The 120,000-nt window shown below is 41.4% G+C and overlaps 2 protein-coding genes and 1 long non-coding RNA gene across 4 annotated transcripts; 2 read left to right on the forward strand and 1 right to left on the reverse strand.

The window, feature by feature from the left end:
- The first annotated feature begins 883 nt into the window (after positions 1–883).
- LOC143276730 (serine hydroxymethyltransferase, mitochondrial-like) lies at positions 884–50,058 on the forward strand. Its single transcript, XM_076581394.1, has 12 exons — positions 884–1,011; positions 21,701–21,853; positions 23,416–23,495; positions 24,929–25,129; positions 26,416–26,497; positions 29,747–29,869; positions 32,252–32,391; positions 36,145–36,310; positions 38,271–38,370; positions 40,082–40,237; positions 43,603–43,710; positions 44,868–50,058. Exons 1-12 carry the CDS (start codon positions 973–975, stop codon positions 44,993–44,995), a joined length of 1,476 nt encoding a protein of 491 aa, XP_076437509.1. The 5' UTR covers positions 884–972; the 3' UTR covers positions 44,996–50,058.
- A 2,101-nt stretch (positions 50,059–52,159) lies between these two features.
- On the forward strand, positions 52,160–60,262 carry LOC143276699 (uncharacterized). Of its 2 annotated transcripts, none has more exons than XR_013053602.1 (3): positions 52,160–52,854; positions 57,471–57,568; positions 60,179–60,262. It is a non-coding gene; the product is annotated as an uncharacterized LOC143276699 (long non-coding RNA). The 2 variants fall into 2 exon arrangements; XR_013053601.1 differs by having other exon boundaries at positions 57,503–57,568.
- A 17,474-nt stretch (positions 60,263–77,736) lies between these two features.
- LOC143276473 (uncharacterized) lies at positions 77,737–87,427 on the reverse strand. The gene is made up of 6 exons (XM_076580983.1): positions 87,254–87,427; positions 84,894–85,080; positions 84,596–84,744; positions 81,796–81,982; positions 80,720–80,885; positions 77,737–78,384 (listed from the first exon to the last, which is right to left on the reverse strand). The coding sequence occupies exons 1-6, from the start codon at positions 87,297–87,299 to the stop codon at positions 78,322–78,324; spliced, it is 798 nt and encodes a 265-aa protein (XP_076437098.1). The 5' UTR covers positions 87,300–87,427; the 3' UTR covers positions 77,737–78,321.
- Between the last annotated feature and the right edge of the window lie 32,573 nt (positions 87,428–120,000).

Genomic DNA, 120,000 nt, shown 5'->3' on the forward strand with positions numbered 1-120,000 from the left:
CTCCGAGTCTCCCACAACAGTTCCTCGGACCGGGACGACTTCAGTACTGCTTTATTTAGCCGGAGGCTATTTATGTCTTAATTTTGTTACAGGACCATTATAATTGTATCAACGTTGTTTTCTTTTCGTGTGCAGAACTTCACAAATATATTGTCCAAGTTGCTGCTGGTTAATTTCTTCTTCCACGACCAACGTCAGTATGTTGATGAAACTGTCTTGTTGTGGGAGGTTGTTGTTGGTTTGATATGTAATTCATTTGCAATTGGAGTACTATTGCAAAAATAAATAGATAGATAGATAAATGAATAATTAATTAAATAAATAAAGCGCGTGGTCGCCACACGCGGCGCACGGATGACTTTCCGGGAAATACCGCGTCTCACATTGTGAGGTCACTGAAAGGGGAAATCCTTCACCGCCAGGGAGCATCGCGTTTCGATGAATTTCCAACAAAAAGGTATGATGCCAGTAAAGTTCTATAACTGAGACATAGTTCAACAGAATTACTAAAATGATACGTATGTAATAGTTTCACATACAAAAAAATGTTTCCAGGGAATTCAGAGCCTATTAACGCGTGAGATTCCGTTTTGTGCGAAAATACTCCAATGATGGACCCATTCAGCAGCTTTTTTTCTCGTCTGCTAAATACTGCCCCAAAAATAATCCCGTCGCCTTTATCTTATTTCATCTCCTTGTTGCATATCTGGCTCGCAAATTCTGTATATTTACTTGAATAGAAAAATAGCCTTTCAAATTAAAGTTCAGTTTTCTTTTAAAATTCAGAATAAAATATATAACCATCGTTTCTTACCTCGCGGAAGAATTGTACGCATGCGCAGTACAGACGAAGTGTCGTTGCGAAAAAGAGTGGGTCACATGACTGGTGAACTCTGTCCTTGACCCCGCACGATTTTTCTATAAGTTGAGTGGGGGAGCCGCACGCGTTCTCGTCTTCACTGGAGATTCGACATGAGTCTGTTATCTCGATTCTCGGTCGTCTCACGACAGGTAAGACTAAGACTGGTCAGCTGATGGTCTTCGGTTTTCAAGCAGTCAGCGACTGCGCGTGTGTGTGAGCCAGTGACGTTGAGACCAGATGGGACCTGCCTTTCGCACATTGGAGACAGTTCGTTCGCTCTAGCAGACGTGTGCACCATGTTACATCATGTCTTTGATTCGTCTGCTAAGCTTAAAGCCGACTGGCATTTTTGTTAAAACCAGCTCTGGTAGCAGGGAGATTAGAGTCTTGTGGCACCCGTTATTGTAAGCTTCTTTTTTTTTTTTACATTTTGTTTTTAATTTAGGCATGAAAAGAACACGTGTACGTGCGTGTGCACGTGTGTGTGTGTGTGAGTGTAGTGGTGGTGGTGGGTGCATGGTGTGTACACGTACGTGCAAGTGTCTGCGCGTTTCTCTCTCTCTCTCTCTCTCTCTCTCTCTCCCTCTCTCTCCCCCGGCTCTGTCTCTCTCTCCGCTCTATCTCTCCATGTCTCTCTCGCTCTCTCCCCGCTCTCTCTCTCCCCGCTCTCTCTGCTCTCTCTGTATATATCATATGTGTGTGTGTGGAGGGGGGGGGTGAGGAGGGGAGAAGAGGAGGGGGTTGCAGAAACAATCAAAAAACAAAACAAAAAGATGGCAGTTGTTGGGGGTGCAACGTTGCTTGATTTCTAAAGGCATTTCGAAAGCATACAATGATTTCCAGCAGTTCTTGATAAACTAGTAGTCAAATGGTAAGAGCACTGGAGTTCAGTCCCCATTGCACCTGGTGGGTTAATTATGTAAGGGTGGAGGTTTTTCAGATTTCCCAGGTCAACATATGCGCAGACTTGCTATAGTGTCAGAACTCCCCTTCGTGTGTATACACACACAGAAGATCAAATATGCATGTTAAAAGATTTCTGTAATCCATGTCGGCGTTCAGTGGGTTATGGAAACAAAAACATACCCAGCAGTACACCGCCGAAAACAGAGTATGGCTGCCTACATGACGGGGTAGATAAATGAAACGGTCATACATGTAAAATGTTGCATGTCAGTGTGTATGTGTGTACAAGATAAGATAAGATAAGAATAACTTTATTATCTCCAACTGGAGAAATTTGGTCAGGTGCATTATCACAACATAGACAAGTAAACAACATGGGGACCATAACTGTAAAAGCCAACAACAGCCCCTACAAATATTACGAAGATACAAATGTAAAAAATATCACATACATCGTTTCATACATACATTCACACACTGCAGGTAAAAACTAGTATTCTTAATGTAAAAACAGAAAGAATTAAGAAACATTATTTGAATATAATTATAAACATAGCCTACCATACTGCACATTGATTATAATAGACAGATAAGATAAGAATAAAGATGAATTGCGGAAAACCACACACACACACCCCACCCCCACCCCACACGGATAACTTAATTAAACAAGAGTAATAAACATATGTTCTGAAATAAAAGCATTTCACATACTCGCTTTTAAAAACATTGCAATTAATTATTACATCATAATTATTAAACAGAAATATATTTAGAATATGGACGTTAGCATTACATGACTGAAACTTGATTGAACAACACAGGAAACAAATGATGAGCACCCAAAGGCAGCTGTCAGTCGGCTCTACCCAGGAAGACAGCATGTTGTGCAAATGACTGCGTGTTTGTAGGGTAATTGAGCTTGGGGTCTGACCAAGAATAGGCACCATATAACTATAAGCATCCATGTCATTTTTTCTTTTCTTTTTTTCAAACGGTGACTGACAACCTGACTTGAAAGGCTAGTCTCAGTGAGGTGACACTGACACTGTGACAGCCCTTCACTGACAAGCAGACACATCAGAAGCAAAGGTATTGTAAATGAAGAAGGGCTTTCTCTGACAAAGTGACATGGTATGGTGTGTAGGGGACAAACCTTTTACATCACATGAGCACCCTCCAGACAAATCAAATCAAATCAAATTATGGTGTTTAGACCCTCCACACACACACACCACACAGACACACACTCGAACAGACACACGCACACACACACACACACATTTTTTCACACACACTAACACACACCCACACACACAGACAAACACACACTGATAAACACAGACACAAACACACACACAAATGTAGACACAGACACACTGATAAACAAACACACACACACACACACACACACACACACACACACACACACAAGCAATTACGCCATTGAAAAGTGCACACAAACATTACTGACTACTCTCCAGTCTCATGCCATTGTGATCTAATTTCAGCAAGGTTCAGAATTGTATTGTTGCTGTTGACAGAAGCAGATGCACCTGCTGCAAGCTTTTGTTTGTACTGTCATTGACGTACGTGTCCCTGTCTAGTTGTGTTGTTGTGTTTTATATATATATATATATCCATTTTAACTTTTGGGTGGTGCTGAATAGCTACCCTGTTCCAGAGTACACCGTCTTTCTTCATTGTTCTTGTTGTTGAATAACAGGAAGGTGGCAGAATAGTTAAGACATTCATCTGCCAAGACAAGAGAGTCCGTGAGGATCTGGCTATCAATCCTGCTCTCACCCTTTCTCCCAAGTTTGACTGGAAAATTAACTGAGCGTCTGGTCATTCAGATGAGACGATAAACACGGAGGTCCTGTGCGCCGCACGCACTAGGCATACTGAAAAAGAACCCATGGCAACGAGAGTGTTGTCCTCGGGCAAAAATTCTGTAGAAGAAATCCACTCTGACAGGTACACAAACAAATAAGCATGCACCCAAGACCTAAGTGTTTTATCTTCAGTTTAACGTCTATTCAATTTAAGTGTTTTTAGATGGAAAGGAGTAAAGAAGTGGATAAAGGAAAGGGAATGCATGTGAATATTAGTGTAAAAAAAAGTATTCATGTTATGTATCAGAGGAAAAGTATATTATGAGAAAAAGGTCTAAAGAAATTGTGGTGTGTATTGAATGAGGTGTCATGGGAAGGATAATATGTATATGCATATCAACAAGTATTAACCTACAACAATGTAAATATAAATAACAACATTGATTATGATACATCAAAGGAGGATACCAACTGGACTGGAGTTTAAAATTTCCAAAAACATTCTAAGCAGTGAATAATCATTCAAAATCTTTTCAGTGGCTAATGAAATATTGGAAGAAAAAAGTCATCAGCTACATCTTTAGGAATTAACTGTCTTATGCTCGGACAGTGAATGAGTAGATGACTTACAGTTATTTGCTTACCGTATATACATTTTATATTTTTAGAAAATTTTGTACGAAAGGCATTTAAACGAATTCTATACAAGACCTAAGTGTGTTGGGTTATATGCTGTAGCTGGTCAGGCATCTGCCTTGCACTAGCAGATGTGGTGTGGCATATATTTGGAGTTGTCTGAATGCAGTGATGAAGCCTCCTGGAGAGATTTAGAACTGTTGCTAAGTTACTGTTTTGTTTTGATTTAGAACTGTTGCTGTGTTACTGTTTTGTTTTGATTTAGAACTGTTGCTGTGTTACTGTTTTGTTTTGATTTAGAACTGTTGCTAAGTTACTGTTTTGTTTTCATTTAGAACTGTTGCTAAGTTACTGTTTGTGTTGATTTAGAACTGTTGCTGTGTTACTGTTTTGTTCTGATTTAGAACTGTTGCTAAGTTACTGTTTTGTTTTGATTTAGAACTGTTGCTAAGTTACTGTTTTGTTTTGATTTAGAACTGTTGCTAAGTTACTGTTTTGTTTGGATTCAGAACTGTTGCTAAGTTACTGTTTTGTTTGGATTCAGAACTGTTGCTAAGTTACTGTTTTGTTTTGATTTAGAACTGTTGCTAAGTTACTGTTTTGTTTTGATTTAGAACTGTTGCTAAGTTACTGTTTTGTTTTGATTTAGAACTGTTGCTACATTACTGTTTTGTTTTGATTTAGAACTGTTGCTAAGTTACTGTTTTGTTCTGATTTAGAACTGTTGCTAAGTTACTGTTTTGTTTTGATTTAGAACTGTTGCTAAGTTACTGTTTTGTTTTGATTTAGAACTGTTGCTGTGTTACTGTTTTGTTTTCATTTAGAACTGTTGCTAAGTTACTGTTTTGTTTTGATTTAGAACTGTTGCTAAGTTACTGTTTTGTTTTGATTTAGAACTGTTGCTAAGTTACTGTTTTGTTCTGATTTAGAACTGTTGCTGTGTTACTGTTTTGTTTTCATTTAGAACTGTTGCTGTGTTACTGTTTTGTTTGGATTTAGAACTGTTGCTAAGTTACTGTTTGTGTTGATTTAGAACTGTTGCTAAGTTACTGTTTTGTTTTCATTTAGAACTGTTGCTGTGTTACTGTTTTGTTTTGATTCAGAACTGTTGCTGTGTTACTGTTTTGTTCTGATTTAGAACTGTTGCTAAGTTACTGTTTTGTTTTGATTTAGAACTGTTGCTAAGTTACTGTTTTGTTTTGATTTAGAACTGTTGCTGTGTTACTGTTTTGTGTTGATTTAGAACTGTTGCTGTGTTACTGTTTTGTTCTGATTTAGAACTGTTGCTGTGTTACTGTTTTGTTTTGATTTAGAACTGTTGCTAAGTTACTGTTTTGTTTGGATTCAGAACTGTTGCTAAGTTACTGTTTTGTTTGGATTTAGAACTGTTGCTAAGTTACTGTTTTGTTTTGATTTAGAACTGTTGCTAAGTTACTGTTTTGTTTTGATTTAGAACTGTTGCTAAGTTACTGTTTTGTTTTGATTTAGAACTGTTGCTAAGTTACTGTTTTGTTTTGATTTAGAACTGTTGCTGTGTTACTGTTTTGTTTTCATTTAGAACTGTTGCTAAGTTACTGTTTTGTTTTGATTTAGAACTGTTGCTAAGTTACTGTTTTGTTTTGATTTAGAACTGTTGCTAAGTTACTGTTTTGTTCTGATTTAGAACTGTTGCTGTGTTACTGTTTTGTTTTCATTTAGAACTGTTGCTAAGTTACTGTTTGTGTTGATTTAGAACTGTTGCTGTGTTACTGTTTTGTGTTGATTTAGAACTGTTGCTGTGTTACTGTTTTGTTTTGATTTAGAACTGTTGCTAAGTTACTGTTTTGTTTGGATTCAGAACTGTTGCTAAGTTACTGTTTTGTTTGGATTTAGAACTGTTGCTAAGTTACTGTTTTGTTTGGATTTAGAACTGTTGCTGTGTTACTGTTTTGTTTGGATTTAGAACTGTTGCTAAGTTACTGTTTGTGTTGATTTAGAACTGTTGCTAAGTTACTGTTTGTGTTGATTTAGAACTGTTGCTGTGTTACTGTTTTGTTTTGATTCAGAACTGTTGCTAAGTTACTGTTTTGTTTTGATTTAGAACTGTTGCTGTGTTACTGTTTTGTTTTCATTTAGAACTGTTGCTGTGTTACTGTTTTGTTTTGATTCAGAACTGTTGCTAAGTTACTGTTTGTGTTGATTTAGAACTGTTGCTGTGTTACTGTTTTGTTTTGATTTAGAACTGTTGCTATGTTACTGTTTTGTTTTGATTTAGAACTGTTGCTGTGTTACTGTTTTGTTTTGATTTAACCGTGTGAAACTCAGACTGCTGTGTTGGGGACAACACCATCTTGATTTCTTCTAGTGCAGTGCTACCCTTAAAAATAAAATTAAAAAATAAATTAAAAAAAATTGGTGTAATCACTCTTTCTTTGTCTCTGGACCTTGCATTTGGAATGAGCTCCCCCCCCTCCCTTCGCTTCGTTAGGTCTCCACACTCAGCTCTTTCAAGTCTGGCCTTAAAACCCACCTCTTCCCAAGATAGCCTTCCTTTTTTTTTCCAGTATTTTTAGAGTTATGCATGCGTGTGACTGACTGGTGTGAAAGCACTTTGATTTGTCTCTGCACAAGACTGAGCACTACAGAAATACTAATTATTATCTCTTTTTTCTTGGTTCCCTCGCCCCCCCCCCACCCCCCCACCCCCCACCCCCCTCCCATCTACAACTGTGCAAATTTATCTGCTTTACTTTCGCAGTGGACGTTTCTCTACATATGATTTTGCCAGCGTCAGCGCTTTTGTTGCTGTGGTTCTGTTTCTTATGTGTTAAATGTATGATGTGTGCGCATGGGGACCATGGGTATATATGGTATCGTCCATGAGACTAGCACCCAGACCACCACTTAAGGTTTAGGGACAGAGGAGGACAGGGGGGAGAGAGTACAAAATAAAAATAAAAAAATTAAAAAATCCTGGTCTAGTGTTGGGTTCGGAACCTGTAGACACTGATTTCACAGTCAGGTGTATTACCACTGGGCCATTGCTCTTCTTGTAGGTGTTTAGTGGTGTGGTTGTTTTTTGGGTTTGTTTTTTAAAGAAGTTTTTTTTCATCATGTATGCAGTCATGTGTTGAATCTTGGACAAACTGCATGCTGTGTGTGTGTTTGTGGTTACTCAACTCGGAAACATAGTTATTCATGCGTGTATATGTGTACATGAATGCTTATTGTGCTTGCCTGCACACATACATGTGCATATGTACAGTCTGTCTATCTGTACACACATACATGATCACATACATGGGGAAAATGTATAGTCTGTCTATCTGTCTGTACACATACATGATCACATACATGGGGAAAATGCATAATCTGTCTCTCTGTACACACATACATGGTCACATACATGGGCTGTATGTGTAGTCTGTCTCTCTGTACACACATACATGATCACATACATGGGGAAAATGTATAGTCTGTCTCTCTGTACACACATAATGGTCACATACATGGGCATATGTACAGTCTGTCTCTCTATCTGTACACATACATGGTCACATACATGGGGAAAATGTATAGTCTGTCTCTCTGTACACACATACATGATCACATACATGGGGAAAATGTATAGTCTGTCTCTCTGTACACACATACATGGTCACATACATGGGCTATATGTATAGTCTGTCTCTCTGTACACACATACATGATCACATACATGGGGAAAATGTATAGTCTGTCTCTCTATCTGTACACATACATGATCACATACATGGGCTATATGTATAGTCTGTCTCTCTGTACACACATACATGGTCACATACATGGGCTATATGTATAGTCTGTCTCTCTGTACATACACATACTTGGTCACATACATGGGCTATATGTGTAGTCTGTCTCTCTGTACACACATACATGGTCACGTACATGGGCTATATGTGTAGTCTGTCTCTCTGTACACACATACATGGTCACATACATGGGCTATATGTGTAGTCTGTCTCTCTTTCTGTACACATACATGGTCATATACATGGGGAAAATGTATAGTCTGTCTCTCTGAACACACATACATGGTCACATACATGGGCTATATGTGTAGTCTGTCTGTCTGTACACACATACATGGTCACATACATGGGCTATATGTATAGTCTGTCTCTCTGTACACACATACATGGTCACATACATGTGCTATATGTATAGTCTGTCTCTCTGTACACATACTTGGTCACATACATGGGCTATATGTATAGTCTGTCTCTCTGTACACACATACATGGTCACATACATGGGGAAAATGTATAATCTTTCTCTCTATCTGTACACATACATGATCACATACATGGGCTATATGTATAGTCTGTCTCTCTGTACACATACTTGGTCACATACATAATAATAATAATAATAATGGATACTTATATAGCACACTATCCAGAAATCTGCTCTAGGTGCTTTACAAAAACGCTTTTGATAACATAAAACATTATATCTATGTTACATACACACACCAAAATGTGACCACACACACACACACACGCACGCACGTACGCGCACACACACACGCACGCACGCACACACACACACACACTGCATACATACATTACATACATGTGTATCTAACAGCTACCCTAACAAATACGCACACATAGGCAGGCACAAACTTACATAAACACACGCACACACAATACACATTCATATACATGCATGTAGTTGTGGACCTGCCACAATTGAACTTATTGCTGAGGGAAAAGGTGAGTTTTGAGACGAGATTTAAAAGATGCGAGGGAATCAGAGTGACGGAGGTTATCAGGGAGCTTGTTCCACGTCTTTGGCGATTGAAAAGAAAACGATCTGTGTCCATAGGTCTTACTTCTGACGTGAGGTATCCTGAGAAGTCGAGTATCAGAGGAAGAACGGAGCTGGCGAGACGGGGTATAGATATGGATGAGTTCAGAAAGATACTTGGGGCCAGATCCGTTGACTGCAGAAAAGGTCAGAGTGGATAGCTTATAGTCTATTCGATCAGAAACAGGCAACCAGTGGAGAGACTGAAGGAGAGGAGAAACATGGTCAAATTTAGAAGCTCTGCAAATGAGTCTGGCAGCGTTATTCTGAATTCGTTGGAGTCTGTCAAACAGGTATTTGGGAAGGCCGGCCAAAAGAGAGTTGCAGTAATCCAATCTTGAGAGAACCAGAGAGCATACAAGGGCTATATGTGTAGTCTGTCTCTCTGTACACACATACATGGTCACATACATGGGCTATATGTGTAGTCTGTCTCTGTACACACATACATGGTCACATACATGGGCTATATGTGTAGTCTGTCTCTTTCTGTACACATACATGGTCACATACATGGGGAAAATGTATAGTCTGTCTCTCTGTACACACATACATGGTCACATACATGGGCTATATGTGTAGTCTGTCTCTCTGTCTGTACACACATACATGGTCACATACATGGGCTATATGTATAGTCTGTCTCTCTGTACACACATACATGATCACATACATGGGGAAAATGTATAGTCTGTCTCTCTGTACACACATACATGGTCACATACATGGGCTATATGTGTAGTCTGTCTCTCTGTACACACATACATGGGCTATATGTGTAGTCTGTCTCTCTGTACACACATACATGGTCACATACATGGGCTATATGTATAGTCTGTCTCTCTGTACACACATACATGATCACATACATGGGGAAAATGTATAGCCTGTCTCTCTGTACACACATACATGGTCACATACATGGGCTATATGTATAGTCTGTCTCACTAACTGTACACACATGTACATGGTGGCATGCATACTGTCACACGGATGAAGTCATGCACACATGTTCTTGCCACATGACATAACATGTACACACACACACACACACACACACACACACACACACACAGTGGCACACACACACATGTTTTGTTGTCATACCTTTCACATATGGGATTCATAAGCTGAAGTATGTGCTCCTTTGTTGACACAGGCATCAGAACATTTCCTGCCTTTTTTTTTTTTTCTTTTTTTTTTTTTTTTCTTTTTTTTTTTGTGGCCACATAAACTGCACAATTTGAATTTCAGTGGTGAAAGGGCACAGAGTTTGGGACAATATTTTTAGTCTTGTCTGTCTGTCTGTATATTGGTTTCTCTTTGGGTTTAAGAGCTGACAGGTACTCGGCCCTGAAATGGCCCCTTTGTGGCCGGCTCAGCTGTAAACCTTATGATTTGATTTGTTCTTTTGTGCCTCTGTCTCTTATCTGTCCGTCTTTCTCTGTCCTTCACTTCGTGTGTGTGTGTCTTTCTCTCTCTCTCTCTCTCTCTCTCTCTCTCTCTCTCTCTCTCTCTCTCTCTCTCTCTCTCTCTCACGCATGCTCTCCCCCCCCCCTTTCTCTCTCTCTCTCTCTCTCTCTCTCTCTCTCTCTCTCTCTCTCTCTCTCTCTCTCTGTATATGCATACGTGCATGTGTTTGAGGGAGAGGAGAGAGATAGAGAGAGAGAGAGCTTGCAAGTCACATGCGCATTGATATATTATTCACACTATATGATTCATTATGTAAAATTTTTGTTAGTGGCCCACTCCTTTGTTATGGGCCGGAGGCCAAACAGATAAACCAGTGTCTTGTCTTCTCTCTCTCTCTCTCTCTCTCTCTGATGTAGATTAGCAAGGACAGATTGGAAGAATAGTCCATGCCTAAAATTTTAATCCTTGAATAAAAAACGTTTTGAGTTCCGAATTCTCTCTCTCTCTCTCCTCCCCTCTCTCTCCTTCCCTCTCTCTCTCCTTCCCTCTCTCCATCCCCACCTCTCTCTCTTTCTCTCTCCATCTCCCTCTCTGTCTCTCGCTCTACTTTCATCCCTTACTCCAACATTCTATCACTCATATATAAAGAGAGAGACAGAGAGAGAGAATAAATGGCTGTCCAGATGTCTTCACTGTTTCTTAAAGAAGTGAAAGAAGCATCAGATATATACCTATGTCTTTTCTCTCCTATGTTTTTCTTTCTTTTCTTTTTTTTAACTGGTAGTTTGGGCAGATAACAGTAGGCTAGTGTGACTAAGCTTTCGGAACTTTATACCTAGTTTTAATCCCTCTTTAAACATTGTTTTTCACAGGAAATCACCTTGAAAACTGATGAATGTCACTGAGGTACTTTGTATCCAGTGTTTCAGAATAGTAGGTTGAAAATAAAAAGTGTGTCACTGTCAGTTACATTTATAGTGCCTCCGTATCTGTGTGTGTGTGTTTGTGGCCGACTGATGTAGTAATTGTAAAAAGGCTTTTTGTTTGAAAGCGCTGTATAAATACATTTAAAATAAAAGATTTAAATATTATTAGAGTGCCATATTATTGATGGTGGTGTGTCCATCGAGATCGATGATGACCATCGTTGTCATCCAGATGGGGGATGGGGGAGGGTGGTGGTGGGGTGGGGGGAAGGATGCTCATGAATCTATCTGTGAGTGCGCAGATGGCTAAAAAGTCTGTTTGAAAACGCTGTACAAAATACAGTCTTTAAAAAAAGTTTAAAATAAAAAAATAAAAAATATCATTAGAACGCCATATTGTCCATGTCAGTTTGTTCAAAAGTGCTGTATAAAGACACTCTTTAAAAAAAAAAAGAAGGAAATATCATTAAAACGCCATATTATGCATGCAGTCTGTTGTTTGTTTGAAAGTGCTGTATACTGTTGTTAGTTTGAAAGCACTGTATCAACACACTCTTTAAAAAGAAAGATAGAAGCATTATTAGATCGCCATATTGTTGATGTAGTCTGTTGTTTGCTTGAAAGCTCTGTATGAATACACTCTTTAATTTAAAAAAAAAGAAAAAAGATTGAAGTATTGTTCGAGCGTCATATTGTTCATGTCATCCGTTGTTTGTTTGAAAGCGCTTTATTAAGCCTGAGCTGAGCGCTCGGCTACACACACACACACACACACACACACATATATATATATATATATATATCAGAGCAACATATTGTTCATGTAGTGTGTTGCAGTGGTTTGGGGATTAGAGAGGAGGGAGAGCAGATTTAGTTTCACTGAAACTTTCTCCTGAAGCCCATGGTGTGTGCGTGTTGGTCTATATTTTGACAGGGCACCAGCTGGGATTTCTACACATATATACAAGTAATGAGTATGTCTTGTCACGGCATACTGTAGTGTCTGTGTGTGTGTGTGTGTGTGTGCATGAGTTTGTGTGTGTGTGTGTGTGCATGAGTTTGTGTGTGTGTGTGTGAGTAAGAAAGGAGGGGGGGAACAAATGAACAAATGTTTTATTGAGGGTAACTGGAAAAGCTGAAAGCTTCTTTACACCATGCCCTCACTCACACACACACACGCACACAAAAGAAGAAAAGAAAAAAAATTGGTACGGACACTGTAGACAGTAACAACAACAACAACAACAAAAGTTAAACACGAAACTTAAAAAATAACATGGAATATAACTTAGTGTCACACACACACACACGTACGCACGCACGCTCGCGCGCACATACGCACCAACTTACACACACATGCATACACTGGTTAATATGGGGGGAGGGGGAGAGAGAGAGAGATGTTGACAGACTTTACCAGAATGACTGTATCAGAAAGAATTTGCACATAATGAAAAGACAAAGAAAACCAGTATGGTGCATACATAACGTTAAATATCATATGATATTTGAAATTAACACACTTGAGTTGAACTTTGTCATGAAGACTTATCTCAGGGAAATAACAAAGATGCAGGGGGGGGGGGGGGGTTGGGGGATGGTTACTTTGTCACGACAGATTTATCTTTATGAAATTCAGGCAGCTCTCTTCCCCCAGCCCCCAGCCCCCGCACGCCCCTCCCCTACTTAGACTGAAAAAAAGAATCTGTCTGCAAGTGCACTTGTATTTTTTGAAGATTTTTTTGTTTTGTTTTGTTTTGTTTTTTGCACAAAATTGTGCTGGGGACAATCCCTTTCGTTGCTGTGGGTTCTTTTACATGTACAAAGTGCATGCTGCACACAGGACAGTTTGAAAGCCTGGCACCCAGACCACCACTCGAGGTTTAGTAAAGGAGAGAAGGGTCTGGGTGGCCAGAGAAAGTAACAGTCCCAGTTGGTATACATGGGATTCAAAGCCACGGATATTCGCTTCCTGGTTGGACGCATAAGCACTTGGCCCCCGCTCTGTTTACAGAAATTGAAGTCACTCAGAATCGGCAGGATCAAAATGTTTTGTTCCACAAACTAGCCTACTGGGTCATGCTTTATTTCTGACTGATGTCTGACTCCGTGTGTGTGTGGGAGAGGGAGAGAGAGACAAGACAAGACGAAATTCTGAACTTTGGAGGTTAGCAGATTTGCTCTGGTGTGTGTGTGTGTGTGTGTGGTTTCCATCCAATCCTTGCTGCAAATAGGTTAGACCTACGCTACACATGAGTAAAACGATAAGATAATAAATAAGCAGTTAGGAAATATATGTAGCGGTGACAGTATCGAAACAGGAAAAGGCATACAGGGAAGGCATGACACGACAAGAGAAATTCTCTTTTTATTTCTGAGGATACAAGATAAGCAAATTGTGTGTTGTTGTTTTCCATGCAGTCCCCGCCCTAAATAGGGTCTATACTTCATGATAATACAAAACCAAACCAAAAGCCTGCAACTGGAAAACACCCCCCACCTCACACACGCATGCACACACGCACGCGCACTCACATGCACTCACGCACACGCACGCACGCACACATGCATGCACGTACACATGCACTCACACACACTCAGACACTTGACACACATTCACACACAACTGTTCCAGAACATGAAAATAAGAAGAAGAAAAGAGTGAAAAAGACATACAGAGTGAGAGAGACAGAGATTTTCGGGTACTGGGGTTGACACAGTGGCATTTTCCAGCTGCTTTCTGTTGACCTTTGACCTTTACATCGTATTGACATTGTCTGTGAGCAGCTAGACAGGACCCCGTCATCGGTTTAAGGAGTTCCTCTGTTTAACCCCTTGACTGCTAAAGATTGGTGAAAACAATGAGATCTGTGTGGCACAGTTTTGAGGTGTGGTTACCGCTTTCTGTTGTGTTTAAATTTCTGTTTCAGTTTCTCAAGTTCACACACACACACACACACACACACACACACACACACACACACACACACACACACACACTATACCACATCTGTTAGGCGGATGCCTGAACAGCAGCATAACCCAATGGCGTAGTCAGGCATTGAGTGCATGCATGTATATATGTATGTATCTTAGTGTACCTGTCCATGGATTTCTTCAGCAGAATCTTGTCAGAGGACAACCCTTTTGTTGCCTTTCACTGACATCCTGACCTGTAAGCTCTGTCTTACCTCACTGACATCCTGACCTGTAACCTCTGTCCTGTATCAGTGAGGTGACAGCTGACATCCTGACCTGTAAGCTCTGTTTTATCTCAGTGAGGTGACAGCCCATCACTGACATCCTGACCTGTAAGCTCTGTCTCACCTCACTGACATCCTGACCTGTAAGCTCTATCCTGTATCAGTGAGGTGACAGCTGACATCCTGACCTGTAAGCTCTGTTTTATCTCAGTGAGGTGACAGCCCATCACTGACATCCTGACCTGTAAGCTCTGTCTCACCTCACTGACATCCTGACCTGTAAGCTCTATCCTGTATCAGTGAGGTGACAGCTGACATCCTGACCTGTAAGCTCTGTTTTATCTCAGTGAGGTGACAGCCCATCACTGACATCCTGACCTGTAAGCTCTGTCTCACCTCACTGACATCCTGACCTGTAAGCTCTGTCCTGTATCAGTGAGGTGACAGCTGACATCCTGACCTGTAAGCTCTGTCTTATTTCAGTGAGGTGACAGCCCTTCACTGACATCCTGACCTGTAAGCTCTGTCTCACCACACTGACATCCTGACCTGTAAGCTCTGTCCTGTATCAGTGAGGTGACAGCTGACATCCTGACCTGTAAGCTCTGTCTTATCTCAGTGAGGTGACAGCCCATCACTGACATCCTGACCTGTAAGCTCTGTCTCACCTCACTGACATCCTGACCTGTAAGCTCTATCCTGTATCAGTGAGGTGACAGCTGACATCCTGACCTGTAAGCTCTGTCTTATCTCAGTGAGGTGACAGCCCTTCACTGACATCCTGACCTGTAAGCTCTGTCTCACCTCACTGACATCCTGACCTGTAAGCTGTTTTATCATAGTAAGGTGACAGCCCTTCACTGACATCCTGACCTGTAAGCTCTGTCTCACCTCACTGACATCCTGACCTGTAAGCTGTTTTATCATAGTAAGGTGACAGCCCTTCACTGACATCCTGACCTGTAAGCTATGTCATATTTCAGTGAGGTGACAGCCCTTCACTGACATCCTTACCTGTAAGTTGTTTTATCTCATTGAGGTGACAGCCCTTCACTGACATCCTGACCTGTAAGCTCTGTTTTATCTCAGTAAGGTGACAGCCCTTCACTGACATCCTGACCTGTAAACTCTGTCTTATCTCAGTGATGTGACAGCCCTTCACTGACATCCTGACCTGTAAGCTTTGTCTTACCTCACTGATATCCAGACCTTTAAGCTCTGCCCTGTATCAGAGAGGTGACAGCCCTTCACTGACATCCTGACCTGTAAGCTCTGTCTTATCTCAGTAAGGTGACAGCCCTTCACCGACATCCTGACCTGTAAGCTCGGTCTTGTATCAGAGAGGTCACAGCCTACCACTGTCGAGTACTTGACGACAGCTTTCAATGGGTTAACATGTTTGTCTGACAATAGAAAATGTTTCCAAGCAAATGTCTAAATGTAGCTGCTCAACACTTTCACTGAAATAAAAAAAGGAAAATAATTCAGGTACTGTGTTCAGAGTCAATATTTTTGTGGTTCATGCTTCAAATGAATTGAAGAGAAGCACCAGTTCTAAAATGTTCGCTGTTTGAATGATCTTTTTAACCTAAATTAAAGAGTGAAATTATGATAATGATAGGGTGAAGGCTGCCAAAACTTTTCATACCAAAAATTGTTGCTTGTGACTGAAGGTCACTGCAACACAACATTGTACACCAAGAACACTACACAGCACAACAGCAGAAAAAAAATAAATAAAAAAAAAAATTGCAACGAATGCAATGACATTTTGCGTGTATTTTATTCAGAAAAGCCAATGACGTGTGCACACAGTGCAAGAGACAGATCACAGCGGACATGAAATGATGAATCGAGATTGCCACCGACTCCTTTTTGTAAGAAAGGAATCTGTGGGTAGTGTACGTTCGTCTTGAAAAAGCAGACCCCCCACCCCGGCACCCCGGCACCCTGGCACCCCCAGTCCCCCAAACCTAACCCTCCACCCCTACCCCAGCGACGCTGCAACCACCCTGAGTTTATGTCATTCTCACACCCAGGTGTTTTTCTCTTGTTTTGTTTTTTTGATTAGATGAGGTAGTTTCTTTTTTTTTTTTATTGTCATGTCTGTCACATGAAACCGGTGGGTATGGTGTAATACACACACACACACACACACACACACACACACACACACACACACACACACACAGCAGTTTTATCCTTCATTTGCTTTTTGAAGGGCAGAACTTTGCTGACCGAGATCGAGTCATTGTTCCAAAATTGGAACAGTGGTGCAGTGAATGATCGCCTTTCACAAATATATGATTACTTGTCCTAGAGTATATGTAATTATTTAGTTAATAGTTTTACACACACACACACACACACACACACACACACACACACACACACACACACACACACACACACACACACACACAAATCCATATATTTTGACCTCTCCTTTATCAGTATGTGTATATGAATGCATGTCTTAGTTACGTGTTATTATTAAATCAAGTATTTTACTGCCAATGTGTGTGCATTGTATTTTGTTTTTTACTCTGTAAACGATCTGTTTGCTTCCCTTAATTTTCTGTTTTTATGTGGTCCATATCCCTGGGAACAGCACAATATAAGACCTTTGCAGTGCTGGGCACAATTTTGTTTACTATGATATTATTGTTATTGTTGTTGTTGTTGGAATGTGAGAGACGGGCGCAGTAGCCGAGTGGTTAAAGCGTTGGACTTTCAAATCTGAGGGTCCCGGGTTCGAATCTCGGTGACGGTGCCTGGTGGGTAAAGGGTGGAGATTTTTCCGATCTCCCAGGTCAACATACGTGCAAACGTGCTTAGTGCCTGAACCCCCTTCATGTGTACACGCAAGCAGAAGATCAAATACGCACGTTAAAGATCCTGTAATCCATGTCAGCGTTCAGTGGGTTATGGAAACAAGGGGGTTGGGGGGGGGTTATGTTAAAGATCCTGTAATCCATGTCAGCGTTCAGTCGGTTATGGAAAAAAGGTGGGGGGGGGGGGGGGGGTTAAAACATATATAGAAATAGTTGTTGTTGTTTTTTAAAAAGAACAATGTTTCTTCATTGTTTGAAGGTATCAGCAAGATATCAGGTCAAGTGATTGCACAGTGACACAGAAAGATTGCTGTAAGTAGGTCAGTAACCTGTGTGCTATCTTTGAGGAGGGGCAAAGAAAAAAAAAAAAAAAAAGATCATTGCGATGTGGTTGAAAGACAGACGCTGACACCGCTAAGCTTAGCCTGCAGTGAAAGGCTGGCTTGTAAGGTATGAATGTCGTTGCACGCGTGTTGGAAACGTGTACTGTTACCGGCAGCAGGACTGAAGAAGGGTGAAATCAATAAATCTGTAGCGTTCAGAATAGCGACTCGGGTGCAAAGAGACATAGACAGAAACTCACACATGCACGCACGCACGTACGCTCATACACACACACACACACACACACACACATATCCTCTCTCCCTCTGTCTGTCTGTCTCTCTCTCTCTCTCTCTCTCTCTCTCTCTCTCTCTCTCTCTCTCTCTCACACACACACACACACACACACACACACACACAAAGTGTTCACAAAACCCAGTCACACACACACACACACACACACACACACACAGTTAATTCCTAAAGATGTAATTGATGACTTTTCTTCCAATATTTTATTAGCCACTGAAAAGATTTTGAATGATTATTAATTGCTTAGAATGTTTTCGGAAATTTTAAACTCCAGTCCAATTGGTATCCTCCTTTGATGTGTTATAATTAATGTTGTTATTTATATTTACATTGTTATAGGTTAATACTTGTTGATATGCATATACATATTCTCCTTCCCATGACACCTCATTCAATACACACCACAATCTCTTTAGACCTTTTTCTTATAAGATACTTTTCCTCTGATACATAACATGAATATTTTTTTACACTAATATTCACATGCATTCCCTTTCCTTTATCCACTTCTTTACTCCTTTCCATCTAAAAACACTTATAGTGAATAGACGTTAAACTGAAGATAAAACACACACACACACACACACATATATATATACACACATACACACACACACACACATATTCTCTTTCTTTCTCTCTCACTCACACACACACACACACATTCTCTCTCTCTCTCTCTCTCTCTCTCTCTCTCTCTCTCTCTCTCTCTCTCTCTCTCACACACACACACACACACACACACACACACACACACACACACACAAAGCACATACTGTCTCCCTCTTTGTTTCCCTCTGTGTACCTCCCCTCCCTCTCTCTCTCTCTCTCTCTCTGCATGTGTTTCTGTCTGTGTCTCTGTTTCTGTCTCTCTGCCTGTCTGCCCCTCTCTCTCTCTCTCTCTCTCTCTCTCTCTCTCTCTCTCTCTGTCCTCCCTGCATATATTTGTGTGTATGACTGTGTTTGTGTTTGCCCCCACCCCCCCACACCCCCACTCCCCCTCTGCTGTACACCTGGTGTATGTGTGAATGTGTGTCTTCATGTTTTACATTTATTTGCTTATTCATCATCATTTTTTTTTTTATCTGAATCTGACAAAAAGAGTAATACAAATTTGTATGCAAATACAAAGAGTGAGGAAGACGTTAAATTGAAGACAACACAAATAGGTGGAGTGTAGGCCTGGTGGTGATACGCTCAGCTTGGATAGGTAAGTGTCCACAGCGTGAGTGTCAAACTCATAGTCATGAGTGAAGGAAGACATTGAATTGAAGACAACACAAATAGGTGGAGTGTAGGCCTGGTGGTGATATGCTCAGTTTCAGTTTCAGTAGCTCAAGGAGACATCACTGCGTTCAGACAAATCCATATACGCTACACCACATCTGCCAAGCAGATGCCTGACCAGCAGCGTAGCCCACCACTCTTAAAAAAAGATGAATAAATAATAGATAAGCGTACATAAATAAGTAAATAAATACATAAATAAATAAATAATAAATATAATATAAAAAAGGGTAGTAATAATAATAATAATAAATAAATAAGACAACAATGATGATAAATAAGCAAATAAATGTAAAACATGAAGATACGCTCAACTTTGATTAGTAAGTGTCCACAGTGTGAGTGTCAAACTCATAGTCATGAGAGAGGGAAGACGGGCATCGTGATGGGGAATGAATTATAGGAGAGACAGAGCAGTGAAAGAAAGTCGTAAACATCTTCATGACCTGATGACTCATGTTGAACGTTGAACGAACAGCGAGCGGATGGAGATTCAAAGTCTGATCTGCATAGACTGGGTTGTTGGCCAAGTTGAGAGAATCTGCAAAGCTCTCTTGTCTGTATTTCTGTCTCTGTGTCTGTCTGTCTGTCTCCCTGTCTCCCTCTGTCTGTCTGCCTCTCTCTCTCTCTCTCTTTCTCACTCTCTGTGCCTTTCTGTGTGTGTGTCTCTGTCTGTCTGTCTGTCTGTCTGTCTCTCTCTCTCTCTCTCTCTCTCTCTCTCTCTCTCTCTCTCTCTCTCTCTCTCTCTCTCTGTCACTTTGTGCCTTTCTGTGAGTTTGTGTGTGTGTGTCTCTATCTCACACACCCACTCTCTTGCTCTCTCTCTCTCTCTGTCTCACCATAACTTTTATAAAATGATATATTACTCTGTTCTCTTTTTTTTTTTTTTCTGAGAAAGTTGGATGGCCGAGTTGCGTCGTTGCCTCATAAAAGGCATTGACAAGTACTGAATAACTGATACAAGAGTGTGAACCAAGTGGATTGTTAGCACATGTGTGTGCGTGTGCCAGTTTGATATGCCTCTGTAGAGTTGCATTGTTCTACAAACAAGCTGCCCTTTAAAAAAAAAAAAAAAAAAAAAAAATGTATGAGCGTGATCGTGAGTGTTAATATTGATAGATGTGGTTTGTTTTTCACTCTTCGCAGTCATTTCTCTGAATTCCGCCAATATTTTTTTTGTCTCTTCATACATTGTCCCCCTTTGCCAAAAGGATAGTGTTGTCAGTGGCAGTAAAAGAGTGTCTGTGTCCACTGTGTGTGTGTGTGTGTGTGTCTCTCTCTCTCCATCTCTTTCTCTCCTCTCTCATCCTCTCCCCACCCTCTCTCTCCCTCTCCCTCTCTCTCTCTCTCTCTCTCTCTCTCTCTCTCTCTCTCTCTCTCTCCCCTCACTCTTCCTTTCTCTCTGTTCCTCTTTCTTCCTCCCTCTCTCTCCCCCCTCCCTCTGTCTTCTTCCTTCCTTCTCTGCCCCTCTCTCTCTCCCCCTCTCTCACTTTCTCTCTCTCTCCCTCTCCCCCTCTCTCTCTCTCTCCCTCTCTCTCCCCCTCTCTCTCTCTCTCCCTCTCTCCCTCTCGCTTTCTCTCTCGCTCTCTCTCTCTCTCCCCCCCCCTCTCTCCCTCCCCCCCTCTCCCTCTCTCTCTCCCTCCCCCCCTCTCCCTCTCTCTCCCCCTCTCTCGCTCTCTCTCTCTTCCTCCCTCGATCTCTCCCCCCTCTCTCTCTCTCACTTCAGTTCAGTTAGATGACTTGAGACAAAGATATATTCCACTGAGATACTCTATAGCAGACCAAGTAATTTTCGGTTAGTATTACTTCTCTCTTCTACAAATGATAAACGTTTTTTTGCGAATCTTGCTATATTTATTTATAAGTCATTAAAAAAGAAGTAGTTTCATGATTTGTTAAACAGAACAGAGCTTTGTTTGAGCATACATGTAGTAAGATTATAATTTATGTCCATATACAGATCTATTCATGCAATAAATACAATGCAATGCAATGCAATACAATACAGTGTCCCCATCTTTCTGATGACAGACACAATACAATACGATATAATACAAAACAATACAATACAGTGTCACAATATAATACAGTGTCCCCATCTTTCTGATGATAGACGCAATACAATACAATACAATACAATACAATACAGTGTCGCAATATAATACAGTGTCCCCATCTTTCTGATGATAGACGCAATACAATACAATACAATACAATACAATACAGTGTCGCAATCCTTCTGATGACCGACACAATAAATACAGTGCAATGCAATACAATACAATACAATACAAAACACAATACAATGTCCTCACCTTTCTGATGACAGACATTGGAGAAGTGTCGACATGCGGTGGCGGTGCAGTGCCGTCAGATGGCGTCGGGTCAGGAGACCTTGGACAGCGCTGACCCCGAGGTCATGGCCATCCTGAAGAAAGAGAAGTTCCGTCAGACACACGGGCTGGAGCTGATCGCGTCGGAGGTGAGTTGTGTCTTGAGAGCGGTGAAAAGATGTACTGTATATTATTATTATTAGTGATATTGTTATTATTATTGTTGTTTTTATTATTGTTATTATCATTGTTATAATTTATTTGTTGTTGTTGTTATTATCATCATCATCATCATTATTATGATGCAACAAAAGGGTTGTTCCTGGCAAAATTCTGTTGAAAAATCCACTTTGATAAGAAAACAAATGAAATTGTAGGCAGAAAAAATGCCACACACACTAAAAAAAAATATTTAAAAAAAAAGGGGTGGCGCTCTCAGTGTAGCGACGCGCTCTCCCTTGGGAGAGCAGCCCGAATTTCACACAGAGAAATCTGTTGTGATAAAAAGAGAAATACATGTACAATACAATGTTGATGATTGTGGTGAAGGAGGAAGGTGGCAGAATGGTTAAGACGCTCAGCTGCCAAAACAGAGAGTCCATGAGGGTGTGGGTTCGAATCCTGCTCTCTCGCCCTTTCTCCCAAGTTTGACTGGAAAATCGGACGAAACGATCAACGGAGGTCCCGTGTGCAGCACGCACTTGGCGCACAGAGAAAGAACCCATGGAAACAAAGAGTGTTGTCCTCTTGCATGACGGGCGCAATAGCTGAACGGTTAAAGCGTTGGACTGTCAATCTGAGGGTCCCTGGGTTCGAATCACGGTGACGGCGCCTGGTAGGTAAAGGGTGGAGATTTTTCAGATCTCCCAGGTCAACATATGTGCAGACCTGCTTAGTGCCTGGACCCCCTTCGTGTGTATACGGCAAGCAGAAGATCAAATACGCACGTTAAAGATCCTGTAATCCATGTCAGCGTTCGGTGGGTTATGGAAAACAAGAACACACCCAGCATGCACACCTCCGAAAGTGAAGTATGGCTGCCTACATGGCGGGGTAAAAACGGTCACACACGTAAAAGCCCACTCGCGTATATACACGAGTGAACGTGGGAGTTGCAGCCCACGAACGCAAAAGAAGTCCTCTTGCAAAATTATGTAAAAAGAAATCCACTCTGATAGGTGCACGAATAGTTATATAAGCATGCACTCAAGGCACACTGAGTGTGCTGTAATCCATGTCAGCGGGGTTTTTTTGTTTTTTTTTCATTTTTTGCATTGACTTTTTGCATTCATTATCAGTTTCGCTTGTCAGTTTAACGACTTCTCTTTTACAAAGTCCTTCAAGTAATTTCCTGTAACTGTATTTAGAGGGGTGTTTTTTTTGTTTTGTTTTTTTTCTTCCAAATTTCACCCACATTTTTACCCTCATTTGCCCAGTTTCCCCCAACCCTCCATTCATCCACATCTCCCACCCCTTCTAACTGATAATACTCAGATGTATTCATAAATGCTTTTAACAAAATGTCTTCAATCACCGATATGTGTGACGGGACATTAAACAAAATTCCTTCCTGAGTGTGCTGAGTTAGGCTGCTGGTCAGGCATCTGCCCAGCAGATGTGGTGTAGCGTGTATGGATTTGTCCGAATGCGGTGACCGTGACCGCCTCCTCGAGGGACTGAAACTGAAGCCGATGTTTGTAATGATGCGCAGAACTTTGCCAGCCGGGCGGTGCTGGAGGCTGTGGGGTCCTGTATGAACAACAAGTACTCTGAGGGCTACCCTGGGGCCAGGTGCGTTGGTTAACTCCCCCCTGTTTTTTTGTTTTGGTCTCCTTCCCTTCCAGACCCCCATCTCCCCATGCCCCACCCCCCCACCCCGAACCCCCCTTTTTTTTTTCTTCTTTTTTTTTCCCTTGTTTCTCTTTCATTTTGTGGTGTTATTTTCTTTTTCGCAGTCCGTAACCCTTTTAAGTGCCATCAAAAAATAGCAAAACAAAAAAAAAAAAACCAACACACACACACACACACACACACACACGAAAGTGTTGTTTTAAGTCCAGTCCTAAACCCTAAAGTGCCAATAAAAAAAATAAAAAATAAAAAAAAGAAACAAAAAATCAAAAGTGGTGCTTTTAAGTCATGAAGCAGAGTCCAGAACAGTCAGCTGAGAATATCATGGTCTGGAGATATACCACTTTAGATAAAATGTGTGAATTAATTTTCAACCTTTGAGAGTTATTCCTTTGTGTGTGTGTGTGTGTGATAATGTCATCAGTGACATCACTGTGCAAGTACATAATGTGTAATTCAAGTGGTTAATTAATATTGGATCTATGATAATACGATGTTTTTAAAAAATACAGTATGTCAGTCGATGTTGATGTGGCATTCAACCCTGGTCAGGCAGGCATCTGCTTGACGATGTGGTGTAGCGAATATGGATTTGACCGAACACAGTGACGCCTCTTTGAGCTACTGATACTGATACTGATACATTCAGCCCTGGAGAGCTTACAACCTCGGCAGGCATTATATGTGTGTGTACTGCTAACCCTCCCAAACTCCATCATATAACTGAATGTGTGTAAGTCAGTAATCATTGCGCTTAGAGTTGATTTCATCAAGACTTTGCGCCTTATAAATACCATAATTAGTAGTAGTAGTAGTAGTATTGTTATTATCGTCACAGTTTCTTGAAAAGTTATCCTCTCATGCAGATCAGTTTCAGTTTCAGTAGCTCAAGGAGGCGTCACTGCGTTCGGACAAATCCATATACGCTACACCACATCTGCCAAGCAGATGCCTGACCAGCAGCGTAACCCAACGCGCTTAGTCAGGCCTTGAGGGAAAAAAAAAATAAGGTGAATAAATGATAGTCAGGCCTTGTGGGGAAAAAAAAGGTGAATAAATGATAGATAAGCTTACACAAATAAATAAATAAATAACTATAATGTACAAAAAAAAATAAATAAATAACCAAATAGATGTAAAACATGAAGACACACATTCACATATACACCCCACACATGCATAACAGATATGCACCGAACATGCAGTTTCACAGATATGAAAGCACAGTCAAATACATATAAACGTACATGAGCTCCAACACACACACACACACACACACACACCACACACATTACCCTGCACTTCATGCAGATCAGTGACTGTCCAGCAGATCATTGTGTGGTTTTCTTCCTTTCCTTTCCTGCTCTCCCCAGGTACTACGGGGGCAACGTGTTCATTGACGAGATGGAGCGGCTGTGCCAGCAGAGGGCGCTGGAGGTGTTTGGCCTTGACCCGGACAAGTGGGGGGTCAACGTGCAGCCCTACTCGGGCAGCCCGGCCAACTTTGCCGTCTTCACGGCGCTGCTCAACCCCCACGACAGATTGATGGGGCTGGACCTGCCTGACGGGGGACAGTGAGAATGGCTTGCTTTGTTGCTGTCTTGTTGGTGTTCTTGTTTCTTCTTGTTGTTCTTGTTCTTCTTCGGCTTCGTCGTCTTCTTCTTTGTCTTGTTCTTTGTCTTCTTCTAGTTCTTCGTCATCGTCTTCCTCATCTTCGGCTTCGTCTTCTTCTTTGTCTTCTTCTTCTTCATCTTCTTCTTGTTCTTCTTCGTCGTCTTCTTCTTCGTCTTCGGCTTCGTCTTGTTCTTTGTCTTCTTCCTCTTGTTCTTCTTCGCCTTTGTCTTCTTCTTTTTCCTCTTCCTCCTCCTCCTCCTCTTCATCATCCTTGTCTTCTTCATCTTTGTCTTCATGGTCTTTGTCTTCATCATCCTCTTTGTCATCTTCGTCGTCTTTGTTTTTGTCTTCTTCTTCTTCCTCTTCTTCGTCGTCTTCTTGTTCTTCTTCGTCGTCTTCTTGTTCTTTTTCGTCTCTTCTTCTTCGTCTTCGCCTTTGTCCTCTTCTTCCTCTTCATCGTTTCTTCTTCTTCTTTGTCTTGCTGTTGTTGTTGTTGTTGTTCTTCTTCTTCTTCATGGCGCTCCTCTACCTCACAACAGACTGATGGGCCTGGACCTACCTGATAGATAGACAGAAAAATAGATATAGATAGATAGATTGATAGGTTGATTGATTGATTGATTGATATGTCCCATGATTAGGTTTTGATTGTTTGCTACCAGATAGAGAATTAGCTGGATTGATTTCCTATGGTAAAGCCATGACTGTTCGCCTATTTTTTCCCCCTTTGTTAGGATATTTATAGATTACTCCTTTTTTCCTGTGATATTTATTATTATATACAGTGGAGTGATGGCCTAGAGGTAACACATCCGCCTAGGAAGCAAGAGAATCTGAGCACGCTGGTTCGAATCACAGCTCAGTCGCCAGTATTTTCTCCCCCTCCACTAGACCTTGAGTGGTGGTCTAGACGCTAGTCATTCAGATGAGACGATAAACCGAGGTCCCGTGTGCAGCATCCACTTAGCGCACGTAAAAGAACCCATGGCAACAAAAGGGTTGTCCCTGGCAAAATTCTGTAGAAAAATCCACTTCAATATGAAAAACAAATAAAACTGCAGGCAGGATAAAATACAAACAAATGGGTGGCACTGTCAGTGTAGCGACGCGCTCTCCCTGGGGAGAGCAGCCGGAATTTCGCAGAGAAATCTGTTGTGACAAGAAAAAGAGAAATAAGAAATACAGTTCTGTTATCATGAAGTTTTGTCAACAGGAATGGTGAGTGATTCGTGACCTTTGTGTGCAGTTTGACCCACGGATTCATGACGGACACGAAACGAGTGTCGGCGACCTCGCTTTATTTTGAGTCCATGCCCTATAGACTGGATGTGAGTGACTGTCTTGTGGTCTAGTCGTGTACGTGCTTGCATGCATTCACACACACACACACACTCACACACACACACACACTCACACACACACACACACACACACACACACACACACACACACACACACACTCACACACACACACACACACTCACACACACACACACACACACACACACACACACACACACACACACTCACTCACTCACTCACTCACTCACTCACTCACTCACTCACACACTCACACACTCACACACTCACTCACACTCTGTATATACATATCTACACTCTCACATGCATGCTCACAATCGTGCACTCACTCACGCATGCACATATATAAACACATGCTCATATGCACACACACACACACACTTTTCCATATTCTTACACATGCATGCATGCACTTACACACACACACACACACACACCACACTCGAACAAACATGAATGCATACACATACATAATTTTGTAATTGCAATACAAATTCGCATTACTGTCTTTCTTCTTCTACTTCTTGTTATTATTAGCAGTAGATGTATTGCCGTCGTTGTTGTTGCCTGCTGCTTTTTTTGTGAAAATGTCATTGTTGAAAAAAATTACCAATAAAAATCAATACATAAAAAATATATATAATGAGAAGAAGAAGAAAAAAAAAGAAAAAGAAAACAGGACGAAAAAGAAAATTACTGGGAGAAAAAGAAAGATTTTTTTTTTTAATTATTTATTCATTGTATGATAGTTGTGTCGGACTATGACCTCCAGAACAGCAGAGGAGGAAACTGCTGCCCCAACTAGTTACCTGGCCTAGAATATTGACTTTAGTGGAGAGCGTCTTGCCCAAGTTACATCCCCAATCTCTCGGCCAAGAAGGCTTTGGGACAGTCGGCGTTGGGATATTTCCCAAAGGCCAGCTAGCCCCCAGGGCTGCAGCACAAAGAGCCAGTGCAATTGTGCCTCATAGTTTGAGAGTCATAGTCCTTCACAAAAGACTAAGCTGTAAATGAGTTCATATTTTCGTTATAGAAAGCAAAATAAAGGTAAGAGCCACAAGCACCGGCAGGTATTATTATTATAATAATAATGAAATGCAGGCTTATATAGCATAGTGGAGTGATGGCCTAGAGGTAACGCGCCCGCCTAGAAAGCGAGAGAATCTGAGCGCGCTGGTTCGAATCATGGCCCAGCTGCCGATATTTTCTCCCCCTCCACTAGACCTTGAGTGGTGGTCTGGACGCTAGTCATTTGGATGAGACGATAAACCGAGGTCCCGTGTGCAGCATGCACTTAGCGCACGTAAAAGAACCCACGGCAACAAAAGGGTTGTTCCTGGCAAAATTCTGTAGAAAAATCCACGTCAACAGGAAAAACAAATAAAACTGCACGCAGGAAAAAATACAAAAAAAATGGGTGGCGCTGTAGTGTAGCGACACGCTCTCCCTGGGGAGAGCAGCCCGAATTTCACACAGAGAAATCTGTTGTGATAAAAAGAAATACAAATACAAAATACAAATACAAATAGTCCTCCCATCGCACATGGGGCTCACTGCGCTTTACAATAAAAATATTCAAATTTTAGACTAAGTGATGTAAAAATATGTACAAAGTCAACACAATCTCGCATGACTTTGGCTAAAATACACATATGTAAGACAAAGCGACAGAAATATATGTAAATCAAGGCAGGCATCATCACAGTCTCGAATCACGCAGGCACAAAGCACAGCAAAACAAGGCACATCACATTCACAGGTACAGGTACAGAATTTGGGACTTTTTTTTATGCCTTTTTGGCTATTAATATAGAAATAGTTTAGGGTTGCATACATGCGTATGAAATTTTTTAAATGTTCATTCATCAAAATCGAATGGTTTTATTAATGATTTAGAGTCATTGTCTAGAAGATTCTTGAACTGGTCAATAGTTTTAGCTGTTTTTGTTGAATTATTCAGTGCATTCCATCCTTTAACTGCTCTAAAATAAACACCAAGGAACCAGCATCACAACACCAAAAAAAATCATCACAAATGCATACAAATCAACACAGAGAGCACATCCAGCAAAAAGATTACAGCAAGCATATGCAGGAAATGTTTCAGTGGGAAAAGAGTCTGAAGAGAGGTATGTGATATGGTGGTTGGGAAAGCCGGTGCTACATACATACATGCTGTCTTCGCTCTGCTGCCGATGATAGAACCTTCCGCATCCCTAAATACTAAAGAGAACAGCACGGTGGTCGAGCCTTTTCATGATCTGGTGTTCAAATATGGAACTCTTTGCCTCACCACATCCGTCACAGCCTCTCAATGCCTTCCTTTAACTCTCTCCATGCGAACAGCGAAAGAGACGACGTTAACAGCGTTTCACCCCAATTACCATCATCAAAATATTGCAAGCAGAAGGCTCTTATACTGAAGACGTGAATGTTGACAAAGAATACCACAATTCTGACGACGGAAGCTAAAGGTTGGGTCATTCAGACACCCACTGGACATCCGAGGGGTCTGTGTAGAGGAGAAGAGAGGACTGGCTGTACTGAGTGAGTTAAATCTGACCTCCAGACTTTCCTCTTCCAGCAGCACTTCCTCTAGACCCTCTCCTCATACACGACAGTAGTTAGTTGATTGTGAAGGTGTAGTTGTGACACTGTATTGTGTGTGCATCAAATGTATGTATGTATGGATGGCTTATGCATGTTTGTATTGTACGTACGAATTTGTATGCGCACATATATATATATATATATATATATATATATATATATATATATATATATATATATATATATATATATATATATATATTGTGCATGATTGTGAGTTTAGTGTGTTTCATATGCATGTCTGTGTGGATTGTAAAGCGCTTTGTGCAATGTGCAAAGCGCTCATAAATGTCCACTTATTATTATTACTGAGATCAACACTGAGTCCTGGGAGGACCTTACAGATGACTGCAACAGCTGGAGAAGCACTCTCAAGAATCAGCTACAGATTAGTGAGGACAAACTGTCAGCTGCTGCAGCAGAAAAGCGAGCTCACAGAAAAGGGACCGCAGCCAACAGACCAGCATCAGCTTACACATGTGACCGCTGCGACAGAGACTGTCTCTCTCGCATTGGTCTCTACAGTCACAGGCGACGCTGCTTGGTCCAAGCAGACAGCCCAGTTAGACATTAGGTTGGATATACTCTATCCATGGTCAGCCATGACCGAAGGAGGCCTACTACTACTATTATTATTATGTTTGCAGCCCAAGACTGGCTTCATCGACTACGCCAAACTGCGGGAAACTGCCGCGCTGTTCCGCCCTCGCCTCATCATCGCCGGCACCACTGCTTACTCCAGACTGCTGGACTACAAGGCTTACAGAGAGGTGAGTTGGGGGAGTGGGGAGGGGGGGGGGGATACCAGGAGTGGTGGTACACAGTGGGTACGGTGGTCAGATTGTTAGAATGCTGGATTGTTGCTCAAGTTCGATCCCTTGTCGCACCTGCTGGGTTGAGGGTGGAGATTTTTCCAATCTCCCAGGTCATCATATCTGTAGACCTGCTTGTTTCCTGAACCGCGTTTGTATGTATATGCCTACAGAAGATGAGTTACGCTGGTGCCTTAACTCCTTGCATGTAAATTTGCACACCGAAGATCAAATGACACATGTTATAAATCCTGTAAACCCTGTCAGTGTTAGGTGGGTGATGGAAAAAAGAAGATACCCAGCATGCACATCCCCGACAACGGAGTATGTCTGCCTACATGGCAGGGGTTAAAAAAAAACAAAAAACGGTCATACACATAAAGGCCTACTCGTGTACATACGAGTAAATAGACGGGTGCAATAGCCGAATGGTTAAAGCGCTGGACTTTTAATCTGAGGGTCCTGGGTTCGAATCTCGGTGCACCTGGTGGGTAAAGGGTGGAGATTTTTCCGATCTCCCAGGTCAACATATGTGCAGACCTGCTGGTGCCTGAACCCCCTTCGTGTGTATACGCAAGCAGAAGATCAAATACGCACGTTAAAGATCCTGTAATCCATGTCAGCGTTCGGTGGGTTATGGAAACAAGAATATACCCAGCATGCACACCCCCGAAAACGGAGTATGGCTGCCTACATGGCGGGGTAAATAAAAATTTTTTAAAAAAACCGGTCATACACGTAAAATGTTACATGTCCCTCTGAGTGTGTATGTGTGTGCGTCTGAAATCTGATTGAATGACACAGGAAACGAATGATGAGCGCCCAGTGGCAGCCGTCAGTCGGCTCTACCCAGGTAGGCAGCCTGTGGTGCAAATGTCCCCATGTATGTAAAGCGCTTAGAGCTTGGTCTCTGACCGAGGACAGGCGCTATATAAGTATCCACATCAAACAATCAATCAGAATGTGGGAGTTGCAGCCCCACAAACAAAGAAGAAGGTTGTGGAGGAGGGGGCGAGGGACGGGTGGTGGGGGGGGGGGGGCATGACAGGTGTGGTGGTCAAATGGTTAGGAGTGCTGGATTCTTGCCTGAATTTCCTGAGTTCGATCCCCCCATCCCACCTCCTCGTCACACCTGTGGGGGGCGAAGGGATGGAGATTTTTTTTTTCCTGAGCTCTTAGAAAGAAAGGGTGCTGTACAAATGTACATTATTATTGTTATTGTTGCTACTTTTATTATTTTGTTGTTGTTGTTATTATTATTATTGTCAGTTATTATTTTTATTATTGTTATTTTTATCATCATCATCATTATAAGTAGTATTTGTAGTAGTAATGGTAATAGTGATAGCATTTATTGTTGTTAATGGCAGTAGTAATAGAAGTAGTGTTATCATTATTATCATAATCATTTGTCTTCTTATCATTATCTTTATCATCAGTTATCATCATCATCATCATTATACACCATTGTCATTATTATTATCAGTTATCATCATCGTTATTATCATTATGACAGCTCTGTGATGAAGTGAAGGCAGTGACATTATCATCATCATTATTATTATTATCATTATTATGACAGATTTGTGATAAAATGAAGGCGGTGATGTTATTATAATCATTATAATCATTATCATCATCATCATCATGACAGATCTGTGACGAAGTGAAGGCAGTGATGTTATCATCATCATTATGAATATTGTTATTATTATGACAGATCTGTGATGAAGTGAAGGCAGTGATGTTATCATCATCATCATCATCATCATCATCATCATCATGACAGATCTGTGAGGAAGTGAAGGTGGTGATGTTATTATTATCATCATATCATCGTCATCATCATCATCATCACCATCATTATTACTATTATCATTATCATCATCATTATGACAGATCTGATGAAGTGAAGGCAGTGAAGTTATCATCATCATCATCATGACAGATCTGTCATGAAATGAAGGTGGTGATATTATCATCATCATCATCATCATGACAGATCTGACGAAGTGAAGGCAGTGAAGTTATCATCATCATCATCATCATCATCATCATCGTCATGACAGATCTGACGAAGTGAAGGCAGTGAAGTTATCATCATCATCATCATGACAGATCTGTCATGAAATGAAGGTGGTGATATTATCATCATCATCATCATCATCATGACAGATCTGTGACGAAGTGAAGGCGGTGATATTATCATCGTCATCATCATCATGACAGATCTGTGACGAAGTGAAGGCAGTGAAGTTATCATCATCATCATCATCATCATGACGGATCTGTGACGAAGTGAAGGCGGTGATATTATCATCATCATCATCATCATGACAGATCTGTGACGAAGTGAAGGCGGTGATGCTGGCGGACATGTCTCACATCTCGGGGCTGGTGGCCGCCAGTGTGATTCCCTCCCCTTTTGACTACGCCGACGTCGTCTCCTCCACCACCCACAAGACTCTGAGGGGCCCTAGGTGAGACGCCGGGAAGAGTGTGTGTGTGTGTTGTGTTTGTGTGTGTGTGTGTGCAGAGATGTTACAATTTCACCGTATTTTGTTATGCTCGATCGCAGTTTATTCCAAAGTTACGCCAACGTCAGAATTGTTCCGACGAGTGAATTCTCAACCACATAGCATGGTCACATGCTTTTCTGTCGTAACATTACCCAGATGCTCTAGACTCATTGATCACGAGGCCAGGGCAGTCAGCGCTAACTTTAGTCTCATGTGATGATGCTCGGCTAATCGCATGCGTGGTTACGTTACATTCAAACAGCATTGAGTGGACCAGTCAGCTTCATCATTTGCCCAAACAAGAGAGAACGTGGCTGAATCAAGTTGCGTCTTCAGAGATCAGGTTGGGTTCAATAGACAATAGGTCATATGACCAGAAGAACATAAAATCAATAGGTCATTTTGAAAATCAATAGGTCAAATATCACCCGTCCCGGGCTTTTTCAAACTTTAATAATGCACAGGAGGCATTTTTCCGTTGTCGACCGGTCTGATTGTAAACTGAAAGCAGAAGTCTACTTTCAGTTTTCCCGGAACTGCACTCGGTTAATGCAAAAGTGGGAACGCCAATTCTTCTCGCCGAAGCTCGCGAAAGGCAGCGATAAAGATTCGTTTCGGATTTCGTTTCGTCACGGATCCGTATTTTAATAAACCAGTTTATAGTCATTTCCTGTAGGAACAGACGACAAAGCGATCGCGATCGTTAAAGAGAGAGAGAGAGAGATGGTTACTTTGGTTGACCGACTGGTCATAAAAACAATAAGTCATGTGACCTGGCAACTTGAAAAACAATAGGTCATTTCAAAATTAAATGCGTCAATGACCGATGTCGAACCTGATCCCTGCGTCTTGGTCAAACAGCGTCTGTGCCTGTTTACTGATGTGGCTTGGAGTCCGAGTGTTCCTACCAGATTTCTTGATTGTTCCTACAAACACGTGTCAGGGGTTGGCATCTGTGTGTGTGTGTGTGTGTGTGTGTGTGTGTGTTTTGCCACTGTTGTCTCCTCCACCACCCACAGGACTCTGAGAGGACCCAGGTGAGACGCCGGGCTGCTGTGATGTTGGTGGGAACAGTGTGTGTGGGTGTGTGTGTGTATGTGTGTGTGTGTGTGTGCAGAGATGTTACAATTTCACCATATTTTGTTATGCTCGATCGCAGTTTATTGTGTGTGTGTGTGCGTGCGTGCGTATGCGTGTGTGTTCGTGAAGAGGTGTGTGTGTTTGTGCGTGCGTGCGTATATGTGTGTGTTCGTGATGATGTGTGTGTGTGTGTGTGTGAGTACATAGATGTTACAATTTCACTGTATTTTGTTATGCACGATCGCAGTTTATTCCAACGTTATGCCAATGTCAAAATTGTTCCGACGAGTGGGGTTGTTGTTGTTGCTGCTGTAGTCTCCTCTACGCACTACAACACTACTACTACCTTTTTTATCGTATAATTATTATTTATTTACTTATTTATGTATGCTTATCTATTATTTATTCACCTTTTTTTTCTTTTTCTTTTTTTTTTTTTTCTCAAGGCCTGACTAAGCGCGTTGGGTTACGCTGCTGGTCAGGCATCTGCTTGGCAGATGTGGTGTAGCGTATATGGATTTGTCCGAACGCAGTGATGCCTCCTTGAGCTACTGAAACTGAAACTGAAAATAACGCACAAGTGGCCTTGTGGATGTGACTACTTCTTCTTCTTCTGCGTTCACTCGTATGCACACGAGTGGGCTTTTACGTGTATGACAGTTTTTACCCCGCCATGTAGGCAGCCATACTCCGTTTTCGGGGGTGTGCATGCTGGGTATGTTCTTGTTTCCATAACCCACCGAACGCTGACATGGATTACAGGATCTTTAACGTGCGTATTTGATCTTCTGCTTGCATATACACACGAAGGGGGTTCAGGCACTAGCAGGTCTGCACATATGTTGACCTGGGAGATCGTAAAATTCTCCACCCTTTACCCACCAGGCGCCGTCACCGTGATTCGAACCCGGGACCCTCAGATTGACAGTCCAACGCTTTAAGCACTCGGCTATTGCGCCCGTCAATGGATGTGACAAAGCCTAGATGTTCGTCTGCTTTGTCTGTCTCCTCCTACCCACCCCATGTTGTTGTTTTTTCCACCCTCTACCTCCTCTGTTTAAATCATTACGTAGTGTGTGTGTGTGCCTGTGGGTTAGTGTTAACTGTGTGTGTGCACATGCATGCGTGTGTGTGTGTGTGAGTGTGTGTGTTTGTGGATCTATGTGTGTGTTTTGCCACTGTTGTCTCCTACACCACCCACAAGACGCTCAGGGGACCCAGGTGAGACACCAGGCTGCTGTGATGTTGGTGGGAACAGTGTGTGTGGGTGTGTGTGCAGAGATGTTACAATTTCGCCGTATTTTGTTATGCTCGATCACAATTTATTCCAACGTTAAGCCAACGTCAAAATTGTTCCGAATAGTGGGGTTGTTGTTGTTTTTGCTGCTGTTGTCTCCTTCTCTATGCACAAGTGGCCTTGTGGATGTGACAAAGCCTAGATGTTCGTCTGCTTTGTTTGTCTCCTCCTACCCACCCCATGATGTTGTTTTTTTCCACCCTCTACCCCCTCTGTTGAAATCATTATGTAGTGTGTGTGTGCCTGTGGGTTAGTGTTAACTGTGTGTGTGCACATGCATGTGTGTGCTGTGTGTGTGAGTGTGTGTGTTTGTGGATCTCTGTGTGTGTGTCTGTGTGAGTGTGTGTGTTTGTGGATCCCTGTGTGTGTGTGTGTGTGTGTGTCTGTGTGTTTAATTGTTATCTGCAATTTGTAGTGTTGTCTTGGTGTATACAGATATGCATACCTGTGAGGCTTCTTTTGTTTGTTTGTTTTTGGTTGTTTTTTTTTTCATGTGCTGTGGTATGTTGTTGTGCACTTTTGTATATGTGTTGTTTTATGTAAGGTGCTTAGAGCCCATTATGTGGGGAGCTTATGCCATATGAATACTAGTTGTTATTATTGTTGTTGTTGTTGTTGCAAGTCTCTATGTGTGTGTATTTGAATACTAGTTATTATTCTTATTATTGTTGTTGTTAGTATTGTTATTTTTGTTTTTCTTCTTCTTATGATGATGATTATTATTATTATTATTGTTGTTATTATTATTAACAGATGAAACTGCAAATTTGTAAAGGAATGAAGTAAAAAAAATTTTTTTAAATAAAAATATAAATATAAAAAAAAGTTTTCAGCTGTTCACATTCATACATGACATGCATTAAAATTACCTCACAAATGCAAGTCTCTATGTGTGTGTATCCCCCCTCTCCTTCCCCCCCCCCCCCCCCCCCCTCCCTGACCCACTGGCCCCCTCCTCCCAACAGGTCTGGAATTATATTTTACCGGAAAGGAGTGAGAAAGGCGTCGTATGTGGACAAGAAGACAGGGAAGGAGGTCATGTACGACAAATATACACGAATATATAGATAACACAGATGAAGAAATAGATATAACAATAATACCACACAGATGCAAGTCTCTGTGTGTGTGTGTGTGTGCGCGTGCGCGCGTGCGTGTGTATGTATGTAAGTGTGTGTGTGTGTGTCTGTCTGTCTGTATGTATGTGTTTATGTTCTTGTGCCTGTGTCTGTGTAAGTACTCACTGTTTCTGGCGTATCCACTTGTGGTGAATGTATGTGTGTGTGTGTGTGTGTGTGTTCACCACCACCCTTTACATCCCTTTCCACCTTGTACAGGTCTGGCATCATATTCTACCGGAAGGGAGTGAAAGGCGTGGACAAGAAGACAGGCAAGGACATCATGTACGACTTTGAGAAGCGGATCAACAACGCGGTGTTCCCTGCCCTGCAGGGCGGGCCCCACGAACACCAGATTGCTGGCGTGGCTGTGGCGTTGAAGGAGGTGAGATACCACACCACTCATCTATTTAAAAAATAACAAGAGAGGCAAGGCCTTCAAGACTCACTTGTGATACACTTTAAAAAAAAAAATTTTTTAAATCAAGCTTTTTATGTATTGAGTATAATTTCAAAATGTAATGTTTAAGATGAGAAAGATCAGTTTAAAGCAAATTAAGTCCACTAGCATTAATTACAGAGTAATTTCCCTTTTTTACTATCTGCACCAAAACGTTTGCAAAATAAATAAAACTTCCATGCTTAGCAAAAGAAGTTCCTGTTTGAACAAAAAATGATAATAATGACTGCTCTTGTTGTTGGGTCAGAATACCTGATCAAAGTGCCAAGTTTAGATAATACAAAAAATATAAATATAACAGTAAATGCAGTTTGCATATGATTAGGCTTAATTTTTTTTATTTTTTTGTGCCCATCCCAGAGGTGCAATATTGTCTTAAACAAGATGACTGGAAAGAACTGAATTTTTCCTATTTTTATGCCAAATTTGGTGTCAACTGACAAAGTATTTGCAGAGAAAATGTCAGTGTTAAAGTTTACCACGGACACACACACACACACACACACAGACAACCGAACACCAGGTTAAAACATAGACTCACTTTGTTTACACAAGTGAGTCAAAAATAAAAATTAAAAAAAGATGGATAGCTCATTTGTCAGGAAAGCTGAAGCCAACTGGACGCCAGCTGACACTCATATCTCTGTTGTCAGTCTGTATATATATTTTTTTTTGTGTGTGTGTATAATTTTGTTTATTATGTTTCTGTTCAGGTTGTTTTGTTGGGTTTTTTTTAGTCTTCTGGCAAACTGTTGACAGAATGTCAGTGTTTGAGGCATGTCCCAGGTTTATATCCATAGAATGACTGTACTTGTGCCTAGTTTTCTTTTCCGGGAGGTTTGTGTGTGAGGGTTGTTATTTTGTTGTTGTTGTTTGTTTATTTATTATTTATTTATTTATTTATTTATTATTATTATTTATTTATTATTATTATTTATTTATTTATTATTATTATTACTACTACCCCTTTTTTTATATATTATAATTATTATTTATTTATTTATTTACTTATTTATGTACGCTTATCTATTATTTATTCACCTTTTTTTCTTTCTTTTTTTTTTCTCAAGGCCTGACTAAGCGCGTTGGGTTACGCTGCTGGTCAGGCATCTGCTTGGCAGATGTGGTGTAGCGTATATGGATTTGTCCGAACGCAGTGACGCCTCCTTGAGCTACTGAAACTGAAACTGTTGGTGTTGTTTTCAGGTTCTACAGGAACAGTGTTGGCATTGTTTTTAGTCCTGGTGTGGCCTTCAGTGGTGGCCAAGGCTATAAGCAATCTAAGATAAAGATATGTGCATGAATATGGCTATATTGTATTTTACTGTATTGCATGGTATTGTATTACTCTTTTATCACAACAGATTTCCTGACAAATTGTATAGAAGTACCCACTTCAGTAGGAATGGAGTCTCCCAGTCAGACAGACGGATGAGTAGGCAGGCAGGCTTATCTGTCGGTGTGTGTCCTCATATGGGAGAAGAGGCCGATTCTGGATGCGCAGCTCTTCCCACAGGTGTTGCAAGGGAAAACGTCTCCAGAAGTTGAGTCCTGCTTCCTTTGCTCATGCTTCTCCTTAATGGCCAGCGTTCTCTTGTTTTCAAACGTCTTTATGCCACTAGAGCACAGCATCCTCCAGCGAGAGCGGTCAAGGGCATCAGTTTCCCAGGAAGCGGTTTCTGTGTCACAGGCTTTGAGGTTTGTCTTCAAGGTGTCCTTGAAGCGCTTGCAGGGTCTTCCAAGTTCGTGGTGGCCTTCCTTCAGCTGGCCATACAAGAGCATCTTCAGGTGAAAAAAATACAATACAATACAGTACAGTACAACATGATATAGTACAGTACAGTACAGTATAATACAATACAGTACAATGCTGCTCTGTCCCCAGGCCATGACGCCAGAGTACAAACAGTACCAGCAACAGGTTCTAAACAACGCCAAAGCCATGTGTGAGGCGCTGCTGAAACGAGGATACAAGGTCGTGTCTGGTACGTACCATGTATCTCATCTACATCTGGAGCACCCCTGTTGAGTATACCAGGTGTTCTTTCAGTGTAAATAGTTTGATTTGATTTGATTTGATATGGACACGTATATAGTGCCTATCCTCGGTTGGAGACAAAGCTGTATGTGCTTTACAAACACGGGGTCATTTGCACAACAGGCTGCCTACCTGGGTAGAGCCGACTGGCATCTGCCACTGGGCACTCGTCACCCATTTGTTTCCTGTGTCATTCAGTTATATTTCAGGCACACACACACACACATAGACACTCAGACTGTCATGTAACGTTTTCCATGTATGAACGTTTTGTTTATTTACCCCGCCATGTTGGCTGCCAGTTTCAGTTCGTTTCTCAAGGAGGCATCACTGCATCCGGAAAAATCTACCTGCATCTATTGGGCAGATGCCTGACGGCAGCATAACCCAACACGCTTGTCAGGCTTCGAGTGCATGCGTGAATATTTGTGTATTATACCTGTTGAAGTGGATTTACAGAATTTTGCCAGAGGATAACGCTTTTGTTGCCGTGGGTGGTTTGTCATTGCACATGTGGTTAAAGCATTGGACGTTCAATCTGAGGGTCCCGGGTTCGAATCACGGTGACGACGCCTGGTGGTTAAAGGGTGGAGATTTTTCCGATCTCCCAGGTCAACATATGTGCAGACCTGCTAGTGCCTGAACCCCCTTTGTGTGTATATGCAAGCAGAAGATAAAATATGCACGTTAATGATCCTGTAATCAATGTCAGCGTTCGGTGGGTTATGGAAACAAGAACATACCCAGCATGCACACCCCCGAAGACGGAGTATGGCTGCCTACATGGCGGGGTAAAAACGGTCATACACGTAAAAGCCCACTCGTGTGCATACGAGTGAACGCAGAAGAAGAAGAAGAAGTTTCCTGTGCCATTCAGTTATATTTCAGGCACACACACACATAGACACTCAGACTGTCATGTAACGTTTTCTACGTATGAACGTTTTGTTTATTTACACCGCCATGTTGGCTGCCAGTTTCAGTTTCAATTCCAGTTTCTAAAGGAGGCATCACTGCATCCGGAAAAATCCGCCTGCATGCTAGCAACACCACATCTGTTGGGCAGATGCCTGACAGCAGCATAACCCAACACGCTTGTCAGGCTTTGAGTGCGTGCGTGAATATTTGTGTATTATACCTGTTGGAGTGGATTTACACAATTTTGCCAGAGGATAACGCTTTTGTTGCCATGGGTTGTTTGTCATTGCGTCAAATGTTTATTGCACATGTGGTTAAATCATTGGACTTTCAGTCTGAGGGTCCCGTGTTCGAATCACGGTTACGGCGCCTGGTGGGTAAAGTGTGGAGATTTTTACGATCTCCCAGGTCAGCGTATGTGCAGACCTGCTAGTGCCTGAACCCCCTTCGTGTGTATATGCAAGCAGAAGATCAAATACGCACGTTAAAGATCCTGTAATTGATGTCAGCGATCGGAAACAAGAACATACCCAGCATGCACACCCCCGAAAACGGAGTATGGCTGTCTACATGGCGGGGTAAAAATGGTCATACACGTAAAAGCCCACTCGTGTGCATACGAGTGAACGCAGAAGAAGAAGTATTGTATCGATTGAATAAAAATAAAACCTCCATTGCTAAGGAGAGAGAGAGAAAAAAACGAATTAATAAGTGTCTGATCTCGTGTGTCACGACAACAGGAGGCACAGAAAACCACTTGGTGCTGGTTGACCTCCGACCTCACGGCACGGACGGAGCACGCGTGGAGCGTGTGTTGGAGCTGTGTTACATCACCGTCAACAAAAACACGTGCGCCGGGGACAAGAGCGCCATGACGCCTGGTGGTCTACGACTCGGTGAGTGTCGCCATGGCAACACGTTTGAGCGTTGTATTGTATTGGGCGTCATCCTTACTCCGCCTGTTCACGACTTGACATACTTCTTACCGGCTCATTCTTGATCCACCTACTTCTTATTCCCCTATTCCTGATCAACCTACTTCTTATTCCCCTATTCCCATCCAACCTACTTCTTACTTCCCTGTTCCGGATCCACCTACTTATTTCTCTTTTTCTGATCTAGCTACTTATTCCCCTGTTCCGGATCCACCTACTTCTTATTCCCCTTTTCCTGATCGACCTATTTCTTATTCCTCAATTCCTGATCGACCTACTTCTTATTCCCCTTTTCCTGATCAACCTACTTCTTATTCCCCTTTTCCTGATCAACCTACTTCTTATTCCCCTATTCCCGATTCACATACTCCTTATTCCCCTTTTTCTGATCCACACACTTCTTATTCCCCTATTCCCTGTCGACCTACTTCTTATTCCCCTTTTCCAAACCAACCTACTTCATATTTCCCTGTTCCGGATCCACCTACTTATTCCCCTATTCTGGATTCACATACTTCTTATTCCCTTTTTTTCTGATCCACCTACTTATTCCCCTGTTCCAATTCACCTATTTCTTATTCACCTATTCCTGATCGACCTACTTCTTATTCCCCTTTTCCTGATCGACCTACTTCTTATTCCCCTTTTCCTGATCGACCTACTTCTTATTCCCCTTTTCCCAACCGACCTACTTCTTATTCCCCTTTTCCTGATCAACCTACTTCTTATTCCCCTTTTTCTGAACCACCTACCTATTCCCCTATTCCCGATTCACATACTTCTTATGCCCCTGTTCCTGATCAACCTACTTCTTATTCCCCTTTTCCTGATCAACCTACTTCTTATTCCCCTATTCCCGATTCACATACTTCTTATTCCCCTTTTTCTGATCCACATACTTCTTATTCCCCTATTCCCTGTCTACCTACTTCTTATTCCCCTTTTCCCAACCGACCTACTTCTTATTCCCATTTTTTCTGATCCACCTACTTATTCCCCTATTCCAATTCACCTAATTCTTATTCACCGATTCCCGATCCACCTACTTCTTATTCCCCTATTCCCTGTCTACCTACTTCTTATTCCCCTTTTCCCAACCGACCTACTTCTTATTCCCATTTTTTCTGATCCACCTACTTATTCCCCTATTCCAATTCACCTAATTCTTATTCACCTATTCCCGATCCACCTACTTCTTATTCCCCTTTTCCTGATCGACCTACTTCTTATTCCCCTTTTCCCAGCCGACCTACTTCTTATTCCCCTATTCCTGATCAACCTACTTCTTACTCCCCTTTTCCTGATCAACCTACTTCTTACTCCCCTTTTCCTGATCAACCTACTTCTTATTCCTCAATTCCTGATCGACCTACTTCTTATTCCCCTTTTCCTGATCAACCTACTTCTTATTCCTCAATTCCTGATCGACCTACTTCTTATTCCCCTATTCCTGATCCCCCTACTTATTCCCATTTTCTTGATCAACCTACTTCTTATTCCCGTTTCACATACTTCTTATTCCTCTGTTCCCGATTCACATACTTTTTATTCCTGTATTCCCAATTCACATACTTCTTATTCCTCTATTCCCGATTCACATACTTCTTATTCCCCTTTTCATGATTGACCTACTTCTTATTCCCATATTTCTGATCCACCTACTTTTGATTCCCCTATTCCCGATTCCTCCATATCCCAGTTCACTTTTCACTATATTAGTAGTAGTTATTGAATTATTATTATTATTAGAGCTCTAGAGCATAGAAATCAATGTTTTTTATCTTGATTTTTGATTTTAAGTGGACTGGGTATGCAAAATATGTAAATCCCTTGAAAACTAATAAAATATGAAATCACTGAAGTGAACTTGTCAGTGTTTGTGTATATTCTTTGAAGTCGCTTTACCTGTGCAAGGCTTCAGTGGGTTTTGATGGAATGCGTTTGTGTTATTTTGACATGGAATTTGATAACATGTGTTTTCTTGACAAATCTAACCTTCACTGCAAGGGAGGGGGTCGGGCTGGGGGGGGAGGAGGGGCGTGGGGGGGGGGGGAGGGGGGCTTAATTAGTGGGCTGAAGCAGATACTGTTGAATTGTGTCTTTTGACATTATTGCCAATATATTTAACTTGATTTAAATTTGACACGGACTGGGCGAGACTTGGACGAATTGGTCTAGCATTGATTTCATTGTCCTTTTCAAACACTATTTCATGTTCTCCTGGACTTTTTTGACTCACTTGTGTAAACAAAGTGAGTCTATGTTTTAACCCGGTGTTCGGTTGTCTGTGTGTGTGTGTGTGTGTGTGTCCGTATGTCTGTGTGTGTCCATGGTAAACTTTAACATTGACATTTTCTCTGCAAATATTTTGTCAGTTGACACCAAATTAGGCATAAAAATAGGAAAAATTCAGTTCTTTCCAGTCATCTTGTTTAAAACAATATTGCACCTCTGGGATGGGCACAAAAAATAAAAAAAGAAGGCTAATTATATGCAAACTGCATTTACTGTTATATTTATGTTTTTTGTATTCTCAAAACTTGGCACTTTGATCTGATATTCTGACCCAACAACAAGAGCAGTCATTATTATCATTTTTTGTTCAAACAGGAACTTCTTTTGCTAAGCATGGAATTTTTTATTTATTTTGCAAACGTTTGGTGCAGACAGTAAAAAAGGGGAATTACTCTGTAATTAATGCTAGGGGACTTGATTTATCACAAGTGAGTCTTGAAGGCCTTGCCTCTCTTGTTTTTAGTGAAGTGACGGGTAGTCAGTCCTGACATGGCCCCTTTGTGGTCGACAGAGCTGTAAAAAACATGCATTGATGATGATGATGTTGATGATATGGATACTTAACTAGCTCCTGTCCTCTGTCAGAGACCAAACTCTAAACGCTTTACAAACATAGTTATTTGAACTGCAGGCTGCCTACCTGGGTAGAGCCGACTGACGGCTGCCATTGGGCACTCATCGTTCATTTTTGTATTTTGTATTTGGGGGGTGCGTGCTGGGTATGTTCTTGTTCCCATAACCCACGAATGCCGACACAGATTACAGGATCTTTATCGTGCATATTTGATCTTCTGCGTGCATATACACACGAAGGGCGTTTAGGCACTAAGCAGATCTGCACACATGAGTTGACATGGGAGACCAGAAAAATCTCCACCCTTTACCCACCAGGCGCCGTCACCGAGGAACCCGTTCGAACCTGGGACCATCAGATTGAAAGTCCAGCGCTTTAACCACTCGGCTATTGCGCCCGTGAACACGAATTGGTTTGATTGAAGTGTGTGCTGACGACGTGTGTGTTTGTGTGTCAGGATCCCCTGCACTGACCAGTCGTGGATTCAAGGAGGCCGACTTTGACCGTGTTGTGGATCTGTTGGACAGAGGGGTGCACATCGCTGTTAACGTGCAGAAACATACCAGTAAGTGTGTGTGGGAGAGAGAGAAAGAGAGAGACTGTGTTTGTGTGTGTGTGAGTGAGCAGGTGTCTATGTGTGTGTGTGAGAGAGAGAGAGAGCAGCTGTGTGTGTGTGTGTGAGAGAGAGAGAGGTCATGTCTGTGTGTGTGCGAGAGAGAGAGAGCAGTTTTGTGTGTATGTGTGTGAACAGGTCTCTGTGTGTGCATGTGAGAGGGAAGGAGAGAGAGAGAGAGAGCATGTCTGTCTGTGTGTGTGTGTTTGTGTGTATGAACAGGTCTGTATATGTTGTGTGTGTGTATATATATATGTGTGTGTATGAACAGGTCTGTATATGTTGTGTGTGTGTATATATATATATATATATGTGTGTGTGTGTGCAAGTCTGTGCTTGTGCATTGCTCATTGATCTTGCATCTTATGCGTGCATGCATACACAAAGCGGGTTCAGGTACCAGCAGGTCTGCACATTATGTTGACTTGAGAGATCGGGAAAAAATCTTCACCCTTTACCTACCAGGTGCCGTTACCGTGATTCGAACCCAGGACCCTCAGATCGAAAGTCCAATGCTTTAACCGCTTGGCTGTTGCGGAAGAAAAATTCTGGTGGGAATGGGATTCGATCCCATCCCCTCGGGTTCTCTCGCTTCAAGGTGGACACGTTACCACACGTTGTTGACTGTGCTTTCATGTCTGTGAAGCTGCATGTTTGGTGCGTGTCTGTTGTGCATGTGTGTGGGTGTATGTGTGGATGTGTGTCTCCATGTTTTGCATTTATTTGCTTATTTATCATCATTGTTGTCTTTTTTATTTATTTATTTAGTATTATTATTGTTATTGTTATTACTTCTACTACTTTTTTATATTATAATTTTTTTTTTTTTAATTTATGTACGCTTATAGCTGACTTGCGCCTTATACCTATTAGTAGTAGTGGTAGTTTTTTTTGTTTTGTTTTTTGTTTGTTTGTGTTTTTTGGGTGAGTTTTTTTTTTGTTTTTTGTTTTTTTCTCAAGGCCTAAGTGCGTTGGGTTACGCTGCTGGCCGGGCATCTGCTTGGCAGATGTGGTGTAGCGTATATGGATTTGTCCGAACGCAGTGACGCCTCGTTGAGCTACTGAAAACTGAAAACTGAAACTGACGCTGTGTGATTTCTCTTCCGCAGAGAACCTGAAGGAGTTCAAAGCCTATGTGCTGGAGAATGCGGAAGCTGTGTCGCAGTTGGAGGCCCTGAAAGCGGAGGTTCAGTCCTTCGCCAAAGACTTCCCCATGCCTGGCTTCCAAGAGAGATGAAGAGCCTGAGAGAGTTGCTGCCCCTTGCACCATCATCGTCATCGTTACTTCCTCAACATATCCAGGAGACGTAACGATCCTTACCTGTCTCCGTTTAAAAAAAAAAAAAAAAAAAAAAAAAATCCAAACTTGAGTGATGTTTTTTTGTTTTGGTTTTTGGTTGTGTTTTTTTTGGTTTTGTTTTTTTTCTTAATGTCATTTTGTTCAAAAAGAAAAGATCAGTTGGGATATATATATATTTTTTAAAGCCTTTTTGGCTCATATAAGACATGAGGTGAAAGATACTTTAGATATTCCATATTTTTCTATATGTGAGTGTCTGAATGTTAAGAGTATAATCTTCAACACCAGAAATATTGGAGTGTAAGTGATTGGAATTTGGCAGGGAGAGAGAAGGAATGGTCACATTTCTTGGATTTCTCCCTTTATATTTTTTTTTTTCTGATCTTTCCAGGCAGCTTTTTGGAAGATCTTCCCATGGGATCATATTTGAATGGTCACAGTAGAATTGTCAGTGCACGATGTTTCAAACACCTTGCTTTGTTTGTGATAAGATCACATGTATTATGAAAAAAAAAATGTAAATGTCTGAAAATCCTTTTTTGCCCCTTTTCTTAATCTTCGTATGTGTGTGTGTGTGTGTGAGTGTAAATATTAATATGTTAGAAAATCTGGTCATGATCATTTTCTCTGTGTGAGTATTGTGCTGAAACAGTGTTGTTTTTTTTGTTTGTTGTTTTTCACGTTAAACTGGATGAAGTAAATCTCTGTAAATAATAAAGAGAAAACTTATTACACTTGAAATTGAAACTACAAATGAGCAAGTCTTCTTTGGAATACTTTGTCACCTTTTTGAATTGAACTGGATGAAGTAAATCTCTGTAAATAATAAAGAGAAAACTTATTACACTTGAAACTACAAATGAGCAAGTCTTCTTTGGAATACTTTGTCACCTTTTTGAATTGAACTGGATGAAGTAAATCTCTGTAAATAATAAAGAGAAAACTTATTACACTTGAAACTACGAATGAGCAGGTCTTCTTTGGAATACTTTGTCACCTTTTTGAATTGAACTGGATGAAGTAAATCTCTGTAAATAATAAAGAGAAAACTTATTACACTTGAAACTACAAATGAGCAAGTCTTCTTTGGAATACTTTGTCACCTTTTTGAATTGAACTGGATGAAGTAAATCTCTGTAAATAATAAAGAGAAAACTTATTACACTTGAAATTGAAACTACAAATGAGCAAGTCTTCTTTGGAATACTTTGTCACCTTTTTGAATTGAACTGGATGAAGTAAATCTCTGTAAATAATAAAGAGAAAACTTATTACACTTGAAATTGAAACTACAAATGAGCAAGTCTTCTTTGGAATACTTTGTCACCTTTTTGAATTGAACTGGATGAAGTAAATCTCTGTAAATAATAAAGAGAAAACTTATTACACTTGAAACTACAAATGAGCAAGTCTTCTTTGGAATACTTTGTCACCTTTTTGAACTGAACTGGATGAAGTAAATCTCTGTAAATAATGAAGAGAAAACTTATTACACTTGAAACTACAAATTTAGCAAGTCTTCTTTGGAATATTTTGTCACCGTCGTGGACTCAGATGATCATGTCTTCAGTGTTCCCTTTCCACCCTACCTCTCCCTTCCCCTCCTCTCTCTCTCTTCTTCTCACTCTCTTTCCTCTCTGAGGGGGTTGGAAGGGATATTTGGTTATAAGAATTATTATTGTTGCATGGAGAAAAGGGAGGTGAATAAAGAAATAAAATATTTATTGAAAAAAAAAAATTCAAAGCTGCATTTGCATGGAGACTTTTGTTGTTGTTGTTGCATGCTTGTTGTAGGTAAGTCCAGTCAAATTTCCAATTTCTTGGAACAGTTGTATTGGCCTGTCTTAAAAAATGTAATGAAATAAGACACCACACCAAATTTCAAAGCAGTATCTCAAACAGTTTTTGAGATTCTAATTTTCAAAGATTCGTAAAGTTTGGTGATTTTCGCAAACCTGGCGAAATGGCAAGTTTTGAGCCCCTCTAAAACAGCAGATAATATATTCCCAGGGCCAGAAGTGTGTGAAGGTCATCTACATAATGTACAGATTATACTTCCTTTTTTTCTTTTTTTTCAGCTGGCTGTGCACATTATTTTGGGGGAATGCCGGTGCCCTAAAATCAGGGGAAAATACTGTATCGCACTTGCTAAGGTGGAATGAAATGTGAAAATAAAACAGTCCGTTAGCCATTGCTTAACAGTATTACAAGCCGGCCGGACCAGTCTTACATGATGGTAATAGTATTTTGAACATAATGAATCTGTTGGTTATCTTCTTTTAACAGTATTGACTTATATATTATTATCATTATTATTATAACAAGTGCCTATCTGAGCCCCTGCCTATTCACAGAATAGACACTGAATAAATTCACAAGATGATTGTTGTTATCATTACTTTTATTTATACTAAATGTGATCAAATTGCATGGATTACCTGTCTTCATGATGGAAAGTTAATTTTGGTGGATTACTAATTTACTAATAAAGGTTTTTTTTCCTGTAATAAGTGGGTTTATTTTTTCTTGCTGAGTTATGTTTTAATTTCTTCTGTTTTAGTAATTTATCTTAAATTGAAAAAACAAGCTGGGCTTGTTCAACTGACTTGAGTTCCTCATCTTCTCAGCTGTTTCAAATTCAGGTCCATTGCCCCATGACATCTTCTCTCTTCATTCTTTTATTTTATTTTATTTTATTTTATTTTATTTTATTTTAACACCCATCTTCTAAGTTCACCATTTCTCTTTATTTGTGACTTTATGTTTTCACATTTTGGGGCATGCAGTTTTAAGTTTTCTTGCCCACATGATAACTTTGTGAATGTGAAAAAGTTTTGCCGAAGTTGGGTATCCATTCACACCTGGGTGGACAACACAGTGTTCTTCTATAACCAAAGACTTGTAAATAAGTAAGCAAATCGGATGGAATGTGTCAGACAAAATGTGTGTGCATACACACACACACAGACACACACACATACACACATATTTACCTGTTTACACACTCACAAACATTCACAAATAAACACATGGAAGACATTAACAGAATATGAGAAGGATGAAGGGGGAAAAAAACAGAAAAAAAAAATGTTGATTTTTTTTTAACTTCATCCACAAGAACTCAGGGTCAGAGGGCAGGAGGTGACGAAGAAAATCGGCAAATTAGAACCACATATATTTCAACTAGGCAGCTCCCTCATCCCACTGCCAACCCCTTTCACACACTCGCATCACCACCACCATCACACCCTCCTCTCACCACCACCCCAACCCCCACTCGCATCACCACCACCATCACACCCTCGCATCACCACCACCATCACACCCTCCCCTCACCACCACCCCAACCCCAACCCCCACTCGCATCACCACCACCATCACACCCTCTTCTCTCCACCACCCCAACCCCCGCTATTCCCTGACACACAAATTAATGTCCTGGAACCACCTATAACTTGACATCAAAGAGAAAATGTTTTGAAGGATGAAAAAACTGAGAAGAGAGAAAATTAAAACATACAGGGTAAATAAAGCAGGTGAAAGAGATGGTGCAGATGGGAAGGGTGAACGATAAAGATGAAGACCTCCATGGTGAAGTGGTTATAGTGTGATGGACTGGAGACTGGGAGGACAGGGGTTCGATCCCTAGGAGGATGGGGGTTTGATCCCGATCAGAGGCGGTTTTTTTCAGCCAACAGCCGGCTCCAACCCAGTGAGTGTGCTATGGGCCCAGATGGAAACTCAAGGACCACGCAGTTGAGAGTCATCCACTTCGTGGATGTGTGTTTGCGAGTGATGCTCAGATTTCCTTTCCAAACACTGCAGGTGTCTGTATCTCTTGGTCGGCTTGTTCGTTCGTTCATTCGTTCGTTCTTTAGTTTAACGTCTTTTCACTGTAAGTGATATTAGTGATATTGGTCGGCTTGATGCCCAGGGATGTGTTTTGTGAGGACAGCATCATCAAGGAGTGCCAAAACCTAAATGGGCCCCCACTGCACCATCATCACCCGCCTCCATCATCATTCAGCACCATCCAAACAGAAAACAAAAAGTCAACAAAAAAAGAATAAGGCTCACCATTGATAACTTGATCAATCTGACTCGCACTGAAACTTTTTGGCTTGTTACAAAACACAAAACATTTTTCAACAGCTTTTTTTTTTTTTTAAGCCTATTATTATTATTTACAACAATGATGAAGCCAATCTGGAAGACAAAATAACACCTCAGACGTACTGTTTTCTTTAAATTATCCCACCACCTGTGAGCTGCTGTTGTTGTGGTGCTACATTTTGTTTCACCCATGATACCTCACTTTTTTTGCCACTGTTGTGGGTGTATGTGAGATAGCAAACTTAAAGGTTAGTGCTGAAAAAATGCCTGTAGCAGTAGCATTGTGAACAAAAATGTGTATCCCTGTAACGTTCCAAGGTTTCAGTGGTCTATAGGGCTATTCCAGTTACCACTGGTTCGAATTCCACCTGATAATTTTTTTTTTTTTTTGCCTTGTTGGGAATATGTGGAAGTATGCATGAGTCTTTGTCTTGTTGTCATGTTAATTGTAATTATGTAATTGCTATATGGTGACGGTAGTGAAGATACATTCAACGAAAAATAGGGACCATATTTTTTGTTCGTTTCAACTTATATGCAGCCTTTCCTTTCATATACGAGCTCGTATTTCAGATAGAAGAAATATGCACTTTTATACTCATTGTGTTACATTAAGTTTTTCATACTGTTTTCACAGAACAGTATGCTTTACTTAGAGTCCAGTGAGAAAGGGGATAAAGTGACTGATTAACTTGACAGAAAAATTGAGAAACTTTTTTTTTTTTTTTTTTTTTTTTTTTTTTTAAGCTTCAGAGTGCCATGTCAGTCTGGAATTCCTTGATCACTGTCAATTGTGTTAATATTTTGGGTGTGGAGAAAGACATGGATGTAATTGTAAAACACCTCCAGTTTGAGCTTGTGAAGTATTAAACTGACACAACAAAGGAGCTATGAGTTTGTGTTTTGCTTTTTGAGTGAAAAGCCTTTTTTTTTGGGGGGGTGGGGGGGGGGGTTGCTTGATTCTATTGTATTACTCTTTTTGCCACAACAGATTTCTCTGTGAAATTTGGACTGCTCTCCCCAGGGAGAGCACATCGCTACACTGACAGCGCCACTTTTTTTCTTTCTGTCTGCAATTTTATTTGTTTTCCTATCCAAGTGGAATTTTCTGCAGAATTTTGCCAGGGACAACCCTTTTGTTGCCGTGGGTTGTTTTACATGCACTAAATGCATGCTGCAAACTGGACCTGGGTTTATTGTCTCATCTGAATGACTAGCGTCCAGACCACCATGTACATAAGGTCTAGCGGAGGGGGAGAAAATACTGGCAACGGCCGGTGTCATTCGAACCAGTGCGCCCAGATCCTCTTACTTCCTTGGCAGACGTGCTACCTCTAGGCCATCACTTCCCATCTGCCCTGCCGGTGGGTTTTTTTTTTACTGTTATTCTAGGGTGTCCCAAACAACCTTCAAAGGGTCACTCCAACACTGCACATTCTTCATATAGCAAAGAGGACTGGCTTTGGTGAGATGGACATGTAGTTTGAATGGATGACAAGTGATTGCAAAACTGGTTACTGGCACAACGAGCATTGGAAGACCACTGAAATGCTTCAAGGACTGCCCGAAAGCTTCCCTCAAGGCCTGCAGCATTCTCACATCCTCGGGTGGGAAACCCTTACCACTGACTGGAGCGCTTGGTGACTGACTGTCTACAAGGGAGCTCTGGTGTTTGAGGAGAGCTGTCTTCAGGACCTTGACCAGAATGGGCAGATGTGTCAATTGCGCAAAGGAGACGAGACCTATCATCTGCCTTCGGGCTGTTTTCTCATGCCCTGAGTCATTGACATTTTCATCATTTGCAGTGGACTTCCATGATATATATGCTTCTCAGGAGATATACTTTAAGTCACTGTGACTTAGGCTTCTCACCAGCCGTCTAGAAGAGTTGTGGCTCAGTGGTAATGTGTCCACCAAGGAAGGGAAAGAATTATGTGGCTGCGGGATCTAATCCCACACTTGCCAGAATTTTCTCCCTCCACCAGATCATGATTGGTGGTCTGGAGCCAGTTGCATTGCTCGGACAGAAGAGCCTAGTATGGTCATAACCCGCTACTGTGTATAGTATGGAACTGACCAAAAGCGTAGTTCGGTCAACGTAGGCATTTAGTCACATGTAACTGTCAAAAAGAACCAAGCAATGCAACTGGCTCCTGGACACTGGCCATTCTGATAAGACAATAAGTGAGGTCCTGTGTGCAGTCTGCACTGAGTAAATGAATCCTCAGCAACAAGATAGTTGTCCCTGGCAAATCATGCAGTAAAATCCACTGTAATATTCACATGTGTGCATGCACATAACTAACGCTGCACTGAATGACACAGGAAACGAATGATGAATGCTTAAATGCAGCTGTAAATCTGTTCTCCCCGGGTAGGCATCCTGTTGTGCAAATGACCCTGAATTCATAAATTACTTAGTTTAAGTACTTAATTACTTCTGACTGAAGAAAGTTGCACTTTAAGTATTAATAACAATTATAATAATCATGGCACTTATATCAGTTCCTGTTACAGGTGTGTGTGTTGGGGAGGGGCCTCGGGGGTGGGGGGGCAGGATTGGGGGGGTATTTACTATGGGTGAAGCTTTGCTTCCAACTAATAGTGAATTCAAGCAGTGGAAATAACATGTTATCACAAGATACTACAATCATCATGATACCTATGATCACATAAATGAACAAGTGCACCAAGCCATCAAGCAACACATTTTGGACATAATGAATATATGCTGACATCAATTTAGGAAGAAAGCTAGGCTGGTATGGCCACATAACAAAATATGGTATGGCCACGTAACTTGATACGATGACTTGCTAAGACAATCTTCCAGGGATCTGTTGAGGGGAGACGGAGGACAACACAATGGACTGACATGTCAGAATAAATGAAGTTACTCCAGTCCAGAGTATATGTATCTGTTAAGTACATCGCTGTCGCCAAGATTATGGCATTATCGCGACGGGGGGGGGGGGGGGGGGGGGGGATTCACTGTTGAGATGTTAAAAGTTTGTTTTTTTAAAGATCTCAGGTGTTGGTGCTCTTAATATGTTTTCTTCCAGGTGGTTCCTGTCTCTTACTGTGCTAACAAAAAATGACTGTTTGTATTGCTCTGTCTGACATCTGCTGACTTGGAATGTTCTTGTGTTGTTTCTTATGTGATCAGGAATCGCTCTGGTGGTATCGTACTGATCGCCAGATGTTCGTGGCCTTATGAGTCACTGACAGCAGAAAAATATCAGAGTGAAGTTGTCCATTCGATCCGAAACAGGCATTGTCAGCTCTGCAAATGAGTCAGGCAGTGTTATTCTGGATTCGTTGAAGCCAAACAGTTATTTATAACAGGCGACCACGTGAAATGGTGTGTAGCAGACGCCACTCACCGGAACTACTACACCGAAGGGTGATCACTCTTGCTCGCCGACAACAACCCACAACACTTCCACTTCAACCAGACATAGACACTAGAATGAGATACTAGATCTAGTGTCTTTGAACCAGATGAGACCTCCCACCAGACCGAACGGAGCGACATCAACTATAGACACTAGAGTCTATGCATCAGCTCACACAACTTGGCAATGTCGCAGCTGTTACCACCACAGCGGCTACTCCCTGTTCAACTACACTGAGTGAGACACTCTGCAGCATACGAGCACGGGTGAAGCTACGAACTTTTCACGGTCAGTGTCGTTTGTAGGGTTTTGCTATCTAAAAAAATTAATATGGCCTTTGGTCACCCGGAACAGTAATGAAGGTCGACACTTAAGCACTCAAAAAAGGAAAATAAAAAAAAAAGTAAATCGTTCTTTAGAGAATAAAAATAACGACCTCGCCAATCACCTTGATTCTGCGACGTGTACTTGATCAATATTTAAAAAAGAAAAAGAAAGAACAGGAAAATAATCTTTATCAAGGGACATAAACTAACTCCTTTCTCCTTACCTATCTCTGAGCATGTGAGAATCAAAATAAAATATGTCCTATATATTGTAATTAAATGACTATTTTGGTATAATTTATCTTGATTCTAGAGTCTGCTTTCGCTGCTGTTCTGCATGAACTTTTTACTCTAATGGTTAATAGGACAATAATAGAACCGCGTACTGAAAAGTCCAACCAGGAAGCAGAATCAGGATCAAGATTTGGGGCGTTGTTTTATAAAACTTAGCCATTTTTGGCTTTTTATGCGCCTTCAAATTTACTCCTTTACATTGTTGGTCAGGTCGTGGACTAGCTCAGTCATTTTATCCATCAAAGTCATATTTCGCTTTTGTCAATAACTCGTGTTTATCTATGAGGTTCTTAAAAGTATTTATACTAGGTGCACGTTTGATATTGTTTGTTAATTTGTTCCAATAATTTGTTACTCTGTTATTAAATGTAAACTTTCTGAGATTTGTTCTGGAATACTGTTTAAATATTTTGTCTGTACTGTTTCTTGTAGTGTCTACCTTTGGAGTACAAAAAAAGCATGCTTTGTTTACATCGTCAAACCCATTTAATATTTTGTACGTCTGTATCAAGTCCCCTCTTACTCTTCTTGCTTTAAGTTATGGTAGTTGTAAGTACTTTAATCTTTCTTGATATGAATAATCTTTTATGCTATTGACCAGCTTTGTTGCTCTTCTTTGAGCCCTCTCTATGGCTTGTGACTGCTTTATTTGCATTGGGTACCATACAGTGTTTCAAATTATTGATCCACAGATTGGTCACATGACCCTCAACACCTCCTCCTGTTTCTATAGTTGTCAAATCTCCCACCAAATTACCAACGAACTCACACTACAATTTTATTTACTGACGAACTCCCACCCAAATTATCGTTTGAGACGATTATCGTTGTCGTTCAGTGACATTTTCATCGGGATCTCCGCGAAGCACCGAGTTTCGTATCGATCGAGGATCGACGCCCAACTTCTTCGTTTTTTTATGTCCCCGTCAATATCTGTCTCTTTTTCTTTATTTGCGGGATACACATTTGCTATTTCTCAGTCTGAATAGTTATCAACTGTAATTCACTCGTAAAGGTGAAAAGAAAAAAAATGAAAAAAAAGAAATTTGGTGTTCATAATCATATCAAGGAGGTTTTATATCACGGATTATTCCATGCAAGTTTAGTAGGCAGTGCATTCCATATTTTGTGTCAGCTAATGAATTTAAAATGCATTATTTACATTAACTAAGATTAACTTGATTAAAGCAATTTTACATTTTATTTTGTAGGTTTTGATTAAGTCTCCTCTTAACCTTGTACCCTTTAATGAATGCAGATTTAAGTATGCAAGTCTCTGATGGTATCTTTGTCATACTTGGTCCTATTTTAGCATCCTAAATTATTGCACCTATTTTACTGCAATTTTTGTGCATGTGTGGAATATTATTACCATTAGCAGATGTTGTAACCCATTTTCAGTGGATTTTGACCTTATTGACTCACTTGTGTAAACAAAGTGAGTCTATGTTTTAACCCGGTGTTCGGTTGTCTGTGTGTGTGTGTGTGTGTCTGTGTGTCCGTGGTAAACTTTAACATTGACATTTTCTCTGCAAATACTTTGTCAGTTGACACCAAATTTGGCATAAAAATAGGAAAAATTCAGTTCTTTCCAGTCATCTTGTTTAAAACAATATTGCACCACTGGGATGGGCACAACAAAATTTTTAAAAAGAAGCCTATTATATGCAAACTGCATTTACTGTTATATTTATATTTTTTGTATTCTCTAAACTTGGCACTTTGACCTCTTATTCTGACACAACAACAAGAGGAGTCATTATTATCATTTTTTGTTCAAACAGGAACTTCTTTTGCTAAGCATGGAATTTTTATTTATTTTGCAAACCTTTTGGTGCAGATAGTAAAAAAGGGAAATTACTCTGTAATTAATGCTAGGGGACTTAATTTATCACAAGTGAGTCTTGAAGGCCTTGCCTCTCTTGTTTTGTATGTTATTTTACTCAATTTTGATGGGGATTCCGTCACTAAACTGAGTCACAATTATGCTTTTTCCATTTTTCGTTCCACAAACTATGGAAATGTAACCAATAAATGCAATAATTTAGGAATGCTAAATAGGACATTACATGGCTAGGCTTTATCAGCTTTTTGCCTAACATTTGGATTTTTTCAACTGTTTGTAACAGTGCTTTAATGAGTGGGCAGTCATGTCTAGCTTCCAATGGAGAAATTTATTTGGAAGCCATCCTCCTTCCAGTAATTATCTAATTGATTTTTTTAACTGTTGTGTTCCTGAACTGGGCAGATTGTTCCATAAATCATAATTAACAACCCTGTCATTAAAAAAAAAAAATGAGAAAAAGGTTTGATTTGAAGGATGTTTCTGTCAGTTTTAGTGGGTGTCCCCTGGTATGAGTACTGTCATTTAGACTAATTAGACTTAGAGTGAACAAAAAATATTGTGTGGTGCTCTTATAATGCAAAATTTGATACATCTCAATATTGCACCCCTTAACCTGCATTATTCAACTTCAAGGCTTGGATTGGAAGTTTCAAACTACTTAGTCTCAATTTATAGAACTCGGTGCTTCAAGAAAAAAAAACCAAAAAAACATCACCACCCATAGAGGAACAGCAGAAAATTATCCGCCTCACCACTCCATGGTTGTAAATAGGGACCTCCAAGTCCAAGATATTTAACTTATCAGAAGTCCAGTGCCTTTGAGCTTACCATGGATTATTTAACTCAAGATGCAGTGGTCAGATTGTAAATTGTAATGTGTTGCATTACTCTTTCTTTGTTTTTCTAAGTGGATTTTCCCGCAGATTTGCCAGGGACAACCCTATTATTACCATTGGTTCTTTTACATGCACAAACTGCATGCTGCACACTGGACTTGGTTTATCATCTAGTCTAAAATTATCCAGACCACTAGTCACTGTGTCAGGGTTTAGTAGTAGTAGTAGTAGTACTTGTAGCAGAGGGCAAAAAAATACTGGCGATTGTGGGGTTTGATCCCATGTGCTTTGATTTTCTCACTTCCGGGGTGGGTACATTTCCTCTTGACCATCACTCCACATTGATGAAGATCATAGATGAGACATGGCAGTTTACACCTAATGTGGAGACTTAGCAAGCTTGTGGGGCAATATCCACATTTCTCCCCCTCCACTTCTCTGTATTCACATGTATCTACATAGTACATTGAAGGGAGAACACAATACAATCTTTCATTTGTGTGTGTGTGCTAAAGTGTGTGCACGTGTGTGTGATGCAGATAAAGATGAGACGGAGAGCCGATACCCAGTTCAGAGCGTGTACGGAAGAAAATGACAAACAAAGAACGTAGTCTTCCATGAGGACGGATTTCGTAAGAACACTTATTGCCCACTTCATTTTATCACAGTATCTGTTTCCTGACATCTGTCTGAAGGCACAGCATCCGTGTGGTTACCACCCGTGCACTTGTGCTTATGGAATCATCATCAGGAAAAATAGAATCACTTCAGTTGATCAACAGCGTTTTTGTAGTTGCTTGCTACTGTTATGCTAGTGTCAACGGTGTGCGGGAAATCAAACAGAAATTTAGCCACCTCTTCTGTTCTGTATGCCCTGGCAGCCATGTTGACACGCTCAATAGTTAAATGCTTCACAAAAGTTAAAACACACACACACAAAAACACTTGAAAATCAAGCCAAAACTTGCTGAGACATTGCTTCAAATACAAATGAATGGTTGGACTGTTGAATGATAATGTAGTTACCCCTAAACCACAGATACATAATATATATATATATATATATATATATATATATATATATATATATATATATATATATATATATATATATATATCTGCTGTCAGAAATGAAAGGCTTGAGGCAGCCAGATTTCAGAATAAGCAGTGTTATAAATGTTTGTCAATTCAATTCCTTTGCATTAGCTGTGCTTGACTATGAATGTATACATATGTATGTGTACATAACTACATACATGTATATGAATGTGTATTGTGTGCGCGTGCGTTTATGTAAGTTTGTGCCTGCCTTTGTGTGCGTATGTGTTAGGGTAGCTGTTAGATACACATGTATTGTTAAAATGTATGTACGCAGTGTGTGTGTGTGTGTGTGTGTGTGTGTGTGTGTGTGTGTGTGTGTGTAGTCATATTTTGGTGTGTGTATGTAACATAGATGTAATGTTTTATGTTAACAAAGCATTTTTGTAAAGTACCTAGAGCAGATTTCTGGATAGTGTGCTACATAAGTATCCATTATTATTATTATCAAAGTATGATTTCTATATATAGTCTATTCTTCATTTTTATTTTCTTGTACTTTAGTTTTCTGAAAGCCGACTATGAATGCAGCACAGGTCAAGGTCCCCAGCTGTGGAAGGGAAGAATACATGGTACATACATGTACACAACACCAGAACAAGGTAAACTTTACCATGATAAAGATTGTTTTTCTGCAGTGGTGACTTTGACAAGTGTTATTTCAATATTTGTTTTCATGTGTCAGTGTGATTTTTGTTTGTGCTTTTCTGTAATGGAAACTTTTTACAAGTGATATCTGTTTGCATGTGTCAGTGTGATTTTTGTTTGTGCTTTTCTGTAATGGAGACGCTTGACAAGTGATATCTGTTTGCATGTGTCAGTGTGATTTTTGTTGAGCTTTCCTGTAATGAAGACTTTTGACAAGTGATATTTGTTTGCATGTGTCAGTGTGATTTTTGTTGAGCTTTTCTGTAATGGAGACTTTTGACAAGTGATATTTGTTTGCATGTGTCAGTGTAATTTTTGTTGAGCTTTTCTGTAATGGAGACTTTTGACAAGTGATATTTGTTTGCATGTGTCAGTGTAATTTTTGTTGTCCTTTTCTGTAATGAAGACTTTTGACAAGTGATATTTGTTTGCATGTGTCAGTGTAATTTTTGTTGTCCTTTTCTGTAATGAAGACTTTTGACAAGTGATATTTGTTTGCATGTGTCCGTGTGATTTTTGTTGTGCTTTTCTGTAATGAAGACTTTTGACAAGTGATATTTGTTTGCATGTGTCAGTGTAATTTTTGTTGTCCTTTTCTGTAATGAAGACTTTTGACAAGTGATATTTGTTTGCATGTGTCAGTGTAATTTTTGTTGTCCTTTTCTGTAATGAAGACTTTTGACAAGTGATATTTGTTTGCATGTGTCGGTGTGATTTTTGTTGTGCTTTTTGTTGTACTTGAAGTTTTGTTTTTGTTTTCAGTGGAGACTTTGATAATGTGTTACTTGTTTGTATATTTATAATTATATGTATGGTATGTGTGATTGTACTGTTTTCTTTAAAATAGAGACTTTTGATATGTATCATTTTACAAATCATATGTTTTGCTTTTTGCAGTGTAGACTTTGGTGCTATTTGTTTGTAAGGTGTTATTTGTTTACAGTTATGTTGTAAAGTGGTGTATGCACACATTCACACACATGCACACAAGGACTAATTTCTGATTGCACACACACACACACACACACACACACACACACACACACACACACACACACACACACACACACAATGCCTTATCACACACACACACACACACACACACACACACTGCCTTATCAGTAATTAAATTGATATAATAAATCAGTGTTTTCTTCTCTTTTTCAAAGAAGTTGTTTTTCTTGGTCCAGAAACCTAGAAAATTATGACAATAACTGAACAAGGCATGCCTGTCTATGTTTGTGTGTGGCAGTGCACATTAACTCTTTCCGGACGAAGGAATGCTCACGCACTCCTACACAAAACGTATTCGGTTTCAGACGAAGGAATGGAATAGTATTCTCCGAAAGTAAAATTCCATCATGCGCTGTACACGTGATTTTGTGATTAGCCAAGCAGAGTACGCTATTCTGGGTCACTCCACAATCGAGCAGTATGATTGGTTAGTCTGGGATGTGTGGCCTGTCTCGCACACACGCTGACAAAGTCACTGACCGGTCGTCTGCTCACGTGCCAGCCTATTAGCAAAGTGGCCTCTTCTCAGAATGTTGTGAAGCGAACAAGGCAGTGATGGCAGTGTTTTAGGGTTGCCGAAGTACTTGAAATGCTACAAACTGAAGGGTCGGACATTGAAGAGGTGGATGATGACGAAGAAGAAAGCGAATTTAATGCAGAAAGCGAGCTTGGGTATGGTGATTCGGGGTGAAAAATTGGCAGTATTTTCTACTTATGGCAAAACTGTAAAAATAAGATGAGAAATTTGATTTTTTATATATATATGTAATAGCTCAACACGTAATAAACCAGTTCTGAAAGTTTCATTTTCTTACACAGTATTTTGTATTTTTTGTAATTTTTTTCCAAACCCAAACAAATGGGCCTTCTGTGGGGAAAAGCAAGGGAGAAAACTTGTCCCGAGTGAGTTAAATTGATCAGAATGTGTACTGAAGCATGAAAATGACCCTCAAAAGGTAGCCTTGGGACTCCCTACAGTATGGTAAAACTATGTCTCTCTCTCCCTTGGAACCCCAAGATTTTTAACTCATCAGAAGCCCTGTATTTGTAAACGTGCAGTCTGACAGGTACAATAGCCGTACGATTAAACGAAAGCATTTGGGAGTTTCAGTCGAGGGTCCAGGATTTGAATCACAGCACCTGGTGGGTGAAACAAAGGTGGAGATTTTTCGGTTCTCCCAGGTCAACAGATGTGCAGATCTGCTAGTGCCTGAACCCCCTTTGTGTGTGTTTTGCACGTTAAAAGATCCAGTAATCAATCTCCGCATTTCATTGGGTTATGGAAACAAGAACATACCCAGTATCATGCCCCCACCACTGAAAATGAATGACTGCCTACATGGCGGGGGTAAAAACATAAAAAGCCCACTCATGACATATGGGTGAACATGGGAGTTGCAGCCCTCAAACAAAGATGACTAGTAAGCTTATGGGGATGACTGTCGACTGTCATTAACTCTGCATAATGTACTTGACAAGTACCTCCACAGCTTTACTGTTTTACACACTGACGATGGTTGGAATTGTAATGGCTCTTGGTTTGATTTCAGGTGACTGACCGACATGGATGCTGTCAAGCTGGACCCTGCATGCCAAGTCTCTTGAGGGCCGGGGGGGGGGGGTGGGGGGGGGGGGGGTTCTCAATACTCGCTGGTCACTGGTCGTGTGGCAAGACAGCTCTGGGATGCCGTAATGAGAGTTGAGCTTTTTCCCTCCATAATCACCCCCCCCCCTCTCTCACACCCCCCCCCCCCCGCCCCACCCCACTGAAAACCTGGTGACAATGGAAACTCCAGGCTTGATGAAGTTGGTATGTTTAGGGAGTCCACACAGTTCTCACAAAGGCATTTAAGGGATTCCTCATGTATTTCTAGCAAGTCCATTCAGTTGCAAGTCAATATTATACAACACACAGTGCCTTGCAATCAGTTCACACACACACACACACACACACACACACACACACACACACACACAGTGATATGCACATATTGACACAGGATAAAAATGATTATCAAATGAAATAAGTACAACATAAGTTCTTTTTTTTTATCACGGTGTTGGAGGTTCATGGATGGTATCCCAGTGACAGCTCCAAATATTTTCAAATGTGTGGCTGCCTTCTGTCTCATGAGCGAACAGTTGGTGTCATCTTGGGATTGATGGCAGATTTGGCTTTCTGTTTGACACTGTCTCCTTGGAATTGATGGCATATTTGGCATTCTGTTTGACACTGTCTCCTTGGAATTGATGGCAAATTTGGCATTCTGTTTGACACTGTCTCCTTGGGATTGATGGCAAATTGGACATTCTGTTTGACATTGTCTCCTTGGGATTGATGGCAAATTTGACATCCTAATTGTCACTGCCTCAGGATTCACGGCAGATCTGACTTTCTGTTTGTCACTGTCTTTTTGGGGATCGATGGCAAATTTGCCATTCTGTTTTGACACTGTCTCCTCGGGATTATGGCAAATTTGACATTCTGTTTGACATTGTCTCCTTGGGATTGATGGCAAATTTGACATGCTGATTGTCGCTGTCTCAGGATTCACGGCAGATTTGACATTCTGTTTGTCACTGTCTCCTTGGGATTGATGGCAAATTTGGCATTCTGTTTGACACTGTGTTCTTGGGATTGATGGCAGATTTGACATTCTGTTCGACACTGTCTCAGGATTCATGGCAGATTTGACATTCTGTTTGTCACTGTCTCCTTGGGATTGATGGCAAATTTGGCATTCTGTTTGACATTGTCTTCTTGGGATTTATGACAAATTTGACATTCTGTTTGAAACTGTCTTCACGTGGTGAAGACCTTTCAGTTTTGTGATAACCACAAGCGTCACATGTCAGTGCCAGCTTCAAAGCAAAACCAGCATGCCGTCAGTCGATATTGACTCTGCAGAACAATGAAACATTGGTGATTACTGCAGTGTTGTGGGTTTCCAGGAGGTTTGTGAGGGGGGCGGGGGGGGGGGGGGGGGGGGGGCGGGGGAGGGGTTGTTTTTTGACTCACTTGTGTAAACAAAGTGAGTCTATGTTTTAACCCAGTGTTCGGTTGTCTGTGTGTGTGTCTGTGTGTCCATGGTAAACTTTAACATTGACATTTTCTCTGCAACTACTTTGTCAGTTGACACCAAATTAGGCATAAAAATAGGAAAAATTCAGTTCTTTCCAGTCATCTTGTTTAAAACAATATTGCACCTCTGGGATATGCACAAAAAAATTTTAAAAATGAAGCCTTTTTATATGCAAACTGCATTTACTGTTATATTTGTATTTTTTGTATTCTCTAAACTTGGCACTTTGATCTGATATTCTGACCCAACAACAAGAGCAGTCATTAATATCATTTTTTGTTCAAACAGGAACTTCTTTTGCGAAGCATGGAAGTTTTAGTTATTTTGCAAACGTTTTGGTGCAGATAGTAAAAAAGGGAAATTACTCCGTAATTATGCAAGGGGACTTAATTTGCTTTAAACTGATCTTTCTCATCTTAAACATTACATTTTGAAATTATACACAATACATATAAAGCTTGGATTTTTTTTTTTTCAGTGTATCAGAAGTGAGTCTTGAAGGCCTTGCCTCTCTTGTTTTTTTTTTTTTTTTTCAGGTTGATGGGGTCGTTGCCCCCAAGACACCCAGTGAGGTATCACCTTTCCATCACACCAGGGGCTTTCACAGCCCCTCACCCAGCCACAGTATGCTGCTTCTTTTCTTTCTTTCTTTCTTTCTCTTTTTTTTTTTTTTTTTTTTTTTTTTTTCATTCAGTCCCTCTCACAACCCTGTATCTGGGTGTGGAGGATGTTGGTCATGCCATCTCTAGGGATCCTCCTTCCCTGGTGAAAGATACACTGACTGCAAAAGAGAGGCTTGAAAGACATCAGTGGCAAGAAGTATCCTGACTCCTCTTTTTTTTCTTTTTTTTTTTCACATTTTTTAATTTCTATTTCTTTGTGTGTTTTTTTGTTGTTGTTGTTGTTGTTGTTGTTGTTGTTTTTTTTTAAATTCTTGCAGTGAAAGAGAGTGCATTTACACTGTTTGGTTATAATTTTTATTACGAGTTTCGATTGAAAGAAACAACAACAGTGAAATATGCCTTGGTGTGTTTATTCACTCAGCCCTGAAATGGCTCCTTTGTGGTCCGCTGGGCTATAAGCAACATGACTTGGTGTCATGGAGATATACTGTAGTATGTCAGACTGATGCAAACTAGGCCTGGCAGTGGCATGGGAGGGAGGGAGGAAAGGAAGTAGCACCAGGTCCACTGAGGACATACTCGGCACACACAGATGGAGAGAAATGTCTCGCCCTGTGCCCACACTGCTGGCAGTGGAGTTGCTTCTCTGAAGACTTTGTTTCGTGATGTCCCTCCATGGACGCTGATGGACTTCTTGAAAGAAGTGAACTTTTTTTTTTAATCAGATTTGAAGGTTTTTAAAACTCTGGAAGGTTTTTAAACTGTGAGTGGAAAGCATGTTGCGGTGACAAGTTTTTATTGTATTTTTTCACCCTTGACTTGAAGTAGGTGCTAACAGGGCGATAGCCTTGAGATGGCCTTAGTGGTCGGCGAGGCTCTAAGCATCATATTTTGATTTGATTTGATTTGATTTAGTGGAGTTGCTTGCTGCTCCCTGTTTAAGCACCCATCCCGCTGGGACGGGTTGGGATGTGGTGCTCGACCCCGGTCTTCCCGCCTCAGTCCCCTTCACAAAGACATGTCGCTGTGGTCCACGTCAGAAAGAACGATGGACTCCAGGCCAGGGAAAGACTCCTGATGAAGTCTCATGGTTCCTGCTATCGCAGGTTGGCATGCGAGGCATATACTGAACCACACTAATGTACCCAGAAAGCTGCTGTGACTGGCACAGGAGAAAGGAAAGACCAGATCTACTGAGAGCAAGAAACAAAATACAGTGAAGTCCGGATGTAGTGATAGCCCTCGGGACCAAATTTTTTTATCACTACATCCGGACTATTACTACATCCGGATGTCCGGTTATAGTGATATTTTTGTAGGTTTTATCACTACATCCGGACGTCCGGTTATAGTGATATTTTTGTAGGTTTTATCACTACATCCGGCCAATCGCTTGTAGTTGTAGTGATATCTTCAAAGCTTTTATTGCTACATGCGGCGGCACATTTGGTAAACTAGCCTCAAGGCAGTAATAAGGTGATTTTGGAACCACTATTGATTTCGTTTTGTGACGTTTCTTCTGTCGTCTTTGTCAGGCTTGCAAATGTCCTGTGTTAACCTACCCCCGTCCTAGCAGTTCAACAGCCGGTGTGTGTGTGTGTGTGTGTGTGTGTGTGTGTGCGTGCGTGCGTGCGTGCGTGTGTGTGTGTGTGTGTGCGTGCGTGTGTGTGTTGTGTGTGTGTGTGTTTTAGAGAGAGAGAGAGAGAGAGAAGGGCCACTTAGAAATACGGGTTAAATTAAAAATCGTCAGATTTTTTAGGAATGAAATTTAGTCTTTAATCAGTAACAAATGAAAAAATAAAAATGTACACATGTACAAGTAAATACTTCCTTTTAACGCAAACACTATCCAATTCTTTGGATTGAAACTTCAAACACAGGCTAAAAGATACAACATGTAACTACATGTATTAAAATTGTTATGTCGAAAACAATAGTGATTAAGTAGATAAAACACAATATCTGTATCAATCAATTTTAAATAATGACTTAGCTGAATTAGTTTTCTGCTAAAAAAGAACAATGCTTTTTTATGCTAGTAGTCCACAGTCTGTGTGTAACTTAAATGGTAAGTAAAGCTTATATGTACATGTGCATGTACATGTACACTGATTGTGAAACAGCATCTTAGTAGCTACTTCCAGTGTAGCCTATGTGACGTAGTCTGAGCTTAGCGAACGCTGACAACACGCTCAAAGTGGCTGCATAGGTTTCTTAGATAAATGTTTTCCTGGCTGAACCCAATGGATGGAATTGGGAAGAGGGGCAGGTGCTGGATCCATTCTCTCCGGGACTCATTCACTGCCGTGTACACGACAATACCTGTTTGGAGAAGTGTTGCCGCAGCATAAATCTCTGCGTCAGTTCCCCATGTGCGCAACGGAAGGCTATGTTCCAAAACGTAATCGCCAATGCTTCTTCCTACATACCCTTCAAAGGTGTTTGGATTTTGAAGCATAATATCAACAATTCTCGCCCTGATTTCCTCATGATAATTTTGCGTACCAGAAACTTCTAGGCTGGGTGCCCGATAGAAACAGTTGCCATCGCCAATGACAAGGTCTACTTCACAAGGCTCACCCAAAGCAGACTTTGCCCGCCGTTCGGGCAACGTCAAAGGAGCGGGTAACCCCAGCTGAAAGGCATGCTCTCTTCGCCACTGGGACCCAGTTGGCTTAAAACTAAGTTGAGGTCCCGGTTCAACTTCTTGGATTTCGATATCCGTATCATCATCAGATCCCTGTCCAGTGTAGCTAGACCCCCTGTTCTGTGTGACCACATCCTTGTCCTGTGTGACTAGATCCCTGTCCTGTGTGACTAGATCCCTGTCCTGTGTGACTAGGTCCCTGTCCTGTATGACTAGACCCCTGTCCTGTGTGACTAGGTCCCTGTCCTGTGTGACTAGACCCCTGTCCTGTGTGACTAGACCCCTGACTTGTGTGACTAGATCCGTGTCCTGTATGACTAGGTCCCTGTCCTGTGTGACTAGACCCCTGTCCTGTGTGGCTAGACCCCTGTCCTGTGTGACTACATCCCTGTCCTGTATGACTAGATCCCTGACTTGTGTGACTAGATCCGTGTCCTGTATGACTAGGTCCCTGTCCTGTGTGACTGAGCCCCTGATGCTGTGTATTCTCTTGGCGAGGAAAGAAATCTGTAACTTTAGTTTGAACTCCCAAATTTCTTAGCATCATGTTTTGCAGTTGGACTTTAAATCTGTCAAAGTTTTCTCTGACACTATCATCATGCACCCTTTGCATCAAGTACAAATCAAGTTTCCAGACAGCAGACCATGCCTCGGACTTTGACACGATTAAGGATTGGTCTCCACAATCATCAAAGTCTGCCTCCGAGTTCGGCACCTCGTCTGGAGTTGATGTACTCCCAGGTTCTGAAGACGGCGGGGCACATGTAGCGACACCTTCGTCACAATAGTAGAAGTCCTCCACACACACACCAAAGTCTTTGTAAAGTCTCGAAAGTATTGGCTCGAAGGACGCTTTGCATTCACTGTCTGAGCTGGCCGAGTCGTCCTCATCCGTGGGGGAAACAAACCCAGCGTGACGAAAACTGTTTCGAATGGTAGATGAAGTGACTTGATCCCATGACGTTTTCAGATTCTGCAGGGCATCCAACAGGTTGATCTGGAAGTCACCCTCCGAAGACTCCATGTGTTCAATCATCGTGGTCAGCAAGCGAGTTCTGGGAAACAAAATTGGTGCAAAATAAATCAGTTCATGCAGATTTACCCATATATGAAACATGAACGAATGGATTCATGAACCACCCTGCTAAAGTACATGTGCCTAGCTAAATGCCTCCAACTAACATCTGTAATTCAAGGTGTCAAAGCAATGGATCGAATCCTGACTTTCGAGGCTCAGGGTGCATGTCTTTCCCTAAAAGAAGTCGAGAGCGCCGTCTCCCTCCCTCCCCCCTCTCCGTCCAGGGACGGAGGACGGACGAGAGGTTTCCGATCCCCCCTCCTCACCCCCTCCCCCTCACCCAGAAAGGAAGGGAATGAGCCGACTGACACGTTCTCTGTAACGAAAAAGGGACACTGTATACAAGCAAGAAAGGTGCTAGCTCGCATACTTGCGCCCCCCATTCCTCATCAATTTTTTGGCGGTCAGTTGGGGGAAACTCTAAAAGTTGCCGCCGACTTAGCTGAGGACACACTCCTCCCCAACCAAGAAAGGCGCTGGCTCGCACACTTGCGCCCCCCTCCCCCTCCTCTCTCCTTCCCTTTCTTTATTTTCTGGCTGTTGGGGGAAACACTAACAATTGCCGCCGACTAAGCTGAGGACACACTCCTTACCCCCCCCCCCCTCCCCTATCGATTTTTTTTATTTTTGCGCTGGGCGCTTCGCAATACTCGTCACATAAAATATGCCCCCCCCCCCCCCCCCCCCCCCCCCATTGAACTGATCTGCCCCTGCCCTCACACCCTTCTTTTCCTTCTCCTAACTGGAATGATTAAGGTTGCGATTTGCGGTCTACGAATCAAAGAAAGAAGCATTTTTGTTGCCAGAGAGAGAGAGAGAGAGAGAGAGAGAGAGTATTCAATCAGGAACTGTTAAATAGCCTACCTGTAAAAGAACTTCAGATTCTTGATTATTCCTGTGTCAAGAGGTTGCAGTTTCGCCGTGGCGTTTGGTGGTAGAAACAGCAGCTTGGTTGCCCTCAGGCCATCCACTTTGATGTGAGCTGTGCAATTGTCTAGTACCAGAAGCACCTTTCTGTTCATGTTGTCCATGGTGCGGTCAAAGTCTCTCAGCCATTTCTCAAATAGATGTGAGGTCATCCAGGCCTTTGGGCTGGCTTCATATGTCACTGGTAAATTCTTTATCCCTTTAAAGCAGCGAGGGCAACGGAATTTTCCAATGACCAGCAGAGGACGTTTTTCAGTCCCTGTCATGTTGCAGCACATCGCTATTGTGACTCTTCTTTGGATAACTTCCCCCCATGACATTTTTCTGCTTTGAATTCAAATGTGCGGTCTGGCAGCAGGCGCCAAAAAAGTCCACTTTCGTCCATGTTGAAAATGTCATTTTCATCATACTCGCTTAGAAGAGGCAAAAGGACATCACTGACCCAACTATCTGTGGCACACTCATCAACGCTGTTTCTCTCACCGCTGATTTTTCTGAACGTCATGCCGTGTCGAGCAGTGAAGCGCTTAACCCAACTTTCGGAACATGTCCAGTCACTCAACCCAATTTCCTTGGCAAACTGTTCTGCCTTCAACCGCAACACAGAGCCATTGACTGGCATGTTGTTGGCCCTTGCCATTCGAAACCAATCCAACAGTGCACTGTCTACTTTCGGTTCCCCAGGGCATCTCTCGCGCTTCCTCTTCGCACTCGTCTCACCACTATAAAACTTCTGCTTTAATTGTTCACCATTTTTCACAATAGTGCATACTGTTGACTGTGCAACCTTGTACTTCTTCGCTATTTCCGTCTGTGTACGTTGTTTTGTTTCAATGTCTTTCAAGAGATCAATCTTCCGCTTCAGGGTAAGCACATTGCGTTGCTGGCGTTTGCTCGCCATTTTGGTAAAGGGAGATTACTCTCGAACATTATCACTACAGCCGGACTTTAGCTTCCCCGGGACTTGAAAATAGTATCACTACAAGCGGACTATCACTATATCCGGCCTGAAAAATATCACTACAACCGGACTAAGTTAACAAAGAACATGAACAACTGGGACCGGGACCCAGAAATTCTATTACTACAGCCGGACTATCACTACATGGGTCTATCACTACAGCCGGACTTCACTGTACATTACTTGGAATTGTGTATCAACAAGTAGTACTTGATGTGATTCCATTTGCTTCTGTTCCCTGACAGTCCATGAGCACATATTGCTGGAAACTGGTTCTTTTGTTCAGGTTCCTGAAAGGCTTGAACAGTCTGCTGTCTGCTTTTGCATGTTTTCCTGGAATCTGTGAAAACGCTTTCTTTTTAACTTTGAAACCAACCTTCTAAATTTGTGTGTTCCATTTGACTGGTTTTAAGAAGTGACCCCTGGCTGGAGAAGACTTTGTTTCGTGATGTCCCTCCGTGGGCGCTGATGGACTTAACATTTTTAACCAGATTTGAAGGTTTTAAACTATGGAAGTTTTTTTTTTTTAACTTTGGAGTGGAAAGTTTAAAGTGGTGACTCGTTTTAATTGTTTTTTTTGGTTTTTTTTATCCTTGTAGTAGTTATTAACGTGGCGATAGCCTTGAGATGGCCTTAGTGGTCGGCGAGGCTCTAAGCACCATAATTTCATTTCATTTCATGGAAAGGACACACTATGTGTTTACTAAGCAGGATCACTTTGAAGTTAAAAAAAGAAAAAGTAATGATAATCCTTGGCCTGTTTGAGAATGGCACTTTTGTGGTCAGAAGGGCACTGAACATGATTTGCTGAAACAAAAATTTCTTGAATCAACACATTAAGAGTACAGAATCGGAGCATCAGTCTGGCGCTAGGATTGCCTGTGACAGAGTTGTTTTCCTTCATTCAACACACAAGTTTGCCATGATTATTTCTGGAAATTTATCATTGGCTCCCATCTCTTGGATCCACTCAGCCACAATTTGCTGGAGGTTTGAGTCCTCTGTTCAGGTCGTGGAAACACTTGAACAGTCTGTTGTATGCGTTTGCACATTCTCCTGGAATCTGGAAAAGCTTCTGCAACGTTTAGGGTTGACAAAAAAAAAGTGAAAGGAGATGTGTATATTATATATCATCTACATACATCACTTGGAATTGTGTATCAAAAAGTAGTACTTGATGTGATTCCATTCGTTTCTGTTCCCTGACAGTCCATGAGCACATATTGCTGGAAACTGGTTCTTTTGTTCAGGTTCCTGAAAGGCTTGAAAAGTCTGCTGTCTGCTTTTGCATGTTTTCCTGGAATCTGTGAAAACGCTTTCTTTTTAACTTTGAAACCAACCTTCTAAATTTGTGTGTTCCATTTGACTGGTTTTAAGAAGTGACCCCTGGCTGGAGAAGACTTTGTTTCGTGATGTCCCTCCGTGGGCGCTGATGGACTTAAAAGAAGTGAACATTTTTAACCAGATTTGAAGGTTTTAAACTATGGAAGTTTTTTTTTTTTTTAACTTTGGAGTGGAAAGTTTGAAGTGGTGACTCGTTTTAATTGTTTGTTGTTGTTTTTTATCCTTGTAGTAGTTATTAACGTGGCGATAGCCTTGAGATGGCCTTAGTGGTCGGCGAGGCTCTAAGCACCATAATTTTATTTAATTTCATTTCCCTGGCTGGACCATAAGCAGTATGATTGGATTTGCCAAGCAGCTCTTAAAAATTTCACATGGCAGACTGAATGACATTGACCAGCTTCTTTTTTTTTCTTTTTCTTTTTTTCTCCCCAACTGGTATATTCAGGAATGGTGACTGTTACCGTAGTGCAAGGAAAGGGGATGCAAAGGTAGTAGGGTAAGGGAAAAGGGAACACAAGGTAGGGCAAGTGGAATGCAGGTTGAACAGGTGAACTGGAGCACTTCACTTGCTGAATAGGATCTGGTAATGATTCATATATCTACAGTTGGCATAGTACTCACACTTATGCCAGTACACTAATCCGGTTGGTTGACAAGTCAAGCAAATGTGCCCGCATCTCTGCTGGTACAACAATCTCACGACCGTAACAGGTTAAAAGCTGGCTGTTCAGCGAATTTTTTTTTCAATGGTGTTGTTTTTTTTGGGGGGGTTAAACATAAATTTACAAGTTATGTGTCTATTTGTCTCCTAAGGATGGACATTTTCAGACCTCGCCGCCTGAGCAGCCTAATAAAAAATCGCTGCAACTGTGCAACCCGCACCATCTGCCCTTGTTATCACCCTATACATCAACACAGGGTCAGCTGATCCGCCATGTTCACAGGGGTCACGTCAGCACACAACCCCGAGGAGCGTTTTACCCTCACCATATACCATATTCTGCCGCCAGTTCTGCACAGGGACTGTTGGACGATCCGCAGTAATCGTGATTCTTTTACTCTGAAAGGCGAAGAAGCTCCATGGTGTGTGCCGTGTAACCAGCCTCTGGGTGTCAGACATCGTGTGATGGACTGGTGGGATCTGCATGATATTTACCCTTGTAGTAGTTATTAATGCGGCGATAGCCTTGAGATGGCCTTAGTGGTCGGCGAGGCTCTAAGCACCATAATTTCATTTCATTTCATCTGCATGATAGCAGGCTTAAAACGAGGCTAGCTCCATGAAGATCCTGTTCCGGGATGTCTGCTCTGGCCTTGTTCCACTCCCTGAGGGACCTTGTCTTAATAACTGAGATTTGAATTTTATGTGGGCTGGGCTTAACTCGCTATATGTTTGTAAATTGATTTGCTTAGTCCAAAGTGTGAGTTTGTTTTTGTACACCACAAACATGTGAGCTTCTCTTTATTTATTTCTTTTTTTTATTTATATTTTGATGTATTTGAGATGAAAGTGAATGTAGTGTTCCGTATTATTGCAAGTGTTTGGGTTGACTGGGCTATAAGCAAAATCTTTTGATGTGATTTGCAAGTATTTGAAGATGAAAAAAAAAATTGTTTTTTTAACTAATAGGAAATTTTTAAGTGTTTTGTATTTAAACCACAGCAATCAACGCAAATGTAAAGAACAGTTGGGTGGTGCATTGCTTCTGTGAGTCTCACATTCTTCTCGGTCTTTCTGTCCAACTTTTTAATTTCTTTTCTTCTGTTTTTGTTTATACACTTCTGTTTGCCTTGAAACCCACCATGTGAGAGTTGATAAAAATTAAAATTACAGAAAATCTTGAAATGATGTGTGTGTTTTATTTTTGTGCAGTGTTGTGTGTAGACATGTACAACACTATCTCTCCTGTCTCTCTTTCCTCTTCCTGTCTCGTCTGTCATCACTCGCTCTCTCCCCCCACCTCCCACCCCTTCGTGCATGACGTTAGGCACAGACATTACACGGCGGTTTCTTTGAAGACTTTGTTTCGTGATGTCCCTCCGTGGGCGCTGATGGACTTATTAAAAGAAGTGAACATTTTTAACCAGATTTGAAGGTATGGAAGTTGTTTTTTTTTTAACTTTGGAGTGGAAAGTCTGAAGTGGTGACTCGTTTTAATTGTTTGTTTTTCTTATCCTTGTAGTAGTTACTAACGCGGCGATAGCCTTGAGATGGCCTTAGTGGTTGGCGAGGCTCTAAGCACCATAATTTTATTTCATTTCATTTCCCACCCCTTTCCCCTGGTTCCCTTTCTTCTCTGTCTTTCATTAAACTACATCCAGTATGATAAACACACACACAAAAGTTGTTTGATAAATATGTTTTTGGATTACCCTGATAAGAATCATGTTATAAATATATGATAAGGATAAGAATAACATCACTCAAAGAGAAATGCATTAGGTGCAGTAAATCGAAAGTAGATTACTATCACACACACACAGAGATAACATTAAACATGACTTAATTTAACAGGAGCAATAAACATAAGGATTTTATGTGAAAGCATTCAGCATATTTGCTTTTAAAAAAACTAATTTATTACATAGTGATTACAAATACGTTGAAAGACATGAACGTTAACACTGCACATATCGTATTGCACATCCAAAGCATCGATGAGTCAGTAACCTGTCAAATCTTGGGACTGCTTTCGCATTCTGACACATTGTCCTCCCAGCTTTTCAGCTAATTGCAAAAATGAAATAAAATAACAGAGTTCGGATTCGAATATTTCTCTGGAATGTACGAATTTCGACGATCTGCAAACTTCAGGCATTCCAAATCTGTCGTATCCAAAGCAACAAAAGCATCAGCCATATTTACGTCTGCTTCGTGGGCTGTCACCCTTGGCAGACTGTAATGGTAAATTGCCCTCGGTTTTGTAGAACCGCAGGTAGGCTTTTGTGGTCCTGGCGACATATTCAAGACAAAAATCATTTTGTCTGAAGGCAAGTTACCCTTGACAGGGCAGGGACCCGCGGTTACAGTTTGCCTTGAAGGCCACGTATTCAAGACACACAAAGTGCACTCAGGCAGCTAACCCGTGATCTATTAAAAAAAAAAAAAATTAAAAAACGATCTCGGGGAATCCCTTCTGCACATGCTCTTTTACTTAGCACCGCGCCACAGTGTGAAAAAAAAAGCTTCAGTAGCAAAGCATCGATTAGAGTCAGCAACTTGTCAAATCTAGGCGCCGCTTCTGCATTCTAAAGCACTGTCCTCCCTGCTTTACAGCGAATTCCAAAAACGAAACAAAATAACTGAGTTCGAATTCAAATATTTCTCTGGAAAGAACGAATTTCAATGATCTGCAAACTTCAGGCATTCCAAATCTGTCGTCTGCAAGTGCACTCACTTCACAGCTACATACGTAATTCATATGGCATATAATGACGTCTGCCAGTCTCAACTGACTGCCAAGCGAACAAAGGATAAAATCAAACTATCAGAGGCTGTATTCAAGACACGGTCTCTCTGCAAAACGCCTGTTTTCCATTGAAATAACCGCTGCAACAAAAGGGTTCGCCATATTTACCTCTGCATGTTAATATTATTACAATAGCAAAAAAAAATGAATGCAAAACTATGCTAAGATATGGGTGTCATGAATTGCTATCTGCTTGGCTATCTGAACCACTTGTCTCGTACAGCGCTTACATACTAGCCTGTTTCACTCCAACAACTTGACTGACCACACTCATTCCACGGGTGCGGTGCTGGATTCTCGCCCAAGATCCCTGAGTTAGTTCCCTTCACACATAATAGGTTCGGGGTGGAGATTTTTCTAGTCTCCCTAGTTCTAGTCCACGTGTGTGCAGACCTGATAGTGCCTGGACCCTCTTTATGCGTAGACGCATGCAGAAATATCCAGCATGCAAAACCCTTAAAACAGTAAAGCTGTGTACATGGTGGAGTTGATAAAACTGTAATATACTAATATTCATAAAAATGTTACGTGTATGTGTGAGTGTAGATGACACTGAAACCTGAGTGGATGACACAGGAAACGAATGGCAAGCAGCTTTCGGATGGCTCTACTCAGTTTCAGTTTCTCAAGGCGTCATTGCGTTCAGACAAATCCATACACGTCACACCACATCTGCTTGGCAGGTGCCTGACAGCAGCATAACCCAACGGACTTGTCAGGCCTTGAGTGCATGCATATATATATATATATATATATATTTGTGTACCTATCAGAATGGATTTCTTTTTGCAGAAGAATTTTTGCCAGAGGACAATGCTTACTTTTTTATGTAGGTTCTTTTTCAGTGCACCAAGTGTACGCTGCACACGGGATTTTACAATCAAACTTTGGAGAAAAGGCGAGAGCGGGATTCGAACCCAGATCTCACAGACACTGCATAAGTAGATAATCGTCGAACCCTTCTGCCACCTTGTTCCTTTGGATCTACCTAGGTAGGCAGCCTTTTGTGAAAATGACTTCATGCATAATCCAGAAACTAAATCCATTTCGAAGCAATCGGAAGTATTTTGATTCACGGCCACCTCCGAAGAAGGCATAATATGTTCAAACCTCGGCGGGCAAGGTCATGCCCACGGTCTTTTGGGACCAGTGCGGAGTAGTGATGATAGATTTCCTGGCAAAGGGCACAACAGTTACTGGGAAATACTACGCTTCATTGATGCAGATATTGCGGGGGGCCATCAAAACCGATAAACGTGGCAGACTGACCAAAGGTGTCCACGTCTTGCAAGACAACGTCCCGGTTCACATCTCGCTTGTTGCCCATGGAGGGAAGCACGGCCCTGCTGCATGAAATCCTTCTTCGCCCCCTTACTCTGTCTTCCACCTCTTTCCGACCATGAAGTCATTTTTAAGGCCAAACACTTCCTAGACGATGAAACGCTTATTTTCAAGGTCAAGTCGGTGCTTCTGGCGCAACCTGAAGACATCTAGTCCACAAGCAAGGTCCTCACATCTGTATAAAGCAATAGGAGAAGTGTGTCGCCCTTGGTGGTACCTATGTAGAGAAAGACTAACAACTGTGCTAAGTTTCGTTCCTGTCAGTCCATGGGAAGTAGGTCAGGGAAAATCTTTAATGAACATCCTTCGTAGCATCCAATCGGAATCATATCAAATATGCGTATTAGACTGGTTATCCTTCTGCTACTATAATAATATCCCCTTGTTTTGGAAGAATACATATGATCAGTTTTGCGCAAGCTGTAGTTTACTCTGACAGGGTCAGGCCCTAATTTCAGTCCATTGACATGGTTGCAGCAGGTTTTATCCAGAAGAAAATAACCTTCTTGTAGTGAGAATAGAATACAAATCTTTATGGCTTTGTGAATGTTCATTGCGCTTCTTTTTTTCATTTTTCTTTTTTTCTTTTTTTTCGCACAACGATGCACTCACTCATTTGCTTCGTGAGAAGGGATCCAACAAAAAGCAATATTTGTAACATGAATGGTCCAAAAATTAATTACACGACGAATTTCTATTACGAGTTCTGCTCTTGTTCTCAAAGAAAACGATTTTAAAGTTTGTAAGACAGATTTAAATTCGACACAAAAAGCACCTGAAATATAGTAATGTGAGGATTGATTAAATGGTTTAGTCCCATTGATACAGCCATAAGTTCTGCTGTGAAAGTAGAAAAATCTTTGCCATTATGATACTATTTCTCCACTTTTAAATGTGGGATTATAAATGCTGCCCCTACCTGGTTGTTTTCATCTGCTGAACATATGTAAATACCTTAAGGTGATTTGGATAGTTTTCTTGAATGTGAGATAACAAAACACAGAGGGCTGGGCCTTCAGCTTTCTAGTTTTCTTCAAATCTACATGTAAATAATTTAGAAGGTAGCATTGTTCATCTCCCATTTTAAGTATTGTCGTGTATAATAACCGAGGGGCAGTTTGATTCGGGTTTACTCCCGATGTTTAAAAATTTTCAAAGGTATATGGTAGGTACCTATAGTTGTGTGAGGGAGTGAAGAGACTGTACTCTTTTAGGGAAATGGAAGTTTGATTTTAAACAGATCTCAGCAGTATTTGAATTTTGAACTGCTGCACTTCTCAAGATACACTTTATTGATGCAAATTTCATCTGTTCTACACAGGGAAATATTCTAATTAATTTTCTGTGTATGTTTTTGCTGTTGTTGCTCTGGTTTGTTTGTTTTGGTTTGTTTGTTTTTTTAAGTGGAAACGTGAACTGGAACACCAATAGCATGGTTTTATACTTTGAAATTTTATCAACATGTATTTTGGTACTGAAAAAAAATTCTTGTGCATAAGTTAAGTTTTGAGCGTACTAGCGATGTTGCCAAATGGATAATGTCAGAGGCATTCTGACCCCAGTGTTGCCAGCGAACAATCTTTAATAAGCTGAGGCCTTTTCTAGCCTTTGTCACGAGGTATTCCAAGTTGGAATTCAATGTTAATTTTGATGTGAGGTATACACCCAGGAATTTAACCATTTTGTTTATATTCAGTCACTGACCCATCTATTTGAAAAGTAAGTAATGTGTTTGGGTTACAAACAGGATTTAACAGAAAAATGCACTTCTTTCTTGATGTAGAGTCAGCCTATTTTCTGACATAATTAGTCAGCTTATTCAGTTGTTTTTTTTTGTTTTTTTATCGACATAGCTTCTTTTCATAATTGATTGATCGGACAGTTGTTGTTTTCATCGTAACTTTCATCAATATGCATATATCGTATGCATACTGTACCTTTTCAGCATTGTTTGTTTGACAGATCGTGAGTTAAGAAGTTGAAAAGCATTAGTGATATTACTGATCCTTGTGGGATTCCCATGTCAAGTGTGTGTGTGTGTGTGTGTGTGTGTGTGTGTGTGTGTGTGTGTGTGTGTGTGTGTTGGTCTGTGTTTGTGTATGTGTGCTCCAGGAATATGTTGAACAGTGTTGGTAATAGAAGGTAACCCTGACAAACTCCAACAGGTATGGAACTACTCGTTTATATCACCCTGTGTGAGTACTGCACTGGCTGGAGTTTTGTTGTTGGATGGTTTCTGATAACATTTTAATTGATGGCCGATGCTGTTTTGTTTTGTTTCTTTTATTGTGGCCCATAGTGCCTCCTGCCATACTCTGTCAAAGGCCTTCTTGGAATCTATGAAGGTTTGATAGAATTATCTCTCTCTGGTGCAGGAAAATGATTTTCGCAGAGGGTTTGCAGGTTAAAGATCAATTCGATTTTACTTTTCCTTTTAGAAGAATCTGATCTGTTCTTCGGCAATAATGGAATCTGTTTACGGCTTTCATTCTGTTCAAAATCTTAAATGACTATACAGACCGGTATTGATGCATGTGAGTGCTGTATAATTTCCACTGGATGACGGGCATATTGACCCCGCAATCTGTTTCTGACAGCTTTGTAAAGAAAGAAAAGCTGCCTTAAGTTCCAGATAAGTTATGTGAAAAGTTTCCTCTTCTTCTTCCTCCTCCTCTTTCTTCTCGTCCTCCTCCTCCTTCTGCTAAGGTAGTTAGATAGTTGATTAGTTATTTAGTTTGTAGTTGTTAGATGCTTGGATGGTTGGCTGGTCACTCAGTCTATTGGTTGTGTTAGGTATATAGGAAGGTAGGTCGTAGTCTACTAACCTAACGAAAAAAAGAAAAAGAAAGAAAGAAAGAAAAGGAAAAGGAACAACAACGAAAATGTCAAAAATGAAAAGTGCGTATAGAAGCTTTTATTTTTCTTCTTTTCCCTCAACAGTTTAGAACAAAAACGGGTCTGGCCACTTTCATGCACACTTTGATGTATAGAAATATCAATAAAGAGGGGGAAAAAAACAGCAATAAAACATCCTGATTTTTTACATCAAGGTAAAAGACCGAAACTTTCATAACTGATTTAGGTTGAAACAAAAAACTGTAGATATAATCTTGCTCAAGGTTGCTTCCATCGCATCTGATCTGGAGAAGAAGAAGAAGAAAAAAGAAATAAATAATCATACGAAAAGATCATCTTTTCGCCGGTTTGCGTTGTTCTTGTGCGTTTCTGTTTATGTCCGTGTGTATATATGCGTATGCATGTGTGTGTAAAAAACGTTATTAGTTATTTTAAAAAAAAGATGAAGAAGAAAAAAAGGAAACAATAACCCACACACACACACACATCCCCCCCCCCCCTCTGCCCCTCCTCCCCATCCCCCCCCACCCCCCTTTTTTTTCTTTTTTTTTTTTAACGATAACAAAATGCAAAAACATTTCCCTACTGGCAGTAGAATGATGGCAGTCAATGATCATTGTAAGGCTAGGGTTCTGCCATTCTAAATCGCCTATTCCCGATTTGCCTGTCACCAAATTTGGTTTTCCCGATTAACCTATTCCCAGTTCACCTATGTACTTAGTTCTGTCTTTGTGTGTGTCAGTGTTTGGATTGCACGCTCGTGCGCCTGTATATGTGGGTATGTAGTGTGTGTGTGTGTGTGTGTGTGTGTGTGTGTGTGTGTGTGTGTGTGTGTGTGTGTTTGAGAGAGAGAGGGTGGAAGAGAGAGGTGAATAGGCTAAGCGGGTAGGCGAAACAGGACGAGGAGGTCACTGAGGGTGGCTGTACGATCAAAGAGGAGGCGGAACGGCAATAGGTTAATCGGACCTGCTCCGCTACACCTCCGCTACAGAGTAACACACCATTGCTTATCGTCCGGCCGACCTCACAAGTCAAACTACAAAACTCTGCCGAGGACCACCTTCCCCCCTCCCCCCCACCCACCTCAGATTACAGCAACAAACAAATCGTTGATAAAGGGGAAATTACAAAACAACAACAAAAAAACACACATTTAAAAAGTCATAATTCTAAAGGCAGCAAACAACAATGCAGACAGGACGGCTAGTGCCCATGCAAGCGTTAACAATATTACTACCGCCTAATCGCCAGAGCAAAAACAGCACAAATGGTGCATCATAGACTGTTCAGGAAAAGAGAAAAAACGTGTCAGAGGAGCATTTGGTCGGCAACACGGTCTGGCTGTTCGTCGGGATCTGTCGTATCACTCCAGGGGGTTGAGAAAGCTTCCGACCCAGCGACGTCTGTCGAAGTCAGCTTCTGGGAACTGAACGAAAAAACAAAACAAAACAAACAAGAAAGGCAAGGCCTTCAAGACTCACTGGTAATACACTTTAAAAAAAAAAAAATCTAATCGTTAAAATGTATTCTGTATTTGTTATTATGAAGCTTCGGGTAAAAATAAAAAAAAAATAAAAGAAAAAAAAAAGTCCTGACGGCAGATTCGAACCTCGCGTTTTCGGGTGAGAAGAAACTGTGTCTTACCCATTACACTATCGTGGCTCTTTAACTGATGTTTTAAAATGTAATATTTAAACATGCTTTTTTAAGGGCGATAAATCGTTTGCGGTATTCGCAGTTTAGTTACACCCGCCGGGAATGTACTGAGTACGACACGGTTGATTCAATTTCTCTTTTATGTTCATTCTAGTTTTATAGTTTTAAAGTTGATATATGAAAGTTGAGTATTTTGTTAAACTAACAACATGTAGGGCCAAGTAAAAGTACTTCGATCCTAAACGTCGTATGAAGTGAAAAGGACTTCATTTTGAGAAAAATCAGATCAAGGGTACTGACTCTCATGGTTTATTATTTTTAACTGTGAATTCCGACTGATTTTGTTGATATTTTTATCGTGGCAGTTTGTGGGATAATCCAGTAAGTGATGAGGCGTTCACAAATCTTTCTCTGAATAAATATTTAACGGTCTCCTTCTCCAACCTTCCATCACATGTTATAGTGTATTGTTGATTGAATATAGGATTGAACGGGCAGATCAACAACTTGAAACAAAATGGCATCCTTCGTTCGCGAGGAATATGAGCACGCGCTTTGAATATGTATAAATATGTGTACGCAACTGATTTTTGCCCATGACCTTCAGGGCTCAGCCAGCAGATCTATAAAGTCCACTCGTAGTGTTGACTTGAGTATTTTCCGAAAACGACCACTTGGGTGAATTAACATAGTGAAGTCCTGTACACTGAGAGTAAAACACAAGCTTTTTATGTATTGAGTATAATTTCAAAATTTAATGTTTAAGATGATAAAGATCAGTTTAAAGCAAATTAACCCCCCAGCATTAATTACAGATTAATTTCCCTTTTTTACTACCTGCACCAAAGACATGCAAAATAAATATAACTTCCATGCTTAGCAAAAGAAGTTCCTGTTTGCTATAATAATATCATTAGGCCAGAAAGCCCATTATTCTTTTAAATTGATATTTATGTGAAGGAATTCTGGCGCGACCTTCGAAATCTACTGATTTAAAATGTACAAAACCCTTCGTCTAATATAAATCAATTAGTTGCTGTGGAATTCAGATTGTGCATTTAAATGTTAATGATTAAGCTTTCTTCTCATGTACCGCTTTCCGTGTCTAAGTTACAGGCATGCGATGGTACAAAACGTCTGACAGCATTTCGGCCCCACAAAACTATCCTTTCTTAAAATCACTGGAATCCGTCAATGCCGATTTGAGCAAAATATGCTTTACAATACCTTGACATTTTTACAGCGTGTTTTGCAGATGTCTACATTTCTGTTATCGATCTGATTCATATCATACATGTATAATTGGTTTGTGGTCTGTTTAACCGAAGTATTACATTGCCGATCACAAGTGCCAAAAGCACCAACAAGCGCTGTCAGCACGGGAGCAGTCCGTTGAGTTTCCTCCTAAATTTTGACATTAACTAAAAATCTTTTGAAGCAGATTCTATAGACAATTTTTATATGGTTGGAAACTCAGGATTTTGAGTTATTTAATTGTTACAATTATATAAAATATTGCGACGTATCGATTGTTGTAATGTACAGAAATACAAAACGAACTCGTTGAAACTGAATTTGGTTCAGTAACTTTTTGTTTACAGTTTTTAACTACATTATTCTGCTAGAAAATGGTTTAGCTCAAGAAAATGCTCGTCTTTTGCAGTTTTGTGTGATATGCAATATGTTTTTTTGTTATTTCCCGGAGCCTAAAGTCAGACAACGCTAAATTTGGCCCCTTAATGCCCGCGCAATGGGAGGACCAATTCTGTGAGTCGCAGCACGGTGCTGGCTTTGCGGTTCGGTGGAACTGAATAATAAGATGTGAGCCAGTGCCAACCAACGCACCGTTTTCCCCTGAGTCTAGCTTGCCTGGCTGCGAATCTCCTCTGCAAAAATATCTTCTACCTGTCTTCACTTTCTCACACGTGACCACCTTACCATCCCATCACATCATCATCATCATTATAACCATCACCATTATCTGAAGCATGGCATCAATGTTAATATCATCACCACGTAGGCCTACCATCATCATCATAACCTCCAACAAGGTGCCAATCTGTTATCATCATGATCATCATCATCAACATCACCATCACCATTACCTCAAACATGTCATCAATCTCTTCTGTGGTGTAGTTGAGATGCAGCCCCGGAACATCCCTGCTGTAAAAGACCATCATGGCCAAAATGTTGCGCCGCCAGTTGCGGCAGCGGTTCCCGTCGTCAGCAAAGGCTTCTGCCACGCAGCCGTAGAAGTGGAGCATGATCCTGGTGATGCCAATCAGTCAAGAACAGTCAAGATGCAGCTCACAGTTTCAGTTTAAGTTTCTCAAGAATGTGTAACTGCACTCAGCCAAACCCATATACGCTGCACCACATCTGTTAGGCAGATGTGTGAACCAACGCGCTTAGTCAGGCCTTGAGTTCATGTGTACATATTTGTGGACCTATCACACTGGATTTCTTCTGCAGAATTTCGCAAGAGGACAACACTTTTATTGCCATGGGTTCTTTTTCAGTGCGCCAATTGCGTGCTGCATATGGGACATCAGTTTATCTTCCCATCCGACTGACTAGACGCTCAGTTTGATTTTCCAGTCAAACTTGGGAGAAAGGCTGAGAGCGGGATTCGAACCCAGACCCTCATGGACTCTATATTGACAGATGAGCGTCTAGAGTATGACCATTCATTAAAAATATGCATAACATAAATTCTGCTAATACAATTGACGTTGAACGGAGGTGAATGGGCCGGGGGGGGGGGGGGGGACCATATATCTCCAATCCCTCACACAAATACACATGTCAGTCAACACAAGCCATGATACGTATCGTGAAGCAGGTGTTTTTTCGTTTGTTTGTTTGTTTTTTCTTCGTTATATGTATAGTTTCGTATGGTGATACTGGTAATATGAACTGCATTGAATGGCATTGTTTTATATTTCATTGGATGTGTTAACCTGAAAATAACAATTGTATGATGTGTTCCACTGTATAAATCTTAATCACAACAGACAGTTACACACACACACACACACACACACACACACACACACACACACACACACACACACACACACACACACACACACACACACACACACACACTCCGATCCCCCTCCACCACCACCCCATCCTCCTCCACAGACCTATACCCACACCCACACAATCACCTCACCTCTGGAGAACAGGAGCGAGTTCCCTCACAGTGGCCGAATCCATGTAGGAACGAAGACTTCGGAAGTCCGCAAAGTTTTCTCGTCGTGTGGCTTCCTCGAAACATTCTTGATCTCTACGACGTCTTCTCCTGTTTCTCCGGCACGAACGGTCGTGAGCTACATCATCATCGGTCAGTCTGCCCAACACTGCAACGGGCCATTAACAATGATGATGATGATGGTGGTGGTGTTGATGTCCATGATTGTTATGTCCTAACAACGGCACTTTATGTCTTTGTCTTATAATCCTGGCTAGGTCCTACTTACAATACTGCATGTTTATATCCTACTCGCAATAATGCAGGTCTATGTCCTACTAACAACGATATTTTGTCTATGTTCTACCTACAGTACTGTATGTCTATGTCCTGCTCATAATATGTCTACAGTCTATATAAATTTTATGTGTCTGAGTCCTTCTCCCAATACTCCATTTCTGTCTCATTATACTATATGTCTATTTTCTACTTACAATACTGTATGTCTATGTCCTACTCACAATACTGCATGACTATGTCATACTTACAATATGTTATCTTCCTACTTGCAATACTGTATGACTATGTCCTACTTAAAATACTGTATGTCTGTGTCCCACTTACAATACGATATGTCTATGTCCTACTTTCAATACAGTATATCCTACTTAAAGTTCTATATATCCATGTCATATAATACTGCATGTCTGTGTTCTACTCCCAGTACGATATGTCTATGTCCTTCTCACAATAATGCATGTCATTGTCCTACTGACAATAAGTATGTCTATATCCTACATACAATATTGTATGTCTAAATCCTACTTACAGTACTCTATGTCTGTGTCTAATAGTACTGTATGTCTGTTTTGCTTACAATACTGTATGTCTATGTCCTACTTTCGATATATTATGTCTATGTTCTACTCACAATACTGCATGTCTATGTCCTACTTGCATTATGTCATCATCCTACTAACAATACTGCATGTCTATATCCTACCTTTGATACAGTATGTCTGTGTCCTACTCACAATATTGCATGTCTATGTCCTACTTTTGATACAGTATGTCTGCGTCCTACTTAAAATACAGTTTGTCTATGCCCTACTTACAATATGTTTAATTCCTTCTTTCAGCACATTATATCTATGTCTTACTTACAATACTGTAAGTCTATGTCCTGCTAACAATACTGTATGTCTACATCCTACTTACAATCCAGTATGCATATACCTATAGCACAGTGTGTGTGTCCTACTTATAATTCTGTTTGTTTGTGTCCTAGTTACAGTATGTCTCTGCCATAATTACTGTACAGTATGTCTATAACCTACTTACATTACTGTATGTCAATGTCTTATAATACATCCCTACTTTCAGTGCTGTATGTTTATGAGCCACTTACAGAACAGTAGGTGCATGACCTACTTACAGCACAGTATATCTGTGTCCTACTAACAATACTGCATGTCGCACTCACAGTATTGTTTTCCTAAGTCCTGCTTATAATACAGTATTTCTGTGACTTACTTCTGATTCGGAATGTCTATGTCTGTATACTTTACGTTTATGTTCTACTTACAATACTGTATGTCTATGTCCTACTTTAAGTGATGGCCTAGAGGTAACGCGTCCGCTTAGGAAGCGAGAGAATCTGAGTGCGCTGATTCGAATCACGGCTCAGCCGCCAATATTTTCTCCCCCTCCACTAGACCTTCAGTGGTGGTCTGGACGCTAGTCATTTGGATGAGACGATAAACCGAGGTCCTGTGTGCAGCTTGCACCCAGCGCACGTAAAAGAACCCACGGCAACAAAAGGGTTATTCCTGGCAAAATTCTGTAGAAAAATCCACTTCAATAGGAAAAACAAATAAAACTGCACTCAGGAAAAAAAATACAAGAAAAAAAAGGGGTGGCGCTGTAGTATAGCGAGGCGCTCACCCTGGTGAGAGCAGCCCGAATTTCACACAGAGAAATCTGTTGCGATAAAAAGAAATACAAACAAATACCAATACTTTCAATGCTGTTTGTCTTCGTCCAACTTAAAATACACATTTGTTTAACTGACAATATGTCTGTGTCCTACTTACAACACGGTATATTTTTTTTCTACTTACAATACTGTATGTCTGTGTCCAACTTAAATTACTGTATGTCTGTGACCTACTTACAGTAAAGTATGTCTATGTCCTACTTCAAACACAGTGTGTCTATATAATCTATGTCCTTCTTACTGCACAGTATGTCTATGTCCCACTCACAGAACAGTAAGTTTATGTCAAACTAACAGCACAGTACATCTATGTTCTACTTACAATTCTGTATGTCTATGTCCTACGTCAGTACAATAGCACAGTACGTCAATGTCCTACTTATAGCACACTATGTCTATGTCCTGCTTGCAACACAGTATGTCTATGCCCTACTTACAGCACAGTACGTCCATGTCCTACTTATAGCACAGTATGTCTATGTCCTGCTTGCAGCTCAGTATGTCTATGCCCTGCTTACAGCACAGTATGTCTATATCCTGCTTGCAATACAGTATGTCTATGCTCTACGTACAGCCCAGTACGTCTATGTCCTACTTATAGCACAGTATGTCTATGTTCTGCTTGCAACACAGTATTCTATGCCCTACTTACAGCACAGTATGTCAATGCCCTCTTACAGCACAGTATGTCTATGTCCTGCTTACAACACAGTATGTCTATGTCCTGCTTACAGCACAGTATGTCTATGCCCTACTTACAGCACAGTATGTCTATGTCTTACGTACAATGCTCCATCCAGGGACTGATGTCCGTTCCGTTGGGCGTGCAGATAGTGCCGGTGTTCTGGGAAAGTCCGATCAGGTACTGTCTTTCCACAGGGTCACAGTCACTGACCGCTTCCGCAAAGCATGTCCTCACCGCTGGCTTCAACTTTCTTTGGACATGATAATGATAATAATGATAAGAAGAAGAAGAAGAAGACACACACACACACACACACACACACACACACACGCACGCACGCACGCACGCACACGCACGCACGCACGCACGCACACACACACACACACACATACAACCTACCTACACACGTCGGTGACATAACCACGCAGGTTTTCCACACTGGGCTGCCTCATCAACCGACGTTGTTTTCTGTCAATATTCCGGGAAACCTTTCTGGTTTCTGGGCATCTACTTTCCATGTAAAACTGAATCACCTCCTGACCATTGGTGCAGTTCTCTCCCTGGATCCTGCTGCTGCTTGCTACCGCTTGAGCAGAGAAACACAATAATTCATGATCAATGAGTGCATGAGCAACATTGTTCTCCATCCACACTGAACAGGGACCCGAGGAAAGAAAAAAAAAAACACTGGAAAAGAAAATCAGGCACACCGCTAGTCACACTGATTCACAAAACTTTTCGGCAGAGGAAAAAAAAAAAGCCTCACACACACACACACACACACACACACACACACACACACACACACACACACACACACACACACATACACACATATGTATGTATATATAAAACAGTTCTGAATGACGAAACTGAGGACAGTCCACCCTTTTGGCCGAAACAACCTACAACTGGATATCTGAATTCGAAAACCTGAAAGCTGTGTTTGACAATGGCGATGGATCAGTTCCAGAGACAGAACGGTGTGAATGCTAACTTGTATGACAACAACAACAACTACTACTACAAGGACGACGACAATGACTTCGACTACTACTACCACCACCACAACAACTACCACAACTACATCCACTTCCAAGACAGCAGCAACAACAACCACTACAACTAAGGCGACGACATCGACGACGATGACGACAACGATGAATGCTACAAATACTACTAGTTGTGGGCGTGGAGGTGACGCTGGTTCTGGTTATGGTGATATATATCCTGCTATTTTATTTCATTCAGTTTTTTCTTTTCTTTTCTTTTATCTTATTTAATTTTTTCTATTTTATCAGTTGTTCAAGGATGTAAAAATTCATCCCATTCCCTTTCTTTCCCCTCGTCAGAATACAACCCATTGTTTTCAACAATTTAATTGTTTATGACTGTATTCCCCAGACCCCTTTTTTCTTTATTTTAAAGAATTTATTATTACCATAAACATTATTATTGTCATTATCATATTTTTTTCTTTTTAATTAAAGCAAAATTGTTTTATTTTTCCAAAACATCTATTTATTTTTCTTTATTTATCTATCATTGCTTTTTTTCTTATTTCATTTTTTAGTTCTTGTTATTATTTATCGCTTTATTTTATCAGCTCTGGGCGAAACTTGGCAGTAGTGAATTTTCATCACAATATGTACGTCATGGTGGGCTTGCGTCATAATAGCTGCGTAAGTGTGACACTGGTAACATGTAACCAACTAATCCCTTCAAAGGAACGTGGAATATTTGACAGATTGATGTGTTTGTTTTTCTGTTTTCTTTTTTCTCTTCACACACACACACACACACACACACACATATATATATATATATATATATATATATATATATTATTATTATTAGAGAGAGAGAGAGAGAGAGAGAGAGAGATACTGCTTCCGGTGACAACGATGACCCCTCAGTGGCAGCGAAGCGGTAACACCGTTTAAATCATATTTTGGTATATCTCGGGCATTGAAAATTTTCTTTCAAGTCCGAGATAAAGGAGACATTCCCATCGCCTCAAAAACACTGTAATATATGTCCGTTTTTATAGATCTGCAGAGATCCGTGTCCAACAACTCACTGAGAAACAACGACACCATCCATTCACTTTCTTTTTTCTGTTCATTCTAGTTAATTCAGTATCCACTTTAAAACATTCATATGCAGTAAACAAGTTAATGTTTATTTCATAAATTCTTTAAATTCGGTGGTAAAGTAGACGTTGCCATGGTGTCAGGCTTTGCAACATGTTTTGTCAAGATCTGTGGCACTGAGCAGTGCCGTGTAGACGATGCTGACCTTAACTCAGTGAAATGGTCAATTCACATCTTCTTTTCTGATCATTTTAGCTAATTCAGTGTCCACTTTAGAATATTCATATGCAGCAAACACACTAATAATGTAGTTAGTATCACTGTACGTTTTCTGTCCAGAATGTGTATTTCTTTGCTTTTAATTGCAAACAAGAAAAAAAACGGCGTCATAACGTATTCTCACCAGACAATAGGGCAGCTGCATACGGGTAACAGCAGTTTTCGGGATCCAAAACGAAGATCAACGAACTAAACTGTTAATGATTAGAAAATACGGCTAAATTTGGGAGACGTACAACCTATTATTGGTATGACTGCGAAGATTTTTTTCTGCTATGTTTAAGCCAAATTTGGTATTGGCAGACAAAGTACTTCCAGAGAAAATGGCAATGTTAAAGTTGACTACACACACACACACACACACACACACACACACACAAGTTTTACCTGTGATGGCAAAAACCACCAGAAGAACGGCGAAATACGGCTTCATCTTCTTGGTGTGACTGGTCTCAAGTTTACCGTTCAGAACAGTCAGACAAACTTGCCCACTAACGCTCTTCTTCTCTTTGCCACTGGTTTCTCTCTCAACGATTCTCTTTTTCAGTGGCGCTCCACACAGTAGCGCACGCAGTCAGTTTTATACCGTCCTGTCAGCGTATCCATTGCGACGTAATCTCGTCATTATTGTCATTTCAGTTCTACAACTCACGCAATCGACTGCAATTTCGTGATTTGAAAAGTAAACCGTGAGTGCTTTGCTCTTTGGAAAACTGACATTTTGCCGGCAACGGTGTCCTTGGAAATGGACGTGGTGAAGTGGTGGTCTAGTGGTCATGCGCCCGATTCAGTGCGACACAAATGTCCACGGGTTCCAGTCCCACATGAAGACCGTGCTTTTTTTTCTCCACCCTTCCTCACTCTCTGCTAGACTTGAGTCGATACACAGAGGTCCTGTATGCAGCATGCCCAGGAAGCAGGAAAAGTGTGCAGTGATGGCCTAGAGGTAACGCGTCCACCTAGGAAGTGAGAGAATCTGAGCGCACTGGTTCGAATCACGGCACAGTCGCAAGTGTTTTCTCCCCCTCCACTAGACCTTGAGTGGTTGTCTGAACGCTAGTCATTCAGATGAGATTATAAACTGAGGTCCCGTGTGCAGCATGCACTTAGCGCACGTAAAAGAACCCACGACAACAAAAGGGTTGTTCCTGGCAAAATTCTGTAGAAAAATTCACTTCGATAGGAAAACAAATAAGAAAAACTGCATGCAGGAAAATAATACAAAAAAAATAGGTGGCGCTCTCAGTGTAGCGACGTGCTCTCCCTGGGGAAAGCAGCCCCAATTTCACACAGAGAAATCTGTTGTGACAAAAATCAGTAATAGATTATTATACAATACAAGAACTCCCACGGCAACGAAAAATAATTGCTGATGATAACATAGGCCTACTTTTGAGGTCCTGTATGAAGTGATATGCACAGACAGCATCAAAACGGTTGTCCCTGGCATTCAAACAACAGCAAAAAAGGGAATTCATTTTAAAAACATTTTATTCTAGATGTGCACAAGGGGCTTAAAATGGTTTGAACTGCCATAAGGATGGACTTTATTTTTATGACGAATGCCACCATATCCAATCTGAGCAGAAAATCACCTCAAATCATTATGTGGGCTCTCCATGCCTCTCTTGAGAGCACCACCTTTTTTTTCTTCCCTTTTCCTGCCTGCAAGTGTATTAGTTTTCCCATCAAAGTGGATTCTTCTACAGTAGTTTATCGGGGACAACCCTTTTTGTTGCCGCGGGTTCTTTTACGTGCATTATGTGCATGCTGCACACGGAATGTCGGTTCATGATCTCATCCGAATGACGAGCGTCCAGACCACCACTCAAGGTCTGGTGGAGGGGGAGAAAATACTGGTGACTGTGGGATTCGAACCATTGCGCTCAGATTCTCTCAGTTTCTAAGTGGACACGTTACCACTAGGCTAACACTCACCTCCGGATTTGGGAGTGGAGGGAGGGCCGGTCAGATGGAAAAAGCAAGTAGGGTAATAGGCATGAATATGTAAGCCATCACAAACCGAAAATGTTCTTATTGAAGATTTTTTTTTTTAAATTTATTTTATTTTATTTATTTATTTTATTATAGGTTTGGAGATAGTGCTGCTGAAATCTGTCTAAAAAAAAGAAAAGAAAAAAAAAAGAAGCAGAGCCGCGTGCCGCACTGACATTTTGCGCGAACTAGCTGCATAGCAGACACAATAAATTTTGGTGACACGAGTCGTCACTAAAAATAATAACTACAATTACTATGTGCTGGATTACAGTCGATTTATCCAGACTAGAAACAGTCACGAGGTTTGGCGATTTGATGTTTTGTTCGTGTTTGAAATTTCCTCCACTCCTGGGTCAATCGCTCCAATAATCTCTCTGTATCTGCCTCTCTCCTTCTCCATCATACACACACACACACACACACACACACACACACACACACACACACACACACACACACACACACACACACACACACACACACACACACACTGACATTCAGACATTGACAACATACACGCACGCGCGCGCGTTATCGTTACTTTCATCCATATGCATATATTGTCTGCATACTGCACCTTTTCAACATTTCATCAAGATTTGTGAAAGATCGCGAGTTAACATGTTGAAAAGTATTGGTGTTATTCCTGATCCTCGTGGGATTTTCATGTCAATTATGTGTGTGTGTGTGTGTGTGTGTGTGTGTGTGTGTGTGTGTGTGTGTGTGTGTGTGTTATATGTGTGTCTGTTTTTGTTTGTGTATGTGTACTCCTGGAATATGTTGAACAGTGTGGGTAACAGAAAGCAACCCTGACAAACTCCAACAAGGTATGGAACCACTCCTCAATAGCACCCTGTGTGAGTGTTGCACTGAGTTTTGTTGTTGGATGGTTTTGATAAGATTTTGGCCGATGCTACTTCGTATTGTTTCTTTTATTGTGGCCCATAGTGCTTGCTACCAGACTCTGTCAAACACCTTCTTGAAGTCATGAAGGTGTGGCAGAACTCTCTTTGGTGCAAGAAACTGGGTTTTTTTGGTGTTTTTGTTGTTGTTTATTTGTTTGTTTGTTTTTTGCAAAGGGTATGCAGGTTAAAGATCTATTCGATGGTACTGTTTATGACTGTCAATCTTTCAAAATGACTGTTGCCCATGGTATTGATGCATGTGACTGCAGTATGATTTTTCCATTGGATGACGGGAATGTTCACTCTGCAATTTTTTTTCTGAAAGCTTTGATATGCTGCCTTAAGTTCCAGATAAGTTATTTGAAAAGTTTCCTCCTCTTCTTCCTCCTTCTCGTCCTCCTTCTGCTAAGTTAGTTAGATAGTTGGTTATTTTCTTAGTTTGCTAGTTGTTAGCTGCTTGTATAACTAAACAGTCTGTCGGTTGTGTTAGGTGTGTAGGCGTGGCGCTCTACACAGCAGCGCGAGTAATCAGTTTTATACCGTCCTGTCAGCGTACCCATTGCGACGTACGTAATCTCGTCATTGTTGTCATTTCAATTCTAAAGTTCTGCGCAATTTCACGCAATCGACTGCAATTTCGTGGTTTGAAAAGAAAACCGTGAGTGCTTTGCTCTTTGGGAAACTGACAATTTGCGGACACAGGTGTCCCTGGAAATGGAGGTGGTGGAGTGGTGGCCTAGTGGTCATGCACCTGACTCAGTGCGACGCGAATGTCCACGGGTTCGAGTCTCATATCTGGACTGGGATTTTATTTATTTTTTAATTTTTTTATCTCCTTAGAGATTTTTTTTAATTAAACTACTGAAACAGAACCATGCTGTTCGTTTTTCAAGGATTGTACAATGGAACGGACTACGAATTTTGGGATGAGCGTTCGCGATACGAAATCTGAAACTGAATCTGCATTCAGTTTTCTTTGCTCAGAAATTGATTGTGAACGTGAAGGATTATCCTGAACAGCCATTCACTATTCGTCGACGAAACGATTGCTTGGAAAGGATTAAAGATGCCTTTGTAAACGGGCATAATATTCTGAAAGAAATGCCGGATACAGTGACATGCTCCAGCGCAATTCACATTTAGAATGCACATGCCACACGTCGGAGAGATACTGACACTGTGTAATGTCATAAGCAGAAATGTCATAGTGACATGACAGTTCGCAATTTCATGGGTATTGCCAAAGAAAAATAAAGAACCATGAGCAGAGAGAGAGAGAGAGAGGGAGGGGTGGGTGGGTGGGGGTGGGGTGGGTAGAGATATAGAGAACAACGACAAATAAAAGCTATTTCCCTATCCATGAAATAATCATCACATATTGCTGCCACTGATGAACCCAGTCAATGCATTTTGATGTTTATGGTGCAAAAGGCAGAGGGCAAACAAACATTCCAGACAGTCAGAAACGTGGCGCTCCACCTTTGGGGGAGGGGGCGGGGTGATGGAGGAGAGGTTGCTGCAGTTGGGGTGGGGTGGGGGTGAAGGGTGGTGGTGAAGGGGTTGTGTTGGGGGTAGAGGGGAGGGGGCGGGGTGGAGGAGAGGTTGCTGCAGTTGGGGTGGGGTGGGGGTGAAGGGTGGTGGTGAAGGGGTTGTGTTGGGGGTAGAGGGGAGGGGGGGGGGGTTGTATTGGTGGGGGAAGGGAAGTTGTGGAGATGGGGGAGCTGAAAGGCAAGAATGTGCTAACAGTTTTACCCCCGACCCCCACCTCCCTCTCCTTGGATGCATTCAAGGCCATGAATGAGATTGTTGCCAATTTCACAGGGGTGCCCTTTCGGCGTTTTGTGTCCAAGTGACAACTGTCGATATGATAGGGGCGTTACTAGTGTGGCAATGTGGATTATGTGTGTGCGCCCCCCCTTCCACCCCACCTCATCCCCCGACCCCCACCCACCCCCACCCCCTTCCTCCCTTCGATTCATTTGGGTCACACGATTGTTGGTAATTTTCCCATGTGAGCGCGGGCTTTAATGATAAGCATATAAAGTTGAAGAGGAAAGGAGGCAGGAGGAGGAGGAGGGTGTGGAGGGGGTAAGATAGGGGGGGGGGGAAGTAAAGATTGGAAGACCACCACTTGGTTTTTATGTAACCCTCTCAGTTATGTGGCAACCGCCACCATGGAGTTTCTCTCCTATTGACAGAAAAAAAAAGAAAAAAAGCCAGAATCCCGCCAAATGGACTGATCGTTCATGTCAAGCAGGGCATTCTACCACAGACACAGTCAAGCCTCCGAAAAGATGGCGCAACTGTGATCACATGATCTTCTTCGGCTCCAGGAGAAGTTTTTTTTGGGAGCAAAACCAGAAACTGTTGACAACATTTATTTGATCTCATGAAGGCCTTTGACATTTTTCAATCGTCGGGGATCTGCGATGAAGAGCAGCAACTAGATAATGAAAGCCCGAAAAGTCCAGAGTGGCTGAGAAGATATACAAGTGTATGTCTGTGTGTCGTGTGAGTGCATGTGTGCGTGAGTGCGTGTATGTTGTCAGTGTCTGAATGTCAGTGTGTGTGTGTGTGTGTGTGTGTGTGTGTGTGTGTGTGTGTGTGTGTGTGTGATGGAGAAGGAGAGAGGCAGAGACAGAGAGAGACAGAGAGATTATTGGAGTGATTGACCCAGGAGTGGGGGAAATTTTAAACACGAATAAAATATCAAATCCCCAATCCTCATGACAGTTTCTATAAATCGACTGTAATCCAGCACACAGTAATTGTAGTTATTATTTTTAGAGACGACTCGTGTCAACAAAATTTATTGTGTCTGTTATGCAGCTAGGTCGCGCAAAATGTCAATGCGGCGCGCGGCTCTCCTTTTTTTTTCTTTTTCTTTTTTAGACAGATTTCAGTGGTACTATCTCCAAACCGAAAAAAAAAAATCTTCAATAAGAACATTAATTTTTACGGTTTGTGATGGCTTACATATTTATGCCTATTACCCTATTTGCTTTCTCCATCTGACCGGCCCTCCCTCCACTCCCAAACCCAAAGATGACATTAGCACTTTGGCCAACTTACACATCTGCCGTTGTTCAAAGAGACACAGAAACATATACGCATATAAATGTTGTTATACTTAATACATGTATAATGTACAAGTATAACACAGCGACAAACTGAGAGACACAACATCGCTCACATCTGTACGAAACGGAAGCGAGTAACACACACACACACACACACACACACACACACACACACACACACACACACACACACACACACACACACACACACTAACACACACACACGCATGAAGGGAAAAACAGTTTTTTAAATGTAAGAGAGAGAGAGAGAGAGAGACAGACAGACAGACAGACAGACAGACAGAGACAGAGAGCAGTGATGATAACACCTGTGTTTGGATTATACAGACAAGGGAAATCTTATCATGATTTTTTTTTTCGGAATGGTGTGGCTGCAACATAGGGATGGTGGGGTTGGGTGGGGTTGAAATCGTTTCTGAAATATTTTCCAACAGCGTGTGGTCCACCTGTTATGTTTGTTCAGGAATAGACTGGGACCATTACCGGAGACAAAGAGCTTCAAAACTCACATTATCTGTCATTATCTTAACTCTTTCCATACGAACGGCGAAAGAGACGACGTTCACAGCGTTTCACCCCAATTACCCTCATCAAAATATTGCAAGCGGAAGGCTCTTATACTGAAGACGTGAATGTTGACAAAGAATACCACAATTCTGACGACGGAAGCTAAAGGTTGGGTCATTCAGACACCCACTGGACATCCGAGGGGTCTGTGTGGAGGAGAAGAGAGGACTGGCCGTACTGAGTGAGTTAACCTGGGGTATTTGAGAGGCAGGGACAGCCTACATAATAATTTGAGGTGATTTGCTGCTCAGATTGGATATGGTGGCATTCGTCATAAAAATTAAGTCCATCCTTATGGCAGTTCAAACCATTTTAAGCCCCTTGTGCACATCTAGAATAAAAATTTTTTAAATGAATTGCCTTTTTTGCTGTTGTTTGAATGCCAGGGACAACCGTTTTGATGCTGTCTGTGCATGTCACTTCATACAGGACCTCAAAAGTAGGCCTATGTTATCATCAGCAATTATTTTTCGTTGCCATGGGAGTTCTTGTATGTATAATAATCTATTACTGATTTTTGTCACAACAGATTTCTCTGTGTGAAATTGGGGCTGCTTTCCCCAGGGAGAGCACGTCGCTACACTGAGAGCGCCACCTTTTTTTTTTTTTTTTTTTTTTTTTCCTGCATGCAGTTTTTCTTATTTGTTTTCCTATCGAAGTGGATTTTTCTACAGAATTTTCCCAGGAACAACCCTTTTGTTGTCGTGGGTTCTTTTACGTGTGCTAAGTGCATGCTGCACACGGGACCTCAGTTTATCATCTCATCCGAATGACTAGTGTTCAGACCACCACTCAAGGTCTAGTGGAGGGGGAGAAAACACTTGCGGCTGTGCCGTGATTCGAACCAGTGCGCTCAGATTCTCTCACTTCCTAGGTGGACGCGTTACCTCTAGGCCATCACTGCACACTTTTCCTGCTTCCTGGGCATGCTGCATACAGGACCTCTGTGTATCGACTCAAGTCTAGCAGAGAGTGAGGAAGGGTGGAGAAAAAAAAGCATGGTCTTCATGTGGGACTGGAACCCGTGGACATTCGGGCGCATGACCACTAGACCACCACTTCACCACGTCCATTTCCAAGGACACCGGTGCCGGCAAAATGTCAGTTTTCCAAAGAGCAAAGCACTCACGGTTTACTTTTCAAATCACGAAATTGCAATCGATTGCGTGAACATGCGCAGAGCTGTAGAATTGAAATGACAATAATGACGAGATTACGTCGCAATGGATACGCTGACAGGACGGTATAAAACTGACTGCGTGCGCTACTGTGTGGAGCGCCACTGAAAAAGAGAATCGTTGAGAGAGAAACCAGTGCAAAGAGAAGAAGAGCGTTAGTGGGCAAGTTTGTCTGACTGTTCTGAACGGTAAGCTTGAGACCAGTCACACCAAGCATGAAGCTGTATTTCGCCGTTCTTCTGGTGGTTTTTGCCATCACAGGTAAAACTTCTCTCTCTCTCTCTCTCTCTCTCTATATATATATATATATATGTGTGTGTGTGTGTGTGTGTGTGTGTGTGTGTGTGTGTGTATGTGTGTGTGTGTGTGTGTCTTCATCATTCTCTGCAATTTTCAGAAACCTTTGTTTAAATAGAAAATTGCAATTCCTACAAACCACATTGCCACGTCATAAGAATGTTGGTTTTTATACACTCTTTTTGACTCACTTGTGTAAACAAATTGAGTCTATGTTATAACCCGGTGTTCGATTGTGTGTGTGTGTGTATGTGTATGTGTATGTGTGTGTGTGTGGTAAACTTTAACATTGCCATTTTCTCTGGAAGTACTTTGTCTGCCAATACCAAATTTGGCTTAAACATAGCAGAAAAAAAATCTTCGCAGTCATACCAATAATAGGTTGTACGTCTCCCAAATTTAGCCGTATTTTCTAATCATTAACAGTTTAGTTCGTTGATCTTCGTTTTGGATTCCGAAAACTCCTGTTACCCGTATGCAGCTGACCTAATGTCTGGTGAGAATACGTTATGACGCCGTTTTTTTCTTGTTTGCAATTAAAAGCAAAGAAATACACATTCTGGACAGAAAACGTACAGTGATACTAACTACATTATAGCGTGTTTGCTGCATATGAATATTCTAAAGTGGACACTGAATTAGCTAGAATGATCAGAAAAGAAGATGTGAATCGACCGTTTCACTGAGTTAAGGTCAGCATCGTCTACACGGCACTGCTCAGTGCCACAGATCTTGACAAAACATGTTGCAAAGCCTGACACCATGGCAACGTCTACTTTACCACCGAATTTAAAGAATTTATGAAATAAACATTAACTTGTTTACTGCATATGAATGTTTTAAAGTGGATACTGAATTAACTAGAATGAACAGAAAAAAGAAAGTGAATGGATGGTGTCGTTGTTTCTCAGTGAGTTGTTGGACACGGATCTCTGCAGATCTATGAAAACGGACATATATTACAGTGTTTTTGAGGCGATGGGAACGTCTCCTTTACCTCGGACTTGAAAGAAAATTTTCAATGCCCGAGATATACCAAAATATGATTTAAACGGTGTTACCGCTTCGCTGCCACTGAGGGGTCATCATTGTCACCCGAAGCAGTATCTCTCTCTCTCTCTCTCTCTCTGTATATATATATATATATATATATATATATATATATATATGTGTGTGTGTGTGTGTGTGTGTGTGTGTGTGTGTGAAGAGAAAAAAGAAAACAGAAAAACAAACACATCAATCTGTCAAATATTCCACGTTCCTTTGAAGGGATAAGTTGGTTACATGTTACCAGTGTCACACTTACGCAGCTATTATGACGCAAGCCCGCCATGACGTAATATTGTGAGGAAAATTCACTACTGCCAAGTTTCGCCCAGAGCTGATAAAATAAAGCCATAAATAATAAGAAGAATTAAAATATGAAATAAGAAAGAAAGCAATGATAGATAAATAAGGAAAGTAAATAGATGTTTTGGAAAATTAAAATAATTTTGCTTTAATTAAAAAAAAAATGATAATGACAATAATAATGGTTATGGTAATAATAAATTCTTTAAAATAAAGAAAAAAGGGGGCTGGGGAATACAGTTATAAACAATTAAATTGTTGAAAACAATGGGTTGTATTCTGACGTGGGGAAAGAAAGGGAATGGGATGAATTTTTACATCCTTGAACAACTGATCAAATAGAAAAAATTAAATAAGATAAAAGAGAAGAAAAGAAATAACTGAATGAAATAAAATAGCAGGATATCTATTACCATAACCAGAACCAGCGTCACCTCCACGCCCACAACTAGTAGTATTTGTAGCATTCATCGTTGTCGTCATCGTCGTCGTCTTAGTTGTAGTGGTTGTTGTTGCTGCTGTCTTGGAAGTGGATGTAGTTGTGATAGTTGTTGTGGTGGTGGTAGTAGTAGTCGAAGTCATTGTCGTCGTCCTTGTAGTAGTAGTTGTTGTTGTTGTCATACAAGTTAGCATTCACACCGTTCTGTCTCTGGAACTGATCCATCGCCATTGTCAAACACAGCTTTCAGGTTTTCGAATTCAGATATCCAGTTGATGCCCGTCACAGGCCACACCCTGCCTGATTTGGGAAGAGAGGAGGATGGAAGGATGGTCAGCCACCCCCCACCCGACTCCACACACCCCAAAGACAGCACGTGATGCCCGTCACAGGCCACACCCTCCCTGATGTGGGAAGAGAGGAGGATGGAAGGATGTTCAGCCACCCCCACACCCCTGTTCACTCCCAGCAGTGATGGAACACACCAGCAGTGGTGATGGAACACACCAGCAGTGATGGAATGGAACACACCAGCAGTGGTGATGGAACACGCCAGCAGTGATGGAACACGCCAGCAGTGATGGAACACACCAGCAGTGATGGAACACGCCAGCAGTTGTGATGGAACACACCAGCAGTGGTGATGGAACACACCAGCAGTTGTGATGGAACACACCAGCAGTGGTGATGGAACACACCAGCAGTGATGGAACACACCAGCAGTGATGGAACATGCCAGCAGTGATGGAACACACCAGCAGTGATGGAACACACCAGCAGTGGTGATGGAACACACCAGCAGTGATGGAACACACCAGCAGTGGTGATGGAACACACCAGCAGTGATGGAATGGAACACACCAGCAGTGATGGAACACGCCAGCAGTGATGGAACACACCAGCAGTGATGGAACACACCAGCAGTGGTGATGGAACACACCAGCAGTGATGGAACACACCAGCAGTGGTGATGGAACACACCAGCAGTGATGGAATGGAACACACCAGCAGTGATGGAACACACCAGCAGTGATGGAACATGCCAGCAGTGATGGAACACACCAGCAGTGATGGAACACACCAGCAGTGGTGATGGAACACACCAGCAGTGATGATGGAACACACCAGCAGTGATGGAACATGCCAGCAGTGATGGAACACACCAGCAGTGGTGATACAACATGCCAGCAGTGGTGATGGAACACACCAGCAGTGATGGAACACACCAGCAGTGGTGATGGAACACACCAGCAGTGGTGATGGAACACACCAGCAGTGGTGATGGAACACACCAGCAGTGATGGAACACACCAGCAGTTGTGATGGAACACACCAGCAGTGATGGAACACGCCAGCAGTGATGGAACACACCAGCAGTGATGGAATGGAACACACCAGCAGTGATGGAACACACCAGCAGTGATGGAACACACCAGCAGTGGTGATGGAACACACCAGCAGTTATGGAACACACCAGCAGTGATGATGGAACACACCAGCAGTGGTGATGGAACACACCAGCAGTGATGGAACACACTAGCAGTGGTGATGGAACACACCAGCAGTGATGGAACACACCAGCAGTGATGGAACACACCAGCAGTGATGATGGAACACACTAGCAGTGATGATGGAACACACCAGCAGTTGTGATGGAACACACCAGCAGTGATGGAATGGAACACACCAGCAGTGATGGAACACACCAGCAGTGATGGAATGGAACACACCAGCAGTGATGGAATGGAACACACCAGCAGTTGTGATGGAACACCCCAGCAGTGATGGAACACACCAGCAGTGGTGATGGAACACACCAGCAGTGGTGATGGAACACACCAGCAGTGATGGAACACACCAGCAGTGGTGATGGAACACGCCAGCAGTGATGGAACCCTCTGGTGCAGGGCAGCCAAGCGGAACTGTCTGCCAGTCTTTCTTCTTTTTTTATTTTTATTTTTTTTTTTTTTTACCCATCAGGTCGACTTATTCAAAGACAACTGAGGTGTTTTCAGTTGCTTTTCTGTCAATTCTGTTTTTAGTTGCTTTTCTGTAAATTGAATTTGTGTGTGTGTGTGTGTGTGTGTGTGTGTGTGTGTGTGTGTGTGTGTGTGTGTGTGTGTGTGTGTGTGTGTGTGTGAGATTATGTTTTTAGATTGGTGAATACAAATATTGAAATGAAATCTGTATGTGTGTGTGTGTGTGTGTGTGTGTGTTTAGATTTGTGAATACAAATATTGAAATGAGATCTGTGTGTGTGTGTGTGTGTGTGTGTGTGTGTGTGTGTGTGTGTGTGTGTGTGTGTGTGTGTGTGTGTGTGTGTGTGATTATGTTTTTAGATTGGTGAATACAAATATTGAAATGAAATCTGTATGTGTGTGTGTGTGTGTGTGTGTGTGTGTGTGTGTGTGTGTGTGTGTGTGTGTGTGTGTGTGATTATGTTTTTAGATTTGTGAATACAAATATTGAAATGAAATCTGTGTGTGTGTGTGTGTGTGTGTGTGTGTGTGTGTGTGTGTGTGTGTGTGTGTGTGTGTGATTATGTTTTTAGATTGGTGAATACAAATATTGAAATGAAATCTGTGTATGTGTATGTGTTGTGTGTGTGTGTGTGTGTGTGTGTATGTGTGTGTGTCTGTGTGTCTGTGTGTGTCTGTGTGTGTGTGTGATTATGTTTTTAGATATGTGAATACAAATATTGAAATGAAATCTGTGTGTGTGTGTGTGTGTTGTGTGAGTGAGTGAGTGAGTGTGTGTGTGTGTGTGTGTGTGTGTGTGTGTGTGTGTGTGTGTGTGTGTGCCTGCGCGTGTGTGTATATGCTTGAGTGTGTGACATGTTATCACTGGCGATGTTGATCTGTCAAAGAGAGAGAGAGAGATAGAGAGAGAGAGAGAAGCCACTTTTAATATTTTTTTTCGGTATAACTTGCGTGACAAAATCAAGAGAAAAACAGTAGTGAAAATTGTCTTGAACGGGGAACAGGTGTGCCAAAACATAAACATACACATGCACTCACACTTGCAAGCACGCGTGCGCGTACACACACACACACACACACACACACACACAAACACTTGTAATAGTAAATTTACAAGAGTGCCCTTCAATCCACTTTTTTTTCTCTGTGACAGCGTTTGTTTTTAGACAAGGAGTGTTACAACAAAGTAAAACATCAATTGTCTGAAGTGTCCGGGCAGACAGTTTTAGACTGGGGGCCTTTGGACACTCTGGTCTGTCACCTGCTCAGGCCAATTAACTATGTTACCATGTGAGCGAGTCTTGTCTAAGTCCTTCAGACAAAACGCTCCCCCGGTCACTTTGTGCGGGTCGCTTACGGAGGGTTATAAACCTTTTGACTTGGTGTGCTAACTTTTCTTTGATACGGTCTCCACACACGTCAGCTCTCCGATGTTTTTCCATCATCTTCTTCTGCCACGACATCATTTCAGTCCACGTAATCAAATCAAATCAAATCAAATCAAAAACACTTTATTAATCCACATGGAAATTAAGTTGTGCAATCACAGGCTCATTGTAAACACTGGCATAAAATCATGCGCAACATAAGAAGAGATTAAAACTAGTCAAATAAGAATTCCTAATAGCTGACGATATACTACCCCCCCCCCCCCGGCCCCCCCCCCCCCACCCCCACCCCCACACACACATACTCATATTAAGACAATAGGCTATTGCACAACAATATTAACAAATGAAAACATCCAACAAAAAAAGGGTATAAGATTTAAAAAAAAAAGGGTATAAGATTGAAAAAGGGTATAAGGGTATGTGGGGAAGAAAAGAAAAGTCACGACTACATATACAGGATGTCACACATCCACACGAACGTAAATGAAAGATGCAACAACCAGGTTTAACTCTCTCCATACGAACGGCGAAAGAGACGACGTTAACAGCGTTTCACCACAATTACAACCATCAAAATATTACAAGCAGAAGGCTCTTACACTGAAGAGGTGAATGTTGACAAAGAATACCACAATTCTGACGAGGGAAGCTGAAGGTTGGGTCATTGAGACACCCACTGGACATCCGAGGGGTCTGTGTTGAGGAGAAGAGAGGACTGGCCGTACTGAGTGAGTTAATTCCAGTGTAAAACTTCTGAAAAAAAATTATTACATTTTATTTTAGTATATATATATATATATATATATATATATATATATATATATATATATATATATATATATATATATATGCATGCACTAATTGTATCTGATTGTAAACATCAACACAAGGCCACACACACACACACACACACACACACACACACACACACACACACACCCCATGTATATGTGTCAATGTACTAATATTGTTATCATTATCCTCATCATTATTGTTATCATTATTATCATCATTGATTAGTATCATTATCATTATCAATACTGTTGTGGAGGTAGGTGTTATTATTTGTATCATCATCATCACCATCATCATCATTACCTCTACCATCTTGTCCATCTGTTATCATCATCATCATCATCACTATCATTACCTCCAACATGGTGTCAGTTTGATCTGAGGTAAAGTGGAGGTGTTATCATCATCATCATATCATCATTGTAATAATCACCATTACCTCAAACATGGTGTCAATATCAATATCACCACCACCATCATCATCATTACCTCAAACATAGTGTCAATATCAATATCACCACCACCTTCATCATTACCTCAAACATAGTGTCAATATCAATAGCACCACCACCATCATCATCATTACCTCAAACATAGTGTCAATCTGTTGATATCATCACCACCATCATAATCATTACCTTAACTCTCTCCATACGAACGGCGAAAGAGACGACGCTAACAGCGTTTTGCCCCAGTTACCATCATCAAAATATTGCAAGCGGAAGGCTCTTATACTGAAGAGGTGAATGTTGACAAAGACTACCACAATTCTGACGACGGAAGCTAAAGGTTGGGTCATTCAGACACCCACTGGACATCCGAGTGGTCTGTGTAGAGGAGAAGAGAGGACTGGCCGTACTGAGTGAGTTAAAACTGTGTCAATCTGTTACTATCGTCACCACCCTCATCATTATTACCTCAAACATGACGTCAATCTATTGTCATCACCAACATCGCAATCACCATCATTACCTCAAACATGGTGTTTGGTCTGTTAATACCATCAACATCACCATTACCTCATTTTTTATTTATTTATTTATTTTATTGTTTTTTGTTGTTGTTTTTCTTAAGGCCTGACAAAGCGCGTTGGGTTACGCTGCTGGTCAGGCATCTGCTTGGCAGAGGTGGTGTAGCGTATATGGATTTGTCCGAACGCAGTGACGCCTCCTTGAGCTACTGAAACTGAAACTGAAACTGTCAGGTAACTCATGCACGTGTGACCTGTGGGAGAGTAAATTCTTCGTGATCTTCGTCCTTGGTTGGACATTTTTGAAGGGGGTTTCCATGGCATGATACGGTATTGTTTCACAATGTTGTTTGTGTGACGCAATTTCTGTGTGACGTCTTCTTTAAGGGTGTGACGCGTTTTGTTGCTGTTGTTGAGAGTATGCGAGTGTGAGTGCATGTGTATGTTTATGTTTTGGCACACCTGTTCCCCGTTCAAGACAATTTTCACTACTGTTTTACTCTTGATTTTGTCACGCAAGTTATACCGAAAAAAAAATATTAAGAGTGGCTTCTCTCTCTATCTCTCTCTATCTATCTCTCTCTTTGACAGATCAACATCGCCAGTGATAACATGTCACACACTCAAGCATATACACACACGCGCAGGCACACACACACACACACACACACACACACACTCACTCACACAACATACACACACACACAGATTTCATTTCAATATTTGTATTCACATATCTAAAAACATAATCACACACACACACAGACACACACACACACACACACACACACACACACACACACAACACATACACATACACAGATTTCATTTCAATATTTGTTTTCACCAATCTAAAAACAATCACACACACACACACGCACACACACACACACACACACACACACACACACACACACACAGATTTCATTTCAATATTTGTATTCACAAATCTAAAAACATAATCACACACACACACACACACACACACACACACACACACACACACACACACACACATACAGATTTCATTTCAATATTTGTATTCACCAATCTAAAAACATAATCACACACACACACACACACACACACACACACACAAACACACACAGCACACACACACACAGAGATTTCATTTCAATATTTGTATTCACAAATCTAAACACACACACACACACACACACACACACACACACACACACACACACACACACACACATACAGATTTCATTTCAATATTTGTATTCACAAATCTAAAAACATAATCTCACACACACACACACACACACACACACACACACACACACACACACACACACACATTTCATTTCAATATTTGTATTCACCAATCTAAAAACATAATCACACACACACACACACACACACACACACAAATTCAATTTACAGAAAAGCAACTAAAAACAGAATTGACAGAAAAGCAACTGAAAACACCTCAGTTGTCTTTGAATAAGTCAACCTGGTGGGTAAAAAAAAAAAAAAAAGACTGGCAGACAGTTCCGCTTGGCTGCCCTGCACCAGAGCGTTCCATCACGGCTGGTGTGTTCCATCACTGCTGGCGTGTTCCATCATCACTGCTGGTGTGTTCCATTCCATCACTGCTGGTGTGTTCCATTCCATCACTGCTGGTGTGTTCCATCACTGCTGATGTGTTCCATCACCACTGCTGGCGTGTTGCATCACCACTGCTGGTGTGTTCCATCACAACTGCTGGCGTGTTCCATCACCACTGCTGGTGTGTTCCATCACAACTGCTGTTGTGTTCCATCACTGCTGGCGTGTTCCATCACAACTGCTGGTGTGTTCCATCACTGCTGGCGTGTTCCATCACAACTGCTGGTGTGTTCCATCACTGCTGGTGTGTTCCATCACCACTGCTGGTGTGTTCCATCACTGCTGGTGTGTTCCATCACAACTGCTGGTGTGTTCCATCACAACTGCTGGTGTGTTCCATCACTGCTGGTGTGTTCCATCACAACTGCTGGTGTGTTCCATCACTGCTGGTGTGTTCCATCACCACTGCTGGTGTGTTCCATCACTGCTGGTGTGTTCCATCACAACTGCTGGTGTGTTCCATCACTGCTGGTGTGTTCCATCACCACTGCTGGTGTGTTCCATCAAAACTGCTGGTGTGTTCCATCACTGCTGGTGTGTTCCATCACCACTGCTGGTGTGTTCCATCACAACTGCTGGTGTGTTCCATCACTGCTGGTGTGTTCCATTCCATCACTGCTGGAGTGTTCCATTCCATCACTGCTGGTGTGTTCCATCACTGCTGGTGTGTTCCATCACTGCTGGTGTGTTCCATCACCACTGCTGGGGTGTTCCATTCCATCACTGCTGGTGTGTTCCATCACCACTGCTGGTGTGTTCCATCACTGCTGGGAGTGAACAGGGGTGTGGGGGTGGCTGACCATCCTTCCATCCTCCTCTCTTCCCACATCAGGCAGGGTGTGGCCTGTGACGGTCATCACGTGCTGTCTTGGGGGTATGTGGGGTGGGTGGGGTGTGGGGGGGCGGGGTGTGGAGGGTGTGGGGGGTGAGGGAGCAGGGTTGGCTGACTATCCTCCCATCCTCCTCTCTTCCCAAATCAGGATGGATGTAGCCTGTGACGGGCATCACGTGCTGTCTTCGGGGGACGGGCGGTGGCGGGGCTGGGGAGGGGGGGGGGGGGGGGTAAGGGGGGGGGGGGTGGCTGACCATCCTTCCATCCTCCTCTCTTCCCACATCAGGGTGGATGTGGCCTGTGACGGGCATCACGTGCTGTCTTCGGGGTGTGTGCAGTCGGGTGGGGGGTGGCTGACCATCTTTCCATCCTCCTCTCTTCCCAAATCAGGGAGGGTGTGGCCTGTGACGGGCATCACGTGCTGTCCTGTGACGGACATCACGTGCTGTCTTCGGGGGGGGGTGCAGTTGGGTGGGGGGGGTGGCTAACCATCCTTCCATCCTCCTCTCTTCCCAAATCAGGGTGGATGTGGCCTGTGACGGGCATCACGTGCTGTCTTGGAGTGTGGGTTTGGGGGTTTGCCTGCACACATCAGTCACCATTTGTCATCACTGAGTCACTGCCATATCGTTGAATGGTGTGTCCTTGAGTGGTGTTGTTGAATGTTGTGTCACATAGTGGTGTGTCACTGAGTGGTGTGTCACTGAGTGGTGTGTCACTGAGTGGTGTGTCACTGAGTGATGTGTCACTGAGTGGTGTGTCACTGAGTGGTGTGTCACTGAGTGGCGTGTGTCACCAAGTGGTGTGTCACTGAGTGATGTGTCACTGAGTAGTGTGTCGCTGAGTGATGTCACTGAGTGGTGTGTCACTGAGTGGCGTGTGTCACCGAGTGGTGTGTCACTGAGTGGTGTGTCACTGAGTGGTGTCACTGAGTGGTGTGTCACATAGTGGTGTGTCACTGAGTGGTGTGTCACTGAGTGGCGTGTGTCACCAAGTGGTGTGTCACTGAGTGATGTGTCTGAGTAGTGTGTCGCTGAGTGATGTCACTGAGTGGTGTGTCACTGAGTGGCATGTGTCACTGAGTGGTGTGTCACTGAGTGGTGTGTCACATAGTGGTGTGTCACTGAGTGGTGTGTCACTGTGTGGTGTGTCACCAAGTGGTGTGTCACTGAGTGATGTGTCACTGAGTAGTGTGTCGCTGAGTGATGTCACTGAGTGGTGTGTCACTGAGTGATGTGTCACTGAGTGATGTGTCACTGAGTGGTGTGTCGCTGAGTGATGTGTCACTGAGTGGTGTGTCGCTGAGTGATGTCACTGAGTGATGTGTCACTGAGTGGTGTGTCACTGAGTCGTGTGTCACTGAGTGATGTGTCACTGAGTAGTGTGTCACTGAGTGATGTCACTGAGTAGTGTGTCACTGAGTGATGTGTCACTGAGTGGTGTGTCACTGAGTGGCATGTGTCACTGAGTGGTGTGTCACTGAGTGGTGTGTCACTGAGTGATGTGTCACTGAGTAGTGTGTCGCTTAGTGATGTCACAGTGGTGTGTCACTGAGTAGTGTGTCGCTGAGTAATGTGTCACTGAGTGGTGTGTCACTAAGTGGCTTGTGTCACTGAGTGGCGTGTGTCACCAAGTGGTGTGTCACTGAGTGATGTGTCTGAGTAGTGTGTCGCTGAGTGATGTCACTGAGTGGTGTGTCACTGAGTGGCGTGTGTCGCTGAGTGATGTGTCACTGAGTGGTGTGTCACTGAGTGGCGTGTGTCACTGAGTGGTGTGTCACTGAGTGGTGTGTCACTGAGTGGTGTGTCACTGAGTGGTGTGTCGCTGAGTGGTGTGTCGCTGAGTGATGTCACTGAGTGGTGTGTCACTGAGTGGCGTGTGTCACCAAATGGTGTGACACTGAGTGATGTGTCACTGAGTGATGTGTCGCTGAGTAGTGTGTCACTGAGTGATGTCACTGAGTGGCGTGTGTCACCGAGTGGTGTGTCACTGAGTGGTTTCTCATGAGTGGTGTGTCATAGAGTGGTGCGTCATTGAATTGTGTGTCACTGAGTGGTGTGTCATGAGTGATGTGTCACACACACACACACACACACACACAGAGTTCCATTTAGAACATGTCATCCCTACACCCTCACACACAACTAGACGTGATCTGTGTGTGTGTGTGTGTGTGTGTGTCTGTGTCTCTGTCAGGAGTTAGTGATGTGAAAATATTCTTGTCTAAATTCAAAGATAGACTTATTTCTTCATACAAACAGGATTGGCATTCTCATTTAGAAGAATCGAAAAAATACAGCTGGTTTCTTTCATTCAAGAGCATATTTGAGACGGAAAAATATATTTAAGTTTTGAACAATAAATGGCACAGACTTAGTCTTGCTCGGTTCAGGCTAAGGGTATTGGGGCTGAATGCCAGTAAAAGATAGTACTCCATTGACACATCCATTCGACCCCCATGCCCTATGTGTGGAGCGCAGACAGAAGGCGAAATTCATTTTCTTTTTGTGCGTAACGCCTACAGTGATACCCGTAAAAAATGTGAAGTTTCTAAAGAAAGTGTTTCAGTTGGAAGGGACATCATTCATCTCTTTTTGTCTGATAATGTAAAGATAATTCGGTCACTTGCTAGATTTATCGCCCTTGCTTGGCACTTTCGTAGCAAGAATTGCTCTAACTTGTAAAGGCATATACAACAAAAGAATTGCAGTCTCGAAAGTTAAGAAATAATCACAGTAAATTTTTAACTGTCATAGCGTTTAGGTTGGATGGTCGACTCAAAGAAGCCGACACTTGTATCGTTTTCTAATATGCACGGAGAAAGTGCAAATTAACACTCTCCATACGAACGGCGAAAGAGACGACGTTAACAGCGTTTCAGCCCATTTACCATCATCAAAATATTGCAAGCGGAAGGCTCTTATACTGAAGAGGTGAATGTTGACAAAGAATACCACAATTCTGACGACGGAAGCTAAAGGGTTGGGTCATTCAGACACCCATTGGACATCCGAGGGGTCTGTGTAGAGGAGAAGAAAGGACTGGCCGTACTGAGTGAGTTAACTGAATATGCATAAGTTTACTATTCTTTTTTCATACTTTTCTTTTCGGTTGAGCACGCCGTGAGTTTGTCGAAGGTGGGTAAAGCTGTTTTCGACACATGTGTTGTTGTTTTTTTATTGTCTTTCAACAGACCTTGTGATTTTCTTTGCAGGGTTGTTGCTGTGACTTTGATTCATGTATTCATGCTGTTTTTGTTTTGATAGTTTCCATGTTGTTAAACGATTATTCTGATGTGTCCCATGCCAATAGGACTGTAATATCAATGGCATTAAAACATTTTTCAATTTCAGTTTCTCTCTCTCTCTCTCTCTGTCTGTCCCTTGCTCACTCTCTCTCTCATAGACATATTGACAGACAAATAGACACATACACACACACACAGAGTCAAAGACACACACAACACACACACACAGAGTCCACCTACCTGTCTTCACTCACTGCCACCTGTTGTTGGTGGGCCAGGGTGCCGGCCGGCCGCCCACCCCGAAACCACGGGGTGCACCGGGGTGGTCGGGGAGAGGGAAGGCGGTCACCACCCGCCACTCTCCGCACTCCCTCTCCCCCACCATCCGGACCCTGGTGGTCGGCTGCCCGCCCCACACTCCGATCACGTGGCTGTCAGGACAGAGAGAGAGAGAGAAAGCAGCTGAAAGAGGAGCACAAGATTCAGAAAAATCCACAAAAATACATGTCCGTCTTTCCGTAAAAGAGGCATACACTTTCTTAGAAAAAAAAAATCAGCATGGGGTTCGATTTCATTACCGATGAAAGGAAAAGTTTTTAAAGTATAAAGGGGGCATTATTCCCCGAGAATATTATTAAAGAAAAGATACCGAATCCATCATCTTGCTATACAAGATTAATAACCTCTATACTGATTTTCTTCGTATAAAACTTGATGCGCTGAAGACAAAGTATAGTAAAAATGTTACATGCATCTGTGGTTAGCAGTTCAGATTGCATCGTTGTTTGTTTCACTGTCAGCAGTTACGTACCTTCTTGTCCAAGTATTTCAAAGAGAATAACTACTCTGCAGATGATTTTTGGAAAGTTATTTCTGACGAGGTTCTTATGGTTGAACTTTCACAGGCATTCGTTCACAGCCCTGTTTCTACATTCCTTTAACTCTCTCCATACGAACGGCGAAAGAGACGACGTTAACAGCGTTTCAGCCCAATTACCATCATCAAAATATTGCAAGCGGAACGCTCTTATACTGAAGAGGTGAATGTTGACAAAGAATACCACAATTCTGTCGACGGAAGCTAAGGGTTGGGTCATTCAGACACCCACTGGACATCCGAGGGGTCTGTGTAGAGGAGAAGAGAGGACTGGCCGTACTGAGTGAGTTAATGTACTTCAGAATTGTGTTAACGGTTTCTGATTATTATTATTATCATCATTATTGAATTGTTACTGTTAAATGTAATTGCATGTTAGTTATGCATTTTGGGGTAGTTTTCTCACTTTTCTGTTTTCCTCTTCCCTCTTCCCCAAACCCCCCTCCCCTCCCCACCCCCCCTCTTCCCTCTCTCCCTCTTTAAATTTTTTTTTTTTTTATCGTCTAATATCACTGATAGTGAAAAGACGCTAAACTAAAGAACGAACAAACAAGAGAGAGCCTTACGTACAGCACCAAGGGATTCAGTACAGCGACAGTACAATACTTACCTCTATCTTGAAATATCTCTCTGTATATAATTATTATCAGTATCAGTAGCTCAAGAAGGCGTCACTGTGTTCGGTCAAATCCATATACACTACACCACATCTGCCAAGCAGATGCCTGACCAGCAGCATAACCCAACGCGCTTAGTCACGCCTTAAGAAAAAGAAAGATTAAAAAAAAATAATAATAAAATAAATTAAATTAAATTAATAGATAAAAATAAAAATTAGATAAAATAAAATACAAAATTAAAACAATAATAATAATAATAATAATAATAAAATAATGTCTAATTTAGATAGCAGAGGGAAAATCACATGGGCAACAAATATTTTAAAGTGTCTATGTTCGTTTGTTTGGTTATATCAAGGTGTTAGATGTGTTGAAAGTTTGTTTGTTTGAAAAACAACAAACAAAAAAACAACACATGTCCGATGTGCAGATCCGAGAGAGATGATGGAGGTCGTTTCGCTTTTTGCTGTCCGACACTGGATGATGTTAGAAGAGGATTCATCCTTTACAAGTATTATAACAGACCAACCTTGTTCAGGTCTAGCATTACTAGTGTCTTGCAGAAATGAATCTGGTATCAAGAACTTTGCAGGGTATTTTTCTCTCTGTAAGTCATTTCAGAGAAGCATTATGAGCTGATACTACAATATTGTTCAAATATACAATATTCACGAATTACATGTATGATATTTATGTGCGCATCATTATCTAAAATGCTTCTTTTTCATGTGTACCCCCTTCAAATGGGACGATGACCTATCTTGAATAAAACATCGTTATCGTGATCTCTGGAATTTTCCATCAAGACTCCCTTTTTTGACTCACTTGTGTAAACAAAGTGAGTCTATGTTTTAACCTGGTGTTTGGTTGTCTGTGTGTGTGTGTGTGTGTGTGTGTGTGTGTGTGTGTGTGTGTCTGTGTGTGTGTCTGTGTGTCCGTGGTAAACTTTAACATTGACATTTTCTCTGCAAATACTTTGTCAGTTGACACCAAATTTGGCATAAAAATAGGAAAAATTCAGTTCTTTCCAGTCATCTTGTTTAAAACAATATTGCGCCTCTGGGATGGGCACAAAAAAAAGAAAGAATGAAGCCTAATTATATGCAAACTGCATTTACTGTTATATTTATATTTTTGTATTCTCTAAACTTGGCACTTTGATCTGATATTCTGACCCAACAGCTAGAGCAGTCATTATTATCATTTTTTGTTCAAACAGGAACTTCTTTTGCTAAGCATGGAAGCTTTATTTATTTTGCAAACGTTTTGGTGCAGATAGTAAAAAAGGGAAATTACTCTGTAATGCTAGGGGAGTTAATTTGCTTTAAACTGATCTTTCTCATCTTAAACATTACATTTTGAAATTATACTCAATACATAAAAAGCTTGGATTTTTTTTTAAAGTGTATCACAAGTGAGTCTTGAAGGCCTTGCCTCTCTTGTTTTTTTTTTTAGTCCCCTGTGGATTATTATTGCCTGCTTACCGGCTTTTGGGCCGTATCGTTTTTTTTTGTTTTTTGTTTTGTTTTGTTTTTTTGTTTTGTTTTTCAATACAGATTCGAAGAAAAACTTTAGAGCATACTTTTATTCAAAAGTTGGTTTTATTCTGTTTAGTAGATGTTCTTGTTACATTTTGCAAGACATATTGTTAACATGAGTGAGGTTCCTACCATACTGTGGGCAGTTTCTCCTTGGTGAGAATGCCTCTCACCACCTACTACGACATTTCATAATTCAATTATCTCTGCAGAATGTGGGATATCATTTGCACTGTTTTAGAATTTAAGATCGGAAGCATGTTCACACACTCTCAAAACAGTCACTGAAACTTACTCATGATACAGGTAGCTTATACACTCTTAAACAGATACTGAGACATACTCATGACTGAATTCTACAGGTATGTTCACACACACTTAAACACTGAGGTTTATTTAGAATTTAAGAGTAACACCATATATATATATACACACACACACTCTTAAAACAGACACTAAGACTTACTCATGATTGAATTCCACGGCCTTCCTATTTGCCGTATTGGAACTGCCCTTAGCCCTAGTTCCTTGGAGCCAGGTGAGCTCTAGGACTTTACGGAGTCGCCAGGTGGGCTCTGTGAAATAGGCGTTCGACTCAGCGCCTTCACCCCAATGGCGCCTCATCAGATGCTCGCTGCAACAACACAGTCACCACCACTGGTGAGTCAGAGAACGCAACAACATGAACACTGCCTCTCTCTCTTCAGAAGAAACGGAAAGTGAAGTTCACCAAGTCTTTTGGCAATTGGTCTTGATCACTGATGAAAGCTGATATCATTTAACCTTGTCCATGTCTTCTACCACCCTTCCCCACCCACCCCCTGTCCGCCAACACACACGCTCCTGCAGCGGCATCCCCCACACCCCCCCCCTCCCCAAGCCTGAAAAGGGGGAGAAAATAACGACTTACTTTAGGTATTTCACCATTGGGGTGCGCTCGAAGTCCAGTTCAGGCATTGTCTCTGAAAAGGGAACACACACAGAGTAAGTTAGTTCAGTGTACAACAACAATAATAATAATGGCTACTTGTCGAGCACTTTTCTCCCTGAAAGGGAGCTCAAAGTGCTTTACAACACACATACACACGTGCAATAACTTACACAAAGAAGGGGGGGGAGGAATATTTGACGCATAAAACATTTTAAAATACTATGCCTATTACATTTCTTAGTCACGCGAGGATTCTGCATGGATTATATATAACTGAATGTCATTGGAAAGGGATGGAAGGTCTAATGTACAGGCGTTTTCAAACAGATGGGCTTTCAGCTGAGTGAGAAAAGGAAGAATCACCAAGAACTCTTAGCTCTTAGCTCCTCCTCTGACCCTTATAAATACAGTTTTTCCCATCAACCATCATCAAGCTGCCAAGGAGGGGAGCCTCTGCTGCTGTTGCAGGCAGGGAGTTCCAGACCCCCGTCTGGAACTCCCTGCCTGCAACAGCAGCAGAGGCTCCCCCTCCTTGGCAGCTTTCAAGAGGGAGCTCACAGTTTAGTCCCCCCCTCCACCCCCCCCTTTTTTTTTTCCCCGGAGGGACGCTGCGAGTGACGGTGATGTATACATGCTCTTTCTCATTGTCACCCCTCCGGAGGAAAAGATAGATCTACTTAGGTTTTAGCTAGGTATTTACGCCTCTGCGCACACAGGTCATTAATAGTCAGTAATGACGGCTGACCTTCCACTTTGAAGATTGAAGAACTGGGTTTTTAAACACGGGGAGCGAGTAGCCGCCATGAATCGGAAGATGATCTGAGTTGTCGTGGGGGTTTGTAGGTTTGAATGACTTCTCTCAAGTACTGAGGGGCAGCACACGAAATGGAGTTGAGTTGCGACTTTATACCGAATGCGGGCAGAAATTGGTAACCAGTGAAGAGAATGCAGAAGATGAGTGATATTAAAAGTCTTTTTAGTTCTAAAGATTAACCTTGCTTGCTGCGTTTTGAACTTTCTGTAGTTTATGTATTAAGTGCTGAGGACAATCAATGAGGAGTGAGTTATAATAGTCAAGTTTGGACAAGCCAAGAGAGCACACCAGAGTTTGTGTTGCTTGAGTAGTAAGGAGATGTCAGACGGAATTGATCTTTCGGACTTGAAAGTATGCAGCCTTGCAGAGACTGTTTATGTGTTTCTTCATTGAGAGGTTTGAATCAAACGTCACACCCAGATTTTTCACTGAAGATACAAAGTCTACATTTGAATCTCCAGTTTTGAGAGAGGAAGGTAAAGAGTTGTTTATAGACAGTCTGCTTGAAGAAATAATGATAGCTTCAGTTTTACTATCATTTAGCTGTAGTTTGTTTTGACTCAACCATGCCTTAACGTCAGCTATACACTGTTGAAGTGCCACAATAGTACTCTAATGATGATATTGATAATAATAATATATATAAAATATTAGAAAAACACGAAGAAGAATGAGAAAAAATCAGCACAATGTAAACACAGTCCAAAAATACAGAAAGAAAATTTGACATCACAAAGCAGTTTGTCCATTCATGTAGAACGTGCATGCGTGTGTGTGTGCATGTGTGTGCGTGCACGCATGAGTTTGATAGGTCCTTGTGAATTCACGGCGTTGTCCTTGATCACGTGAAAATGAAAGAGAGAACATTAGAAAATCAGCGTTGCTTTTGACCATTTCAGTTTCAATGCTCAGTCCATATTCCTGATGCTTTTTTTTCAAAACTTTATTATTATTATTTTTTAACGATAAATACATAAATGAATATATATAGATATCGTTATGAATAACAATCATGATGAAACAAACAAATGTAAATACAAACACAAACATACACACACATTCCTACGTATAACAGCTTCCATCACAGCTTCAACCACACACACACACACACACACACACACACACACACACATTCCTATATTCCGTCACTCTCACAAATACCCACAACACACACCCTCAACACACACACACGCGCGCGCGCGCGTACACGCTCACACACACACACACACACACACACACACACACACAGAGTAGCCATCGCACTGTTCAAAGCGATCCCTTGTCCCCTACTCCTCCCCTTCCCCTGTCACCATTGTAATTTTATTTATTTTATTTTATTTTTTTTAATTGTATTTCATTTTATTTGTATTTTATTTATTTTATTTATTTATTTATTTTCATTTATTTTATTTTTATTATTTCATTTTATTTTATTTTATTTTATTTTTTTCTCAAGGCCTGACTAAGCGCGTTGGGTTACGCTGTTTGTTAGGCATCTGCTTGGCAGATGTGGTGTAGCGTGTATGGATTTGTCCGAACGTAGTGACGCCTCCTTGAGCTACTGATACTGATACCTGTCACCAACCCCCTACCCGCTAACCCCCCCCCACCCCCCCTCCCCTTCCCACTCCCCATGCAGGTTTGTCTGTGCCGCAACACTCTATCACCACACTGTCCAGCCCAGTGACGCGCGCCAGGCTGGCGCTGTCAGCACGGCTCCCATTGGCTGAGGATTCAGCAAACCCCGTGCTGATTGGCCGGTAATGCCCTCCCACACTGAATACAGACTGCTGACTGGTGGCCATCCTTCCCTGTCCACCCCAAACCACGGGCTGAGAGTGGGGTGGGTGGGTGGGGAGAGAAGCGGTGGGAGGGGTGTGTGAGCCGTGACGCTGAGTTCAACTACCCGTTGGCTATCGCGCAAAAGTTATTCGGGGGTTGGGAACTACTCAACCTTTACCTTCAAAGGTTCAGGCCTATTGGCCAGTTCAGCTCAACTCTGTCGAGAAGGGCGTGTACACGCACTTGAGACCGTTCTTTTCATTTTTCAACCACAAAAGAAAAAGTATGAAAACCTGAAGAGAAAAAATTATCTCAGACCTTGTCAATTCACCTCACGCTGCAGTCTGTCAATATACAATTCTCATTCAGGCCCTGGAAGTTTTCTACAGCGAACATTGAAATAGATATGCAACTCGCCAATTTTTAAAAGATTTAAGCAAAAAATAAAACATGTTTGCCAACAAAAGACATTCAGAACACTATTTACAACAACAACAACAACAAAAATCACTGAATAAGGCTCTGGTAAAAAAGGAAAGAAATTTAGAATACTATCTTTTAAAGATATTAATTGAAAAGGGCTCTGTAGATGAATGAAACAAAAAAACCAAAACAACAACCAATAAAGTGATTCCCGTCATACAAGCAGAAAAAATGAAATATTTCCTATTTGTGATTAATGAAAAGAAAAGTAACTAATATGGAACGCTTTACATCTACAACAAATGAGAACGCTAATTTCAGTACAAACCTTAAAAGTTATATAGCCTACCAGTTGGTAAACGAAACGAGCATTTCTCAACCGTAACAAAACAATTCGAACCGATTCGTCAAAAGTTAATCACATGGAAGAACTAAATGAAATACTACCAAACAAAGAATGTTCACAGACTGCTGGAGAGTTCCGTGCTCACAACACTTTCAGAGGCGCGTCACATGATCTGTGCTATCGAAGTTTATTGGCTCTCCCTGAAATTTCGAGCAACAAGGCGATCGAGAGAGGCACAATGTGTGAAACAGAAGGCTTTTGTTCGGCTTTTTGCTTCATATTTTGTTCTGTTCTATTGTGCATATATTGTACAGAGTTTGGTTGTAGCAATGGAGGCTATTAACTGCAGAAACGGGGGACAGCGCATGTTTGCTGCTTTTACCTATGTCGATCACCTTTGGCATTGCTTGCGACTTTTTTTTAATCTTTTTTTTTTTTTATAGATAACATTTCCAAATACATGGGATTATAGTTTTTATGTGATTGAAATTCAGCAAGATTATATGTTTTAGTTATAATGATATCCTAAGGTCAGAAAACATCGTTCTTTTAAATTGATATACATGTGAAGGAGCTTTGGCGCGACCTTTGAATTCTGCTCAGTTATACAAAATAACCGTACATGTCTCCACCTGGAAACCACTTTACATAGGACTTGCCTGACACCTGAACTTACCACACCATCACACTTGGGGAAAAAAAAAGTTTTCATTAAAGTTCTGAACTGGTCTTAAAATTTTCAAAAAGATAATGTGATATGTTTTCTGATGACACTACTTTCGATACAAGTAATGCTGATTTTCATTGGGTTCATTTTACCATGATAAATGGACATATTTTGAATCACATGGTTTTCATCCTCTAATACCAAATTTATGATGATTACCATGAGGCAAAACCCAAAACAAATGCTAAAACCCTTTCCCCAAATTGGCCAGTCCTCAACACTGCTTGAAAAGTACAACTAGAAGACATTGTCATTCACAAAATCTTAGGAACAGTGATGGACAACAATCTAAAGTGATAGAAACACAAACTATATCCAAACCTCTTGCTTAAAAAATATACACGTTGACATAATGCAAGGAAACTTTTTTTTTTCAAACATCAAATCAATTAACTTTGACTATGATTTAACATTATGGGATTAAGCTTTCAATAATTTGCTGGAAGAACCGGTGCCAATATCAATCTTATGACGGCAACATGGACGTCGCTACAAATAATCCACACTCACTAAGAGAGAGAAACCAGCCGACTTCTTACAGCAAGAACTTTTTTTTCCGAACTATGCAAACGCCAGCTAAATCTCTTTTTTCACTTTGACTTCGTGCAATGTTAATATGCCTCGCAACCAGTCTGACGGTTTGAACAATTTCACCTGGTTTTGATTATGCTAAAATGTGTAATATATATTTAGGTATCATTCTTTCCCATGGCGTTAATTGTTGCTTTCATCTATCTTTTAACTCTTTCCATACGAACGGCGAAAGAGACGACGTTAACAGCGTTTCTCCCCAATTACCACCATCAAAATATTACAAGCGGAAGGCTCTTACACTGAAGAGGTGAATATTGACAAAGAATACCACAATTCTGACGACGGAAGCTAAAGGTTGGGTCATTGAGACACCCACTGGACATCCGAGGGGTCTGTGTAGAGGAGAAGAGAGGACTGGCCGTACTGAGTGAGTTAAAACATAGATAATTTCAACATACATCTTTTTGTCATGTCCTCATTTCAACATTAAACGTAAATCATTTTAACGTGTCTGTCCGTCATATGCTCATTTTAAAACATTTCTTTTTCTTTTGTCGTGTGCTCATTTAAAATGTCTTATTGCAATATGATGCTGAACCTTTTAACATCGGTGCCACGAGGTTAGCGGCGATCAGATTTACTGAAAAGAAGCACATGGGTGGGGGCCCGGGGGGAATGGGGGGGGGGGGGGGGGGGGGGGGGTGAGGGGGGGGGGAGTGATGGCTTCACAGGCATACACACAGACTGACTGATTCCACTAATACACTTTTTTTTTCAGACAAAAATTCAGTGGAATCTAAATATGCCAATCTGCGAGGAGAAAAAAACCCCATGACTATGATACTTCATTTGTGTATGCCTATACATGTTCGTCTCAGTTAATCAACAATCCTCCCCCATTGCTTAATTAGGATCTGCAAACAGTTTAATGAAGAAAGTCAAAACATATATTCATTGAACTACAGTAAAAACAAAAAAACACCGTATTTCTGGGACAAGCAAACATTGTGTTTCATGTTTAAAGAGTTACTGCCCTTGACTGTCAGTCTTTCAGCCACACACCACCTATGTTAGGCCTTAAAAAAAAAAAGTATTTTCCGACGTTGCATTTTTCTATATTTTGGATATGTGGACGAACACTATTTGTAGAATACAAAACACTTAGAAGCGTTTTTAATTGAATTTGTTCTAGCTTTGGCCATTTCTGATCAAAATCTGATCAGACTAAAAGCGGAAAGAGTGCGCATGCACTGACCACCTAACAAGCCAAAAAAAGCAAAAACAAAAAAAACTGGACTGCGTGTGGTTACGACGTTCTTGTGAAAATGGGTAAAATAAATGCTTTACAAATATATTTTGTTCACACAAACGAAGTTTACTGCACGCATTTATTTGAAGTGGAGAATTTGCATCTATAATGTTTTTTCAACAACAATTCTAATGAACTTCTGTCCAGAAATATACTATATACCTTTTAAACACCTTTAAAAAACCCTCTCAGTTCAGATATAAAAAAAAAACCCAAAAAAAACCAACACTTCAAACAGAAAACAGACTCCGCAATAAACATAATTCCACCATGGATAACAAAATCAATGATGTTTATATTCATTGTAAATTCTTTAAATATATTAATCTCCACGGCGGCTCAAGGGAAAAGAGGGGGAAAAAAGAAGAGAAAAAAGGGGGAAACAATGTATGTCTGCAATGACTGTCGCTTATATGCAGTTGGAAAATGTGTATTTTAACATAATTGCAATTGTGTAGCGTCCACCAGCCGTCAAACGAAACAAATGTATTTAATCACATTCCTGAGCACGATATAAGCTATTAGCTTGTTGTTGCTCCGCTGTCTATCTGTACATGTGTGACATATTTACTGAATAAAATTTTGTTTAAATCAAAATGAATGTTATAACTTCCTGATTATGTTTATTTTCAGTAATTAGAGCAGTGTGTATACAAGTGGGCTGTGGTTACGTTACAATGGGGTGATATCTTAACCCTAAGGAGTTACGTTACAATGGGGTGATATCTTAACTCTAGGGACATCTCCACCCCCACCCCTTTCCCCTCAATCTCCACTTTCCCACCACCTCCCATGGGCACTTGGGCCTAAAGACGTAGGAACCATCCATGCGCCTTTGTATCTTCCATGCGACCTCCAGTCCACAGCGGTTCTCACAAGTCGTTCTGAACCCGCTACAACATGTCCTGAGGGTGAATACAGTAGATTGCGTGTGAGTTGTCAAGTGTTCCAAGTCGTCGTGCGTCACCACCCATGGGCACAAGGACCTAATGACATGGGAACCATCCACGTGCCTTTGTATCTTCCATGCAACCTAACATCAACAGGGGTTCTCATCGGCCGTTCTGAATCCACTTCAGCATAACCTGAGGGGAAAAGAAACACTATGGAGACCTGGCCAGTACAAGGTCTTCAGAGAAGAATCCCCCCCTCAGTCAAGTGTTTCAGCCCTTAATTCCTTAGGGCGACTTCTGTGGATTGTATGTGAGTTGTCAAGTGTTCCGTGTCGTCGTGCTCACTGTGTTTGTACTATTGGCGCGTCGCATGGCTAGACGGACTGAAGAGGTGTGTGAAGAACTGATAAGTGTTCCAGGGAGTTCTGAGATTCATTGTTCCGCATCGCTGTCAAGAATATTGACACAAACTGTCACCAGACGGGCGCAATAGCCAAGTGGTTAAAGCTTTGAACTTTGAATCTGAGGGTTCTGGGTTCGAATCTCGGTAACGGCGGTTGGTTGGTAAAAGGTTGAGATTTTTCAAATCTCCCAGTTCAACATATGAGCAGACCTGCTTGTGCCTGAACCCCCATCGTGTGTATACGCAAGCAGAAGATCAATACAGCACGTTAAAGATGCTGTAATTCATGTCAGCATTCGGTGGGTTATGGAAACAACATACCCAGCATCCACCCCCCCCCAAAAAAACAACAAAAAAACAACCAAACACACCAACGAACCAACCAACAGCAACAACAAAATCTTAGCACGCTTTTGTAAACTATACTATATATTAACAGAGGGACTTACATATAACTGAAAACAGACAAATGATGTTTTACTGCAATCGAAGCTGACGAAACTCACAGTGGTGGGGAAAAACAAATGGTTTTGGAAGTAGCTATATCTGCTATACCCCTACCTGTTTAACCGCTAAGAATATAAACTTAGTATGCTCCCATTCTGGTGACACCTGGTATACCGGGTGACAAAGGGATTCGTACAGAATTAAAAACGGACAAAATATTTCAAAGTAATTGAAAATGGCAGTGGTAGCGGAAAAAAGCAATGGTTATGGAAGTAAGCCATTCTACATTAGCACCCTACTTTTTTTTCTTTTTTCTTTTTACTGCTAAAGAAATATACTAAACATGCTCTACAGGAGACAAAGCGACTTCTACATAAAACCCAAAACTGGCAAAGTAAATTCAAAGCAATATAAAACACGAGGAACATTTTGATGAAACGTGCCAGATTATGACATGGGACTATAACTGTCTTCTCAGGAATTTGAACAGAGATCGGCCGTATTTACTGCTAAAGAAATATACTATCATGCTCTGATTTTGGTAAACTTTATACCATGAGACAAAGGGGCTTCTACATAAAACCCAAAGCTGGCAAAATAAATTCAAAGCAATATTTCACACCAGAGGTACATGGGAGCCTAACTGTCTTCTCAGGAATTTGAACAGAGATAGGCCGTGGCATCAACACGTCTGACTGAGCATTTAGTTACTATGTTCATTCACACACATATGCACGGACACCTATTTTTCAAGTTTAGTTCCACCGTGTGGTCCATTTTAACGCAATTTTCTCTCTTTTTCTGTCTGTTAT

Source organism: Babylonia areolata, chromosome 32 (genome assembly GCF_041734735.1).
Source record: "Babylonia areolata isolate BAREFJ2019XMU chromosome 32, ASM4173473v1, whole genome shotgun sequence".
Taxonomy (NCBI): domain Eukaryota; kingdom Metazoa; phylum Mollusca; class Gastropoda; order Neogastropoda; family Buccinidae; genus Babylonia; species Babylonia areolata.

Coding starts and splice junctions, on each gene's coding strand:
- LOC143276730 (XM_076581394.1), top strand. CDS start 973: ATGAGTCTGTTATCTCGATTCTCGGTCGTCTCACGACAG. Junction 23,496..24,928: donor GAGGGCTACCCTGGGGCCAG/GTGCGTTGGTTA, acceptor TGCTCTCCCCAG/GTACTACGGGGGCAACGTGT. Junction 36,311..38,270: donor TGGCTGTGGCGTTGAAGGAG/GTGAGATACCAC, acceptor CTCTGTCCCCAG/GCCATGACGCCAGAGTACAA.
- LOC143276473 (XM_076580983.1), bottom strand. CDS start 87,299: ATGAAGCCGTATTTCGCCGTTCTTCTGGTGGTTTTTGCCATCACAG. Junction 85,081..87,253: donor GGTGGTTTTTGCCATCACAG/GTAAAACTTGTG, acceptor TCTCTGCTCAAG/CGGTAGCAAGCAGCAGCAGG. Junction 81,983..84,595: donor CAGTCCCTGGATGGAGCATT/GTACGTAAGACA, acceptor GGCCCGTTGCAG/TGTTGGGCAGACTGACCGAT.